At 41.0% G+C, this 127,142-nt stretch overlaps 7 protein-coding genes across 10 annotated transcripts; 4 read left to right on the top strand and 3 right to left on the bottom strand.

Moving 5' to 3' along the window:
- The first annotated feature begins 33,187 nt into the window (after positions 1–33,187).
- On the top strand, positions 33,188–34,599 carry LOC138591791 (G-protein coupled receptor 151). The gene has a single exon (XM_069662481.1). It carries the CDS (start codon positions 33,188–33,190, stop codon positions 34,319–34,321), a length of 1,134 nt encoding a protein of 377 aa, XP_069518582.1. The 3' UTR covers positions 34,322–34,599.
- A 10,716-nt stretch (positions 34,600–45,315) lies between these two features.
- mavs (mitochondrial antiviral signaling protein) lies at positions 45,316–54,659 on the top strand. 2 transcript variants are annotated; one of them, XM_069662126.1, is made up of 5 exons: positions 45,316–45,368; positions 47,466–47,588; positions 48,245–48,428; positions 49,259–49,977; positions 51,324–54,659. In XM_069662126.1, exons 2-5 carry the CDS (start codon positions 47,466–47,468, stop codon positions 52,083–52,085), a joined length of 1,788 nt encoding a protein of 595 aa, XP_069518227.1. In that variant the 5' UTR covers positions 45,316–45,368; the 3' UTR covers positions 52,086–54,659. The 2 variants fall into 2 exon arrangements, with proteins under 2 accessions (XP_069518227.1, XP_069518226.1); XM_069662125.1 differs by having other exon boundaries at positions 48,245–48,440.
- A 174-nt stretch (positions 54,660–54,833) lies between these two features.
- On the top strand, positions 54,834–60,973 carry pank2 (pantothenate kinase 2). Its single transcript, XM_069661229.1, has 7 exons — positions 54,834–55,212; positions 55,698–56,050; positions 56,626–56,879; positions 57,041–57,217; positions 57,532–57,655; positions 58,705–58,830; positions 58,915–60,973. The coding sequence occupies exons 1-7, from the start codon at positions 54,999–55,001 to the stop codon at positions 58,963–58,965; spliced, it is 1,299 nt and encodes a 432-aa protein (XP_069517330.1). The 5' UTR covers positions 54,834–54,998; the 3' UTR covers positions 58,966–60,973.
- Positions 60,974–62,100: 1,127 nt separating this feature from the next.
- On the top strand, positions 62,101–88,812 carry loxl3b (lysyl oxidase-like 3b). Of its 3 annotated transcripts, XM_069661228.1 has the most exons (15): positions 62,101–62,279; positions 67,192–67,530; positions 68,052–68,215; positions 69,537–69,754; positions 76,492–76,699; positions 77,019–77,199; positions 81,211–81,365; positions 82,070–82,240; positions 84,037–84,192; positions 86,187–86,346; positions 86,609–86,852; positions 86,939–87,054; positions 87,445–87,581; positions 87,694–87,805; positions 87,893–88,812. In XM_069661228.1, the coding sequence occupies exons 2-15, from the start codon at positions 67,200–67,202 to the stop codon at positions 87,964–87,966; spliced, it is 2,427 nt and encodes an 808-aa protein (XP_069517329.1). In that variant the 5' UTR covers positions 62,101–62,279; positions 67,192–67,199; the 3' UTR covers positions 87,967–88,812. The 3 variants fall into 3 exon arrangements, with proteins under 3 accessions (XP_069517329.1, XP_069517327.1, XP_069517328.1); XM_069661226.1 differs by lacking the exon at positions 84,037–84,192; XM_069661227.1 differs by lacking the exons at positions 62,101–62,279; positions 67,192–67,530; positions 68,052–68,215; ... (4 more) ...; positions 82,070–82,240; positions 84,037–84,192 and adding an exon at positions 84,201–84,560.
- A 1,475-nt stretch (positions 88,813–90,287) lies between these two features.
- mrps26 (mitochondrial ribosomal protein S26) lies at positions 90,288–92,257 on the bottom strand. The gene is made up of 4 exons (XM_069662260.1): positions 91,907–92,257; positions 91,297–91,443; positions 91,046–91,169; positions 90,288–90,796 (listed from the first exon to the last, which is right to left on the bottom strand). Exons 1-4 carry the CDS (start codon positions 92,125–92,127, stop codon positions 90,665–90,667), a joined length of 624 nt encoding a protein of 207 aa, XP_069518361.1. The 5' UTR covers positions 92,128–92,257; the 3' UTR covers positions 90,288–90,664.
- A 1,475-nt stretch (positions 92,258–93,732) lies between these two features.
- Positions 93,733–97,048, bottom strand: neff2 (neuronal intermediate filament family member 2). The gene is made up of 3 exons (XM_069662365.1): positions 95,896–97,048; positions 95,194–95,318; positions 93,733–94,830 (listed from the first exon to the last, which is right to left on the bottom strand). The coding sequence occupies exons 1-3, from the start codon at positions 96,901–96,903 to the stop codon at positions 94,770–94,772; spliced, it is 1,194 nt and encodes a 397-aa protein (XP_069518466.1). The 5' UTR covers positions 96,904–97,048; the 3' UTR covers positions 93,733–94,769.
- Positions 97,049–101,680: 4,632 nt separating this feature from the next.
- Positions 101,681–103,385, bottom strand: LOC138591420 (nanos homolog 1-like). Its single transcript, XM_069662012.1, has one exon. It carries the CDS (start codon positions 103,243–103,245, stop codon positions 102,562–102,564), a length of 684 nt encoding a protein of 227 aa, XP_069518113.1. The 5' UTR covers positions 103,246–103,385; the 3' UTR covers positions 101,681–102,561.
- Between the last annotated feature and the right edge of the window lie 23,757 nt (positions 103,386–127,142).

Raw genomic sequence — 127,142 nt, 5'->3', positions numbered from 1 at the left:
TCCGCTGCTCAGATTTAACAGATTTATCTCTTCCCCTCTCACTCATCTGGCCTTATGTTTTTTAACTTCATCCACCTTGTGTTTGGTGGAGAATGAATTTGAGGTCTGAAACTTTTCCCTAATGGTGTCTCATTGATCTACCTTGGCTTGGATTGTACCATATTTGTGTCACATTGTACAAAAGCCTCTGCCAAATGAATAAATGTACATATGGACTGGGTCTTCATTTGCTGTTACAAAATGCACATTAACTTTTCTTTGCCATGCTTCTACACTTTTATGTTCAATTTTAGCCACAAGTGGCTCTGTGGCTCTGTGGATGGCAACGTCAGTTTGCTGGTCCACTGCTTTGGTCCAGACTGAAATAACTCAACAACAATTTGACTGATTGTCCTGACATTTTATACAGACATTCACGGTTCTCAGAGGATAAATTCTTTTGACTTTGGTGAAACTCTGACGTTTCCTCTTGTGCCATCATGAGCTTAAATTTAGAAACAAAACATCTTTACTAAAATTTTGATGTCAGCTCAGCAGGCAGACTTTCCATCAAAATCACTAAAGGTCATGACATTAGGTTTACCACATGAGATATACCTGCTGATATTTTTGGCACTTGTGTGCTGACATGATAGTTTCACTTTATGAGAAGTTTCCAGGACATGACAGTGAACTTAATGACAGCAGATTATTCTAAATTGCAGGGTTTTCCCCAAAAATTTCCCTTGTGTTTAGAGTGAACTCAGCTTGCCATGTTCATGTGCAGGAACGGATGCAACTGTTTATCTGAAAATTTAATTTGCTGCCTTATGTGTGCACATTTTTAAATTGCTTGTTGCAGTGTCCTTGTGGTTGCTAGTGTCATTTGTCCAGCTGTTTATGTGGTTCCTTTATATTTTTCAAAGATATAGTCTTCTTATCTCCCCCTTTGTTTTCTTTCCGTCCCTTCTTCACCATCGAGACCCTGTTTGCCTCTTTCTAGCTGTCATTGCGAAGAAGAATATGTTCCCAGTTGACTTGCCAGCTTCAGTCCGTCCGAATTTTGTTGACATGCTGCTGTGAAAGGCCTCGTGCAACCCGGGGCGTGTGAGGTTACGTCTGCTTGAGAGTGACTGATGGGAGGACTGGGGCCAGTTAATGTTGCTGCTGGTGTTGGTGATGTAGTGCTGAACTGTACACCGCTACCATGTGAGAAAATCAATAAATGGTGAAAAATTTGCTGCTGCTTGACCTGAAGAAAGTGGTTGGCCTCCACTATACATCATATCCAACACTACTGATTGACAAACAAGTTAAAGAGATAATTAATTTAGGTTTGAAGTACTTAATGGGTTAATTTGCAAACACTAATGACCTTTGTAACAGCTCTGCAGTAGATGTATCTACATCATGTCACAAGCAAAGCAGTAGCTCAAAAGCTGTTTTATGGTTGCCACAATGTCCAAAGACACAACAGAAGAATTGTGAAGTACTGAATGCACTATGGTTTCATTTGAGCAACTGTAAGTAATGTGTTTTTACTCGTATTAGATTAGCTCATATGTGAGGTCAATTATAGCCAAAATGTAGCCCAATTATTTGAATTATTTTACATGAATACTATTTTTAAGAAGGCAAGTAATGAATTATAAGTCTGTTTTTTATGACCAACCATTTTGCTACATTTTGTTAGAGATATTGACAAATCTATGACTCTTGCACACAAAGTCATTTCCCAAGGAAGGCAAAGATAGATATATTCTCTTTACTGTGTGGAGGTCATTCATACTCACTGGAATCCTGGTGAATCCTCAAAATAAACACAATCCTCCTGCACAAAGGAGAACAGAAGAAAAAGTAAAAAATAATATATAAAATACATTAAGTTATTCCATACCCCATCCTATAATCACATTTTAAAGTAGAATATATGTTTCATGTTGGAATTTAATATCACATATATATATATAAAGGCTGACAAAAACAGATAAAACAGATAAGATGTGAACAATATGTTATGTACAGTAGCAAACTGAAAAAAGCTAGCTTAACGTTAATTACACTACGAGCCATTTCAACCTTTTGGGATGGAGTAAAAGAGGTAGTATGATCATAATAGCTAAGCTTATACTTAATTGAAATACTGTTGAATAAAGATGTTACACTGGGAAGAAAACATTACATTTACCCCAAATAACACAGTAAACCTCAAATGTCAATTTCATGTTAGCCTGCTGACCAAATTACCCCAGGTGTTTAATCACCTATTTCCCTTTAACTGTTATTAGTGTGAGTTACTCATTCAACACACATTTCTCCATGATTTGTATGTAAATATAAAACAAGCTAGCTAGTACACTAAGAACAAGGACTTTAAACACAGACCTGGCGGTGGATTTATGAACTGCAACCAAATCCAGATCCTCAAGAAGGGAGATCAGGAGCTGAGGGGTCCAGATGTCAAAGTTTGGTCACTTGTAAGTCTTGAACAACGATTTATCAACACCGATAAAGGCGAGAATCCTTTTTACCTGTGGGGCATAGTTTGAGGCACCTTCTTAAAGAGTGTTACTACTTACATGTCATTGGTCAGTACAAGTAGTTAACTTGCTAACAAAAACCAACAGCCGGTTAGCTAGCTCTGCTTACAAGAAGTGTGGAAACAGCCAGCCTGGCTCCGTCAAAAGGTAAGAAAAACCATCTACTAACAACTTATAAGCTAACAGATGCAAACGTAACGTCACATTTCTTTAATACACATAAAAAAAATCGATTTTCTAGAACGGAAATTAATCGTTTTCTGGGATTAAGTGTCGGCCTATTTCCTGGTTGGGAGCTGTTGCCAGGCAACTAGCAGAGATTCTCGGAAGTAACGGCGGAAATTAGCCTTACAATTAACGGCATTTAACGGCAAAATACAACTCTGAGGTTCATCTTCTCGACTAACTAAAAAGAAAAGAAATATTTACCAGAACTCTCAACTGTTTTCTGTTTTAAAGTTTCTCATAACAACTCTTAAATGTAATAGATTGTTTTCCGTTAGGTCTACTCTTCCCCTTACAAGCCTTTTTGAAATCCTGAACTGCAAAAAATTAACTGAAATTGACATTCATTCCTATTAGGTGCTTAAACTTCTACTGACTGATATTTTTAATATGATTTGTGAATGTTTTTTAAATTAATATATGATGCCTGCTCTGTGTAGCTTAATTTTCTCGTGATTTTTTATTATTGTACCTTTCTATGAGGTCTATCCTGCAAAAGTAGACTTTCCGAATAGATAAAACTAAACAGTTACACAAATAACTAAAAGCTTCCGGTGGAACTCACTAGGCAGCTCTATTATAGCAGCTCAAAGCACATCAACAGCTTTCAAAAGCCTGAAGAATACCACTTGTTCCCTCATTTCAAAGGGACTGCCTTCCAGTCAGAATGCAGCTTTTATCCAACCTTTGGTCTGCTGCCGCCCACATTTGAAATAACACTTTATGGGCCAATTTGTGCTGACGGGAGGAGGATGTTCTTTCTTTGAAGGGATTATTTTGAGGGTATTTTGACAGAAGCACTTGAGATTTTCCACTCAGGTAAAGACCAAGTAAACAGACTGGCTCTGAAGTGGCAACTGGTGCCACTTCACAAATCTTTGTACCCATGAAATCTGAAGTGTTTGAGTCATCAGGGAGGCTGAAAATGTGGGTGACGCAGCAGTCATTTTTAAAATACTTCTAACCACAATGATATCCCACTGTGTCATTTCTTTTCATCGACGAAACATAGGCTTGTTTCTACCTCTAAAACTAATTTAATATCTGCAGCACAAAAAGAGAGAGACAGCTAAATAAAACTATAAAAGACAGTTTTTTGATTGTAATATAATTAAAATGTAACTCCCATGCGGGAAACCGCCTCCCTCAATATTTAATTGGTCAACTGTGGTCATGCCATTTCAGATACCAGGAATTTGTCCATTATGTTTTACAGGAAGTTAATTCTAGTGGAAGCAGTAATGAGGTCTGAGAATAAATTAGTTTTTGTGGGACTGCAGGTGTCAAAGCAAAGGTTGTGATTTCCCTGAACTTACCGTTTTCACTTCAAAGAAATCATCTGTGGAGGGGCAAATAGCTCCGATATATTAGTTATACGCAATTTCAGTGAGTTGGAAGCTGCTGCAGAAATATTTTTGTTCTGCCAAGTTGAAGTGTTGGCTGTGGAAGGATGTGTTTTTTGGCAGATCGATGAAGCAGGTTTGATTGGTAGAAGTCCAGATATCTGTAAGGCAGGGAGGGCAGAATGCAGGCGTCACGGTTGTTACATCCAGACTTGCATCAAACAGCATCAGGAAATAAATCTTAATGTGGTATTTTAACCTTATTTAGACTGCCAGAATGTGCTGCCAAGAAGAATGATGAGATGCATGTTCTCTGTCTAAAAACATGCAAAATCATTTGACCTCAGCGTGATCTTGATTCTCTGCTCTGCATCCATGCAAATCAAAACGCAGTGTATGTGGAGGAATGGCCGACATGCTTTGCATGAATTATGAGGGCTGCTCAGGTTTTACCCACACAGCCGAGACTTTCACGGACACTGAGCTCTGATAATTTATTTAAAGTTTATTTTTGTCCTTTAATTGTATTCATCTTCCTTTCCCTGTGCTTTCACATGTCTGTAAACACAGGTTGACCAGTTTGCAGTCTGACACAGGGAACATGGGTTGCACAGATATTAGCTGAGGGATACAGCGCCCTCTAATGGGCTTAACAGACAACAACAGGAAGAGATTAGACTCAATGTGGACATGCCTTCAGGATCAGAATCAGGGTTTGCAGGGAATTAGTTTTGGTGTTTGCGGAATGACAAAATATACAGAAATTGAATTTAGAATATCGAATAAAATAAACAAATAAAAAGTATTTATATAAAATATGAACAATAAGTCTGTTTCACATATAAAAGAGTGTGCGTGTACAGGGATATTTGCTTGTGAAAGCATCTCTTCTTAACTGCTTAAAAAAAGTTTCATATTTTTATCAATTAGTCCTCAGAAATGATTAATAAAGATCCCCTTCACACATTTTAATAAGAATACGTTTGTGTTTTAAATGTTGTTTTACACAGATCATTTGATTAACAAGTTTAAAATGACTTTAAAACACATCTGCACTTTTACTAATATTGGAAAAACCTCGAAACTTTTAATATATTTAATATGCAAATACTGGTTTATTTCAAAGTTCAACAGCAGAATGCAAGATCCATTTTTAGTATACTTTATAAGCTCTTGAGGTTTCCATATGAACTTGTGTTTAGGTTACATATTTGACCACAATTTGCTTCCAAACTAGTGATGATGACTTAAAACTGCGGTGGAGGAAGTTTTGAGATCCTTTTTCTAAGTAAAAGTTACACTTGGATTTGCATTTAAGTAAGATCTGTGCTTTATATATAAAGTTTTATTTAAATTTATTCAAGCTCAAAAATTAACTTGTAATTTAAACTTTCAGGCCTACGTACACAAGAATCCTAAAAGTTAACAGAAGAATTTTAATTTAAAAAGATCTTGTGATGCAGACATGGACTTTGTGAAGAGATTTTTAATTGAACACTTATGCATAATACCTCTTTAAATGCCTTTAATTTCCTAAAGCTCCACAGACCAACATGAGGTTTTAATGCTGCCTAACATCCCCTCGACGTCCTCTAATCAACACAGGAGACAAAACCTATCTGAGAGCCATAAAGGCGTCTAACAGGCTCTAAATGAGGGGCTGAAATGTTTAGCAATATTTTCTTACAATCTAATCTGTCTAATTAAGATGTTATCCGTGCCAATCACACAGACGACAGAGAGATTTCTATAGAAAGCCCCGCGAAGAGATCAACCCGGAGCTTACGGGGCCTCATCAAAGACAGATTCCTCGTCTATTCTGGGAGCCGAGCTGCCAATCATCCGCTCATCAGCCTCACTGATTCATATCAGATCCTGACACCGACAGCTGTTACATAACCACAGCTAATCCACATACACACACACACATACACACACACACACACACACACTGGTATAGACAATAAGGGCCAGCAGCTGCCACACACACACACACACACTTTCCATGGAGCCAAGAGAAACAGATAGACGGAGGCCTGAGATGGATCCAGTTCAAGCAGCGGAGTGCAAATGGCCTACTTAGAGTTTAAACTGGGTAATTAGAAACCTAATCAGGGCTCGCTTTCTCACCACTGTGAAGGTAATGAAACGCTCCTGTCCTCGTATACGTGACGCGCCGACGCACAGACACAGTGCGGCCCAAAAACAGCTGTGACTGCCTGTAAACACACCTCATACTATATATAATATTACATGTATATATGATGACTGATGTGTCAGTGAAGCCATTGATAGACACGATCACATATCAGTGAGGCCATGCCAGCATATAAAGATGGTGTATCCTGTTCTGTGTCAGCTCCTCCTCATGACAGTCATGACCATGAACTTGGAGGATAAAATCAAATGTGATCAAATGAACCAGACATTACTTTAGTCGACTCCCCACACCAAAAATACACTCTGCTGCAGCTTTTTATGACCCATATTTGAATTTATAGTCAGATAGGGACACAGAGGATATATAGTCATCATGGGAGTAAAGGTCAGTCCCTCCAGGAAGCTGCAAAGTGTTCCCGCAAATTTACGCAAATTTAACCAGTCGATTTTCAGGACTCGTGACTCGGCTAGGACTCCAGTCGAGTCAGTCACTCCAGGTCTGCATTCAGATTCTGAAGATAGAGAGAAGGACTCAGACTTTTGATAAGGACTGTATTATTGTTTTTGTTAGTTATTTTGTATAAGGCCTTAATAATTTAATCAGTATCGAGCAAGGGCTGGCACATGTGTTCATCTGCATGCACGTGCCGGCTTGTTCAGCAACAGTATCCTTGCAGGATGCCTAAAGAAGAGGCGCCACCAATCGTGCATTTTGCTCTCAAAGACTCGGACTCAGACTACTACGCACTTGACTCTGACACCGGGGACTCGTTTGGTGGATGTGTAATGTGTTCGACAGAAAAAAAGCCTGAAAACATCGCAAAATTCATTGCAATCTAACTTAAAAGTTGCAGCAAAATCCGGCATTCTTGACCACAACAACCACAAAAAGAAGTCCCGACATAGTGACATAGTATAAAGAGCTGTAAAATCCCTTTTGGGCAATGGAGGAGTCAAACAAACACTGATCGCTGAAAGTCAACGTTGCCTTCTTTTACGTCACAAAAGTAAGGTAACTCACAGACATAACTTATATAAACCCAAGCCACAATCTTTTATGGTAAACTTAACTACAGAAGTTTCTAAGTCTAACCAAACTGACACCTGCCAACATAAAAAATGATAACAAATAATGTACCTGTGATATCGAGATAGCTTAACCAATTAACAATTGTTAGCCATGTAACTCTATGCTTTTGTGGATACTTCATTAGAAAATAGATATATGCAGAAAAAGGGGCAACCATTAGGCATTTGTGGGGCATATTTCTGTAAATATTTGGTACTTTGGGAGGTAAAAAACAACATTTTGGAACCATATATAGTTCTAGATAACCGCCATGTTCAAAAGGGAAAAGCATCTGTTTTTATTTTACTGCATTTGGTCCAAAACACACTTAACTGCTGGGCTAGATTTCCTTTGCACTGTGCTGGTGTTTAAGTCCCCTCTCAGTACAGTAAGTTTCTGTAGCCTACACATGACTTCATATAACACAGCTTTAATATTAGAAAAATAAGTCGACAAAGGAGATTGATATTGTAGGAAATACTGTAAATATTCAGCACTTAAAATGTCCTTAGAACAGTGAACCACCACATTAAAGTGTCAGTGACTGCACACCCTCCTGTCTGTCATGTTGCTCTGCCTGTGAGCAGCAGCTGTCACTGGGCAGCGAGCACTGGTGATACTGGTGTTACTGGGCTTTATGTGAATCCAAATATTTAGATTGTCCAGAGGAGATCAGGTGTCTGCAGGACCTGCGGACCAGTAATGAGTTTTTTATCTGGACTGAACGCCAGATCATGGATCAGGAGGGAGACACACAGAGAGAGAGAGAGAGAGAGAGAGAGAGAGAGAGAGAGAGAGAGAGAGAGAGAGAGAGAGAGAGAGAGAGAGAGAGAGAGAGAGAGAGAGAGAGAGAGAGAGAGAGAGAGAGAGAGAGAGAGAGAGAGAGAGAGAGAGAGAGAGAGAGAGAGAGAGAGAGAGAGAGAGAGTCAGAGAGTCAGAGAGTCAGAGAGTCAGAGAGAGGGAGGAGACAAGAACTTGACTATATAGTTCAAACTCCTTTGCACATGATGTTTAGTCAGCTGACATTTCCCATCAAGAGAGATCAATTATTTTGGCTTTTGCAACAAATAATTCTGACAAATTAAGTTTATCAGATACTTTGCATGCGTCTTCTTCTGTACACTCATCTTTTAAAGCTGTACATGGATCAAAACAGTGTAAGAATTTACAAACTGTTTTAGGACTGTACATTTGGGATAAAATTACATTGATGGATATAACATTTGCCATATATGCCACATTATTGTTTTTGCATCACATTTTTATTTAATTTTCACTAAATATATATATAAAATCCTGATGATGTGATACAGTTTGGGTCTGTACCAGATCTGAATAACAAGATTTAAATGCCAGTGAATCCTTGCAGCACTACAGTACTTCTTTATAATGATAATTTGTTACATATTTTACATTAATCAAAAACGTTTGGCAACCAGGAGGGATTTTAGCTGCTAAAAATCTGGTTGCTAATGTTATTTACCAGCTGATTCATCTTAAAAAAGGCCTTTGCATTTATGTAAACACAGAGAAAAATCACTGCTGCAAGAATCTTCTTCTATTTATCCAAGAAAGACAAAAACGATTTTTTAAAATTGAAATATAATGATATAATTTAAGTTTGAGCAGGTCTGTGTAACTCAGATCAGCTCTGTGTTTCATTGTGTAAAGGTCGATGACTGTTATCCTTTCTAACCAGCACAGGAGATTAATTCAGCGCCACAGGCCATGAAGCCCCCAGCAGACTCCCAGCCTGCCCTGGATGCTGCATTCAGGTGTCGTCGTTTAAATCTAAAAGCGGCAACCTTCAAGATGAGGCTAGCTCCAACAAGGAAGTAAGTTTTTTTCAACAGAGTGTTAAAACAGCCGTAGCAGTAGAAGGATACAAATATATGTAAGTATTTTGCACACAAACTACACCTCAACCTTACCTTACTGATTCGTGCACATTACTGGCTAATGGCATCACATGTGTTAGCTGCCTATATAGGTTACAACAAATTATCTGTAACAAAAGTTAATGCATTTTATCATTCTGATCCACTATATAAGTAGTGGATGTAGCCACCTTAACATCAACCGTTTTGAGGCCTTGAGGTTAGCATCCTCGCTGCCATCTTGGTGGTCCTTTTTTGGAGCCAGAAGTGACCATATTTGGACGAGAGGTCACCGCTTGGTGGAGGAATGAAGTGTTAGCACACTATGCAATGAGCTAATGCTAACTCGAGCTTATTTGAGTTAGCAAAACAGGCCCTCAATAAAATGTACTTGAACAAAAACAGCAGACACCACATAACCCTGCTTTTTGATTCCCGCGTTTATGGGTGTACATTTTCAAACATTCCCCATCAATGCGTCGGTGCGCCGAGTGAAGGCAGTAACACAAATTGTTAATACAATAAAGGAACCAACCTTATTGACATTTTTCTCTGCCGTGATAAATAATAAGTCGCTGTTGGATAAGTACATTGTGGTAATTGTTTTAAATTTTTCAATAAAATGTTCATTACAATAAAGCAACCTGTCGGCCAGCACGTCCTCATACATACCATCACTTTTCTCCTATTTGACATAGCAGGAAATCCAATTTATTGACAAGTCATTTATTATAGAAAATTACATTATTCCCTAGCTACCAGATAAATTAATGTAAATGTAACTGGTTGGAGTCAGTTTGAAAAGGGTGTAGGATGAACCGAAAAAAACGTAGTCCAACACTTTTTTTCTATAAACTATATCAATTCGGTCTAGGCTGCAGCTGTTCCACAGATTAACCCCCTTTGTTGCAACACAATGAAGTTTAGCATTGGTTCTAACTACTTGTTTTTTGAAAATATATGTTCCTCTGAGATCGTGTTTAGTTTCCTTTTGTTGAAAAAAACCTCTGGATACAGTTTGGTACCTGTTGATTTTTTACCTTGTACATGATTGGAATACTTTTGAAGTCAACCAGGTCCTTAAAGTCGAGGTGAAATGAAAAATGTCATTTTAATCCTTTTAGATCACATCCCCGGTAATATTGTGCATCTATTTGACAATATAGGCCAAAAAAAATCTATTTCAAAAACAGAAAATCCAGTTCTTCGTATTCTTATATCAAAATCTGATCATTTTTTCTTCTGGTAAAACTAAATTTCACACGTGCTTACGTAAGTTAGCACCAAACAATTTCAACCAATCAATCTGCAACATTTAGCCGCAGAGCACCAAGAACGCTCGGTCAGTTAGCTAGCTACTGCGCTGTGGAGAACGTCTGTCTACGCCCACTTCTCAACGATCAAATCAAATCCCTCCAATGATATGTCCCGCATGCACGTCCTGTTTCACTCGGAAATACGTCACGATATGGAAGCTAGATACTCTCGAAATGCCGTTTCAGCTCGACTTTAAGTGGGTTTGTTAGTTCTCTATAATTTGATTTATTAATGATTCTCTCTTTTTTGAAGGATGGAAACTGGGTGTTTGTTTTGTAGGTGTCCCCCCCACACTTCCACACATGCATGGTAGTATGAAGGAGCAGTACGAAGCGTATAGTGATCGTTGCTTTAAAAGATCTTTCACTTTATATAATATTGCCATTGACTTAGATATTTTTGCTTAGATATAACTTATGTGTGATTTCCAGTATAGTTTACTTTCTATTATTATTCCAAGAAATTTTTATTTCAGACACTCATTAATCATTGCTCAAATTTAATGTTAGCTTATTAGAATCAAACCAACTCTTCAGTTTTTCCAGGTCATCCCCACAGCAGATTAATTTGTGTCGTCTGCAAATAAAATAGTTTTTAGGATATTTGAGACTTCAACATACATTATTGATGTACAATATGTACAAGAATTTTTAATTCTTATTCCTAACTGTCCTGTAAAATGTTGTGTGTTTAAGTATATTGACAGCAACTTAATATAACGTCAAATTCCTCCTATGTTTTCCCACAATTGGCCAATAAAACTGATTCTGAATGAAAATTTGATTTATAAATAAAATAATATAGTCAAAATAATATTACAATTAGTTAGAAAAAAACGGAGAATAATACATCTTGTCATGTGTAGTGATTGTTTTTCCAAACGAACGTCATTTTAGCTTAGGTATTATAATTCTTTAACATTTAAGTGAATTCACGATCCTCATATTTCCGTGTGGCCCCTGAACGCAGCGTCTCTCCCGCGGTCCGGAGCCGGTTTCGGCGGCTCTACGCGGCACAACACTTGCGGTGAACAGCTGGCAGGGAGAGAGAGCGGCGTGTTTTTCTTTGCGGTGTTGGTTTACCAGCTCTGGGGATGTGGGCTCTGCCTTTGTAACGAGACTTAGTGGTCTTTGTCCGATTTATATTTTAATTATCTGCTAAACTGCGGCTGGGGGCCATGTGGGAAAAAACCGAGCGCTGACCTCAGCAGCTGTCAATCACACAGCAAAGGAGGAGGAATGAAAACTATTCAGAAATATGTTGCTTAACATTTCTCATTGTCACGGAATTTAATATAAAAATACAAAATTAAATCAGGTCTTTTATGTTGAAGCCTTAGTTTGAAAGCATGGAAATGCAGCTGATTCTCAAACGTGTGTCTTTTGCTTCAATTATACTGTCTTTAAAACATTACAGGCTTCGAATACAGACACCTCCGAGTCTGGCTATCAATGGGGATCTCTAATATGATCAGAGTCTGTATAACTTTGTATCTGACGCCATCTGTTGGTCATTAAATACATCTCTGCAGGATGCATGCTGTCAAATATTTCTTCTATCTTTATGCAACTCACCAAAAAACCAATATACATGTTAACATATGTTTTTGGCATTGTGTATAAGTGGATTTTGTGGATTTTAACACACCATCACTCTTTTTATTTGCACTGCAACCGCTGCACAATCCCTCTGGATATAACTTCTTTCTCATCTTATCACATCTTGTATATTCTTCATATTGTAAATAATTCTTCTCTAATTCTCTAGTAATCTTTTGCACAATTGCCTTATACAGCTCTTGAAATATATATATTAACATTTTTCTATTTCTGATTCTTGACTTTTGCAGCACTTTTCTCTCACTATGTTTATTTTGTCAGTAATGCACCAAAATGCAACAATCTTGTATCTTTAAATTTTGCTTTTTGTAGTTTTATATTCACAGCAACCATAACTATAGCAAAGAGAGATATAACAGACAACAACATAAAAATATACATAAAATCAAAGCATTAAAAAGGAAATCAAAATCAAAGAAGAAAATAGATTAAAAACACAGTTTCAGGTGCAATTTCTATTAATAATCCCGTAAAGAATAACAAAATATTGTACCTGAAAACACATTTGGACATGAACTGAATTCTGTGACAACCTTCTAATCTATAAAACCTGAAAATAAGATTATAATTTACTATATTGCTGCATATTATTATTTCCCCTCCCTCCGTTGTCGTTACTTAATAAATATCTGCCTCCACCGTGGATCAGCAGTCCTCTCAGTAGTAGCTAACAGAGATGAAAACGGAGGAACACAAAGAGGAGAAGAAAAGGAACTCTGCGTCTCCTGCCGTCTGACTGTCTGCGCTGAATATTAAGTGACGGCCGGATGATTTGTCCTTGTGTTTGTCCTCCTCTGATACTTCCTCTCTGGGCGTCACACCCCCCAAGAAGAGGCTAATCTGCTCCCAGCGGGGGGCTCCTCCCGATGAAGAGCTGAGAGAAAACACTCAGACATAATACCAGCTATTGTCCCCGAGTCAATAAGGACCAGTGAGCCCTTAACGTCAGCAGAGAGACACCAGGTCTCACAGTGTTTGGATCGTGTGTAGTGCTAGTTTGGTGTAATTATAACAACAGTACTGCACCTTTATTTGTGTTGCTGTATGTGTCAAATAACAGATCGTGTGTGAAGGACTTTCATCTGTGAAGAAAGTCATAAATAACAGGGAACATGTCGATAGGTTTCCCTATAAAATGATTTAAAAAGTGTAAAATATTCATATAAAAATGGTTTGATGGAGCGATACTTTATGCAACTTTACAGTCAATCACAAAATTTCATGAGAATTTTTGTTGCTAGATTCGACTATTTCATGCAAAAAACCTTCGTTGTCAAGACATTCTTACTTATTTAAGATGCATTAGAACGCCAAAAGCCCCAAACATTTGTACATTTGTGTTTCAGTTTCCAGAATCACTAATTTGATACTTTGTAGTCGAGGGGATAGCAACTAATTACGGCACTACCACCAGCCTCAGTAGACCAGAATGCATTGCAGTTAGAAGAAATGTGTTAATAAATGAAAAGCAGTCAAAAAGCAGATGTGCTGCATGGGTCGCTCTGGTGTGTGCTCTGTTGTTTCTTAATAATAATAATAATGATAATTTAAAATCTGATTTGGGCCTCTTTCATATGAGCTCCTGAATCAGATACAGGTCTGATGTTTTGCAATGCGATGAGTCTGAACTGTCACATCGGAATTCGTGCGAATTTTACGTCACTCTCAATCGACATTCGTCACAACTCTCGGCTCCAACTCTGCATCCACACACACCTCCGTACCGAAGTGGCAGCCATTGCTCTTTAAAAAAGCCATGATTAAAAATGTGGCTCTCGTTCTCTCATTCTCCTCATCAATTCGCTGTCTTTGTTAAAGCCCTTTCCCACTGGTCAAAAAACCTGTGAACACCCGGCTTTTTTTGCTCAATGAGAAAGGTTACAATCAGCATTCAGACAGGGTCAAATGACTCTGCAGTAGACCCGGGTAATTATCGCCTCGGCTCCGATAAGCATTGATGGGAACACAAAACCTGTGTCGACACACTAATATCCATCCCCTTTCCGGCGCGATGCTATGCTCCGTCGGTAACTTCTGTGACTCTTTGTCAACTCAGTTACAAATTTCGCCCGTCTCCCTCCAAGCAGCGCTCGAACATCCTTCCAAATGTGACGGCGCCAAGTTTGATACACAGACTGAATGAGTAATGGATACAATAAAGACCTAACCACCGTAACATCTTCAACAACATCAGACGGTGACGCAAGAGTATAGTCCACTGGCAATGGGAAAAGAGACAATCAGCATCTATAAGCGGGTCTTCCCAGGTCTGAAAAACCTGCGTCAACATGCTTATTTCGGCGGGAAAGGGGTATCATTGTCCTTTTGCGCATGCGGGTCAGTTCAGGACCGCGATCAGTTCAATCTGATATAGGCCACATTTTCAAAATAATGTGAACAGCCAAAGAAAATATTTGATCTGAGCAATAAATTGGAATTGAGCACGAAGGCTTGCAGTGTGGACGTAGCCTAGTCAAAACATGCCTACGCGTTTCAGCTATTAAGGCCTTCATGAGGGCCAAGCTGCTTCCTCTTCAGGTTAACAAGCAGTCACATGATGGACAAGTAGTAGTCACATGATCTAGGTGAAGTCACATAAACACATAAGCAGAGGAAATCAAACACCAACAAATGTTTTTTTAAATGTTAGAATTTTGAGTAAATTGAAAAATAGTTTCCGACTGGGAAAATTTACGACAGGACTTGCTGAATTGATGTCATATTCAACACCAAATTTTTGCACAAATGCAAGTAGAATTTTAACTCCTTGAACATTCGAGGGGCACTTAATGCAATAGCAATTCATGCAACATGTTTATAGGTTATGTACACAGAGCACTGTTTAATAACATCTCATAAGCAGACTGTTATTTTCCTGTGTTAGACCTTATCTCTCAGGTTTATCTGTGGACACCAACAAGCCCTGAGAAGAAGCCACTTTAAAAACATCCTTATAATCAGAGAGAGAAGAGAGCGTGCAGAGAGCGAGCAGCCTCCTGCAGTCTTTAAGGGATTGAACTCACACAGTGGAACAAAAGAGAGGAGCACATCTGAAGAGCAGCGAGCAGCGCTGAGTTTAACGGAGCCCGTCTGACTGTTTGATGTCCCCGGGGGAACGCAGGAATCATGTAAGCCCCCTGTAATTTACTGTTTGGGGTTGCCTGGGTAGACTTAATTCCCATGAGCACCTTCTCCCAGTGTGTTTTATAAAGTCCGGATTTGTAAAGCCGCTCTCGTTGACCCCCTGCAGGTCAGGAGGGCAGAGGAGCAGATGAGGACTCAGAGCGAGTGTGTGTGAGATAAACGCCTGCAGAGAGAGAATCACTGCACATACAAGGAATTACACTTGTGTTAGGCGTCAAGAACGGTTTAAGGAGAGAAAAACATGTTTAATGCATTAATGTCTTTTTAATTGGCTCATTAATAAAACACAAAAAAGCTCAATTTGAAGTCATCAATCAAAGTCTCTGTCTGGCTGGTCTTTTCCAGCATCAATATTTTTCGTCTATAAAAAGTACAAACTGTTTCGTCAGAATAAATTGAGGTAGTTTACATGAACAGCTCTCACTCTGGCTTAATGGGACAAAGCAAAGAGCGCCACCTGCAGAACCTGCAGAGAAAATGTCTGTGAGCTCTGTCAAAGCTGTTTGATTAACAGCAAGACATTGGCACCAAGGTGGAAGTCAATATCTACAAATGAACATTTTAGGACCTGAAAAAAGATTTCTGCACTCTGCTCTTATCTAAATATTCTTTTTATTATTATTCTTGGGTGAGGAAAGTCTCTATAAATATATGTATCTAGTACATTCAATGAACACCTCTTTACTTGCATGCATAAGAAATACTGGATGTAGAAAAGTTATTCTGGGGAGCAGAAAAGGTCATTTAAAGAGGAAGTGATCATTGCAACGTTTGAACTCTTCTTTCCTATCCATGTTGCAGGTATTATATACTTTTATTGATCTTTTTTAAATCTTTTCTGGGGGATTTTTTTGGCCTTTTTATGTCTCCATTCAGAGAGAGAGAAGACAGTATCGGAGAAAGGGGAAGAGAGAGGGCAGAGGGCAAAGACACATGGCAAAGGGTCGAGGGTGGGAGTCGAACCTGGGGGCTGCCGAATCGAGGACTGTAGCTTCTGTAAATGGGACGCACGATTTAAACTAAAATCCATGAGCATAAAATCAGGCGATACACTCACCAAAAGTTGAATCTATTGATGTTTGATTCAAACCAATTAAAGATATTTCAAAGACTGGATCAAACTTTGTCATATTTATATGCATTTGGAATCCAACTTCGGTACATGGTATTTGTCTTAACCATTAGTTCCAATGTTGTATATTTAAGTATGGTTATACTGCAGACTGTCTTGTGTATTTATTGTAAATCGGATGTACACAATTTGGAAACAAAACCTGAATTTATTTGCACTTTTGTCCCTGAAAAATCACTTAACTGACGATTTTGAGAGACAGAATCAGTGAAGATGCGAGATACTTCAGGGCCTTTAGCTCACCCAGGCCCTAAAACAGCAAATAGCTTGACATAATATGATCTTTCTTAATCTGAGACCCCTGAAACATTCAACAGACTTGTCTTAAGCATCTTCATGCCTCTCTTCAATTTTCCCATGATCCCTCACTGCTGGCCCGCTTGTCTGAGTCCGACCTGCCTCTGTCCCCGTTCCCCTGACATTGAGGGGAATCCAGACGTGCCCGAGGATCCCTGGCGGTTCTTAACAGTCACGGTCAACTCCTGCCTGCAGAGAGAGGGGACGGTCCGGATTACAGAGGCCTGTTTGCTCTCTGAGGCCTCCTGTAACCTTCAACCTGCCCTCAGACCTTCACTCTGACCGCTGCTATTGATGCAGTCATGAGACAACAGCACTCAGAACAATGTCAAAGCCCTGCTTTATATTCATTGTGAGAATATTATGATCTCACTCTTTTTATTGCTTCAGAAGACAGAAGTTCATTTGTAGCAGTAGCGTCAGCAAACAGCAGCATTTGGTCAGATTAATCTGTTGCACGTTTTCACAATAAAATATCCTCGCGTGTCTGCAGACACAAAGGATGTAAGATTCATGATCCGGAGGCTGCAGCTGATGTTTGCATTTCCATTAATGCAAAAAAAGCAGCAGCTGATATCTGATGAACACGTGTTTTTAAAAGAGCAAACTTTTTAACATAAAGACACCAATAAAACCTGCGTTTACATTTTCCCAGTACGTTGTAGTTTGGCAGTGAGTTGTACACATTGCAGTAAGCTAAATGCTAAATCTAAAGGAAGCAGGAGGAGATTTTTCTTTATGGAACTGGCCGCACATGAACTTACAGGCAGGAAAACATAAGAAGGAGAAAATTAACTGAAGAAAAAACACAAATTAACCTCGGTTGCTTGTTCAACAGAATTCCAGTCTCTGTAAGGATTCAATCCCGATTCCTGAACTGTCCCTTTTCTTCAAACACAGGTGTGTAAAATATCCTTTTTATTTTGGTATGGGATTAACAAAATTACAGTTAAACAATTGACTTCAGGGCGCTGGTTTGACTTAGTGGTTAAATCAGCGACCATATATAGAGGCTATAGTCCTCAATGCAGCAGCACCAGGTTCAACTCCCGCCCTCGGCCCTTTGCCGCGTGTCATCCCCACCCTCTCCTCCCCTGCCTCCAGCTCTATCCACTGTTCTCTGGCATGAAAAAGCCAAAACAAAAGTATCTTTAAATGTAACATAGATGTCTTAATGTTGGCTTATTATTAAGAGGACAGGACACAGAAGTAGCTGTCTCCACAAAATCACTATTAAGACAAACTTAATGTGTTAGCTGTAGGCTAAAGCAGGTGTAGAAACCATGCTAGTTTTGCCGTCCTCTTATTACTTTTCTAAAACCTCACAGATCCATAAATAGACACTTCACCTCATTGATATGCTTCCTGCAAACAGCTGTGTTTAAAAAGGAAAAATATTATTAAAAAGAAGCTTTTGCTCGCTATAAAAATTAGTAAACTCTTGAGCAGCTGAAAACCTTTGCCGCACATGTTGTGTCCACAGGGGGCGCCAAACTCAACACAAAATAAAAGTTCCTTTTAGTAGCTTTGAGGCAAATTATTTATTTTCTTTTAATTCACTATTCAGTCTTTAATGAGGCTCTATTCAGTGAATCCATAATAACAAATCCAACACTCGATGTCTTGTTATGATTATTTATCCATGTTAAAAACTGTTAGCCGCTCACTTAGCCATTTCCTGGTGCCTTTAACTTTCCAACAACTAGAGGCTCTGTATGTGAGTCAGTGTTGATCTCAGAGAGTTTGGACAGTAAGATAGTAATCACTGTCTCTTATCTTTGGTTTTATACAAGCGTAGCAGCCGAACTAACAAGTAGAACAGCTTAAATGTGATAAAAATGTGTCAATTCTTCTTTGGGCAGATGGAGAGCATTGAAATAGACAAGTGCGGTGCGAAATTACTTTTCCGTGGTAATTTCCTTCATTCAGTTTTTTCACATTTTATTTGTCATCCTGACATGGAAATTGACTGGAAATGATGGCTTTATTGGAGCATTTGTGGCTCAAAGTGGATGTGTCATGTGTTAAACATAAAAACAAGGCTAAAAAAAACATCCTAACTTGCACTGCAACTTTAAAAAAAAACCTGCTGCAAAATCAGACATTTTAGGCTGCAACAATCAAAGAAAAAGCCCGCGAAATTCTATTGAAAACCCTGACCGCACATGTTGTTCCCCCTTTGTCCACAGGGGGCGCCAAAATCAACACATAATAAAAGTTCCTAATAATAGCTTTAAGGCAAATTATTTGTTTTCTCCACCAGATTAATTACAGCAGCAAAAACTAAACTTTCACTCGTTTAGTCCCCCAATAATTAATTCACTATTATCTTATTGTTTTATGTTGATTACAGTTTATTATATATTCTAACAGTGTTTGTTCATAGTCTTTGTAAAGCTGAAACCTCTTCATGTGTTTATTTTGTATGTACAACAAAAGTAAAAATCACTTTAGATGTGATATGTATTTCATAACTAAGATTATTTACAAATGTATTACGTTTCTTTTTTGGCAAAATGGGATTTGTCGACGAAGTGAAAGTAAGCTGTGAGCTCACAAGGACATAATAGGATGGAGTCAGCAGCTTAAAGCAGCATGAATGACGACAGAGATGATGTGAGATGATGGAGCAGACATAAACAGCACTAATCTGCAGATCAGATGGACAATAATCTGAATTTCAGCAGTGGCCAGTGTCAAAGCCAAAGGCGTTTGTCCGTGTGCATTCATTGTGAGGATCTCGGAGGTTATTTGTCAACACGACTCGTACATCTTTGGTAATCTCCGCGTGCTCGCCTGTATGGACTGATTGATAATTGATCCCTGTTCAAACAGGCTCTCCTGCTGCCACAGTTGCCTTTGAATGCCAAACGAGTCATTCTGCCTCGTCCCCTCACAGCCGTCTAATCCGATAAACGAATGGGAATGAGTGTCGTCCTCTGCTGATGTCAACCTTTCACTCTGCCATTTATCTCAGATTGTTTACTGATGAGGCCCCCAGAGCGGACGGGGTCACTGACCGAGGCCGGCTGCTTTTTGTCCAAAGGAGAAAGGCCTGAAGTCTAACTTAAAAACACAACTGATAAACAATAACAGCTGAAAATGAAGTCTGTTGACTATTTTACTCTGCATATTTAAAGTAGTGATACAACTGATGTCATTAATGCAGAGCAAATGAAAGTATTTTAGATATTCACAGCGATGTCTGTTGTCTACGGAAGCCCTAAGCGGACATGCATCCATACATTTGATTTACTCGTATTCCCGTGATATCGAGTCATTTGCGGTTGTTTTCTCGAGATCTGGACTTATTTAACATCAGATGATCAAAACTCGTATCCCCAGAGTTGCAAAAGCACAAAACAAACGTAGAAACAGGCGTAACTTACCTCATGGCATGTCGTGGTCTGGCCTATCAAAGTGACCAGCCTGTTGTTTTGTTTTCTAGATCGCAAGAAAATTATCCCGTTATCATGAGAAAACAAGCTTTGTTATCCCGATGTATAGTGCATGTCCACTTTGGGCTTCCATAGACTTCCAGACTAAAATTTAAAAAAAACACTGCATATGTTGACATAAAATTCTGTACGAACATTCATGGTCACAGAGATCAAAACTTTCTATGTACTGCCACAACGAAATGTAGTAGACGCTTAAAACTTTGCTGAACCCTTAACTTTTCCTTCCTTTTGTTTATAGCCAAACACCTGCAAAACTAAAGATTTCCCATCAGCCCCTGCCCCATTCCGTTGATGTGGAACGGACTGAATCTGCTGTTGTGTCAGTAAAAGAACGATTTGTTCACGTTTGGTACAAATGGTGAGTGTTGGCTGCTAAATCATGTCATGCCAAACATCTTTAGAATAGGTCGAAGTAGAAACCTCATAAACTGTATGTTGGAACTAGCTACCTAGCCTAGCAGCCTAGCGCTATGTCTCATGTTTTGTTGCTAAGATTGGTAACATCTAGAGGTATTTATGCCGTTGATGTGGGGTGGACTGAATCTACTACTGAGTCAGCGTTGAACAAACGAGACAGCTTTTCACGTAAGGTTCAAATGTTAAGTGTTGGCATGTCGGGCTAAACTTCTGTTTAATAGGTTGAAGTAGGAGCCCCATAAACTGTAGCTGTGTCCCAGTCCACGGGCTGCAGCCTTCGAAGGAGGCGGTCTACAGAGGATGCTCCATTCATAGCCTGCGTAGATCGTTAAAGCCGAACTGAAATGAGGCAGTCTGGTCTACAGAGCATTTCCTGTTTGCGTCACCAGCTCTTCCCACCCTTACCCTTGCGTCACCAAAGGCCACTTTTCGCCTAGCAACAGGTAGCTAGCGGGCTAACTAGCTAGCATAACTAACATTGAGTAAGTTAACCTATTATTTTAAAGATCATTTGTTTCAACGGCCCTTTCGTTTTATTAAACATGTGTATCTAAAGCTATTCGATTGAGTTGAAACCAAAAACTTTTACATTTAAACGTTTATTCCTCGGCCGCTTAAAAGTCCACCATTTCATTTGAACTGGCGCAAAATGAATCTCGGGTTATGTTGGGCTGTGAAGGACGCACCCGCTGGATCCTTAGAAACGTGGGATGCATTTGTCGGCCACCTCTGAAGGAGCCTTTGAATTGGGACAGCCTGCGTCGTGCTTCTGTGGCGCAATCGGCGATCAAATACATCCTTTTAAAGGCTGCAGCCCCTGGATTGGGACACAGCTTGTTGGAACCAGCTCCCTAGCCTAGCAGCCTAGCGCTGTGTCACATGTTTCCGTGCTATGATTGGTAGCGTCCAGAGGCACTTTGGTCAGTGTCTGTTATTAATGCCCTTTGGAAATCAAAAATTAACTCAGAGATTCAGACTATTTCACATATGCTAATTGGGATGCTAATGCCAGGCTAGCTTATTAGTAACCAATTAAAATACTGGAGTCTTAACTCATAAAGACACTGTAGTTTTAATGCTGCAACATGAAATAAGCTATAAGTGATTAACTTCAAAGGGATATTAAACACTCAATTTAATTAATGTACAATTAGCTGGTGTAAACAAATCCAGATCTTTAGAGGCTGTTCTGGTGCTTTGAATGGTGTGAAAGATGGAAAGTAGCTGTAAGAAAGATAGAAAAAGGTTCACAGATGCCCTTCTTAAGAGCTTTAGGAGAAGTCAAATAAAACCCGCACAGGAAAATGGTGTTAAAACTCATATTACATGTATATTTACGGGCTTCAGAGGGCTTATGTTAATGCTTCGTGGTCCAACCTGCCCTCACAATTTCTCCTCTACCTTCACAGTGGAGAGGACAGGTCAGTCCGTGATCAGCCGAGGCCCAGAGCAACACAATTTTATTTGTACGGCACGACACGGGGATTGACATTTAACTTGTTATTATTTCCCAGAGAAGATTAATGATAAATTGTCCATTATTTTTCCCTAAAAGTGAAAGATAAGGCTGCAGTCGTTTGCCCTAAAGCCAGAGTGCCACCACTATGCAAAATGACAGCCAATTATCGGGGCCTAGTTTGGGATAATGACTTTACAATGAATCTTTTGATTGAAATGTAACTCGGTTGGCCTCGGGCAAAGTGCAAAAAAAAAAAAAAAAAGGATGAAAAGTTACAGAAACAATAAGCGCTATACAACTGTGCTCATGTCTGTCTGTAGGTCTCTCGCCCCCTCTCTCTCCCTCCACTCCTCTCTAGAAATAGCTATAGGAGAAAAGCAGAGATATGCATATATTGATGGAAAAATTATTAAGTCGCAGAGGGCTTGCAGCAAACATAAATTAGCATATTCAGGGTAAATATGCAGACTATTTACGATAATAAGAGCGGATTATTCAATTCAATGAATGTTAAATAGATGAGGAAATGGTATGTGTCTTATCTAGTCAAAGCTTCTATTCATTTTAATCGCTTCCCAATTGAACTCTTCATTTTATTCTCTCTCAGTTATTGTTCCCATTCCAGCCGGCGATGGCACCTATGGGTCCTGGGAGATTTCCGCCGGTCACGTGGTTTAAGTGGCGTTCACCTTATTCTGCGCGGAAATGGAGAAAGTCGACGTCACCCCGAGGCCAGCATCATGATAAGCCCCTTTTCATTATGCACAGGGGCCGATGGAGAACAAGATTAGCGGGGCCTTGTGTGCATAGAGGAGGGAACATACAAGTCATCTAGATTAAATAAAAAGGGCTTTTTTTCTCATAAACAAAACACATTTGGTTTCTTATTGTGTGCATTAAAACTTTCACTTTTATCAGTTTGACCGCGCGCACGTGTGTGTGTGTATTACAGTAATATATTATAGTCTTTTTGACATGCATGCACACAGACTGCTTCGGCTGCAGGCTTTTCTTCTTTAAACATTTTATAAAAACCATAAAAGACAAATTTGAACTAATTATTAATCCATGTAAATGCAGATTGGATAAAAGCTTGTGTGTGTTTTCCTTTTGTATTTCTTTATTTTTGCAAAAAGCTTTACAACAAAACTAAGTGAAATAGGCTATTTATCAACAATAACTAACTATAAGTAATATAAGTACATGATGCAGTCTTCCTCATACATATAAGATACCCTCTTGCCTCAAATGATCCATAAATAATGTGATAAAAGCTCTTTTCTCTAATTTATTTCTAATTCAACATCACAGTGAAAGAATAAGACAAAAACAAGGACACAAATACAAAACTCAAACGAGCAGAAGGGTGAGGGAGCGTCAAGGTGACTGCTGTTAGAATACAGCAGTATAAATATAACTATATACATTATATATAGTATATACACCAGTATGGGGGTTGGTATGCATGAATATTATTCAAGATAGATCAGGCACTAGAAACAGCCATCCATCCATCCATCCATTTTCTCCTGCTTATCCGAGGTCAGATGGGTGGCAGCAGCCTAAGTAAGTTAGTCCCTCTCCCTAGTAACATTTTCCAGGTCCTCCTGGGAGATCCCGAGGCGTTCCCAGGCCAGGTGGGATATAAAGTATAATCCCTCTGGGTCTACCTCGGGGTCTGAAATGTGACTCTTGCTACAGAAAGTGTCTGTAATACTTGCACTGATTAATGTAATGACTTGTTTCTTACAAAACTAAACAAAAACATAAATGGTGTAGCACTGGATATTTATTTTGCTGTGCACACTGATTGTCCCTTGAATTCAGAATTCATTTTTTTACACTTCAAATTTATCCTCACTTTTTGCAACTCTTGGACTCACTCTGACAGAATTTATATATTTATTGTTACTTTTCTCTGTTTTGGTTTTTCATATTCTCATTATGGACATTTTATTTAACAATCAAATGCTTTTGTGTCCTTGGCACACAGTTTGGACACATTTCTCTTGGTTATTTGTACCCCTCTCCCTTAGTGCAAGTTTGTGTGAATGTGCGAGTGCAGGTGTGTGTGTGTATTGAGGCTGGGTTATGGGTTTTGATTTCTGTTTGGTTTATATGTTGTCATCGAAAATATGTCAATAAAACTAATATACAAAAAAATAAGAATAATACATTTCTGTCACAAGAGAAAATCTTGTGTTTTCTGTTCTATATGGAATAAAAATACCACAAAAATAACAACCCGGTGAAAGATTTTCACTGATCAACACTCACTCATCCATCATCCTCTGAAACAGCTGATATGTCAAAGTCTCCATCTAGTGTTCGAGAGGCTGAAGGACTGTTTTTATACAAACTATCATCTGCTGCCACCTACTGTTGAAACCAGAGTACTGAAATCTCCATGAGAAAACAACAACATAAAATGCATATACAGATATGCAAGTAAACTCCCGCACACGGTCCAACTTGCAGAAAATACATTTGTTTGCTTGCAACATTTCATCAAGCAGACTTTTGCCATTTTGCGAGAGTTAACCTGCAATTTTGACAGATTTTACGTCACCAACGCACCTGTCCAATGAAATGCGGACATTTTTTCTCTAAATATTAAAATATAACATTTGAAACGTACTGTATGTGTAAGTTTAAGTGGGGAAGTATAAATACCATCATATAATATGGTAATTTATTATTTTAAGAATCATATTATAATTGTCTTTTTTCTGCTGCAAGTTGGCAAATATTTTCAAAATAAGATGCAGAATATTTAAAATGTGTTATATTCTTGCAGTGAGAAATATTGCTTTTCCATCCTCTGCCACGTGGTGGCGCTGTTCCACCAGTGTTTATCTGCAGGTCACACGTTTGTCATCATTGTTTACGTGAACCTCAGAGAACCTCACAGCTGATGTCACAACCTTAAACAGTTTGGTGCTGAAATAAAAGTCATGTATTAACACTGTAAAACTGTCTGATGTGATGCAAGCTTTTATTTTGGTAAGCACATTTTACTGTCAGTAATATCTGAACAGAAAAGTCTGTAATTGCACACCTAACCGCCTAGCATTTCATTTCACTGCACACACAGAGATGACTTTTTGTCCTTACAAAGTGCAGTATCCGTGTTTATATGCATATTATCACTTTTATAGTTGATTGTATTTTAAATGCTTTTTATATATTTTCATATATGTTATTTATATGCACCGTTCCTGTTAAATAAAGTAGTTAATATAATAAACATGCACGTTTGAGCATCACAAATCAACCTTTAAAACCTAATATCCTGATTTATTTTAATGTTGCAGCTTCTTTATATCTAGTTTATATCTAAGGTTAAATATTTCATTCTGGAAAGTACCTGTACATGTAAACTCAATGTAGTGATGTAAAACCTACAGTAGCATTTATATTTAGCACTCAAGTAAATTAAAAGTAGCTCATAATTATACTCAAACGTACTCACGTTCTACTCTGTTTGTGTTGCATTACGTTGGATTAAAAAAAGCAGCCTGAATGTGACACGCAATGAGCTACCACTGTCCATGCCAGCAGACAGCAGGGAGGCCCAGCAGGCAGCAGCACACTGCTAACATTCATCTGCATAAAAAACAGAGATAAAACCGATGAATGATTAAAAAGCAGATGATTACAGTTATCGTCACTAAGCCTATAATCGATACAGTATCTGCTCTGTTTCCAGGCTGCATGTGCTTTTTATGTATTTATAATTAAAGAAGAAAAAAAGGAAAAGCCTACATCTCATCCGCTCCCCCTCCCATACGCACTATAAAAAAAGGCTGACATTAATTATTTGCTGTTTTGCAGGCGGGAGTCTGCCCTTTTGCTAAAGGGAGTCATTTATCCCTTTGCATGAAGCCTGAAAGAAATGAACAAAACAGCGATGAAGATAATGATGTTTCCTGCTGCTCAATCTAACAAAGATTTATTCACACACGAGCAGGGAAATTAAAACAGATACATTTGTGGATTTCACCGTCTGACTGAAGCGTGAAGCCTGTCACGAGCAGCTTTAAGAGTCAAGTGCTTTTCATCCACAGGTTGTTGTGGTAACTGTCAGTCTTGTCACCTTTAGAGGCAACTTGATGTCAGAAGTGATCACTCTACGTTGAGCTGCGTTTGAAGGCGGCAGGACTTGAAAGCAGTCAATTTTTTCATGTAAAACAGTGTCGCAAACATCAACAGCAAATTGCTAATCGCTTCCCCGCTTCTGAGCAATAACATCAATAAGGAGAGGCTCTGACAACAACACGGTTTGTGTGTGCGGTTACCTGGGGAGACCTTTCACCTTTGATCTCTCCGAATGACGCTAATGACAAAAACCTGAGTTTGTTTTCTTTGATGCCGTGAAAGCTTTTCTGCGTCAGGAGATTCAGGACAGAAATGTGTCGTGGCAAGGTCTAAACATCCCTGTGGTGGAAAAACTACTTCACCTTTGTTTCTATTCTGGAGGGAACATTACCGATATTCTTACAGAGCTCCGGGTTTTTGTTCATGTCCCTCTTCTCCTCTCAATAATTTTCTTTTGCTGTTATTTTTTCCGGCTCTGTGAAAGCCTTAGGGGGGGAATGTGAGGGATCCAACTCTCACACAATACTGACTCAGTCCCGGCTCGGGTGATGGGTGCAGAGATGAAAAAGAAGAAAAGGAAAGCATTTACAGTCAGAGTACCAGACAGTACACGTAGGAAGCTTTTTCATCCCTGCAAAACCCAGCTGAGAAACTTATTTCCTAAAGTGACGCACGGTAGAATTTTACAGCACATTTATGCACCTTTTAGAGGATAATAGCAATCATGACTGACAGAATGATAGCACCTCATGAAGAGAAGATCGTCTTCAAATCATTTCTCCTGCTCAAATGCATAAAGAGTTTTTGAATTTATGGTAATTTGTTTCATTCACTCACACCCACAAGACATACAGACCAGGACAGGAATAAAAGACTACAATCCTGCTAGCAGCTCTGTGAGGCTTTGCACAGCGTGGCATTGAAATGCTAATGCTACATGTGATGCTAACATGTGACAATGAATATGCTTAAAATGCACATGTTTTTTTACACTGTCATCCCTAATATGACACGATTCTGAATTATATACGGATTATGTAAACAATATAGTTTGGATATCTGAGTTTGGCATTATTTGGACTGTGGCATTTTCTGATAATGACATTCTGATATTATTGGTTTTTTAAGAAAATTCTTTTGACATGTATCCAGCACATTCGATGTGTTTTAATTGGGGTTGTTACTGCAGTTTGAAACACATGGCATCATGTCTGTTTGGGGTCATCTCCGTTTATTAAAATAAAAAATAAAAAAAGGGGAAAAAAAGCTTCTTTTTTTTTTAAAGGCAAGGGTTGATCAGCGTATGCAAGGCTGCATATGAACAGTAATATTAGCAGAATCTTCATTTTCATTTGCCATGGCAACAGCTTATTAGAAATAAATGATCTTTTCGTTGTCCAAGTGTTGGACAACCCAAAAATCTCTAGCTATTCTAGCTATACCTGGTCTAGCTATTCATCTAGCAATTACATAAAACCACAGTATTTAAGGTAATTAGGACTATATGAATTTCTGTTCACTCCAGTAACGTGGCTAACATGGCCAGGCTTTAAATTTCAGTGCTGCAACTGATTTTTGCACTTGAACTGTGGTCTTGTATCGCATTGGATATATTATGGAGTTCCTCAAGGTAGCATACTGGGCCCCATTTGTTTTTCATTATACCAGTTACATATGGGCATCATTGTCACTCATTATTATTAGGGTGTCAAATATCATTGTTTTGCAGATGATACACAACTGTATATGTTTAAGTGCTCTTTTTTCATGTCCAACTTAGGCCATGTCCACCCGGAGATGGAGCCGACTTCGTTTTGAAAAAGTTTTCCGTAAACACGGCGCCGTCTCAAGAAATGTTTGCGTCCCCACGAAACCGCTGAAACGCTGTAATATATACAACCGGCCTGTGGGTGGCGCTGTAGCGCAGCCACAAAAAAAACAAAGAAGAAATACAAGCAGAAGACGATGGTGGTGGTGGGGTTAGCGCATGCGCGACGTACGTGGGGGGCGCGATTCAAGAAAGATCCATATAGGCTGTACACATGGAAACGCCAGGGTGGCGTTTAGGGATTTATCCACTCTGGGAGGCGGTTTCAAAAATTAGCATATACGGGCTCCTGAAACGCCGGTTCCGTGTGGACGAAACGACCATACGACAAAAAACTTAGGCATTTACTCCTAAACCCGTCTCCGTGTGGACATGGCCTTAGACTTGATGAATATCAAACGGTATATTTAACAACACAAGAAATGAACTACACTACCCCAAAGCTTCTGATACAGCATTGGCTTCCTGTGAATCTTTTTGAATTAATTAAAAAGGTTTTTTTTGTTTGTTTGTTTTTTTATAAAGCCAAGCTTAAGTTAGCATATTGCATTATTAATTCATTGAATTTTAATGATTGCTAGCAACATGGCTCCAGAGATGGAAATGTTAGTAGGTACATTATTTTGGTAAAGAAAGAAATGTCTCATTAACATTTGAAAATCGACTGAATCCAAGTGACTTTTTCTTCTCAAGCTCCATTTTCAGGTCAAAGTTTAAATTTGTCAGATACTTTCATTTATGACCAATTACCTTCATAAGTCACGACACTCATCATCCTCAGCTGTACTTCGTGTTTTGTACTAAATAGCAAATGTTAGCAGACTAATGTGCTTAATTAAAATGATGAACACAATCAACACTATACCTAATTAACATTAGCTTGTTAGCATTGTTATTGTAGGGATGTTAGCATGATAGCATTGGGTTTTTGGACTCTTCTCATTCCTATTACACAGAACTCTATAGTATGATTTCTTGATGTACATATTTCTATCTTCTAGTGTATATTTATATTAATGTATCATCTAAATTAAGCCATATATTTTAATTAATGCATTTCTATTTTGTGATAAAACTATTTAGTGATGCTGTCTCTATAAAAAATGTTTACAAATGATATTTATATTACTATTAATCCTACACTAAAGAAAGTACGTTGCAGGTCGTGTGGAGACCCAGCAGAGACGTACAGTAGGTGCATCTGTGTCTTCAAGAGGCAAAAATCAGTGGGAGCTGAAACCGACTCGTATTCTTAGCTTTGCACAGTCTGTAACACATCAATTATCCCTGATTACTGCACCCCTGCTTGTGCTATTATACCATCACTCTAAATACCACCAGCACCTATTTTCCCGTCTGCAATCAATGCGTTGTAACGATTCATTCATTAGATCTGAAGCTCCAGAGCCGCTTTCAAGCCTCTCTATCCGACCGTATCTCACAGTACTTCATGACGCCTCACATCTTCCTAACCCCATACTGTGATGGTGGCTCCCGTATCCTAGCAACCAGCCCTCTTAGAGGAGGTGACAGCATTTGAGTGGGCACCCTCACCTCTCCGTAGACGACAACCAACCCCCCCCCCCCCCGCCAAAACAACCCCCACCTCCACCCTCCTCCCCTTCATCATCCGGATGCTCTTCGTAAACACACCTCGCTCTGTGGTGGAGTCTGCTTCACGCACTCATGCATCAGGGTCACTGTGTTAGCCCGATAATGAGCCTGAATTATCAGTTGGTTTCACTTCATTTATTCACACTTGAATCAGTGAAATGCTATTTTAATACCTCTTGGAAAACAGGGCATGATATGGGTCAGATGTATTTGTTTCCCCCATACCGACCGTATTTAAACACATCAGATATCAGCTATTACATCACAAACACACATTAATTACAGTTTATTTGTCTTTGTAGATTCACTTCCACTTTTATATAAGTTCATAGCAACTTGTCAGCTCAGTTTTTAGAGCGACAGTAATCCGTGGCCTCTAGTTTCTTAACATAAAAATCATTCAAACGAGGTACATGCAGCGCAGTCTGGTCTCACCAAATGGCATATGGACAACACGTCATTTCATGTGTTATCATTGCACATTTTTTGCTTTCCACGTGTCATTTCACACTATGTAATCTCTACTCTTGTATGCTGTGTGGAGACGTGTCCTTTTTTAAATGTGACTGTGAGAAAAAGGTCCCCACAGGGACGCAGACAGGAAGGACAGACGGGTCAAACGACCTCAGATTCTCACCCAGGAGTCTGCTGTTTGTGTCTGATTAAACAAAGTCCACATTGACTCTTATTTTTAAACATATTGTAACATATTCAACAACAGGTATATGTTACTTACCTGAACGATATATTCCTAAATCTTACGTTTTCCTGCCTGAACCAAACCAAACTGACATGTCACAATTTAAAGCACAATTTTTTTTGATGGTTATGAAACTGACTGAAATTTATAATGATGACTGTATATGACCAACAAAAGCAAACCAGAGAGTTAAATTTCAATAAAATGAGATACTGCGAGCTGAGAATTTAGAATGTGTATATTAATAAAGTTACATCAGTTTGCATCCCTAGGGGAGACGGTGTAACAAAGGGATGGCTGTAACAGCACCACTTTTACCAATTAGGCATGACCAAGCGGCAACCTCCGGTGTTGAAAAATGAAGCCAATGCATAAGTGCAAAAAACTGCAGTTCCTCGAGTGGCCACTTGAGGCTCCAGAAAACAAGAAATAACCTTACAGGTGGGAAAATGCCCATTTTTACAGCAGAAATAAACATGTTTACAGCCTCGTACAAAAAACAGTTTCGTTATAAATAGCTAATTTTTTTTAACACCTGTTTTAATTATATTAAGCCTTAAATCATAGGGGCCGGCTCACTTGATTGACAGGTGGATCCTGCTGGCTGTCTGCTAGTCGTCAACACAGACACAGACACTGAGCTTAACTTCACCTGTTTGTGTTGTTGGAGACTTTTGGGGATTTTTTCATTTGGACAAATAATCTCTCTGTGGGATTTATGGAACTTTATGGCCATGCAAGAAGTCTCAGCTCCAGCTTTTCGATGAGTTAAATGCTAGTGTTATTATATTGATATATTTTTAGCACTAAGTAGCAGGTATACTGTGCTCGCTTTAGCTTCTTATTAGCCTGTTCAGTGTTTATCAAATATTTATTTAATCGTCGGCCAGTAAATAAGAGCCAGGAGATGTTGGCTTTTCCCCGGAGAGATTACAGCGGACAGTAGTGAAGAGAAGATCGGTTATATTAAGTTTCCCGTTACGTGTCGGCTCGCTGCCCTCTTACTGGTTGAGCAAGCAGCGAGTCCACTTCTTTAGTCTGATAACTAAACACCTGCAGTCAGTCACCCTCACAAACAGAATCTCCTCCTGGCAAAGTCAAACTAGCGAATTCATTATTTATAGTCTATGGCTAATGACCACTAGCTACGCTGAGGTGCATATAGCCTAGCTTCATAGTCGTAGCTATGGCCCAGTAGAGCTCAGCCATAGGCTTTAGCTTGTTCGCGCTCCGCCTCTTTGCCCGTCTCTGAATTAGCCGGCTCTGGCATTTCCAATATGGCGACCCCCAGCGCCGGCGCAATTCAGGCTTCAAAGCGCTTCTTCAGAAACCAATTGGTGACGTCACTGAGACTACGTCCATTATTTATACAGTCTATGGGCATGACCTCAGAGTCATGTGATCAATTTTGTGTATGACCACTTCCTTACTGACACTGCGTTTACAGCAAAAACACTGATTTTCAGATAAGAACGTCTATATGTTAGTACTAATACTGTTGAAGTTAGAATTATGTAACTTGTGTCAGATTAGAGAGAAGTCTCTTGGATAAAATGTGAGGTATTTCATTCTTTGTTCATTTCAAACTACTATGCTACTAGAGCTAGATAAACAATGGCTGACAGTTGTAACACCTTTTTTTAGATGAGGTGAGGAAGGGAAAGACAGTCAGGTCCGTTGCCAAAGAATATTATATAAGCGCTTCGGAATTTAAAAGGATCAGCACCACTGCCGAGGGCAAATACAAACACAATGATACCTTCCTTATTTTAGCCAAGTGCATATGTTCCAGAAGAAAGTTCCTCTAAAAGTTCTAAAAGTCAGCAACAGTTCATTATAGTGGATTACAGTGATTGTTAAAGTGATTTAAAAATGTCAGTAGTGAGTTCTTTCTGTGCTTGCTGAACCACAGGAAGGTGTTTGAGTGTCCACACACGTGCAATAAACTTATAAACAAAATTTGAGAACTCTAACTCAAAGATCCTGCGAGTTATGGGCACTGAGAAAAAAAGTGTTACAACCATCCCCGGTCTCCCCTACTTCCTGTTTGGTAATAAAGTTGTTATAAAAGTCATTATTCTTTCAGCACAGACCATAAAAATCATACAATGTTTGTACCAATGAAACTACATCTTTTGTAAAGCAAGATCAGCTGATATATTGGCCGGGCTGATTTTGCATTAAATGTTATATTTTCTTTTAGGATTGCCCTAAAATTGATGTTTAAACTGATTAATTTGTCTAAACCGTTATAGAATTTAAAAGGATTTTTCTCTTAGTTTGTAAAATGTGGGACATTTTAACCATTCCTTGAACACTTTAAAAGACCTTGCTTTTTAATTATAGGCTGTAGAATGTATTGAATGAATGTTTTTCCCCCTTTACATGCCTTTAATAACATTGTACATGTTTTTGTAGCATGGTATATTTATTTGAACATGTCACATGGCTGCACTACATTTTGTCTGTTGTTGTTTACATGTAACGTTTGTTCTTTTACTCTAAGGAGATAACTAACAGATGATATGACACCTTAATATCTCTGTCACACCAGCAGTGATCCCTCCGAGGTCTCAGATGTAAATCACATCACGCTGCGCTCACATTTGGGCTGGCTGCAGCCTGGAGCCACACTGATGAAATGACGTGAGTGGTTGACGACGCTAAATGGCAGCACTTGAAATAGCCTACCTGCCAGCCCGCTCACCCACTTGCTGATGCGATCACGACCCCATTAGCAGCGTTTCAGCACCGCGGCGCCCTGGACAGCTCCTCCGCATTTTTTTCCTCCTTCAGGACGATAAATCTGCGGAGAAAAGTGGAACTCAAAAGAAAAACACTGAATTTAGTTTGTTGACATTTTTTCCCCACTTTAAGGAGCTTTTACTTCAAAGTGACAGAGAAAGACATGGATATTGATCGACCGGCAAATGTCTCCTTCTTTGATTTCGTTGGAGGAGTTCAACTTCTCCAGGGGGAGGACACCAGAACAGCCATGCCTGTCATCTTGATCGGGATCTGCATCTCTGGAGCTGTTGGGAATTTGCTCGTTTTGCTGATTTTCATCCGTGACTTTAGAAACGGAAAGGGCTCCGAGGTGAAAGCGCTCCTCGCCTCACTGGCCACCACAGACTTGGTGATCCTGCTGCTGTGCGCCCCCGTGCGCGCCGTCACCTACTACAAGCAGTCCTGGACTCTGGGGAGTTTTGTGTGCAGCACCACGGACTGGTTCCAACACTCCTGTGTGGTTGCAAAAACTTTAATCCTCGCAGCCACCACCAGAGCCAAACATACTTTTGTCCCCAGCTCCGGCACGAGGCCCCTCTCCAGCCCGACGTGGATCCACGGAGCCCTCGCGTTCATCTGGATCGTGTCCATGATGTTCCCGATTCCTCAGATGCTTTTTGCTTCTTTGGTGCCGCACGGGCGCGACAAAATCTGCGTCTCTGAAATGCCAGTGTGCGCGTCTGACTTCATGAATTTGTTCTACAAGATTTATCCAACTGCAACCTTTGTGGCACCAGTCATCTTTACGCTCGCCTACTACACAAAGACGCTGCACGCTGCGGTGAACCACGCACCCAGCCCGCAGCACCAGAGCAAAGTTACCCTAGTTTTGCTGTGTCTTAGCGGCGCTCTGGGGCTCATGCTGCTGCCAGAGTGGGGGACTTTCACCTGGATCAGACTTGGCTACAACAAACCTCCCGTGGGTTTGATCATCTTTGCGCAAGTCCTCCTTTACGCATGCAGCTCGATCTCTCCAGTGATCCTAATGACCATGTACGACGACGTGCGCCAAGGACTCATCACCATCTGGTTCATCGCGACATGCAGAGGCTCAAAGCAACTCCCCACCATCAAGTGTCCAAAAACGGAGGGAAACGGAGCAGAAATCGGAGCCAACGCCGTCGCCAACGCGGTCTCAGGGGAGAAGGAGAAGACGTTCCCAGATGTGGAGCACTTTTGGACAGGGCGCAGGAATACGCAGGTCGAGGAGGAGCAGGACCCTGTTCCGTGGGAGAGAGAAGAGAAAATGTTATAATGGATCACATGTGAAAGTGTCTGTTTTTTTTATAGCAGAAGTTGTTCTCAGTTTGCTGACCCACAGTGCAGACCCTCGTTGACCGGCTGTAGTGGCCTGTGTGCTGTCGTGAGCTTGATTAGATTTAAATAAACTTTGATGTTACACATGTTTCTATCTACTTTGTAAATTTGTTCTTGCCTGCAGTATAGCTGCCAGTAGAACACCTTTATTGAAGCCAATGTAAATATCCGGGACACTCAAACATCAGAGGGTTTGTTGTGATTGTGTACATGTGATATGGATATTAAAACATTCTCAAATATGGACTGCTCTGTTATTTTTTTCAAAGCCTTTAAAACGTTCAGTCTACCTTAATCACGGATGAAAAACAATCCGTCCTCCTGAATCCATTTAATTCAGGAGGTTATGAGATGACGTGCGCGGTGCAAACACAGATCATTTCTACATATTAAATGCGCAACTAATCCAGCTGCATGTTGCAGGTCAAAGTCAATCATGATATTTCAGTGAGAGCAGCATTTTGGCAGCTTTAGCCACAAAACTGATCAATATTTCTGTTTATTTTTCCTCTGCAGGACTGACTGTAGAGTGAGCCAGATAGTGGCCATAGAATTAAAAGGTATCATTACAACAGTATAAATGATGAAGACATGATGAAGGTGTTGTTTAAACAAACGTGCCAACAATTATTAGGATTTATGGTCATACTATCTTAACTGCTTTAGGAAGTAATCACAGTGTTGGAAGAAGTACTCAGATCATAAGTAAAAGTAGCAGTAGCACTGTGTACAAATATTACGTACAAGAAGGAGTAATGCATTCAAAATTAGACTTTGGTAAAAGTACAAAAGCATTTGAGAACCCAAAATAAAAGTACCCATCATCAATAATCCAATCTTAACCTATTGATGAAACATTGTGATTTATTGCTAATTGTATTTAAGTGTTAATTAATGCAGCCAAGTTCAAAATACAGCTGAGTTTTATAATGTACAGTTTAATCGTGATTTATATTATTACATCTGTGTATAACTGGTTATCCATCAATTATCTGTTTATATGATGGTGATAAATGTTAACTGCGGGAGCAGACTTCTCAGATATCCAGACAGTGCTGCATGTGTGACGTCCACGGTCGGCTCTGGTTGTAACTCTTGATTTTCCTGGCTGACGGTCGCTTTCCTTTTCAGACTGTTTGCTTCATCTGAGCGTCGAGTTTGTTTCTTTTTCTTTGGATTTTCACTTATTGTTGAAGTTGTATCTGTAGTCATCCATCTTTTCTTTGTTTGTTCAGCCATAGTAGATTACTGTTTACTCGCAACACTCGCAGAGAGCGGAAAAGCAGCCGCTTAGCTCCGCCTACCCTCTCTGGCAGACCAACCACTGCTGGGTGATGGAAAACGCGTCACTAACTGGGCGCTGCTTGGTGTTACCTTATTCGGAGATAGATAGTGACTTAACAGACATTTATTTAAATGAAAATCTTCAATACTATTACTTTAATTAACATTTCTATTTGCTTAAGCTACGTTAAAAAGTGCTATAAGGCATTTAATAACTGTTTATATACTGTATAGATAATAGAAGGTGTGGCTTACAAGGGTTCAAAGGACTTTACATTATAAATAAGCATGCCTTTAGAACTACATTATAATGTGTTGTAAACCTTTAATTATATGTTTATATACTGTTTATAGATGATGAAAAAGGAAGGTTTTAGTTATGTTTTACATGAGAAAGGCATATTAAGTTACTAAAAATAATATATATTTTTTTCGTATTTTACACACTTTAAATGAGACACCAGACCCTGTTAGATAACGTTAACCACCATTTCTCTCCTGGTCTGGCGTAGCCGATAATGAATGGTCAGTTGCTCAGTAGCACCACACATGACCTGCGTTAACAGCCTCACCTTTCAGGGGTTGAGGAGAGAAACCTGCTTTTAGTCGTCCGTGTGTTTACCAGTAAAGCAGCGGCCGCCCGTGGCTCCGACGCCCCGGCAGATTTGACATTTTAGTCTGCCTGAGTGAAAAGAAAGGTTACAGGTCAAAGAGGAAAAAAACAAGCCTCTAAAGCTCTTCAGCATGATTGTGCTCCTGCACATTATTAATTCATCGACAATAGACCGGCTTGTCTTCCAACGTCTGCCCTCGGGTCACTGCGATTTCTATTTCCACTGTATTTTTAGTTCTCCACCGTGGGAGGATTTCACAATGGATGACAGACAAAACTCTTTTTAACCAATCAAGAAATCTATGACAGAAAAATGTACTATAAAAGATAAAGACAGCGTCCTTCTGACAGCAACGTGCTCATCACCTGTCAGGGAGTGAGACATTTGAAAAACTTTGTAATTTAAATGTCTAAAAGAAAGTTGACTCACGCTTTAAATGCATTCTGTCAAGCTTTTGCAGCATTAACCTGTTTCAGTTTGAAAAGAGAAATGTCTATGCTATGTCTTTGTGCAGAGAAATCAAAGTGTCACAGTAGAAGAGATGTATTAGAAATAGTTGAATAGAAAAGCAAAAATACCTTAAAAGATATATACCTTTAACTTTCATCCATCCATCTTTTCCTGTTCAGGGTCGCGGGGGGCTGGAGCCTATCCCTGCTGTCATTGGGCGAGAGGCGGGTCACACCCTGGACTGATCACCAGTCAATCACAGGGCTAACACACAGAGACAGACAACCTTTCATGCTCACACCTACGGGCAATTCAGAGTCACCAGTGAACCTAACGAGCATGTCTTAGGACTGTGGGAGGAAGCCGGAGTACCCGGAGGAACGTGCAAACTCTTTGTCTGAACCGAGATTTAAACTAGGAACCTTCTCGCTGTGAGGCGACAGCGCTAACCACTTCACCACCGTGCAGGCCAAATCTTTTACTTATTAGGCGAAAATCAAACTTATAGAGGAAATATAAACAGCCAGACGGATTATAAAGATTAAATTGTTGTTGTTGTCGAAGGTTTGAATTATTGGATCGTTTAATATGCAACATGTTATAGTTTAGTTTATCATCTAAATTGTAAATAAAATAGTAATTTATTGTAGTGGGATTGGTAGGGAGTTACTGTCAGAAATAATGTCAAAGTTCTCAGTTTTCTTCTATTTGGCGGCACCTAATGGCGTCCAGTACAATCCACGTCCAATTTCACCAGACGTCCACGGTCGGCTCCGGTTGTAACTCTTGCTTTTCCTGGCTGACGGGCGCTTTCCTTTTCAGACTGTTTGCTTCATCTGAGCGTCGAGTTTGTTTCTTTTTCTTTGGATTTTCACTTATTGTTGAAGTTGTATCTGTAGTCATCCATCTTTTCTTTGTTTGTTCAGCCATAGTAGATTACTGTTTACTCGCAACACTTGCAGAGACCGGAAAAGCAGCCGCTTAGCTCCGCCTACCCTCTCTGGCAGACCAATCCCTGCTCAGTGATGGAAAACGCGTCACTAACTGAGCGCCGCTTGTGATTTTTTCCGCAAATGTCGCCACAGACAGCCAGTCTGTAATACTGCAAAAGCAAAGGCTTTCATCAGTGGGCCATAGGCTCCATCACCTCATTTGGCGATAGAGACTTAACAGACATTTATTTATATGAAAATCTTTGAGATGATCTTTAAGCTGTCAAACACAGCACATTAAGTAGAGTAAAATGTGTATTTTATTTCGAAATCTAGGAGCTAAATGCTGCATGAGAAGGAAATACTCATTAGAACTACATATACCACAAGTATTACCTTGAGTTAAAAGACTTAAAAAATGGATGTAGCCATCATGAAGTCACCTGTGGGTTTTATGGTCTACTTTCCGAGCCTTTAGTTTGACATTTCAGATGCACCATCCTGATTTTTGGAGGCTGACGTGGAAGAGAGGGCGGAGCTGCAGAGGGGAGAGTGGAGAGTGAGATATCAGCTACTTGTAGAGCTAGCCTGGTTAGCAAGGTGATAACATAAGTCATAGTAACTGTGATATAAATTGGGATGCTAATTTAAGCTAGTGTAAACTGGCTTTAAACAAAATATACTCACCAATAATACTTAGAGTCAACTCATTAATCTATTTGGTACAACTGAACAACAAGACATTTTAGCACAGCGTCTTATCACTAACAAGGTAGCCACGTCCTAAAGCATGCACAGCTTTATGGTCTGTTTTACTATAAGTGGGACCTTAATTTACCAAATGAACATCATGCTGTGTTCAAGAACACTTAAAACTCGTGATCGAGACCATAAAAACATAGGAAATGTTAACTGATGTACTAAATCAAGAGAGATGAAGGCTCATTTTCAGACCCCCTGCTGGCTGTTAGCGGGAATGCAGATTTAAGGCTCTTCCTCACTGGCTTCACTTTGCACACCCAAACGTCAGCCATCGAACGACGCCTCGTCTCTTCCTTTTGCCTTCTGCTAATCGAACCTGACTGCTCTTTCATTTCACGCCGAGCTGCATCGTGAGCGGTCAGGGTTCAGGGCCCGGTGAGAAGTTCAGTCTTCAGCAGAGACGGCTCACCCTTGACCCGCAACATGTTCACGCACCGACTGTATGAATGATGAATGAGACGGCTTTCATTAACTGGAGGGAGCTCTTCCTCCTCTGTGAGGCAGGCACGTTAAGTAGAAGTGGGCAGAGACATCTAGCATATGTGAAAAAGCTTCTATCCCTTTAAAGGAAGTCCCTCCCTCCCTCCTTGGAAATGGGACCTTATGGACTTCATCCCCCAAAGGCAGTTTGATGTGTTTTATACCAGCATTATGTCTAAATTGCCGAATGAACCAACATTGTGGCTGCATTAAACAGCATTACATAACATGAGTCATTGCTGCTTATTAGGCTATGAATATTGCCTCTTCCTGTATCTTGGAGTATATTAATATCTCATCAAATCAATGCAAACAGTTCGTCCTTTCTTTCATGAGATAGTGGGGGGATGCTTGGTTTCTTTTATTCAAACACAGCTGCATCTTTTAGCGACATGGACATGGAGTCAGCACAGAGAAAGCACACTCGATCGCTCTGGGTTATGAGTAAAGTGTCCTCTGCGTCGACCCCGATTCTCCGCTGAGTGCTTAAAGGTTGCGTCTGTCTGAACTCTAAGTGCCTGATCTGGGTCCTTGTAGGCTCAGACATGCGCCAACGCCATCCAGGGTTAAAGGTTGGATCTGTATTTAGGGCAGCAGAACATAAACAGCAGTGGAGAAATGTAAAGAAATATACACACGTGTGTTAAAGGCAAGGAACAGACCGTTTAAAGCAGAGGATCCAACAGTGAGGAGGATTCTCAGGACAAGCACTCAGGAAATACTAACAAACAAACTAAGAGACATAATGCAAGCAACATAATGATAATAAGAGTGCTATAATACAATGACACAAAGGAAACTCTCTTTCCATCTAACAGTCAAACAATCTGTTGATGGAGGAGAGGATGTCAGCCCCACTCCTTTGTCTGCCAGAGTCTGGGAGAATAGGCAGACCTCATGTAAGGAGGCCGGCCTTATTGCCACCTGGTTCCGCCCACCAGGGAATGGAAGGCAGGTGGGTGTGGCCGTAATTTTCCCTCAGGTAAAGGGACACAGGTGTGAGTGACTGTGGGTGGGATTTTCTACAACGTTTCTCTGTGACTAAACTGCTCATTCTGCGTGGTTACAACAAAATTGCCGACTGAATTTAGTTCACAGACAACGTCCTTAGGAGCGAATGAAACACTACTTATTTGTACAGCTTTGGAGCCATCAGGAGGTGTTGGAGGTGCAGGACTTTCTCAGAGTTTGTGTCCACTCTCATGGAGCCAGGCAGGGGCCAATAGTTTCCTTACTTTGAAACACAAAATCAAACATGAGAAAATAACATTTGAAACTGAAAGTTCTGGTTTTTATCTTGAACTTAAAAAAATACAACAATGTTGTAAATTTAATTTTGATTTAGTTCTGGCATCCCTTTGAACTTTTGTAGTGAAACTTAAGCAGACATGTATCCAAACATTTTATTTTAATTTCCAGTTGTTTTCTTGAGATCTCGACTTATTTATCTCGTTATCTCGAAGCTGCACCACCCCACAGTAACGTCACATGATCATAACTCGTGTCCCCAGAGTTGAAAAAGCATAAACCAAACATAGAAACAGGCTCAACTTCCCTCATTAGTGTCGGCAATGGCAGCACGGCATGTCGTGGTCTGGCCTATCACAGTTTTGTTTTGTTTTCTAGATCGCCAGAAAATTATCTTGTTATCCTAAGAAAACCAGCTTTGTTATCTCGAGATAACGACAGGAAATGACTCGTTATCATGGGAGGAAATACTAGTATCGATGCATGTCCAATTAGGGCTTCCGTAGTTTTCACTGTAAATCACAAAATAAAGTGTGTAGAAGGTTTTGCCTCATATATCAGCCTTTCTGTGGTACTATCCCACAGAATCTCACACCTTCTTCCAACCTGAAAATAAAACAAATTATCTAAAATTATTCTTTAACCTTTACTCATACTTTAACTTCAGCAAAGGTTCTGAATTCTTCCTCCGTCACCGCCAGACTGAATCACTGCCGCAGTCTGAGCTGAAACATTTGTGCATGAGAGTCTTACATGTCAGTTTTTTTCTTACCAGTGTTCTGTGGTTTTAAAGCTAAAGGCCTCTGAAAAGAGGGCCGTCCTGCTCTTTTATTGAGAGGTACATGGTGTTTTTTCTCCCCACTCAACCGTGATGGATGCCGCCTCAGGCTCTCAATGTGGCTTTATTTGTGTCCTCCGTCCTGCTTGGAAGTGGTTTGTCCCCTGCAAGAGACGAAAGGTTTGAAGCAGATTTGACTCATTGCACTCACTTATAGTTTTAGCGTTTGTTCTGAGCTGCATGGAGAGCTACAGGGTTGTTACTTTACCACATACAGAGTGTAAGTGTAAGGTTTTGTTTGTCTGCTTTAATTCTATCTTTTAATCTTGAAAAATGTTGTTGCTTTCTGCATGTAGTAAACCCGAAACCATCTGTAATTTCATCAGGTAAAATCCAGAGATTTAAGGTTTCCATTCAGCTTGTGTGGATAACTGTGCCTAACAAAGTCTACAAAGGCTTTCAGCCACATTTTTAGATGTTTTTAATCACTGACAGACAAAATAAGAAATGCTACAACCCTGATGATTAATCCTCTGGTCTACTGTTTTGACTGTAGGCCAAATTTGAGCACAATGCCAACTGCATTCAGCTCACAGTTGGTTTTCTAAACATCCTCCATCTTTTGTGGTGACATGCTTTTAGTTTTACTGCAAAATAAACAGACAAAGTGGTGCAGGAATGACCCCCATGGCAGAGAGGAGAAAGACAAGAGCGCCACCTACATGCAGAAACAACTAAAACAAATGCACGCAAGGTGATGCCGCAGGCTTGTTCCACCCACACGGTTTGAGGTGAACTCTGGGAAGAGCAGTGCAGAACAGGGTTTTGAAGTTGAAAATGTTAAACAATACTCAATGAATTAAATAAAGTGCCTCCCTAAGGGGGACAGTTCTTGCAAAGGACAGGTTAGATTAGAAATGGAATCATCTGAGACCAAAATGAGCTTATTTTTAGTACCCTGGATTTTTTACGCCTCCCATGATGCAGTCAAAAAATGTTACCTCGAAGCTCAAGGTGATGTCCATTCTAAAAAACAAACTATTACTTCTCCAAACATGACAATGCCTTTGTAGGTGAGATGCACATAAATCTGGAGAGCATGTCAAGTAAAAATAATCAGATTTATGAAGGAAAAAATAAATTTAATAAGTTTCTTCAGACTTAAATATGTGTCAGCCACAAACGCCACACTGTGATCGTAGTTCAGTAAAGATAGATCCATCAGTTTATAACTGAGGCAAAGCATTTACATGTATCACGCGATAAAATATTAAGTATTTATAGACATGTGTAAAGGATGAAGAGCATATAATCATAAAATCTCAGAAATGCAATATAATGAACCCATCTGATACTATTATCCTTCCCATAATCCTCCAGTCATCCAGACCACTGGGATGCTGTCCATGTTATTAACTTACAGCTGGTTAACAAAGATGTGCATTAAATAACATTATTGTCATGCAAAGATAGATCTCCTCTTATTTTTAAATGCATACCACCGCATACAGTACATGACAGCACAATCGCACTCAGTAGGCTCCTCCTGACTCAGTAGGTGAACAGGTGGCGCCACCTTCTGTTTAGAATGAGCATAGATCATGATATCATTTAAGTCAATCATTTCCTGTTCAGGTTTTTTTTACTTTAGCAGATCTTGGGTTAAAATGCAGACTATAGCAGTAATAATTCTTGCCTCACACACAGTTTCTCCTCTTGAGTTTACATGCATTAAGTCGCTGCATTAAAACAATAAATAATTGTCTTATGTTGCTGTAATTGAAAGGTCTTTGGTTATCAAGCTTCCAGAATATGACAGTAGGTAAAAGTTTTAAAATAACATGAAAACCACATTGATTTTGAGGCAATTTGAAACCATAAAACAAACATTTATGAAACTAAAGAAACCATAAACACGGAACAATTCAGAGGTCAGGAGCCAGGTTATTACCACAAACACAGTGCGATATAATGCAGTAAAACAACACTACAACCCTCATCACACATCGAGACTGGGTAACCAGCTGAAATAAGCAGGAAATTGTACCGGGTCCTGAGTTCACAGTTTGACAATTACTTTGTTTAATCTAATTAACTGCAAATTGGTTTTGTTATGTGGTAATATGCACAACTAAAGAAGACTATAAACTGAAATAAGGCCTTACAGCAGTCTTGTGGCCCTGTCTTCTACTACAGCACAAGTCGAAATCTGGCTGTAAACCTTTATTGTTTCAGTTGTTGTGTTTACCTATATGACTTACTTACATACTTAATTAATGCGTCATTAATCAAAATACCCATACTCACTGATACAAATCTGATATTGGCAGGAAAGTGTTCCAGGACAGTGCTGCCTAGTTCAAGAGTGAAGTTAAAGAAATTGGCCACTTGTGTCTGCTGTGTGCATTGTGCATGACAGGCACCTACACTGTACACAGAAGTAACAGGTGCCACAGTTCATCTTTGCATGTTTAGGTCTACCATAGGCCTCTATAATCCAGCAGTGACGACAACATAAACACAAGAAAGGCCCAACTTGCACCTCTAAAAGGACCAGTGGGTAAGATTTAGATAGATCTACTGACAGAAATTGAATATAACCTTCATAGGTATGAATATATTAGCGTTAAAGGACATGAAAATAGGAATCAATGTGTTTTTGTTACCTTGAAAGAGCTTTAAATCAATAGAAGTAGCAGTTCTCGTCCACTGAGTCCGCCAAGTTCCACCGCCATCTTTCTACAGAAGCCCAGAAAGGACATACCAAACAACGGCTTTATATGAGGCCTTTCCGGGTTTTAGCGAGTTTTGCGGCCACCGTAGGCTCTCCCACACGCTTGTAAGCATCTCATTTATACAGTCTTAAATTACGTTTAAATTAAAATAATTTGTTATAGCACAATATGATAAGTCTTAAGATATATTGTATGTATTGAAATAGATATTTTATATAGAGTCAATGCTTAGAACGGCAGGGTGACAGAAGCGGGTCTCAGTTCATTGCAGTTTGCATCCTCACCGCTAGAGGTCACTATATCCTACAGACTGCTCATTCTTGACAGCAGTAGAATTGCAGAAGTACCACATTGTATTGTATTGTGAGTAGTACCAAGTGTTCCAAGTTTTTGTGCACGCTTCTGACGGTTTACACATGTTAAAAAGGCAAGGAAATACAGTAACATATGGATGAGGATCAATATGGATTTAAAAAATGTGTAAATGTTGCTACATCAGTTATTTATAGCTGTTGCACGCAGATTAGTGATGATTAAATGTGGATTAGAATATTTACAATCTGTGCTAAAATACATCAATTACCATTATGATATCACTATTGGTGGCAGGTAAGAAAAACAACTAACTCTAGTGCATATTTGAGGTACTTGAGTATTTCAAAGTCATTCTATTTTATAGTTTTAGTCCTACACAGTTCTGTAGCAGATTATCATTTTAATTAGAAAACATATACGTGTATAAAATTTGAAATATGTTATAACAACCAAGTAATATAAAAATGATTGAAATGATTGTAACCTTGACCAACTAAAACATCAAAGTCTTGTTATTGTAACACTACTTGTACACTAAGATATAACAGGGCAAAAGCAAAAGTACTCAATAAAGTAGGTCTTAAATATGATGACACTGGATTATTAGCATTAAAACAGCATTATTTAAAATGTATTATACTTCTGTATCTTTTTGAGGACCTTATTTTTATTGCCTTGTGTACTGTTAGGTAATTTGATTTATAACAGTATAGCACTAGCTGTCAAATTAATACATTGTAGAAGGATATAAATGCAATATTTCCACCTGAAGAGAAGTATAAAGCCCAGAAATTGACATCGTCAAGTAGGACGCCACTCATTTTTTTAAAGAAAAGAAACTCAGTGAATCTACTTGATTACATTTATCCACAGACTGCCTTAATGCTCCTGGATTATCTGTTGTGGGATACCATCTTTATTTTTTTATTCGAAAAAAATGTAATTGTAATAGTCATATGTGGGTCAAATATGTATCTATTTTTCATTTATTAATAACACAGTTTACCCCTTCTCCTCTCTCTCTCTCTCTCTTTATCTCTCTCTGTGTCTCTCTCTGTCCTTCTCTCTCTCTTTAACTCTCTTTCTCTGTCTGTGTCCATGTGAACGGATTAGGATCAGGGATTACAGACAGATGTCAACTAGAAATCGCACAGCAGAGGAAATGTCACGTTTGGGGTCAAGATTAATCACGCCCCGCCTCCTTTACAGACTTACCTTCTTCCTATTGGTTCCTTGGTTGACTGGCGGCGCTGTCGTCCAATTAAAATAGAGAACGAGGGAACCGCTGCGCAGATGTGTTCTGAAAGACTACAGCGCATGTTTTAGTGAGAGAGGAGACAGTGTATGAGAGAGAGTCAAGAACTGCTAGGGCACCAAAACGTGAAAGGTGAGCACTAACTATATCTAATTACGAATTATAAATCTAAGTTAATCAAAACATTAAGTGTGTCATTGAATGTTTAAGTCGTAAATAGGCTGTCAACACAGGAAATAGCGGTGACTTAAGTTAGGTTGTGTCGTATTCATTAATATGAAGTTAGCTTGCAAACAGCTTCTAACTGCTAGCTTAGTTTAATTTCTGTTTGCTAGCACTGTTTGTGTACTAGAAAATATAATAATTAATTGAAAACACATTTATTATTGTTGTTTGCATCCTTTATAAAGTCTTTCCAACCTTTTTTAAATCGATTGTTTTATCAAAAAGCAGGCTTGAAAAGTATATCACACGATATATTTCAATAGTTCACAGACATGGATCAGTCTATATCGCCATTGTTGTGTGTAGCCTTTCCTAGTTTTATTAAATCAAAATGGCTTGTTCAGTTATTTCCTCATGGCCCAATTCTAGTTTCCATGTCTTTACTTTCACTTTTGGCCCACCATTTGCCAGCTGCTCTTTACTTTTATGTAACTTTTATAATCTACTATGAATGAAATTTGATCCATCTTGGAAAGCTAAGGAGACTTGTAAGCAATAGACTGCAATGACCTGCCAGTTTAGAGGTCATCCATTCGGCTCGTGTCAAGGTGCTTTTTCTCCCCTCCCACCCTACTTTCCTTGTCTTGTTAATCTGCAATCTCTCAACACTTTACACTTAGATGCATGCTTGAAGATATTACACAGGGACACTAAATTTAGCTTTTCTTCTTAACCCTTAAACCACATATTATATAACTACTACAATGATTAGTTTTAAATGTTATTACATTTACATTTGTAATCCATGTGCAATGAATACATTGATCTATAATATAAGGATTGGTAATGCATTAGCCCCAGAAGGGGTTATGATAAACATCATACACAAATTTATGTTTTGATGAACATAAATATATATCACTTAATCTACAGTCAGAATCTTTATGGACATGTATGAAAAGTGTTAAGGCCTTAATTCACAGCAGAATTATCTACCTGACAACCTGCATGTGTGTGTGTGTGTCAGGTAATCCCTGTGGCTAATGATACAGGGAGGAAGACTTTGATCCTTGGTCACTGCCTTTGACATTTATTCCATTTCCAGACGCTGCTTCTGTCCCACGTTTACACTAAACTTTAATGCACTGCTTCATTTGACACGGCCCATGATGACAGATTAACCTGTGAAAACGTTCCTCCTGACTTAACCTGACAACAGATTACTGCACCTGACTGTTTAGGTACAAACAAAGTGAAGGTTTTAAGGTGTATTCAACACAGACACGCTTTCTATTTGACCCTGAAAAGAAAAGCCGTAGGAATGTGTGGGTGTGTTTTGGATAGAACTACTATGCTGCATATTTAAAGTTCAGATATTAAACAGGTGTCTATAAATGATTAATCAGTAACTAGCCCCAGCCTGTTGGCTTCTTCTTACTCCAGACTGCTGCAACCTTGAAATTAAATACGAGCGTTGTCCTCACCTTGGGTTTGGTGGCAAATTCAATTTGAATGTGTAATCTCTTCCACAGCGTAATCCGTCTCCTCTTGTTCGTCTTTTACACATATGATTCTGAGAGTTTCTATCAAATATGTTGTTTTATGTGTTTTTATGGTTTGTTTGTATGTTGTTTTATAACACTGTCCTGCTGCTATCTTGGCCTATATATCTGTAGAATGTATAGGTTTAATAATAAACTGTAACGATAAACTGTAATGAAAGGAAAAAATAAATAATTCCCTTTCCCAGGAGCTGCAGCAGGCTGACTTATCTTCACTTTTACTTTCGGTTTCATTGAGTGGAAATCCCCTAACTGTGCTGGTGTTCACTCCAGACAGCAAAAATAAGATACGGGTGTTTTTTGGGTACTTTTATATCTCTCAAGTAGTGAAAGGAAAGCATAGAAACAGGAGCCTTGACAGCTGAGGTGTAAACTTTAAAATGTGAGTGTGTCTCTAGAAGTACCCCATTGCAAAATTAAACCAAACATGTTTTGCCTCAGTTTAATTCCTTAACTAAAAGTCTTTATTGCCTTTGTTTTTGTCTGCTTTCTCATTCCACAGATGTCGTTTGCCAGGGAGAAACTGTACAACGGATACTTGCGGCGAAATATGCCGACCATTGTGTCCAGGGTGAAAGTGAGGGAAATAATACCTCATCTGCCATGCTTGACGGATCACGACAGGGTAGGTTTCATTTGGTATAAGGACCTTGAAATAGTGCTGGGGATTATTTGAATAATATTGGAATAATCTGTTGTTTTGGTAGGATCTAGGGCTGCAAGCACTTTATCTTGTATCAAAAATTGCAGCTTCTGCGATTTGGATATTATACTTGGCCACATTCTGACCTGTTAAGATGAAAGTAGCACCTTCCTCACTTTACCTTAAATCAAAGATCACCACTGAAAGATTTTGTTACACATTTGTTTGTTTTTAAACTATCTGGACAAAGAATAACTAAACAAAATCACACCCAGCATATCTAAATTCAGCGGCTAGGATAATCTTGATCTAAACTTTCATATCACCCTATGCCTAAAATTGAGGGTATAAACAGGTGCAGAAGAGCTGTGTTAGCCATTATGCCCTACCAGTACTGGGTTTGAGGCCAATATTGATGTTAACAATTGAGAGTCAAAAATTCAGCAATTATTTAGCAGAAAATTGAAAGTTGAAAAATCAAGTTTATTATCATTGATGACAGCAAACAGCTCATTTCAACAATAAACGTACCTAAAAATATTCAGTATCCTCAGTAAGAAGAAAGTGACTCTTATAATACATAAATGTCTGTTTGTTTTCCTTTATGACTTTTAAAAAGTAATTCAATCTAATTTTAGGAAAACATAGAAGCTAAAAGAGAGACTTATGGAAACTATGACGGCATGATGTGTCTCCTGGACTGTCTGAAGAGAAGAGAGAACTGGCCGGAACAATTCATCGCAGCACTCGAGGCGTGTGAGCATACGACCATCGCAGCTGAGATCAGAGCCGAGTACGACGCTCTGAGAGGAGGAGCCAACAGTAAGTCAGCAGGTCAATTATGCATACCATGTATTAGAGTTATGCAAAGGCTGGGATGTTGTAATCTTAAACGTATTAAATCACTGGACAGTAAAACAATCTTGACACAGGATCCGATACAAAATAACATTGATAAGGATATAAACTTTTTTTATGGTCATCCTTTTCCCCACATGCACGATCAGTTCACAGGAGAGAAAGTCGTTTAGAGCTTTGTGAGCTTATTAATACCATTGAAGCAAAACAGTTTGTCCTTGCTGTCTGACCGTCAGAGGTAACTCCCCACTCTGAGCAAAGATGTTGTGAGAACGATCTGTGGGAGGATGGTGACGGCCCTGGCGGGAGATTCAAGCTCCAAATTCCAAAACGTGAATTAAATTGTTGGAGGAAGATCTTCTGTATTTTTTGGAGGTCTCTAAGTTATTTACTGCACACAGTGGAGAAGTAAAACGGTAGAAATAAAAAGAAGGAACAGCTGGATGTTTATGAGGGAAATTCACTAGCTTTATAATTGCATTAGTAAATGAGATACTTGCTATATACATATTTGATAGTTCTTTCCTGTCTGCATCACCTCCCTGAGGGCAAAGTGCATGCATGCAGCTAGATTGCTTATGTGCTGAATATAAAGCTCGTTGCAGCTTGCATCTCTTATCTAACCAGCTTTATTGACTATTCTCTAAAATATACTCGTATCCCTGATATTAATTTTAACTAATTGAACCCAATATCCTGTCTGCCATAAATGATTTCCTGTATAGCCTCAGTGTTAGCTTTACATGTAAGCATTCAAAACAGATTTAAATGACAACATTGTCCGCTTGTCCCAGATTCCAACCCCAGCTCTCCTCCAACGACTGTCGTCCGGGCACACGTCCATCCGGCACCATCTGCCAGTCATCCATCCGTGCCAGAGGGCAGTGGAAACAGTCAGGCTGCTGCGTCTCCGCCAGCTGAAGCATCAGCTCCTCCAGAGCCAGCAACCCAGCCTTCACCCTCTCTGGTAATCCCTGTGCAGCCACAAGACTCCCAGAGCCCAGCGGTTCCTGAGGCCGTTCCCCCACCTGAGCCTGTCGCTGAGCCTCCACAGGCTGCTCAGATTGAAGTGGCACCTCCTCCATCAACGCCTCCCCCTTCTCCTGCAACTCCACACACTCAGGCGACTGCCACCCCGCCACCTCAGATGCAGCTTAATGCTCACCAGGAGCCGGAGGAAAACTCAGAATCGGACATCCAGGATATCTCTGGGGATAATGGCGTGATTCCTGATGGAGTCAGCGCAGGAAACGAGTCTGAGGCCGCTCCTCAGCCACCCAGTCCTGTGGAGCAGAGTGAAACCGATACTCCATCCCGCCCTGATCCCGTCAAAACAACAACAACCACAGAGGTCAGGCCACCACGGAGTCCCTCTCCAACTCAGATCGACTCAGATGTGACAGATGGTGCCCCTGTCACTACGATGACCCCAGAGAAGCCTCCAGTCCAGGACACCACCCCTCCTGCTGCAGCCATGGAGCCTGAAGAGACTTCTGAGCCTCCAACTAAACAGGTGAATACTGATATATGCTAATTTTATGACTATGTGATAAAAAACACTTTATCGTTCAGCCCTAAAACCTTCACTGTAAACTTTGTATTAAGTGATACCCTTTTGTACTAAGTTATAACATAATTTGTCCATAAACCAATTTACTAGATATTGAAATCACAACTCTTGTAGATGCAGGGTATTCATATGTATTTTGAGCATTTTTGGGTCATTTAACTTTCGGTTATGACCCTCCACTCAAGAATTCACATATTTTATTTTGGGAAAGGTTTCTATGGAACAACAGAAATGTGTCACTTAACCAAAGGAAATTTACCAAGATCCATTAAACATTTGTTTGAAGCATTTTTAGGGTGTTTAAAGGGATAGTTCGGATGTCCTCTAGTCCCCACTGTGAACAGCACTTACTCGTTTCCTTAATATTGTATTTTCTTTTATTTGTTGTCTCTTGTACAAACCGCTGACCCAAACAGCTGATCCGATACTGTGTGCTGCACGCGTAGGTGTACAGGGCCATTGTGCAGAGAAAGTCATAGTGCAGAGGGAAAGGGCTGTCTGACAAAAAGCTAAAATACAGCGTACGCTTCAACTGAAATGTTTGTTTATACGTAGGACTCTTTTAAGCGGCTAAAGTAGGTGGTACTTGTGACCCCATCTGGAGCGGTGCTTAGCTTAGCTTCCATGTAGGAACTCCGATCACCTTCTCCTAACGGGCCGTGCTGACTGTTACCTACTGCACCTAGTACACTTATTATTGATAAGTACCTCATACAACCACACTTCAAACAAACCGAACTATCCCTTTAACTAAACGGTTTGTGGTTGCATTCGTTGCATGGGCCAAGTTGAAGATCCTCTGTTGTAATTTCCTGTAAACAAAGTTATAGTTAAGAAATCTTTCGTTGGGAGTGATTCGGAGACGAATCTGTTCCACAATGGTTTTTTGTTTTTTTTTCATGGCTGATGCTACACCCTTTGAGGAAGTTTGAAGAAAACTGGTTCAGTAGTTTTTCCATAATCCTGCTGACAAACAAGCAGCTGAAAAACCTCCTTGGTGGAGATGATGATAAGTTAAGGCAAGTTTTAATCATGGTGTTGTCACCCAAGAGCATTGGGAAATAAATGGTAGTAAATCCTACCGCTATAAAAAGGGTTGTGTAAAGTGCTAAACAGGAAATCAAAGAGGCATTGACTCGACTAAACTTTCAGGCAGGGGTCATTTCTAGATTGCACAACACCTGTTTCAACTTGTCATCCACATTCACGGAGGTAGACAGGATGTGAAACTACACCAGCTTCCCTTTTAAAAAAACAAACTTAACATCTAACCTCAATTTCACCTGCAGGTTGTTGAAAGCAGCCCGCAGACCGAGACTGCAGCTCCAAACTCCCCCCTGCCTGCTGCTGCTGCTGCTGCTGCTGAGATGGCCGCCTCTCTGTGTGATGACAGAAATGAGTATCTGAGCAAACCTGGCGTACTCATCAGTGTCCATCCGCAAAATCATGAAAGCCCCACCATGCGTGCACCCAGCCCACCGGTGGAGCCATACTCTGGTAATAGCGAGCGTCTGGAAATGAGCAACGCTGCACCGGATGCTGTGACCTCCACCTGCACTCTTGAATGCTCTGCTGTCAGCTCCACCACCGTGAATACAGTCTCTGCACCGCCCTGCCAGGAGAATGGAATTGCTAATAACCACAGTGAACCGGAGGAAAACCACTACGAGTCTCCTTCTCACAGTCTGCTCACACAGGAGGTGCTTGAGAACGTGGTGCATGTGTCTGGAGAGCCGTCTATCCTGAACCTAGCCGGTCAACACTCGACACCACAAGCTCAAACCGTCAACGGGGAAGCAGCCAAAGAGATTAAACCTGTCCCACCAGCGTCCAGCGACCCTGCAGATATTATATCAAGTGTAGAAACCACTTCCATTGAGACCTACCGTCCCTCTGAGCCTGCACCAGATGATGTCTCCCCGGAGGTGAAGACACAGCAGGAATCAGAGGAGAAAACGGCCTCTCAGATGCTGCCAGCTAATACAAAGTACATTGTGGCTGCAGGAGTGGGCGTCTGTGCACTGCTCATGGCGTGGAAGTTTAAGCATTAAGGGGATTAAATACTTTTTAAAGGATGAGAAGATTACGTTTAAGGGGCTTGGGGAAAAAAAGATCTTAAGGGGTTTTGTGCCTTATTGTAGTCACAGGCTGGGATGGCGTGAGGCAGCTGTTTAATAATTACCTATAGTAATAATAATAGCTGACCGGCCAGACCTTTGATCATGTCATTAATTACACGTCTGTCGTTAAGTTGGACTGTTTTCTTATTCGTATTTTACAGGTGAATTAAGGTTATCCTGGTGCCCAAACACCAAATCTCTCCTTTTTATTCTTACTTCATGGAACTGGGTTGGTGTCTCAGGTTATTTATTTATGCACTTGACACAAATCTGTGGTTTGTTAAGGCAGAGAAAAGCTGTGTATTAATGATGATAATGTTTGCACTCGTCTGATAAGCACTTTCAGGATAAGACTTTTGGCTGTCACCCAGCGAGGATTGCATGTGGACTGTGGAGTATCCTCTTGATAGTGAGAGATTGGGCTTTTAATGATGCAAGTGCATTGTCTGTATTTATTTGTACATATAAACGTACATATATCGATATCCAAATATGTATTTTAAAAAACGAGTGAACATTCTCAAGCACTAATAATGTCTTAGAAATAATGCACTCAAAGAATCAGTGAGCTAAACACGACATTATTACGTTTCCAAATGTATCTTGTTCATAGCAGGGATGCACCAATCAAACTTTTAGAATACGGATACTGATACCTGGCTATTAGCCGAAACTAAGTATTAATCTGATACGAGCGTTTAATTGAAAAGCTGTTTGGGATCAGTCTTCTATTTCTAAGGCAGCGTCAGACCTGGCTTAAACATTGCTTTCCTATTTTGGTGGCCGTGAGTCTTGAGTACTCGTTTGGGAGTCGTTAATTGTTCAATGTTTAGAGTAATGTCTTTGAATATTGATGTTCCAATTCCAAAGTTTTATCAATTGTACACAGCTAACCCTGTATGGATGTGTTATTATATCTATAATTGTTGTATGGCCTGGTTCAGTACACCGATTCTTAACCTTACAAGCCGGGCTGCAGCTCAGCTTGCTGCAAATCCTGATGTCCTGTATCTGCTGAAAAAAGCAACAGAGAGTCCAGTTTTGCTTTTTTACATGAAACTTATTTTGTGTTTTCACCTGCTTTAATTATGTATATTTTCCAAAACATACAGCCTTAAAATGTCTGATGAACAAACACTGATTGCGGACATTTTGCTAGCTTGTACTAACGTTACACTCTTCACTAGCACAGCCTTTTGTTGTTTGTTATTGTAAAGTGAAAATTTACCTGAAATATTTTCTTCTTTGTAGCAGCCATTATATATTTTACCGCTGCGAAGGATAGTTTGTTGGAGAAGAAAAAAGTAGAACTATATGGCAGGCAAAAAAACAATGATGAATTCGATTCCATACCTGATGCCACATTTAAGGATTTATTGGTGGTATTTCTGATACTGTTATCCAAAGAACATGTTGCTATAGTTAGCATGAAATAACTCCAAACAGCTGACACTTGAGCTCCTTCACTGTTTGGCGGGGTCGCTCCGTCCTTCTTCCGTTGAGCAGAAATGCGGCCTGGTGTGCTGTAGATGCGCATTACGCACACAAAGATTAATATATCATAGATCGGCTCAGGATTGATGTTGTGAAAATACCTGATGCAGCCAGTTGTGTTGTTTTGTGACCAATACCAGTGTCAGATCGGTGCATCCCTAGTTCATAGCAAAGACCAGTAGCTCTCAAACTTTTAAACCCATTGCTGCCCTTAACAGTGACCATAATTTTTCTGTCTGAGCCAGTAAGAGTGTTATTCTTCTGTTTTAATATTTGAAACTCGGTATAAAAATGTAGTTGAGGGAACATTGCCTAAATGTACAATAAAATATTGTAAATAAGCAAATCGTATTGCACTTGAGAGGTCCTTAAGGCACCTGCTTTGGCAACCACTTATTAGAAAAATGCCTCTGCTTTCTGGCTATCATCCTGTGTCAATGTTGACTTTTATTTTTCCATTGGTTTCCCTCTCCTTTAAAGAGAAACAAGTTTGACTGTGTCATTTTCTGTGGGATGAGATTTTAATGTAAAAAACATTATGAACATGGAAATGTTAGGGGGAATTTTTTGGATTGTTTTGCACATTAGTAGAGGATATTTGAGGTAGTACATATGTTAATTGTACTCACAGTTTTAGTTTAGTTCTTAGTTTAAGGCTCCTGTCTCGAGCTATGCACCTGACAATCACCTTAATAAACCTGAAATTAGAAAAAAAAAAGTATGTTGAAGTTCCTTGAAGTTGAAAAATGAATATAGTAACTGAAGATGCAATTAGAGAGGATTCTAATTAGAGAATTAGAAATCTTGAATTTATGGTTATTTAATTCACCACAAAATGTATAAGATTACAATTTCTTGTGTTAGCTTTTATGAAGCAAAATAGTGTTTATCTTTTCCCTAAAATGCATCATATGCTTAATAAAAGAAATCATATAAGTTGGTGGTTTATAAGGTAGAAATATGTAAAATTTTGTACATGTAGTTTCCATGATTTGTTTGGGATTAAAAATAGTGCCGTTTCATTTTTCATAATGCAGGCATACGTGATGTTTTTTTTTTTTTAAAGAAGAATGTGACATCAGCCTCCTTTTTAAACTGTTCTCTGTCTGGCGGATTCGCATTCTGATTGGTTTTGGGCTCCTTCAATCACCCATTGACCCCGCCCACCACTGTATTGACAGCGAACATAAAAAGGACATGTACACCGTCCGTTTACAAAGACACAGCTACTTAGCTAGCTAATTAGCTTGTTGATAGAGCCTTGGACTTTATTGTCCAAATAAATCATTGATATTCAATGGTTTCATTTATCATAAACTACAGTATATATGTAGTTACTTAGCCATTTCAATGGCGTTTAATGGCCACCAACGCGACGATGAAGGTATCGACGAAGACGAAACGCCCACGAAGCAGCCGCGGTCCAACAAGGAGATGCCCGGGTACTTCATGCACGAACCCAACAATGAAGCATCCGCGTCCGCAGGAAGATCCACACCCGACCGGCGGACCTCCAACTCGACGGCGAGGCATCGGAGCGACTCGGTGAAGAAAACAAGGCCCCGTAGGTGTTACCGTTGCGAGCGTGGGCTTGGTGTATTTACTGGACAGATACCGTTGCATGTTGTAGAAAATCAAAGGAGCTCCCTACAAAAGACAGTCAGTCAAAATACAGTTACTAAGAAAATCCAGTCGTTTGCAGCACGAATTTACGAAAATCAATTTAAAATGGATGTATAAAACGCTGAAACTATGGTTATAACTGACAAAATCATGTTGGCATTGGTTTAACAATGTAATATCAGTGAGCAGTAAATAGTCAGGATCTATTTTGCAACAAGATGGCGTTCTCGGTACACACTGTACTGTTCATCTGTGGATGAAGCTGCTTGTCATGTCGGCCAACAATAAGACATTAGCTCTATTTGTCTGCACTGTCAATAAGCATGTAAATTATATGTTATATGGATATTATTATAATGTACCAGTTAACATTAAAATATAAATAAAATATAAAAAAATTTGCATACATTTTCTCACAAATTGCAGCTTTTCCCTGGTTTGGGATGGACATTGGAGGCACTCTTGTGAAGCTGGTGTACTTTGAGCCCAAAGACATCACAGCAGAGGAGGAGCAGGAAGAGGTGGAGAACCTGAAGAGCATCCGGCGCTACCTAACCTCCAACACCGCCTATGGTAAAACAGGCATTAGGGACGTGCACCTGGAGCTGCCGGACCTGACTCTGTGCGGCAGGACAGGCAACCTGCATTTCATTCGCTTCCCTACGCATGACCTGCCGGCCTTCCTGCAGATGGGCCGCAACAAGCACTTCTCCAGCCTCCACACCACCCTCTGTGCCACAGGAGGGGGGGCGTACAAGTTTGAGTCTGATTTCCGCACGGTGGGTTTCCATTTGTTCTCTTTTTATTTGATTTACAGGCTGGACAGGGAAGATAGACAGGAAGGGAAGAGGAGAAGAGAATTTTTAAGTCAAAACGTGCAGCATGTGATAGAAATTCATGTTATCAAAACACACACCAACATTGCACAGCTAGTGAATACCAGGACAAAAGAGGCTTCTCCCTACACAAAAGAATTACCATTTTGGTGGGAAGAAATCAAATGATCCCTTCCTGCACATTGTTACATCAAATTTTGCCCAATTAAACAGTGATAGCGAGTATATATATCATAATAGTTGCACTTTCTGTCCCTTGAGGTATCAAATTATGGGATGTTAAACTGCACCTTTTTAATTTTAGCAAGAAAACATCTGTGTTTGTTTTAAATTTTATTTACAAGAGATGTTTTCTTTGTTTTGTTCATGAGACAAATTTCAATCGCATTGTAATGAAGGTTCCTGTTTTCTTACCCCTCATGCTGTCCCTCCTACCCCAGTTTCCTGCCTGTGTGTTCTCCTGACCACATCCCGTCAGTGATGTTATCCATGTTCTCTTTCCTATCACACAAACAAAGATGGCAGACTTGCAGCTCCACAAGCTGGATGAGCTGGACTGTTTGATCCGGGGAGTTTTGTACATCGACTCGGTGGTGTCCAACGGCCCCTCTGAGTGCTACTACTTTGAAAACCCCACTGATCCGGATCGCTGCGTACAGAAGCCATACACACTGGAGAACCCCTACCCTCTGCTGCTGGTCAACATAGGGTCTGGGGTCAGCATCCTGGCCGTCTACTCAGAGAACAACTACAAACGAGTAACAGGGACCAGGTAATTATCAGCGATGATGATTTACTTTGCACTTGCCAGTTATTGATTATTATTGAAAAGGGCAATATTTCAGTAAGTTCCTCCAGCAAGCATCTTATATTTCAGACTTGTGGATTCTACAGAATATAACCATTTCATATTTTATCTCTGCGTGTTTCCAGCCTTGGTGGTGGGACCTTCCTGGGCCTGTGTTGCCTGCTGACTGGCTGCTCTACTTTCGAGGAAGCTCTAGAAATGGCTTCTCAGGGGGAGAGCACCCGAGTGGACAAGCTGGTCCGGGACATCTACGGAGGAGACTATGAGAGGTTTGGGCTGCCAGGCTGGGCTGTAGCCTCAAGGTGCGGTTTACAGCAGCTTTGTTTTTTGTCTACTGTAGGTCACAAGCCTGTTTTTTGCTGTACAGCTGCAGCTTTAATGGAACAGGCCTCCAGGACAGTACTAAATTTAGTGTTTTTCCAGTGCCAAGGGGGAAACATAACGCCTTTAATTCAACATGATGCACGATGATCACATGTCATCCAGCGATAGAATATCCAGTCTTAACTGAATTTTGTTAGAATTGTGATTAAGAAATCGGCCGTTTTCTTGCTGAGTTTTTCCAGACATTTGAAGTATTTGTTGACCTAATGTGTCTCATGTTTGGATTTGATAGTTTCGGCAACATGATGTCCAAAGAGAAGAGGGAGACGGTGTCCAAAGAGGACCTGGCCAGGGCAACACTGGTCACCATCACCAATAACATCGGCTCCATCACCAGGATGTGTGCTCTAAATGAAGTAAGTCATATCTGCAGAGGCTAAATGCATTGTCTTTCCTGGAGAGTACATTTTCTTTGGCTTCATTGTTTTACTGGCTAAAGAGTCAAAGATGGGTGCCTGGAAGTACGAATGCAGGGGTACAAATTGGTAGTGAAATGTAGCAGTAAACAACTAATAAATATGTGATATTAAAAACTGGATACGAGGAAGGGCAACATTATATCTTAAGCTGCTGCTACTCAGAAAACAGGAAATTCTCTGTTTTCACGCTTTTCCAGTGTTCTGTATCACAACACTGACGATGGATTAACCAAAACATTTTAAAGGCTTACCATAGAATAAACTTTGGCCTGCTTATGGCGTCCCTGCTGTTCATTTCCTCTTTGCGTTCAGCCTCTTTACGGTGCTGCCTTGTGGCGTCTTGATCAAGCAGCATTGTACAGGGCTATGAAGGCGTAGAGGACGCAATCTGCAATATCCACACGTCTTTTACAGGCCGGAGCAAGCGGGACGTTAAAAATAGAATCCCTTTATTGTAAGAGCAAAGTCATGTTGGATCATAAAACAAACAGACATGTTTCAACATCAAGCCTTCATCAGGAAGTCATACAAATAAAAAGGATAAAGGTTTAGAGGAAAGAGGTAATGGTTTACAAATAGAGCGCCTTTTTGTATTTTTTATTATCACAAGAAAATGTTAAAAATGTGAAAAAATATAGGAAATAAATATGTTAATATAGGCAGGAACATATTATATGAATATGATGTATTACTTGGGCTGTGACAGTATACACCTTAAATTCAGTTTGTTGGTTTTTGCCACTGTTATTCCTGGAAATGCTGTATTGTTAATAAGTAATATCATATACAACTATATAAATATCATTACAGATAAGTGATATCAGAAGACGATAATTAATGAATCAGAACTGCTGTTGTATACCTGCCTTAACAGGTGTGAAAATATCTGCAGTTTGACTATTAGTATCGTTTTTCATTCATGTTTCTACAGTTGCCAAATTCTAAACTTACATATTACCCTTATTATTTCATCTTTCATTTCCAAGAACATAGAGCGAGTGGTGTTTGTGGGAAACTTCCTCAGAGTGAACACCCTCTCCATGAAGCTGTTGGCCTACGCCATGGACTACTGGTCTAAAGGACAACTCAAGGCACTCTTCCTACAGCATGAGGTGAATAACTATTAAACATAATTGACCTCAGAGAACAAAAATGTGCTTAATTTTTCTGACTTTGTTTCTAATCTGCTTTTTTAGGGTTACTTCGGAGCGGTTGGAGCCCTGTTAGAGCTTCTGCATCCGTCCTAATCCATCCAAATCACATCCAAAGAAGTACTTGTCAATCTGCTGCAAAGACCACTAGCACTTTAGACTGTTCAGAATTAATTCCACAGTGGGATATGATGCCAGCCATCAGCCAGTTACTGGTAAATTTTGGTATTGGCAGGCAAACATTTGGAGGTCCTATAAGCAAGCTGGTTTGTAGAGGGGTGAAAGTGGCTTCTAAATGTTGAGTCACATCAGCTGTTGTTGTCAGTAGATAGAAGTCTGTGTCCTGCCCGACCAAACTTTAAAGCAAGTCACTGTTTGCAGGACTGTGCAGAACCAGGCCAGGTTTGATCTGAAACATCTCAAGGAATTCACCACGGTTGCCTGAAACACTTAAGGTCAAAAAAGTACAGGTCATTGAATAGTTTTGTCTTCTACACCTCCTCAGCGGGTATCAGGTCCTGGGCCAAATATTTGAAAGTATTTTTCATGGTTTATTTTACTCTACTTAGGTACCAGGTGGATGGGGATTTATTTAATAGGACTTTCGTGCATGAGTTAATATTATCAGTGCTACAACTTCAAGTTGGTAACAGGAAATGATGTGAAAATGTTTAAAAATTACCAAAGACTTTAAACCCTTTTGTTACCTGTAAAACAATCTTGAACCCAAATATATATCATTTACTATAATACATAACCAAATGTCACATTTCAGCTCTATACATTTGTAGTTTTAAATACCAACCAAGCATTAATGACAAATCTGATCTGGTGAATTTCACAAATTATATCTTCAAAGTTAAAAGGACTGAACTTTAAAATGTATAGTACTCACTATTAATTCAGTTGATTTTTGTGTATTCTAGCATTAGATACTAAAAGTACTCCCATCCATCTTGTACTTGTAGTAAGCTGAGAAAAAACAAAAAGCTGAGAATACTTTACAACCACTAAAAACTAGTGGTTTATTATCTGTGAGCATTTTCATTGTCACCAATTTCACTTGAAATAAGGGTGTGAATAGTAAATGATCTTGAAACCCTTCCTGCAAAGTTTTCCTCACCTGATGTGTGTTGACTATCATTTAAACCCAAGTTTCAGTCGCTAAATTGACAAAACTTATAAAAATACACAAGAGGTCGCCATTTCATACGACTTATTCCCAAATGTAGAGTTGAGGTTTATGAACCCAATCGGTTGCTCCAAGCTGTGTTTTTTTTCTCCAGTCTTGGTATCAGAAAATCTTGACAATCAATTTTAGGGTTAGGGAGACTGTACTGTAAAGTATGAGTGATGCATTTTTATTCTGTTACCTTTGCCCTGCTGAAGTGCCCTTGAGCAGCTGCATCTGTTTCTTTGTAGAGGTGAAGTCAAGTGAAAACAGAAAGAAACAGTGTGAAAATAGAGGTAAAATCAGGGCATTATATCTCTGAATTTTCCCCCATATTCAAGAAAAAGGCTATTCAAATTCAGAAAATGTGATGCATTCCTCCAATGGAGGTTTTAAATCCCATATCCCTTAGCCATTTTGTCTTTTTTAGCTTGTGAAGTTTGTACCGAAATATTGATGTTTTCATTTGCATCATGGTCACGTCTCCCTGAGGCTTTTTTTTGGAGTTTAGCAAGGTAGAATGTGAAAAATCTGTGTGTGTTATCAAACTCTTTATTTGCCACATCACTTCAGTTAACTCTTATCCGTCCCATTCTAATGACATCTGTTTGTTCAGTTTAAGGTCCAATGATGGATTAGAGGGACCATAATGAATCATGCATTATTGAATGAAGAGAAATTCAGTCGACACAGTTTTTAGCTGCCAGTTACTAAATATATGTTGATTTTAAATTAAGTGCCTGTCATGTTTCTGTATAGAATACATTAATGTGCAGCAACGTGATTTAAAATAGACAAACTGATTTTTAATTCTAAAGGTTTCCCTCTGTTGTTTTCTTGTACATTGCAAAGACAACTTTTTTACCTTTTTTGTAAGGGTGATTACAAGTTTGTAATTGCATTTTCCCTGTTAAATACAAACTATTCATATTTTTGCGACCACTGGTGGCTTTTTATTTGAGAATCTTTAAAGGAAAAGTGTGACATTCAGGGAAATTTTGGCGTACAATACACGCCAGGCGACATCATCTGGCTAATTTCGCTTAGTATTAAAGAGCTAGAACGTTTGACAGTTTCGTTGTTGCTAGGGAAACCAGTATAGACTCCAGGAAGTTGCTGCTCCCGCCAAGAGATAACCCGGCATATTATCCTGGAAAAGCGAACCGTTGTACAGTTTAGTGGGGTTTACTTTTGAACAAAGTGGTTTATGAATTATTAGTTACCTAATGGGCGTTTAAAGGTTTTTTTTACTTTTCCTACTATTTCCAGTCTTTATGCAAAGCTAAGCTAAGATGACCAGCTGTTAGCTAGCATACCAATCTAACGGTCGCTTCTTAGACCCGAGCGAATTCACAGAATTACACCGGCGTTTGGGTAAATAAGCAACCTGTACCTTGTGGGAGAAAGTGCAGGTTGGTAATTTACATTTGCTGATTAGCAAGCTTGCCTGCGTTAGATTGACGCCCACAGCGATGTCATAGGGAGAAATAGGGAGACGATGTTTAACTTTTTATTTCTTGACAAGAAAGCCTTATGATTTTACTAACAAAATTCGGAATTATTTCTTCAATTTTAAGGTTCATTGCAAGGGAAACTAACTTTTTAAATGTGTATGTTGTAGTAACGTTATGTGTTGTAAGATCTTGTTGTTAATATTGATATCGTGGCATAAAAATACGAATTTATTGTGATTTCACCTTCATTCCTATCAAGCACCGTACCTAAACTACAGGTCAGTAAAAACATATTTTATTGATACTACAGTCTTAATAAGAAACATATTTGCATCTCATTTCCGGTTGAAATTTCTCTGCGGACACGTTGCGCTTCTTCGGACACGTAGGCTGCGTGCGAGAATAAGTCAAATTCACGTTTTTTTGGCATTATGCAAGTGGACAGCTGCTATTACAGAACCATCCATGAAAGAGTTAGTGTCTTTCCAGGGAATAAATCCAGCCCACTTCTGCCCTACACCCTCCTCCTCCGCCTCCTCAGTGAGGGCTGCACAGCTGGCAATTTACAGACAATAACGCTGAAAGGAGTAATTGGCTGCTTGGTGGACCACTGCCCCGCAAATTGGACCCGCGTTTAAAGAGGAAGATGAATTAGCAGCCGTATTGGGATATTTATGCATCCTTTGGGGTTCATTTTACAAACTCTTGGACCACCAAAATTTGAGACCCAGCTCCCCCCTCTCTCCACTGGAACCGTTATAACCTCCTCATACTGGACACATAAGGTAAGGCAGATTCGTTAATACTTCAAGTTTGTATTTCAGATATGAAGAGCAATGCACGGTGGAAACGTAAGTTTCTTTTTTTTTCAAAGTAATTCGGCCGTATTTTAAAAGTAAAAGCCAGTAATTTGTAATAACAAAGTAACAAACAACATGCATTTTCTTATCTCAATGTTAAAGTACATACCCTTTATTGTATGTCGCTAATGCTTGGATTACTCTTCAGGGCAAAATGAGGCATATTCTTCTCCAGTAAAGCAAGCACTTTCACTTTTAGGATGCTGAATACTGCTGATGAAAAAATGTGAGGAATGTTGAAATGTGTTCCAAAAGTCAAATACTGACTTGGGAAAATGAGGTGTATTTACAGGAATCCCTGCTGCCAAATATCTAGTGTGATTATAGAAACACTTAATGAATTTAGTTTAAATGGTCCATCTTTCTAATAAGAGATTAATGAGCTGTGGTTATGATAACAATTATTTACTAATGCTTCATTGAGCAGATATACACCAAACATTCAGGTTGCTCTTAGTGATGTTTCTTTTTGTTAATCAAAGTGTATAAAGTATTAATAAATCCCAGTTAGATGCTCAGTCCAGCAGTAAGGCAATCCATTGAAGGCTGATTTCTAATATCCGAGAGTTAAAAACACACAGCAAATGTCCTGCTGGAAGAGGATGAACAGCAGCCAGAAAGTTGTGCCTGTAATTGCTTTTGGGGTCCCTCATTAGAAAGTGGTGCTGTTAAATTCCTCTGCTGATTTTGGAAAAGATTACATCCCTGTGGTATAGTTTGGACTGTTTGTACTTAACAATTAGGAGAAAGCCAACAAACCCTTATTTTGCTTTCTTAGACTTTCTAGGAAATTTTTGCCAACTGTCCTTTTTCCATTTTGAGTAACTTTCTTTGTACCTGATCTACATATTTGCTTCTTATCTTATAAGGACAGTGTCCTTCCATATTGCAGTTTTTCCATCTACTTCCTTTGATGTGGCCCATGCTCATGTTGACTAGTTTACATATAAAGTTTCACAAAGTTCCTCTGAGGTCATCAACATGCTGCAGAAAGGCACGAAAATCTTTTCCTGTTGTCCATGCAGGGGGCTTTCACTCCCAGCCTTTCTCAGTCTACCGAAACACAGCAAGGCACAGACCTCTGGTAGTAATTAGCAAACTGATTCAGTGTGCTTTAGTGCATGCAATGCAGAGTCTCAGGATAGGACTGACTGCTGAACTGCTGCCTGGTTGATTTGAGCTTTTCACAAGACCTGATCCATGAGCACATTGGTATGGAGAGCCCCTGCTGAGGGGAGAGGGGAAGAGGAACAGCTCAAAATGTGTATGAGAGAGAGAGGGGGGTTTAGTTTGTGTTAAGATTTGAATGACACATACTGTAAATTCTGGCAATTGTTTAAAAGCATATACTTGTTATTCTGTTGCCTAATGAGATTGTAACCAACCATGAAATGACACTTTATATTCTGTTGGTAATATATTTCATTTAATTGGATAATTGCCCTCTCGTTATTTGAGTTAGGTGCCGGTAGTGGTTTTAAAGGACTTAGATATCCCAGCTATCCCTTTCATGATATCATCTTATTTTCATAGTTTTGAACACCATCTCTACCCGTTACAATAGAATGATCCTCATCAAAGTATTTTACATGAAATTGCAGTATAAAAGTGTTAAATATTAGCAAATTCATGGCATTTTTCTTGCTCTGACTACTGTCAAACTCATGGCTAGCATTGCACTGTTGTTGTTTGCCATTGTCAAGTAGTAGCCAATAGCAGCCATAACACATCCATGGTGTCAGCCAATGTTTTGGAGAAGCAAATAAGATTTGATTTCAGGTGAAACAAGGTGGTTTATTTCAGGGCTAAAACAGTATCGTATTAGATCATTGCATAGTCTGATATACTCACCAAGACCTGATTGTAGGCTGTATGAGAAGCAATCCCAATACTGGTATCTGTATCAGAACATCATATAGATGCATCCTCGTCTTTCCCCTGCTTTAGCTGATGGAGAATAAACTCTTATTGCCCATATTGTAAGTTCTAAGTTCTTCCTGTCTTATTGTTTAAATTTGTGTTAGGTGCTTTGCGGCTTTTTCAGCGACAAACAGAACCAAAATGCATTTCAGCAGATGGAAATACCTTGTTTTATGATGTCTAGTTTGGCCGGTTCTGTGAAGGAATAAGAAAACACTATACCACCAAACATTAAGGGACCCTCAAATCAGTTATTCTTCACTCATCACCAACCATCATCAAGCGACGTATAAGATGCTTTTATGAAGGATGACTCAATGGATGACGGATGTTTTAGTTGCGTTTTGTGAGACTGGGTCGATTTTTCTTAACACACTAAGATGCCAACAGAATAACCCTACGTTGTTTCTCCGCTATCAGATGTAAGATAAGGAGGTTTACTGTAAATCAGACATATCACTGTGAGTTTAGAAGAGACTGGTACAGGGTGTTTTTGGCCCAGCTAAGTTTGGTTTGAAGTGAGAGATTTGTGGACTGTGTATACCTTGGAGGGATGACGGCCTAAGATGCACAGTATGTACTTATTATTATTTATTAAGCCCCTCATTCCCCAAGGTTTCTTTGTTATCTCTACTATCAAAAAGATGTTAAAAGCAGAAAAATATATAATAAAAAATAGCTTTAAGACACACACACAAACAAGGTAGCACATTGCTTCAGTTCAGACATGGTGGCTTTGCCTTTAAAGGCCCCTGCTGACTAAAGCTTAGTGTGTGTCCTTCCATACGCCGTGAAAATGGACTCAGACGACTCAGTCAGTCTCAGACATGTTTTGGAAAGTGCACCTTTAGTTTGTGGTTTCTGCACAAACACATCACACTACTGTATTTGTGTCTCTGGAGGAACAACCCCCCACTCTCTTAAAGCAAAGAAGGCGTGTAGCTGTCAAGGTATCAATAGCAGGCCTATGTTAGCATACAGTGCCTACCAGAGCTGTACAGGAAGGTTTTAGAGAGCAGAGTGAACATTTTGTGAGGAAAAAGTGGCCTGCTGTACCAAGAAGTATGAATGAATGTTCACCCAGGAGAACATAGTGACGTATGCTCCTGTAAAACTCAACATTAGCAGAGGAACTCCACAGATAAGCTGTGAAAAGGGATAAACATAATGTCGAGGTGTTAATTTAATGAAAATAAACATTAATGTGTCCTTTGTCTTCAGGCCTCATCATGTGGTCATTGAGGCCCACACATTTTCAATGTTCCCTGTTACTCTTCCCCACATCAGAGTCAAGTAAACACCGACCAGATGGTTTGAATCAAACTGCCGGAGCAGCTCCACACTGTTACATCAATCCTGCCTCCATATGCTGAGCTTATTTTCAGCTCCTTTGTGTGAAGACTCTTGGTTTTAGGTTCAGCTATATATGAGAAACATTCATACAGTTATTTATGGTGCACTATAGGGCTGACCAGGTTGCCATTTGGACCAACCAACAGTGTAGTTGAGCAGAAAAGAAGGGGGCAACTAGATGAGAACTTGGGTTGTTCAAAGTCCTCCCTCTGGTATTATCACAGCAATAAACAGAGTCCTGGTTGAACATATATTTTAGACATTTGTTTGGGAGGGTTTTGCATATAATCCATGTCCATTCTGTTGTAAAGGAATAGTGAGTGATTGGTTAAATAAAGGGCAGTGGTTAGCGCTGTTGCCTCACAGCTAGAAGGTTCCTGGTTCAAATCCCGGTTTTGGAGTAGGGGGCCGTTCTGTGTGGAGTTTGCATGTTCTCTCTGCATGCGTGGGTTCTCTCCGGGTAGGCCTGCATCCTCCCACGGTCCAAAGAATGCTCGTTAGGTTCATTGGTGACTCTAAAATTGCCCTCAGGTGTAAATGTGAGCGTGAAAGGTTGTCTGTCTCTATAGCCCCTTTCCCATTGGTCAAAAAACCCACTAACACCCGCTTAGTGGGAAAGGTTACAATCGACATTCAGACCCGGCCTGGGTAATATTCACCTCTGCTCTGATCGGCATTGATGGGAACACAAAATCTGTGTTGACACGCTAACCTCCGCCCCCTTTCCGGTGCGATGCTAGGCTCCGTCTGTAACTTCTGCGGCTCCTCGTCATCTCAGCTACAAATTCCGCCCGTCTCCGTCCGAGCAGCGCTCGAACATCGTTCAAAAATTGTTGGAGCCAAGTTTGATTAATAGCCTGAATGAGTAATAGATACAATAAAGACCTAACCACTGTAACATCTCCACTGTTTACTAACCCTGTTTCAGCCGTGTTTGTGACGTCAGATGATGACGCAGCAGAAAAGAGACTGAACGCAGTATACTCCACTGGCAATGGGAAAAGAGACAATCATAAGAGACATTTATAAGCGAGTCTTCCCGGGCCTGAAAAACCTGCGTCAATGTGCTAATTTTGGTGGGAAAGGGGTATATGTGTCAGCCCTGTGACTGACAGGCGATCAGTCCAGGGTGTTCCCTGCCTCTCGCCCAATGACAGCTGGGACAGGCTCCAGCCCCCTGTCACCTTGAACAGGATAAGCGGTATAGATAATGGATGGATGGTTAAATACACTCTGTGCTACTACTTCTGAGAGTCAGGTGAAAAGATTGTTGCAAGTAGTGTTACAAGCCAGGAGCCTGTCAAACTAGCATAAACATGGGTTAAACTAGTGTGGCTTTGTCTGATATTAATAGAATAGCTCAATTTTCCCTGCTGTCCATGTCATATTTTCTATTACATACACAGCAGACTTGGCCACATGTTGCTCATCATGTAAAAGGACTTCTAAAATCTAACTGAATTGGTGCTATCTCTGGTTTTGGATTCATAGAAAATCAGTCTTCTCATTTAAACACATGTCCTTAGATTTATATTCTTACCGTCTTTCTTTTCTTCATCTGCAGCTGAAATAATGGAGAAGTCCAGACACAGGTTAGCATTCAGCCTTGTGTTTGGGTTGTGGTTACCCTGCTGTTTAGCCCAGACCACACCATCAAGCACAGCCACGCCGGCACCCACACCCTCCCCGTCCTCCCAGCCCCAGACCGAGCGACTAAAGGTCAGACTGGCTGGATACCCACGGAAACACAACGAGGGTCGGATAGAGCTTTTCTACAAGGGAGAGTGGGGAACCATCTGTGATGACGACTTCTCAATAACAAACGCCAACGTGCTCTGTCGCCAGCTGGGCTTCGTCTCAGCCACAGCATGGACCCACAGCGCTAAGTACGGCAAGGGCCTAGGTAAGAGTGACCTCAGTTAGTTCATCAGATATATATATATACTGTCTGCTCTGTCATATTAATATTCATGCTGTTTGAAAAGAAATCATTCTGAAATCATTCCTGAATAATGTGTGTCAAGTCATATTTAAACTGTCTAAACTCTGCCAGTTGTAGGTAGCATTCCCAAAGCAGCCTGTAATCCAAGTGGGTTACAACAAATACTTAAGGGATGAGTATTATAATAATGATTTAAGCCATGTTATCAACGTGTCTCTGACAATGTTGGTCAGAGTTTGGTGACTATCACACCTTAAAGAATCATTTTAAGCATATTGGACTACTATTACATTTTAGCTTTTAAGCTAATTCTTTTATCCAGTCTTTTGTCTTAAGTGAGGGCAACCCTGGAGAACTTGCTCATAAGTTCCCAGAGCACCAGTGTTACAAGCCACCAAGTGTCACTTCCAGGCCTGGACTGATTACTCTCTGCAGGCCTGGGAGTGTGCTGGAGCCACACTGACAGTCTGCTGCCTGTCCAGGGAAAATCTGGCTGGACAACGTGCTGTGTAGCGGGGGTGAGAAGAGCATTGAGTTGTGCAGGTCTCGCGGCTGGGGCAACAGTGACTGCACTCATGACGAGGATGCTGGAGTCGTGTGCAAAGACGAGAGGATTCCTGGCTTTGTGGACTCGAATGTTATAGACGTAAGTCCCAGAAATACATTTAAAGAGATTTTGTAATTTTGCAGCTCAAGAGTTCATTAAGAAGCAGTTACAAGCCCATAAACAAACTAACAGCCACTCCTCCCCAGCCTATAGACTATATGTTTAAAGACACATGGAAGACATTCAACGCCTCAGTGCAACTCCACTTGTAGCTGCCACACACATGGTATTGATAAGCCGTACTCTAAATGCCATGTGTTGGAACGTGTTAAAAGCAGCAGCTTCTCCAGTGTATTGTCCTGAGGTGATGCAGGGTGTCAGTAAATTCGACACCTTCCATAACAGAGGGCAGCTTAAGTTTGGATTGTTTGTGGAGTCTCAGTGAAGAGCAGGGTCATGACCTCTGAGTCATTAGTTCAGAAATTCTCTGCAGAATTCAGCAGAACTCTTAGTGAGAGTCGAGTAATATGAGGAAATCTTAAAGGATTAACAACACCGAAGACAACAAACAAACATGTTTTAAATAGTTAGAACATTTAATCCGCTTCCCCCACCTCCAGAGGAATTATTCAGAGTGTTTGTATTCACGTACTTGTAGGTGGGAATGAAGTGTTCTCACTAAACCCTCCCTGGGTAAATAAAGCTTTAAAGCTGGGGGAGACTTTAATTTAAGTCCAAGGAAACCCTTTAAGGGCCGGATACCAGCAGAGCTGCTTGAAGCTGGTCGCCATTTTTCCATTTGTCCTGGTTGATGTCTGTTTGTGTAACTGACCGGTCCGAGGTGAACAAGGTTAGACCGGGGACTTGTCTCCTCAGACCACTGCAAACAGTTTGTATGACTGGATAAGTTGTCTCTGTTACACAGAAGGATATTATGGGAAAACGTTTTCACTAGAGTAAGTGTGCAGATTTTCAGATACTCTCCCTCTGTCTGCCTGTAGCTGAGAGCCAGCCTCAGTCAAATGTGGCCTCCAGACCGCAGCAAATTTCTTTCCAAATAAAACTGAGCGGAAGTGACTCACTGCAACGATGGCGATCACAGATAGTCACGTTCACCACTTATGAGCTGCTAGTGAGAGCATTTGACCTAAAACTCCACTCGGATAGCGGTGACTCACTGCTCAGTCTGTTCCTCTCATTCAAGAGTCTGAAAGAAACGTGCATATGTGAGCATACATGTCTGTACCTGGATATCATAGTAGGATCCTTTTTAGGAAAACAACCATGATGATTTTCTCCCATCTGTATTAAGTTTTTAAACATCAGTATTTACTAAAAGACATTGAAAGTAAAAGATATAAAGGAAGAAAGATGTTTTAACACATATTAAGTCTTTAATTGACTGATTGTCTCTGAACAGGCTCAGGTCAATGAGAACAGGATAGAGGAGGTGCGACTCCGGCCCGTGGTCGCCATGGCCAAAAAGAAGCTGCCCATCACGGAGGGCGTGGTGGAGGTGAAATACAAAGACGGCTGGGCGCAGATCTGCGACCATGGCTGGACAATCAAAAACACACGTGTGGTCTGCGGCATGCTGGGATTCCCACATGAGAGGAAAGTCAACAAGAACTTCTATAAGTGAGTGCTTTACGTCAGCCATTTAAAATGTATTCTGGTGGAACTGAAGCTTTTTAAACAAGTGGCTGAGAAAAATAGGTACTCCAGGATGCAGAAGTCATTTAAGTTGTCAGTTGAGAATGGCATGTGTAAGCCAGTCTGCAATCGTTTATAAGAAAGACAATCAAAGATGAGAGAAGCAGCTTTTTGATTGATGAACCATTTCCTGTGGAGGAAGCCTGGCACGAAAACAGTGTGAATTAAAAAAAGATAAATCTATATTCTCTCATTAAGTGGAAACAGACAGCAGCTTTTCTAAGTGGCCTCTTAAAGGTGTGGTTTGACATCATGGTAAAACAATCATTTTTCTTTATTCGCTGAGCGTAAGATGAGAAGATTGATACCCCTCTCATGTCTGTGAAATAAATTAGGAAGTGAATCCAGTAGCCGGTTAGCTTATCTTAGCATAAGAATTGAAAACAGTGGGAAAAGTTCTAGCCTTGCCTATAACCTCCCCAAAGCTCACTCTGTAGGGACCTGGCTTGGGAACTGGAGGGTGGCAGATTCAAGTCCCGTTACGGACCAGACATGGAATTGGAGCTGGTAGCTTGAGAGGTGCCAGTTCCTTTCCTGGGCACTGACAAGGTGTCCTTGAGCAAGGCACCGAGTCCCCCAACGGCTCAGGGCACATGTCCATGTGCAGCCCCCTCACTCTGACATCTCTCCATCAATGCATGTTCATAGTGTCCTGTTTATGCATGTGTGTTTTTTGGGCCTATGTTTGTGTAGCATGTTTGTAAAAGCAGAGTGAAAAAATAGAATTTCCCATCAGGGATAAAGTCTGTCTTCTTCTTTCTCCTGGTAGGTTGATGTTGTCTCTGAACAGAGCCAGGCTAGCAGTTTCCTTCTGTTTCAGGTCCTAATGTTTAGCTTAACTGACCAGGTGCTAGTTGTAGCATCTTATTTAACAAACAGATGCGAGAGTGGGGTCATTACTAGTTTCACTAGCTTATTTCAGCTTTAGTTGTGTTTCAGCGCAACTTTTAGTCAAAAGAACTCTTTTAAACGAAGATGTCTTCGTACTCCTTCAGCCTGTTGTCGTCTGTGTTATGACGTTTGTTTTTACGCCTCAATTTGCACTCGACTTTACAAAAAGGAGAGTGCATATAAAGCAACAAACACAGCATTAGTGCTCAATAGGGCCTTGACTTTGTTGTTAGTTGATCTGATGTTGGTATTTACTCCATTTATCTGTCAAAGCACAATGTTAAAAAACAAACATACTAGTACACACTGCAGATTTCTTTAAAAGAGGGATTGAAGTTAAATGGTCAGCACTGCAAATCACCATTCAATTCCTGAAGTTTTGCAAAGTACTACCCCGAATAGGGATCTTCTGCCGGGTAAACTTAAGTCCCCTGAGCTTTAGTTAGACCCTGGTCCCTGCTGTGTGTCAAACATTAAGCTACTGCCAACAGTTCATTAAGCCACTGAGCAAAGTGTCTGTAACTTTCTCATTCACTCATTATGGGATGTGTGCTGCAGACTGTTTAACATTCCCGTGGTTGAAGTCTGTAAAGCAAAGTGGCAACACTTTGACCGAACCACAAGCATGATCTCAGTCATTGTTTGGTAGAGAGTGGACATTATGGGAACTGCTGTTTACTGTGGGATATGAGAGGGACTGAGTGAAGACTTTTCCCAAACATCTGTCACAACTGTCGCTTGACAACAAAACACATGACAGACATTAAAGCATCTGGATGAGCGTCTGATTGTTCTCTTCTGTTTCCTCTTTCTGAAGTTGTTTCGTTTTTCCACAGACAAAACAGCTGTGCTGTGTTTTTGTGCCCAAGTAGGGTGACATGTTTGATGTTCCCAGTCTCGGCTTATGACTTTGTAGAGGAAGTTGATTGAAGTGATTATTGATTGTCTGCAGAGATAGAAAAGTACTCACCAAAGTTTTTAGTGTCACATGTGTTTTCACATCTGCAACAATTCTCGACCGAACATTTGTTGGCAATAAAGTCGATTAGCCAGACATCGCTTTATTTGCTCACCAAGCAAGTCACTGCTTATCACTTAATTGATTCAATGATTATTTGTTATTTGCAGCCTTGAAAATAAATTATTGTCAGTTGAAGCCTTTAAACCTTCTTCTAAGCTACCATGCACTGCAAGTTGTTTACAAAGCAGATGAAAACCATTTTCATTAATTGGATTATTCCATGTGGTATAAATCCATGCACAGAGGCGTCTTGGAAAATTGGACAGCATCAAACGCTTTATAGTCCAGTTACATCACTTAATGCCTGTTAACACTAAAACTACACCGACTCCAGCTCCAACAGACCCCGCTGTGGCATGTGAAGACAGTGGACTCTCAGACCCCCACTCTCTTTTCCCAGTTTGTTCTTCCAGTATGACTGCACACATTCCTGGCTGCACTCCAGCAGAAGGCGACTTATTCATCCCCTGCAGATGGTTCACAGTAGTACGAGGGGAAATGTGTGTTTTCTCTCAAGTGTGTGTGAAGGCTGAGGCTCCAGGGAATAGTCCGGGTTTAGGGTTGTTCTGTGTCGTCTGTAGTCTCTTTGGTTTGGAATGTACAAGTGTGTTAGGGGCTGAGGAGCAGCTTTTCACTATTGTCTCACTACATCAGAATAAAAACGTCTTTTAGCTCCTATAAGAGACTTAAAAAGCAAAGTTTCCTGCAGAAAAAATAGATGCAGCTGAGCCAGAAATATCATAATTTTATATTCCATTCTTCTTTCACGTCAAAAACTGGCATACAAACCTACATTACCCACAATGCAACTCAAGAACCAAAAGCTCGATCAGAGATTCTGGAGAGTCTTTTTTGCTAGTAGCAGCTAATGAAGCCTTAATGTAATATGTACTACTAACTAACTAACCAGTGTAATCTGTGAGGAGCCTCAATAACAGCCTCAAAACTAACATCCCAGACTAACTTTAAAGCAAATCAAACCATGTCATTGATTTCTCTTTCTTCATTGGGGTCAAACCTAAACACTAAAGCATCATAACCAATAAATAACACAGACAACTCTTTATTTAAGTCTTAACAGCATCATTTTCCTTAAGGATGAATGAGCCAACAGTGATGCTAAAATGTCGCTACAAGATCATGCAAACAGGGGTATCAACCAGGGCAGGAATTTCACAGGGGCCAGGGAATCCATTGAGGCCATGTTCGCCGTGACCCTCAAATAATGATATGACCTGCAGCCACAGTAGCTTCGATGCCCTGAGCAGATTTAGCAGATTTCTCCTTTGCCTCTTTCCTTTCTTTACCAATCAAAGTTCACAATTAGCAAACAACTAAACATTTCCTGTATTTTTATGCATTGCAACATCCAAGAGTTAGCGTAGTCTGTGGCCTAAAACGTGTTACATTACTAACAATTATTACAGCCTAAGCAATGTAACTTAAATGCTTATAAACATAAATTTAGCCTATGCTTGCTAGCTAGCGTGACAATTAAAATCCTTTAAATCCGTTTTATTCGCTGGAATTTGGCCTTTGTGCCCTGAAAAATTGACCTAACACCTACAGCCAGGTTGCCCCTAAAATTGTAAAATTCCAGGCCTGCTTAGAAGTTAATTTAGTACATGATACCCCAGCCTATTGGTATGTTGATTGACAGCAAATAAGACTATGTGTTCCTGTAAAATCCTCATTTAAACAGTTAGCCGGTTACCAATGATCTGCTGCGACTGATAATTAGATGTTATAGCAGCTGAATGAGACTAAAATGGCCTTTAAATTCTGAATAGTTGGGATTCCTTTTTAATTGTTCCTGTCCATCGGTGACCTGAAGTCTGTAACATAATATAGAGAAGACTTGTGGAATGCCAAAAATGTTATTCACCTCTGACCCTCCTGTACCTCACCTGAAAGTCGTGTATGTGTGCAGCCCAGAGACGACCGTGTGTGTTTGTGTGAGTATACATGAGCAGCCAGTGTATGTTTGCATGTAGTCTCTCCCCTGTGTGTGATGGAATCTGGCTGTCTCACTGTTGCAGACGTCTGAAAAAGCGAGCTGCTGAGAAGGTCTCCAGGCCAAAGGTTAATGTTTCAGCTGGTGGAAGGTACACTGTCGCAGAGAGAACCCACCGTCCACCTCCGCCTGCTCTCTGTTTGCTGCGGTTCTGACAGTGGGTTTCCTGTTGGAGCAGACAATAACTGTTAGCTCTTGGTTTATAGTTGGATTACCACTTCCCCTCTCTCTAATATCATCTTATTATGATGTGCAGCATGTGAATGGGTTGTAGTTTGTATTTTATATCCTTGCCTTGTGTGGGGGTTTTCTGTAGTTTTGTCTTTGGTACACTTTTCTTCTGACATAGCACAGACTGTCAATCCTGATCCAATCAATGCTATAAGTATTTCTCAAATGTCAAACTTCTACATCTAATGCAGAAATCATTTGTAACTAGAAAAGTTAATTGAGCTTTTTACAATTAAGCTTGTTTTCAAGGCCCTTTTTGGTTGGATGGGTGTTGTCAATCTGTGCTGTGTCAGTGACTGGGGCTTCATGTTCTTCTAATGCAACAGCTGGAAATCCCATTCCCAACCATGGCGTGCTTTTTTAAGGAAACAGGACCGGAGTAACAAAATATCTGAGCTATTTTTCTCCCTGAGTGATATTTTGAAATCTTTCAAAGACCTGCACTGAAAAAGTTGATGAACCCACGAACATAGATTGTTGTTGGTGTGTGTTAGTACGAAGCAAATTCCTGCTTTAACTCCAACAACAACTTTTATCTTTTATTTGCATCCCATTCGAACAAAAAGCAATGCCATGCATCAAACTAACCAATGTGCTAACTTGAGGTTCACATTGGAACAGTAGAACAATAGCAAAGTTAGTACTAACAAACGTGTTAATAATCATGCTTTACACGTATCAGCCAAAGGTATGTGGACACCCAAACCTTCCACCTATATTTATATGTTGGATGAAAACATGTCCTCACGACCCCACCTTCCAAACTTTAGCAACAAAATTTCTTTAAAATTAAGCATCGATTTCTGTAAGTTGGAAATAAGATGTCTTTTCCAATCTATGAAAAACAGCCGCGAACCAAAATTACACTGCTCAGTGGGTAGAGCAGGTGCCCCATGTACAGAGGGTACAGCATGTCATTCCCCGCTCTATTCTCCCCATATTTCCTGTCTCTTTGCAGCTGTCCTATCTAATAAAGGCAAAATTGCCAGTACCTCAAATACAGTATGAAAATTCAGTGTCCACATACTTTTGGCCATGCTGTGTATATGAGCCTCTGTTAATGAAACATGCCAAAGTAATAAATGTCTTAATATTTAATCATTTTAATTGTGTTTAATTCCAGTTTTTGTAAAGGATGTGTCACTTTCAACAAATATATGTCTTAATATAGCATGCAATATATCCAAGTAAACTGTGTTGAAAGAGACACATCTTTTAAAACAGTATAATTATAGTTCATCGTGTAACTCTTGTCGCTATGAATCTTCACTTTGTCACGTTGTCTTCTTCCCCCTAACTGTGCAGTCTAACACGTGTTTACCTTGCAGGCCGACATCCAAAGCTAAAGCTAACTCTAAGTCTAAACAGAGCAGCCCTGGCAAAAGGTAATCTGAGGATGAACTGTTCAGTGGGTAAAATCAAGCTGTTTGGAAAGACCCACACACATGCTGCATCCAAAATCCCCACAAACAAATGTCATGTAACCTGATAAGAACGTCCAAATAGTGTTCCAAAGAACAGAAAAGGAGGACTCTCTGAGCCACATCCATCCCTGTCAGTATGAGCACCTGTCCTGCACATGTGGCTGGAAGAATGTTCAGGATTTTCAGAATAAAAGCCTCTCTTGGTTAAAAAGTTTGTAAGGTGATGGATAAGAAAAAAATTGCTCCAAATGTATTCATTTTTTATGTCAATGAGCCATTTGCAGTGGAAAAGTTAAAAGAAAGGAACAGTTTTACATTCATGTACACAAATTAAACAAAGATAATAATGTCAAATATGAGGAGTTTGAGGCATTTCTTTTAACTTGGACAGCGCCTAGCTAGCTGTTTCCTCCTGTTTCCAACCTTTATGCTAAGCTAAACATCTGGCTACAGCGTAAGGCATGAGATAGGTGTCAATAGTACCCTCTAACTCTTGCAAAAGAAGTACTGTAGCATATTTAGAATGCTTCTAATTGTACGCTTGTTAAATGTACACATATACAAGTGATTGAATACTTTGCTGGACACAGATTTACTGTTGTTATCCATGATCAAACCCCGGCCCCTGACAAGTGTAAATTTCTTACATGTTTTATATTTATGACAGTTCCTGTGATAGTTTGTGCAAATATAAAGATATTATTCTTACCATAACATAAATTAATGAGAGTGCAGGTTTTAATGTCCTGTTTCTTTGTTGTTTAAGTTGTAAGCGTATTGAAAAACTTTTGTCACTGTATACTTTGGATCATGAAGGCGTTACTCTTTGAATATCTTAAGTCCATAATACGGACTGATTCTAAGCAGGTTTTAAGTTTGTTATCTCACACGAGACGTGACACATTAAAGTTGACTCAAAGTAGAGCAAGTATGTTGATGTTTTTCTATATTAACTTCTTTAAAGGTATACAATGATAATGAGTAAAATGTAAAGTGAATACTGTTTAGATTTAGTGTATAATTTGGATTTGAAACACAGCTAATCCTGTCCCGTCCTTGCCCCTCTCTCTGCTCCCTCCAGGTTGTATTTGGAGCGTCAGAAGAACTACTTCCACGTGCACTCTGTGGCGTGTACGGGCACAGAGATCCACCTGGCTGCCTGCCCCCTGGAGTTCAGCAAGCCAAACGCCACGTCCACCTGCCATGGTGGCATGGCTGCTGTGGTCAGCTGCATGCCGGGGCCACAGTTCATGCAGAACAGTGGCTCGAAAAAGAAACTTAAGATTTCGGTAAAGCATTTATTTTTCTTAAACCCACTTACTCAGCTTTTGTCACATGATCTAAATAAGGATCTTTGGTCACATTCTAAACGCTTGAATAACTTTAACAGCTCCAGAAAAACCTTTTAATGCCCTATAAAGGTCCAATTTCTGAACAAAATTCTTAGTTGTCTTGGTATTTTTTAGGCGTGCGAGTAGACTAAATCAAGGATGCTTAATTTCCCACAATACATACACAGCTTACACAGCTATAAAAACTTCAAAGCCCATAGTAGGCCGTGTAATAGCCGGGTTAATTTACTGTTTTATGTTTCTGCTTGGTTTCTAGAGCAACGTGAGGCTGAAGGGCGGAGCCAGGCTGGGCGAGGGTCGGGTGGAGGTGCTGAAAGACAACGAGTGGGGAACCGTGTGTGATGATCGCTGGAACCTGCCGTCAGCCAGCGTCGTCTGCAGGGAGCTCGGCTTTGGCAGCGCTAAAGAGGCTCTCACCGGAGGCCGCCTGGGACAAGGTCAGGGAAAAACATGAATTGGTTTGTGCCAGCAGATAACAAAGTTGAAATGGTTGGTTTTTATTATGATAAATATTATGAATTAAATAAAACATTAATTAGGGCCATTTTTATTGAGGGTAAACATGCTTTATAACATGAGACAGAAGTCCAGAGAAAAAGTACAAATAGTAGCCAGTAGAAGTAGTCAATAAAACGTTTGAAGAGGGAACACCACCTGTGAGGTTCTAATGGGTTCATCCTGCAATGATAGATATGTTTCCAGTTTAGCTTACCTCTAATAAAGTCAGTTTTCAAAGCAGGCTTTGGTTGCATCTGCGTGGAGAGCAAAATATGTGGAGCTCGCTGTCTGAAAATAAATCTTCGAACCTGTATGTCTTTTTATTATCTCTTAAAACAGAGTCTCAAGTCGTTACACTGTAAACAATAACCAACACATGGAAGAGGAAGTTGTCAGTAATTCAACTGGTTACCCTGAAAGCCCTGAAAATTCTGGCCCTCGCCCACTCAAAGTTTAAATCCCCCTAAACTCGTCACCAGAGGCGGAATGTGTTTGTATCTGTCTTCAGGCGGGACATCAGTCATCAGTCGTTTATCTGCAGCCTCTTTTATCTCTGAGGTCATCTCTTCACCCCAGAGAGCTGATGATCTGCCCTCAACGAGTCCACATTCCTTCACAGAATCCTTATGTGAAGCTTATTTTAATAAGTGAAGGAATGCTTCACACTACGAAAGGAAAGCCACAGAGACTAAAAGATGTGAAAGGAAGGACGTTTTCTGTAAAAACCATCTGTCAACCACCACAGCAAACTGGTGTTGTTCATTTTCTGATAAAGCTGCTACAATAATACACAAATCTTAGAGTATCTTAGAGTAAATGTAAGCACTACATTCCTGACAATAATTCTCCCACACAGTTCTAAGCTCTTTTTTAAGGTGCATATTTGACTCCTAAGCGTCTGTCAGGCCTTATTTCAGAACAGAGAACCATCTGTGTTGTTCCAGCAATGGTATGGAACATTTCATGTGAATATGAGGCGTTCAGTTTTAAAGGTTCATCTTGTGTGAGAACACACCTGGCCTCCACATGAGTGTCAGTAAATCAGCAGATGATTGGAACCAAAATACTTCATACCAAACTGTTTGATACCCGGAGTGTGAAAGAACTGATAAACTTACAGAATTGTGTTAATGATATTGTAAAAAAACAAGGCTTTATGGTGAGTTTTTTTGCTTTTAAAGTGGTAATCTCGGAAGTCTTAGTTTATTCTCTTTGGAGGCACCTATGGCTATAAACGGTAATTGCCGGAGCACACGTCCCAGGTATCCAGTTGCATGTGTGACGTCCACAGTTGGCTCCGGTTGTAACTCTTGATTTTCCTCACTAACGGTGGCTTTCCTTTTCAGTCTGTTTGCTTCATCTGAGCGTCAAATTTGTTCCTTTTTCTTTGGATTTTCACTTATTTCTGAAGCTGTATCTGTAGTCATCCATCTTTTCTTTGTTTATTCAGCCATAGTAGATTACTGTTTACTCAGAAAAGCAGCTGCTTAGCTCCGTCTACCCTCTCTGGCAGACCAATCACTGCTGGGTGATAGAAAACGCGTCACTAACTGCATGGGCAGTTGGATTATTGTCCATGTTGTTTTTTTGTCTTCTCTGGACTCACACACACTTAATGATAATAATAATAATACATTTTATTTATATAGCGCTTTTCATGGTACTCAGAGTCATTTAACATTGTTAAAAACTACTAAAAAACAAAATAAGAACAGAAGAAACACAATAAGAGGAACTTTTAAAACAATGAAAAAATCAGCATATCACACATGTTTTCCATATTAATTTCCTCGGTTGGCTGAAAACTGTATTTAAATTTGGCAGAAAAGCTGAACTGACTCAAAAATTCCTCCCTGAAGGATGAAAGCAGCCGGGGAGGGTTTGAAGGTTTGGAGCAGCTGTGTGTAGAGAGTCTTCATGAGTAACTGATTTGATTTATGCTGAACAAACTTTCAGCTCAAATGAAACACTCAAGTCAGAGGTGCTTCATTTGGAGGAAAGTCCTTGAACTCATCGTTTGTTGGATGGTTTTATGGTAGGATATTTTGTAGCCTGTATTGTTATATCTGTTTTAATGGTTGAGTCTGTTTTGTGTTGTCTCTTTGTCGTTGACTTTATGTATTTTAAAGGCCTATCTAGGCATTGCATATTAGCCAAGGCTATATATGCTGTAATGTGGCATTGGTTTACTTGCTTTACACTTGTCCCTTTACAAATAAACATTAAATAAATTAAATATATCTTCCCATAGACAATGTTTGCTGCTGACAATAGTCTCTCATTCTTTAGGAGAAATAAGGAAAGAGACAATAAATCAATTAAAGACGAATTACAACATTAGGAAACATTAGGAAAGCAGGCGTTCTTTTTATATTAACTTTATGTTACATAACAGAAATTAGACAACTCTGAGAACAGATAATAAATCCAAAGTGCAGACAATTTCTGATGTTGTGCACTCCCATTTTATACCAATCTAGAGCTCACTTGAGCTGATTGTTTCGAATAAATAAAGATTACTACACGGCTGTGGTAAATACTTGATTCTGGCTAATTATGGCATTTGGAGGTCTGCTATTTCTCCATAGCAGACTGTTGCTATGAAGAACAGACCATTGCTAGGGATGCGGCTAAATGACACAATCTGGAGGACACACTGTAATCATGTCAATCCGCCAGAAGAAGTCAGATTTATTTGACGTTGGTTTGTTTACAGAGGGGAACAAAGAAAATGTTGTCTTGCCCTTCAGGGTCCTGCCCACCCTGTCGGGGTTCCATTCCACTATAACCTGCTCACTATACATTGTCCCTTACCTAGTGCTGTGTGAAGAAAAAAAGAGCACTTTAGGACCCAGAGTAAGGTTGACACAGGAGGAAGGCTGTAACACATGTGGAGAAACATCTCTGTGAGTAATTCATCTCCAACCAAACAAAACTAAGTGTTTTGCACGAGTGCTGTCATGTCACTCAGAATAAAAGTGCCAGTTAAATATTCAAATATTTATTTGTGTGTGTTTCTTTCAAGAACATGGAGTTGAGCACGTAGCTTTTAGGTAAACTGCCCTGAAATTCCACCGAAGAAGAAACAAGCAGTCTTTTGAAGGGCATTTCTCCGAAGCGCTGGGTGGGGATGTCTGCTCTCGTCTGTGTACATTCTGATTCCTACCGCAGAGGAAGTCCATGGAGGAGACTTTGAGGCAGCAGCAGCAGCAGTTCTGCTCTGTGCTCACATAGATGTCAGACCACCACCTGGTCGATTGAGTCCAAGAAACATTCCTGAATGTCACCAAAGTCGGAAACAAGCGCCACTGAAGGAATTCCTTTCAGAGATATCCCGTGTTAAAATCACCTCATGGTGCTCTGACTCGTAGTGATGGAGTGAGAGTTCAGAGGGGGAAAGTAAAGCAGGGTGTCGCTGACAGAGGACATGCACGCTCAGCAAACATGCCTCAGGTTAGAAAGTGAGCTGTGGTTGAGTTGGCATCCAATTCTGCATGGAAACGTGAAAGTTTACCATCGGAGCAACTGAGATCTGAATAAATGGCACATACATTTCAACACATCAAACAGCAAATATAGCGTACATCCTGGGCATCTAGAGGACAGAGATTCCACTTGCATCCAGTCCTTGAAAGATTCTACAATCATGTAATATTTGCAGGGCAAAAAAGATAAAGTTTGTTAACAGAAAAACCCAGTGTCTTTGATTTCTTCTCCCTGGTTATCTAGAACAATTTGCAGTATTAATTTCTTGCTTAAGAGCCCACAACAAAAAGCCAGCCTGAACTGACATGGATCCTTTTAATCTGATCGAATAACCTCACTTCAAACTTAGGCTAAAACCATCCAAATTTTATCTTTTCCACTCAAAAGTTGACCTTCTTTAAAGTTTAAGACGCTGTCTGTCTATGTGACTATATATCGGTCTGTTTGTCTGTGTGTCTGTCCAGGGATGGGTCCGATCTACATGAACGAGGTGAAGTGTCTCGGCCAGGAGAAGTCCATCTGGAACTGCCCGTTTAAAAACACCACATCAGAGGACTGTCAGCACATGGAGGACGCGGCTGTGCGCTGCAACGTGCCCTACATGGGGCTGGAGAACACGGTCAGACCTGAACCTTCTTACTGGAATGTTTCATCTTCATAAATGTGCTTTAAACTTGAGGACAAATGACAAAGTTAAAGTAATTGTACTGTTTTTCTACTATTTTTTGCATCAGCCAGGGCAGGAAATGTTGTTGATTACTTCTGAAAAGTTAACTGCATCAGATTTATTTCACTTTGCTCTGTGTTTATAGAAGTAGCAAAACAAATAACTTGGAAAATGGGTAATTTTATAATCAAAATTATCCATTAATTTAGTGCTTTGCTGCTCTAGGAGAGATTTAGAGCTGATACTCACATAAATTGTTCACTTTTACTGAACCAATAATCTTTCAATGCTGTCACAGAAAAATAGTACCATCATTTGTCACTTCCTGAGTGCTTTCTGAATTAGTTGATTGCTTTAAAAGGCAAGCTTTTTTTGTGACAGCAGTGATTTCCTTTTAACACAGAGTATTTCTGGTTGTGCAGTTTGTATTTTACCAGATAATACTCATCCTTGTTTTCCTGGAGATACACATAGAGGCCGGGCTGTGTGGCATAAAAACTCTGCGAGGGCTCAAGTTCATCTGAAAGATAGTTAAGATGATGCTAACAGCGTCACCTTTATTCATTTAGACCACAGCTTCATCCAGTCTTCATCCAGCCCAGTCCTTGTGTATCTCTGCCCTGCTCTTTGCTCTCTAACACCTCGGCCTCACACAGATCCGACTCACAGGCGGACGGACCCGTTACGAGGGCCGTGTGGAGGTCCTGAGCTCAGACTCCAACGGCACGCAGAGCTGGGGTCTGATCTGTGGAGAGACCTGGACCACCAAGGAGGCCATGGTGGCCTGCAGGCAGCTGGGCTTGAACTACGCTAACCAGGGCCTGAAAGTAGGTTATTAACACCCCTGAAGACAAACGCTCTGCAGCAGAACGGAGCTGCTTTCTGGTATATTTGACATATGCAACTATAATGTACTGTCACGAGAACACATTTTTTAAAATCATCCTCCAAAATCAAGTTTTATTTGTATTTGTTCTGGTGCTTTAAGATCGTATCTCCCAACCGTTTTGGTTTGTGACTCCTTCAGTTACCCTACCCTGAGCACCAGGGTTTTTTCCCTTTGTGTGGACATAATATATGAGCAGTTCAACTTGAAAGTTTTTGGCATTGTTTCATTTGAAAGATATTTATAGGCCTTGAGACGTTGACATATCCAGTATTTCAAAGGAAGAAGGTTCAGGGTGAAATTGAGTAAAGCAAACATTTTTTCAGTTCTTGATTTTGTTTGACCTCGTGACCCTCTCAGATATCTCCTGACACCCAAGTAAAGAATTAGATTTATATTAAACTCTTCCTGCTTTAATAATTGGAATTTGTTGCATGTTTTTGGAAAATCAGGTCTCAAAAATGGCCCAAAATGAGCGGACTTAGTTGAGCTGTTTCTTTACAGTGTAGCAAATGTGGCTCACAAGAGCATGATTTATCCAGGTGCTGGAAATGTTCCACTGGGATCTTGTCCATGAAAAATTTAAACAGTAATTCAGCGTCTGCGGATTTGTGGTGGCAGATTTATGCTACAAACATTCCTTTAAAATTCATCCAAGAGGTGGTCGGTTGGGTTGATATCTAAGCATCTAAAGTTGCCGTCATGTCCTTGTAGCATCTTCTACTTGTTGTGTGACAGTGCATAGCGTTGGAAGAGAGGATGTGGGATGACACGTGGCAAGGGGTCGAGGGTGAAAGTGAAACCCGGGGCCGCCACATCAAGGGCTATAGCCTCTGTGCATATTTACCAATTAAACCGCTGAGCTAAACCGACGCCCTTGTTGAACATTTTTATCAACAAATATGTTACTTCATTAAATTAAAATTAGTTTAAACTGCTGAGACAGGGAAGGATGGATCCATAGAAACTCTTACCCAAGCATCAGTAGAGGATTAACATTGGCCTGTGATCATTTTCCATTCTTTCTTTCCCTGATTTTACACCCATTTTTTTATCGTCTTGTCCCCTCTAGTCTAGAAACTGGCACGAAATCTTGAAGTCTCTCCATACTCTGTCTCATCAGCGACACTCTGTCCCCCTCAGGATTGTAGCTCAGTGAACTCCAGATACTGAAATGGATAAAGAATTCCAGGTGGTTGTCTGTTTCTGAGATAATGAATCTAATTCCTCTGGCAGCTGCATCCAGAGTGTGTTCAGTGTCATGAAATCACATGTCTGGATCAGCAACAGCAGCTAAAGAGTTCACCTGAGTGCTGGGGAACTTGAGGTGTAAAAAAAGCTTGCATGTATTTGTGGAATATACTCGACGTGCATGTATTTATGTCTGACAGTACATTATTAGTTGCATATGGAGTCTGTGGTTCTTTTCCTTCATGGAGAAACATGACACTGTTTTTGGTCTCTTCTCTGTGGGCAGACCAAAGCAGACACACATGAAGTTTCTAATCAAACTAAAAAAAAAAACTCCTCTCACCACTAAAGCCAAGTGGTGACCTCATCTGGAAACCATGTAGACATTTTCCACATCTAGAAAAGTCTAACCAAACTGCAGCTCCGACAGCACGCACTCCACCGCCGCAGGACTGTGTGTGAACGATGTTAGTTTGAGCTCAGACAGTTGCGAGACAGGACAGGAAGTGTGTCCCTTCACTGACTCCCAGCAGGACGTTTCTGCAGATCCGGATAGTGGGCGGCCGGACCAATTATGAGGGCCGGGTGGAGGTTCAGGTTGGGTCCAAGTGGGGCACAGTGTGCAGCACAGGCTGGACCACAAAGGAAGCCATGGTGGCTTGCAGGCAGCTAGGGCTCGGCTACTCCATGCATGCCATCACTGTAAGTATAGGACCAAAGATTATTATGAAGAGATTTGTTGTCATGATGAGATATAAATGTTTTAAAAACAACTGAATGACAGATTTATTGGCATGACAGTAAATTATCATTTCAAAATAAAACATATGACGAGCTTGATTTTAAGTAAGCAATAAGACCAGTTGTGATATTTGGGGTTTTCCTGAAGAGATTTAGATACAGAAAAGGAAGGAAATTAAAATGAATACATTTAAACGTTAATATAAACAATTGAAATGTACACAGAAAGACTTGGAGGCAACAAATTTGGAGCATCATACATATTGTCAAAGCCTGGCTGAAGGGAAGGACAAAGAGGAGAGGACCACACATGTCTTTAACTAAAGAAAGTGAGGGAGAGAGAGAGACACACACACACACACACACACACACACACAAGTGGGACACTTTCTGATTCTCTCCTGACAAGGGAAAGACAGCCCACACAGAATGTTAAGAAGGTCTGTCACAATATCACATCAATGGTTATGAGAAGAACATTTCAATATAAATATTTACACGGCTGTGTCAAATACTTGATTCTGTCTCCAAGGTCTGCTATTTGTCAATAACCGACCGTTGCTATGAAGAACAGACTGTTGCTAGGGATTTGGCTCTAATTACACAATCCTGAGCTCTAACTGTAGTCATATCAATCCGCCGAAAGAAGTCCGGTAAATTTGATGTCGGCTTTTTTTACAGAGGGGAAAAAAAGAAGAGAGACAAAAACAGCAGAGAGAAAGCAGTAAAAGTTAGCTCGGTCAGCTAATTTTAAGAAGGCTACAGAGTTAACCGGTGCTATGGACGCAGCTCTCACGGACTATTTTTACTCGGAAAACGGAAAGATAATAATTTTTAGTTGTGTCAAATCATTATTTTTGTGAGTAGGTAGCCGTGTAATAAGCGGGAAAATGTGTAGTGGATAGTGACAAGAAGGGGGTCCTGCTCACTCTGTCGGGGTTCGATTCCGCGTAAACAACCTGCTCACTATACGTTATCACTTCCGTAAACTATTGTAACTGACATTTAAAGATGAGTAAATATGATTCAGTATTACTGAGCTTTGTGACAAAGATTACTACATTTAAAATGATTTAAATGATTTACAGTGACAACCTGAAGCAAATTATTATACTTTTTACAGTTTAAAGCAACATTGAAATACAAATAATGTTATTTGTGATGTGTTCAATGGCCTATTTGGATTTTTTCATTCATAAATATGAGGTATAAACAGTATTTCCTGCACAATAAACAAGTTTTATATAAATAGATGTATCTTCAAGACTCTTACTTTGGTAAAGAGCTTCTTGGATTTTAGTGTACTGACACCCACGGAACAAAACATACCACAGTCTCAGGGCAAGGCTGACTTTGTTGTTCTGTGGCTTCTTGTAAATGTAGTAAATCACTGACTGAAGTAGAAGAAAATTGGTAGGTAGGGTGAGGGAAAGTGGGCACATGAAAACATGCAAACTTGATAGTCTTCATGACAAAATTACACCCGAAACATCTCTAAATGATGACTATAGGAGTGTTATTATGGAGGTTTCCTTTAAAGGGGAGTTTCAACCTTTGATTACCGCTACTTTTTATTGAAGTTAAACAGTCGCTGATATTTAGAAGGATTTTAAAAGCTGCATACCAGAGCAACATGATCCAAAATACTTAACAAAGATAAATCATAATCGATCTTTAATTCAATTTATACGAGCGTGGAACTGACAAGCCTTCCAGAAAGTAATCACGTTATTGAAACCCTCAGTGTCTGCACTTTGTTATCGTCCTCCAGTGATCATAAACTCAGCATCACACTGTGTCCTCAGCAAGCTGCCAAACATGAGTCATCGACATCTGTTTCTCAGCAGCTTCATACTGATCTCTCTGCAGCTCCATGTTTCAATGATTATTCCCTGATCGATGCATTCCTTTGTTTGGATGTTTCTTTTTTTGCTGTCGTCTAACCCTGATTAAAGGAAACGTGGTACTGGGACAGCAGCAATGTGACGGACATGGTGATTAGCGGGGTGAAGTGCACAGGGAGCGAGATGTCTCTGAGTCAGTGCCAGCATCACAAAACTGTCAGCTGCCAGAAGTCTGCAGCAAAGTTTGCAGCGGGAATCATCTGTTCTGACAGTGAGTGACAACAACAGGGACATTTTTATTGATTGATTGTCTTTTATTTCCAGGCATGGACACAAAGAACTTTTCATGTGGGTTTACAAAACACCAAAAATGCAGTTTCAGTTTTCAAATATTTTATTTTATTTCAAACTGACAAGTTTTTATCATTCAATTCCAAAAAGACAACGTCTCCCTTGTTCTTGCAAACTTAGTGACCTTGCTGTGTAATACTATGAGAATAAAGACTTCATCACCTCATCTATTTTACCCTCAGCGGCCTCTGACCTGGTCCTGAACGCCCCTATGGTCCAGCAGACGGTTTACATCGAGGATCGACCTCTGCACATGCTCTACTGTGCAGCCGAGGAGGACTGCCTGTCCAAATCTGCAGCCAAGGCCAACTGGCCCTACGGACACCGACGCCTGCTCCGCTTCTCCTCTCAGATCCACAACATCGGCCGCGCTGACTTCAAGCCGAAGGCCGGGCGGCACTCGTGGGTCTGGCACGCCTGTCACGGGTAAGTTTAAGTTCCAGGACACTGTTTACTGGAGGATATTCTCATATTTAACAACCTTTTGACAATATTTTCTCTGTATTCTACAGCCACTACCACAGCATGGACATTTTCACCCACTATGATCTGCTGAACTCCAACGGCACCAAAGTGGCAGAAGGACACAAAGCCAGTTTCTGTCTGGAGGACACAGACTGTCAGGAGGGTGAGTCTGAGTATTCTTTTAGAAGGCTGTAGTCTGTCATGTTGCAGATTGCAGAAGTTGCAGAAAGTGTGGGTGACTATTTTAAGAAACCATCTGAGCTCAGTTGTCATTGTAGATTATGTTCTTGATCAATCGATTAGTTGCTTGGTGATCGGTGCTTCCTTACCTTTGTTGTTTTTTGTTCACATTTAAAAATATTCAGTTTACTATCATAAAGGAGTAAAGTAACCAAATCTTTTTCATATTTAAAGATCTGGAGACTTTTGTCTTTGTTCTAAAGAGTATAACTAAAATCGATCATGAAAATAGTTGCTGATTAACTGAAATTGTTACAAAACTAATCGTTTATTTGTTGCAGCTCTAAACTCAATGAATCTTTTTGCCCCTCAGGTGTTTCGAAGCGGTATGAGTGTGCCAACTTTGGCGATCAGGGCATCACTGTGGGCTGCTGGGATTTGTACCGCCACGACATCGACTGCCAGTGGATCGACATCACAGACGTCAAACCTGGAAACTACATCCTGCAGGTGAGCGTGTGTGGCTTCGTTTCCCCAGAAAATTCTGCTGCTTATACTTAAATAAAGGAGCTGAATACTTCCTCCAACCTCTTTTTTAATGTCTGTATTCTCTCCTCTTCAGATTGTGATCAATCCAAATCACGAAGTGGCCGAGAGCGACTTCACAAACAACGCCATGAAGTGTAACTGCAAATATGACGGACATCGAATCTGGCTGCATAACTGCCACGTTGGTGAGTGTCATTCAAAAACACAGAAGCAACAAGACCTTAAACTCAAATCGGGCTCTTATTCAAACAGTTTTATTGATTTTTTTACAGGTGATGCGTTCAGCGAGGAGGCAGAGAGGAGGTTTGAGAAATACCCCGGACAGCTTAATAACCAGGTTTCTTAATTATATAAAATTCAACAGACAGTGGGGCATTGATTGAAATACAAAAACACCTCACAAGCCCAAAAAACACAAGACACAACCCTTTTGTTTTCAATGGATTCTCTCATATCTCACGGAAGAAACCAGAGGTATTGCTCCACTGATGAATGTGTTGTATGTCTGATTATTATACTTGAATATTCAAGTGCTTATGTTTTTGTCTTCTCAGTCTAAGTGAGCTTTATTTTTATCGCAAAATAGGATTTTATAAAGCTGGTCGAACAGTCTGTGTGTGTTAAATGTACAGCCTTCTATTGAATGTTTTTGAGTTATGAATGAAGTTTATTATTTTTCTATAACCGTTTTTATTTGTTTATCTTGGAGCAGTGTCTTTGAAAAACTGAGGCATAAACAGGAACAAATGCAGCTCTGTGAAAATCTTAGTAGTCTCAAGCGCAGCTTCAACTGGGTATTATGGATGAAAAACATACACTGTCCTGCTTCCAAAGACCTGCAGCGCCTCAGAGCAAAACTTAAATACTACCTGGTTTATCTGAAATGTTAATAAACTTGTTCTCAAGACAAAATAAGGTTTACACGTCATTTCCTGTCCAGTTTTCTGCTCCAAGTCCTAACACGCCTGCCTCCATCCACACTTACTTTGTGAATGTATTTATTGCAAATATCAATGAAGGTGCTTAAAAAAACACTTGTTCATTAGTATTATTGTCAGTTTGCTTTGTGCTCTGGAACCAGTATGTATAATGTATAGTCATGTGTAGAGTCATTTAGGATCAGAACACAGATGTTATTGCTGTTTGTACATGTACGCTGATGTAATCACACCCGCTGCACCAAATTAAAGGAGAGGAATAACACCTGTGCTGTTTCTGAGTGACATTATTGAACGTTTGGTGCTCTGATTCTTAACCTGTTGTTATCTCAAGATAATGAGATCAATAAGTCGAGATCTAGAAAAAACAACCAGAAATGACTCATTATCACGGGAAAACGGAGTAAATAGAATACATACAATTGTCAAGTTTCTGTCTAACTATCAAGTATGTACGCAACACAAACTGGGAATCATGATTGGACGACTCAAAAAGCTCCCCAGTATGTGATTGTCACGATTGGAGGACTGGCTGTCAGCCAAACTCCACGCTATGGCATACACAACAGCAAAGCCCCCAAATAGAAGCCTCATCAGTCGTACTCTTTACTACCCAATGCGGTCTCGGACCATCATCATGGCTGCGTCTGTGCCAATAAAATACAGATAAAATTCATTGTCATACTTTTTGAACAGGTTATATAAATTGGCCAATAATATCATTATTAGGCGAGCGACTAACACCTTGTGTTTTCTCTTTATAAAGACCGGATACTACAGGTAAGAGTGCTGGATCTTGGGTGTAAAAAAAGGACTCGATTTGACTTGACATAACCTGTGACTTGACCTGACTTAACTTGCCCAAGAAAAACTGAATTGAGACTTGCTTGAGACTTGAACCAAATGACTTGAGACTTAGTTGGGACTTGTGCAAAGATGACTTGGTCAAACAATACCGATGATCTTTTGTATTGACTGTGATACCTGCTGAATTGTGAGAACTGCAGCCAGTGTAGTGCTTAGCTGAGAGGTCATCTAATCTACTGTCGTGTTACCTCTAATCCCGACCTTTGCTGTCGTGTTTGAGAAATCCCATTAACCCCAGATACAGATCGCATTAACTGTTGGCACTATATTACAACAATTTAGCACTGAAGTCAGTGAACATCACCAGTGCTATAACATGCTACTTAGTCCTTAATGATCAGGGTTGCAAAGAATTAAATGATAAAGATACACTTATTATTGACAATGTTTTCTGATTTTTTGGGTGTAATGAGTCTAAATGTGTCTTTTCCTTGTCTTTTCTATTTCTTTTGATAAGGCATGACATTTTAGGAGGAGAAACTGCTCTTTTTTTATCCTATCTGGACATAGAAAACAATTTAAACATCTTAGTTTAAATGCTTTTTGTTCGTCCCTCTGCACTCTAAAGCTCCTGCAGGTTGCACGAGTCTGTGGAGGTCTTCACCTCTGACCCTCGTCATCCTTCTAACCTGCACGCCTCGCCTCACAGAAGAGGATTAAACTGGTTCAGCTGCACGTTGGCACGCATGAGCTGCCTAACAACGCTGAAGACAGTGAGGAGAGCAGCACATGCCGCCCCCTAGTGGGCAATAACTTCAAGTGCTGGATTTCAGTTTAAGAACAAATGTAGGCTATTGTCACTGCAGAATATCTTTTGGAGGTAAAGAACACAACACAACTTATTCTGTTACCACAGTTTTAATTTTGATAACTATGTTCTCACAGTCAGACGCAATGTTGTAAATAGAAAATGTGAATTATTTTCAGACTGCTCTTTTCCTGTTTTAGAAATCCAGTCCTCTTTAAGATTCAGACTCATCTTAGTGAAGCCATTAAATGTAAATTTACTTTACATACATGACATATAATGAGAAGAAAGTAATAAACAAAAGAACATGTTCAGCACACATTAGAGGAAATATAAACAGAAACATGAAAAATAAAAGGCGGCCTGGTTTCCATCAAACATCGCACAGAGTCTTCCACGTTAACTTTGAAGAAAGTCCTCTGCGAGTGTAGCTCGGACTGACAGGACGCTGTTTGTCCATCTGTCTCTTGGGACGGACACATAAAGGTCACTCACTTCTGCACTGTCTTTTTAACAACCCGTCCTTGTTTGTCAATAGCAAAGTTGTAATTCTTTGGCTTGTCCAGAGCTTCTTCTATTCGCTGATCCACGTTCTCCAAGGTGATGAAGTTCTTTGCATCCTCCTGCAAGAGACAAAAGTAAAAAAAGTAAGCCTCAGAGCAAGTTTGTAAAAGCGGTAGTTTTCAAGCACTTTCATGATTCTAAGACCAACAATTTCCAGACTCTAAAACACTATCATCAGATCTAATTTGTTTCTTGCAATTAAAACATACTTACATGACCAAAGAGAACATTTCATTTTTAAAATTATATAATATAGTTTGTAGCCTTACATAAAATCACGGAGATGACAAAGATAGATAAAATCATACCTGTAACTGTAAAATTTCCCTCTCTTTTTCCTTGATGAGATCTTGCTGTGCTTGTTCTCTCTGAATGACAGCTTCGAGCTGCTTTCGCTCAGCTTCCTCCTTCTCCTTCTGGATTCTCAGCACCCTGAAAGATACACTGGAAAGTGTGAGATACAGGACTCCCCCCCATTAAATGGAAACAAGACAAAGCGTGATCAGAACACTGCGTATCTTTACATCCTTCATGTTATAATTTGGCGTAACTTCTCTACCTGAGTTTGAGTAAGCCTTGGTTCTCCTGGTCGTTCCAGGCCATGAGGGCGCGATGCTCCTCTGCGTCCTGCCTCGCTCTCTCCTCTGCCAAGGAGCCTGTCTCCTCCTCATACTTCTTCCTCAGCACCTCCTCCTTAAACTCCAGACTGGCAAAGGGAGAGGAAAAAACGAGGACAACTTCCTCATTTTAACTGGACTTATTTCTTTGAAACCAGTAGACAAGCATGACTAAGATTCCTTGTAATCACTCAGAAAGTAAAAACACATTTTTAAGTCTAGGTTTAAAAAACATGATTCTTTTATGATGTAAATTCTTTTATGCAATGTCTAAATTGATCAAACTGTTTTGTCTGTTTTTTTCAAATTCCAATAATGTACATTTTGATTGCATTTGTTGGCAATTGTCTGGCATATTTTTGAGATGAGGGTTCCATAAATGGAATTCACGGAAATAAATGCACAAAAATAATTACACTTTTGGGGGAACAGGAAAGGCACAACATTTGTTGGGGGGAACCCAGCTTTCAGACAGGAAAACAGAATTTACCAGGTGACCTGCTAACGTCCGACACATTTCAGTTGGTAATAGCTAACTGCTAATTAACTTACCGAAGTGCCCTCATGATCATCTGATACTCTGAGAATCTCTCCTTGAGCACAACCATCTCCACCGGGTCGACGGGTGGAGGCACTTTGATTCGCCCCTCTTTGGACTTGGCTACCGGGTCGTTGCGGGACTTTCTGCCCCGGACAGCCTCCACGAGCACGGCGCTCCTGGGTGCGAGGAGCCGGGCCGCCTGGACGCTCCTCCCGCCGATTACCTGGAACATGTCGGCGTCGAGATGTGGTAACAGGTGCAGTTTATCACTCGCTCAGTGTAACGGTTGCTCAAAACATTTGGGCTGCAAAGTTAACATTGAGACAGAAATGTTATCGACATAAGGCAGCGGCCATGTTGGTGTCCTCTGACCGTAGGAAGTGATTAGCAAGTAGCCGAGACGGTGTTAAGCCTCTACTGCCATCTGTAGGTAGCTTAAAGTTATTCTGTGTCATTTTGTGTTCACCATGGATGTATAAAAAGTAAGTTTTCACTTTACATACATGTTCTACACCAGTGTTACCGGCCACACTGTTTATTTAGTTTATTAAATAGCATTTGAAAGCTAGATGCTAGCTAGACGGTAGCTAGGCTAAGAGCTGCATTTGGATCCTTCTCAGCTAGGAAGCTAGTTACCTACATGGTACTTAAAATACATACATTAGCAAGCTAGATAGCTAGTTTATCTGTATATATTGATCCCTTGGTGAAATTCACTCGGTATCCAGCTGTATATATTAAAAAACAATAATATCACTTTTATTAGCTGAAACATTTATGTGATGCATTTAAATTGGACTATTCATATTCTGCTGAGTAATTTTGCTTCTTGAACTTTTGGTTTATTTTGATGTTAATAAGTAGTACTTTGGGATAAACGTTTAAATGCAGGACTTTTACTTGTAACAGAGTACTTTTGCACTAGGTTGAGCTACTTTTACTTAAATATTAAACTTCCACTACTACAACATTCACTTTGTAGTGCGTAATGACCTGGCTTCAGCTCCTGCTTTTGCCTCTCATGTATTGGCATTAATGTAATAAATGTTGTTTTGTTTGATGTTCCCAACGCATAATGTAAGCGTAGCTGAACTATTGTTTTATGCTCACAGTCTGCGGTACAAAATATGTGAAAACGTCTGCATTGTTTTGTGTGTTTTCTTCAAGGTTCAGAGGGATGTGTCAGCCTGGTGATGGATGATACTGCTGAGGCAAAGCACCACCACATTACAACTGCGGTCAGCTTGCCAGGGACATGGAATGATGGGAAATGGTGCAGTGCTGCTGTTTGTGTTGTTCCCGTGACATTGAGAGCTGTAAGTAAGGAGAAACTTAAGCAGGCTGTGTTTGGAAGGATTGAAAGGATTTTTTTTCAACCTTAAAACTCAGACAACTCACAAATCAAAATCACGTGTAAAATATTATTCTTCTCTGAGGATTCATCCTACCAAGTCTTTTAATCTCTACTCCAACCATTTCAATTTATCTATTGCACATGGTTCTAATACTCCTTTGAAATTGTTTTGTCATGTTATAAGAGACTTGGTGATTTGGTAAGAACAGCCATGTAATTGAAATTTGATTATTATGACTGATTATAGAGAATTCTTTTTACAATAAACGGATCATTACCAAAACAATATGGCAACCAGTGAAACTATGCGTATAGACATGTCTGCATATTTTGTTTAGCTATTTATACCTTCATTCAACATGTAGTTAGTCTCTTGCTGATTGGTTTAAAGTAGCCACCCTTAAGCGAATAAATACATGTATGTGGGCTCAAATGGAGACACAACATTCTTTAAAGCATCAAATGAAAACACGAGATTCGAACTGTTTTGCAGGTCAGTTTTATGTTTATTCAGCTTGTTGCCGGCTGTTACAGGTACACCAACTGTGACGGTGCAGACTTTGATTAGTTTCTTAGATGTAAAAGCGAACGTTTAGATCTAACATCAGCAGACAGACAACAAGGAGCTCCTGCAGATAGTTACCGATCAGTTTCGTTGTATAGCTTTGAATGAAATCACATAACAGAAAACAGACAACTAATGCAGATAGGCTGTGAGACACACTGCATGAATATTAGGAGAACCCAGTAACAAGTAGTCTTCCAAAGCATTTACATGTTCTGACAGTTTTGCAGGAAAAGACAGTTTTATTAGAAATGAGACATTTTTTATAACTTGCCAATTAAAGACACAAACTCACTCTGGTTTGTAAAACGTAGTGCTTGTATGGATGTAAATGCAGAGGAAGAATAACATAAAAGGACAAACATGGGACTAATTTAATATAGTTAAACTAAATATTTAAGGTTACTGGTTCACCTACGACTACTTTAGAACCAGGGGTGCAGGACAATGCAGAATTGGTCGGTAGAGTTCCTGCAGGTTTCAGTTTAAACACATATAAAGCCCAAACAGTGAGGAATTTTTTTGTCCTCCTTCACAAACAATTGGTCAAATGTTTGCACGGTGAGGGATAAGTGGACTCAAATTGTAACTGCTGTTTGGACCTTAACATGTGCGAACGAGAGGAACTCAGCCAAAACAATATTGCTGTCCGACGTAGCTATGCGACTAATGCAGTGCCACTCCGTCTCCGTGATGTGTGGTGTCAGAACGTGTGTAGAAGAAGGGGGACTTCTGGTGGACCTCTTGTTTAGCACAAGGGCGCATCTGTCTTGAGAAGGATGAGCTTTGGTTGGATGTTTGGTCTTGGGAGGAGTAAAGAAGAAGATAAAGGAGTATTTTGGGGAAGGGGGGAGATGACCGAGGGGGGAGAATGTAAAAGATAGGAGGGAAGGAGTTGGTTGATGATCAGGTCAGGGTATGAAGAATTCAGGTTTGTGCCAGGCTGGTGGCATTTTTAGTTTAGGGCGGGAAGGGAAGGGTAAGCCAGTCGGATCTCCTCCCCCTCCAGAAGTTTTCTGAAAACACGAAGAAACAGATTATACTCACTGTTCATTTGTTTGCATACCTACAAAATAAAAGTGCCTGAAACAGAATTTCTGTAGGTGAAAAATGATGGTCTTTTAAAACATGATTGTAAATATACAGAAAGCAAGTAAACAGCAGCACCCCTTCTGTCTAGAAATCTGTGTCTAGAATGTGCAGGATAACGCCCAGGCTGCATGCAAACCCTACAGTATGAAATACGGAGAAAATGTGTAACGTGCAGAGATAATTACCCAGAGGATGTGCATTAATTTAACTGATAAAAGTCAGATGTAGAGGCCTCACGTAATAATATAAGGTGAATGTAATTTAACGTGACTTTGAGGCCGTCTCACCTGTACGCAGCTATCTCAATGTCAAGAGCCATCTTCACATTGAGAAGGTCTTGGTACTCTCTCAGGTAGCGCGCCATCTCCTGCTTGGCTTCAGTGATGTCCCGCTCCAGCTCACTTATCCTCACCTGTGGATAAAGAATACAACAATAACCATTTAATAGCAAATTGGAGTTAGTGCTGCTAGACACAAGATGGCAGAACATAAAGATTTTAGGTCATTTTTGCTTCTAAGAAATCCCCGATGCCCTTTTTGTGCGTAGCTACGGTGTGCTGTCTCCGTTTATTTAAACAGTAACCTTGCAGATTTTCACCTCTGCTGTGAGTCTGCTATCTTTGCCCGCTGAGCAGTAAGGGGAGGGTGATGCTGCTGCAGGGAATACATTTACATCTCGTTGCAAAAAGCAGCGTGGACTCCTTCTGTTGTTTCTCCATTTTGAATGTTTTATTTTACTCTGAGTGGCGTCTATTAATCTTATTCTATCTTTTCTCTGTGTCCAGTCTTGAGCCCAAAGCGCTTTACATACAACCTTCCTGTCTTTCCTGTCCGTTTGCTCTATGCACCTGTTTGGAAATAAATGCTCTAAAACAGGATAGGCCTCAAGTCGTATTACAACACGAACTGACAGATAACTAGAACAGGAAATGCATTCCCCTGTTGGTTGAATAATCATGCAGATCAGGATTTATATTAGCTTCATTCACCTGGTACTTTGCCACCTCCTTCCCCTGCGTCTCCTCCAGATCCTCCAACTGCTTATTCAGGGAGTCGATGACGTTCCGGAGAGCTTCGATCTCCGACGATCGGGACTGAAGCAGCCTCCGGTACTCCATGGTCTCCTCCCGGATAGCGTGCACGGCCTCGTTGTTTTTGCTGGCCATCTCCGCCACACTCGCAAACTTGTTCTTGTACCAGTCCTCTGCGGCCTGCATGTTCTTGTTTGCCAGCCGCTCGTACTGAGTCCTGATGTCCCGCAGGGCGGTGGAGAGGTCAGGCCGGGACACCTCCACGTCCACGCTGATGTTAGCCACCTGCAGCTGGGCCTGCAGCTCTGTCTGCTCCTCTGCAAACACTTTCTTCAGGAACACCATCTCATCACACAGAGAGACCACCGTGGCCTCGGCGTCACAGTTGGCGAGCACGACCCTGCCGGCCTCCTCTCTGGCCCTCTGCAGGTCCTCCTCGGCATCATTCCGCCTCCTGGCCTCCTCCTCATACCGCTCCTTCATCTGCTCATACACATCACGCAGGTAGTCTCTCTCCGCCTCCATCCGCATCTTGTCCCCGTTCTCCGAGTCTATCATGGCCCTCAAACTTCGCGCCTGCCCCTCGTAGAGCATCTGCAGGCGGGACGGGTCGTTCTGCCGCCTCCTCAGCGCCTCCAGCTCGGCCTGCAGGGCTCGGTTCTGCAGCTCCAGGTGCCTCACCTTCTCGATGTAGGTGGCGAAGCGGTCATTCAGGTCCACCAGCTGTTCTCTTTCCTGGGAGCGCAGGCCCAGCAGCTCTGTGTTGAGGGAGCTGGCCTGAGCCAGGTCCATCCTCTCAGACCCATCTGGCAGCGAAGAGGAGGTCAGCCTGAGGATCCTCTTCCCAGACGGAGGAGCTCGAGGAGAAGAGAAGAGGGAGGAAGACATGGAGGATTTGGTGGTGGAATGGGATCCTCTGTAGCCGTCCCAAGGGCGGCGGTAGGAGTAGAAGGAATCGTAGCTCATGATGGATTTTTTGTTGTGGATTTTTTTTGTTTGATTAAGAAAAAGGAAATGGATGTTTTTAGTTTCAGAAGGTTTCTTTATGTCCCCCTTGTTCTGCACACCATCGGTGAGGATGAGCGAGCGTTTTTGCACTGCACCAGCTCAGTGATGCTGCAGATCCCCGGCTTTTATAGAGAGAGGCTGCCCCCCCCTCCCTCCTCCACCACAGAGAAGCATCAGTGCTGTCAGCATCCAGCAGACCAATAGCAGACTGCTGCAGTGAGGAGAGAGGAAGTTGGTTTTTAGACTCTCTCTCAGCCTCGGCAGGCAGAGCTGATGTGGTAGAGCATCTTTTAATCTGCCCTAAAATTATTACAATCAATTACTCTCATTACTATATGTACTATTGGAGGGATATTTTCCTCTACGTTACGCCCTTAATGCTAGCTTAGATGCATTCTTTAAGAAATGAACATTAATTAGGTGAAAAGAAATGTGGCAAATGTTGTGAAAATGACTTGAAACAAAATGTTTTCTACAACCCAGTTGGAGAAAATCAATACATCGTGCATTAAGAGGGAATGAGGCGGTCATATACCTTGACAGCCAGGCACTTAAACAATGAATTAATTACCATACAGATTGCTGAATGTATAATCCTTCATTAGCCCACATGCACTGATATCAAGACTCCTTCCTGTTTGCAGTGACTTTATACTTTTTACCTTACAAATATTTACTTTTATTCTCTTCTTTTTTTGATAGTTGCTTTTCTTACTTTGAATGTCCTTAAGCGAAAAGATTCCCCTCTGCTGTGACCTACATACTGCATCGACCTGAGCGTATCTTTAGACGATCTATTTGATCTATTTAGATTACAAACTGATGAGTCACTGATGTTCTGACAGTGTGTGTGGGAGACACCGCTGAGGGAAGAAAGTGCTATCTGTATCTGCTGACACAGACGCATCCTGCTGTTTAACATCCACAGATGAGTCAGAGAGTGCCCATAAGTCATTCTTAGTATTTGATTTAAAAAAGAGCCATCAAACGGATAAGATGGGATTTATATTCCTGCTCAGAAGGACACATTTTTGGTGACAGTTGAAAAACAAGAGCGTCTTTAAAGCCTGAATTTTACTCGTCCAGGGTGTCAGGATTCCTACTTGTCCCTTGTCTCTGCTGATGCCAGCCTATCTAAGTGAAAATTTAAATTTATAACATTATAAAACAACAGGACTGTTTTTGCAACTAGGGCACTTCAGCTTTTGAAAGAAATTCCTTCTCTTGCCAACAATTTAAGAAACCAGTCCAAGATTTTCTGCTGTCTGGCTTCTTGCTTCATCACTCTCGTCTTTTTCTCTTCCCTCCGTCATTGTCTCTGTCGTCCCTTTGCCTCGGCCTTGTTGTCCAAGCTGAGAATACCGAGGTCGGACGGGGTAATTGGAGACATAGTGCCAGAAAGTCATGCAGTAAAGTGGTACGCACTTCTTGCAGGACATTGTACACACTTAACCCAAGTGACACGGAGCATATATATAAGGTATTTATTGTCTCTCTGGTGCAAGTGCGTGAAATTCTTTAGCCGGGGGGAGGCTCCATTTAAGAGGGGGTTAGTATTAGATATAAAAGACATAAAATAAAATATATATAATAAAATATGGAAGCGAAAGATCAAATAAGAAAAAGAGGGAAAAAGAAAAAGTACATTAGAGTAAAATATATATTTCTAAGGCAAAAACTTAACACTAGGGAAAGACCGATTATCAGCCGGACAATTTCTTTTTTTTTTTTTTAATCCGACGGCCGATAACAGTTCTTTTCTTTGCAAATTTTATTTAACTTTGTTTTATTTACTTTATAAAACTTCAGGAAGTTATTTATTTATTTATTTACATTTTCAGTTAACTTTATAAGAGATGCTGCTGACCCTGGGAACTCCCTGCGCTTTTTGTTTGTTGGTTTAATAAACATATGCTTAAAGGCATTTAAACAAAGTTGAGTGTTGGAGTTTGTATTATTCAAAGTTTTGACGCCAATATTTTCACTTTTACTGCAAATGAATATCGGCTCCAAATATCGGTTATCGGCCTCCTTGACTACTAATAATCGGTATCGGTATCGGCCCTGAAAAATCGGTCTATCTCTACTTAACACAACCCTTAGCTATAAAAAACAAACTTATCTAACGTAGCTAAGCACTTGGTAACCTTAGATAAAATAGAGTAAATAGTTCAAACTAACCCCAACAAGTGGAGCTCCCTTGCAAGTCACCCTCCTCCTATGGCGCCAGTCAAAGGGTGTGAAGTGGGTATAAAAGAGTCTCCCTATTACAAGACTGTGTGCACTAAAGTGATTTTAAACAAGTTATTTTAAGGTAAAACATTTGCATAATATTACTTTAAAGGAAAATTACCAAGATTTCTATCACAAAATGACCTTAATTTATCATCAGAGTGCTGATTTAGTTCTTGATCGATACTGATGATTCAACCAAAGTCTCACCAGCTGCACACGTTTCTGTTTAGGCACTAAATCTCGTCTAAATTTGAGAATGCACACAAAGTGATTTTAATGCAAGACCGCCTTAAACGCCCCCTGGAGTCGTACCTCCAGGCTGACAGCATTATCACCATCACTCTTGAGCAGCGGAGGCTGAAAACGGATGTCTCTAAAGCCTAAAAAGCCGATGATACAGTGGCATTAATAAGCCAGAAGGCACTGATTTTTAATCCTCGAATGAAAGTGTAATACCTGCCAACAAAAAGATGTTAAGTTTATTATCCTGTTAACTGAATTACTCCCTTAAATTGCCAAATTGTGACATAATTGTGTCAGCGTTGAAAAGGCTCTAAAGCCAGCTTTTGTTGTTGCAATTCCCAGTATTCCCCTTTCAGATGTCAATGATGCTCATTGATCGCTGAACATTTAAAGGGACAGTACACCACAGTACTTGATATAGATTTTTCTCCCCACTTCTAGCTGTGTCTGAAAGGGACAATAAAGTTGCCAATTAAACCATGTAGTTTATCCTAAGCAGGTAAAAAAGGCCGGGTCAGGCTGCTGAGTGTCTGCTCAGGTGAGAGGGGGACCATCAGAGTTATAACAGACCTCACGTCCACTGCAGGGCCTGATAAAAGGTCAATGCATCATTTTGCAGGAATGATAGGAACACCTGACAGATATCACTGTGAACTGTGGGAGATTCGGTCTATTTATGTTGCTGCGGTTCGTAGCAGTTTTCCAGCTTTAGAGGTCAATGAAACTCATTGATTGCTTCACATTTAAAGCGACCGCTCAGCCATGAATGAAAGTCGATTTTTACTCGCCTGGAGAGCGGAGGGAGAGTGTTTTAGAAAGGCTGCCTGACTATTTATTAAAAGCAAAGAATACGACAGGAGATATTGTGATAAGAGAAGACAAGATATTTGCTGACTTGTTGGCAGCTTGTAAGAAGGCCGTCACAAAGATGGTCGTACAATAGTGAGACTCAGGAGCTCAAGAGGAGCGATGTCGAGAGAAATGGACGATGTTTACATGTCAACGATGTTTACATGTCAACGACAAAACAAGGGAATAGAAAAGTATTTTTTTTTCATTGCAATCGAGTTTTTTTGTTTTGTTTTGTTTTTGTTCTTTGCTTTCTCTCGTCTGTGTGTTGTAATAGAAAAGCAATAAAAACAAAGAAAAAGGAAAGGGACTTTTCCAAAATTAATATGACATGGTAACTATTACTATGACTTGGTAATATTTAGACCTAATTTTGTTCATGTAGAACTGTAGGTTAAAGCCTTACAGCTGTCTCTATCTGCACACACAGAATAGACCGTCCCAAATAAAGTGTTACCGATCACATATAATATCTATCAGGGCTGCTGCTGCAGCTGAAGATTTCATTGGATATTTCACAAAAAAACAATTCATTGTTTCGTCAAAAAATTCCCAGAACTCAAAGAGACGTCTTCAAAAGTGTGTTCAAAACCCAAAGGCTCTTCTTTGACATCATTAAAGACAAATAAAAGCAGCTAAGAAGCTGGAAGCATGAAATGTTTGACGTTTATGCGTGCGATTACAATTTAATTAATTTTGTTGTGCGTCTATATTTTAGATTTTATAAAGCTGACTCTAGGAGCAACACACACACTCGTTACTGCTGTACTGTGCTGTACCTGTGCAAATGGAAATATGCATCTGTCCTAACCATCCAACCATTGTTTAAATAGTTTCATCAAGTTATCTAAAATCAAAGGGAAGTAGATTTTATTGCGATTTCTTGCAGATCGCAACTCAATGCTAAAATTTGCTGATGGACAACAAAGATTTTGTGCTTGAAACATGATCAAAAAGAACATTTGCAGATAAATGTACAAACATACGGGGAATTTGAGGCAGGAGGCGTCTGAGCTGCTTTTAACTTCCGCCATTGAAGGATTTAAAGCAGTTGAGGTAACACACACCTGGTCGAGTGTTTTCAAAGATGTGTTATGATTAATAAAGATTGTCCTCTAAGCTTTCCTTACAATCGATCGTCTCTTTTAAACCAGCCGATCTCTAGAAGATACTGCAAAAGGATGTTGTCGTTTCATGTTCCGAACACTAGGTGGCACCTTTGCATCACATGAGCGTATGTTGCTCCCTCTTTCTTTAGAAGAAGTACAGTTGTGAAAAAGCTCATTCACAACAATCCCAACAGAAACAACATACACAGTCATGTTTCACGGGAGATTTAAGGTGTATGAAAGTAACTTTTTGTCTGATATAGTCAAAGAAAAATGCAAATTACATGTTTATTCAGAGTTCATTTACAGTGAATATATTTCCCAATGATACATAAGGTAAAAATAAGTACATAAACATTTCTATTGACAGATAAAGACTTTGGAATGTCAGGCTTTTCATTGCTGAAAGTTTCACCTCTTTAATATATTTACAAGAATTGCAGGACGTGTAGAAATCAGTCCTGTGTTTCTGAAGCTTGGAGCCGCTTAGAGAGCTCGCAGGTGAACTGCAGGTCAGATCGAAACCTTCCACTGTTTTACATTCAGTTGAAATCTGCAAAATACTATATATGCACGTAAAACCACGTAAAGAATATAAGACATCCAACATATAAACCGTTACAGAAATGACCTTTTAATACAAAAAGTGTGTTCCTTTGGTAGAAAACATTTATCTCAGGACACAAAATGTGCTCGATATAAAGAAGTATATCTCGCGTCTTGCATGGCCTGTCTCTCAGACTGCTCATACATCCACTGGGCCAACGGGGCTAAACATTCATGTCAGATCAGCAGTGCTGCATATGCATTTGTGTTGGCATCTCATGAAGCCAGAGCCGCGCGCTGACAGGCACGAGTCTGTTTGCACTGGGCACTCTGAAACACAGCAACTTCTGATTACAGCATGAAGGTGGTCATTCACAGGTCGATCTGTACAGTACTTTGGTTCATTTTTGATCACCAAGTCCATAGAGTGCTGGAGGAGGGGGGGCGAAAATATTGCGCTCAATGCGTCCAAGTGTAAACTATGTGCCCAAAGAGTTACAAGAAAGACGGAAACAAACAGCAGTGACACAGAAATAAACATCTTTCTCTCCGGACTTGTCTTGTGCATGAAAGGAGGCAACATTACTGCCAGACACACTCGTAATTTACAGTGCAACTTCCTTCATCTCCTCGACTAGAAGATTTTCAGCCTCTTCCCGAGCGCCCTGCCTCCCTTTGGCACTCTCTGGCTCGCCTGGTCTTTAGAAAGCGGGCAGTACTTGATGGTGTGCGCGTTGTCGCCGTTAGCGCTGCAGAGCGGGCAGGTGTACGCGCGCAGGATGGGGCACAGGACTCTGCCGTCCGCTGTCTTCAGGATGTGGGTGCCGTAAACTTCCTCCGGTGCGCCGTTATTCCGGCAGAAGACGCACACTTTCGGCTCCGGTTTGCTCCTCTGAGTCTGTTTGCGCCTTCTCTCCATGGAGAGCAGGTCGAGGCCGGTGTAGCTTCCCCTGTAGGAGGGTGAATCTCTGTCTCCCAGCGGCGCATCTCCTGCAAGGTGCTCGTACGGCCTGAGAAGCGCCATGCGCTCCTTGAGATCGTAGATGGAGATCGGAGGGGAGCCCGGGGCCGCGCAGCAGCACTCAAAGTGTCCGTCGCTGTCCCTGCCGTGCCCAATTACGCACGAGCAATCCGAGGAATCATCCTCCAAGCCTAACGTCGCTTTAAGAGACTCTGTAATGGAGTTGGGGCTGCACGCCGGGCTGTTGATCTTATTCTTGGCCACAAGTGTGGACAGGCCGAGGTAGTCGTTCCAGAAATTAAAGGTGTAATCGTAGGGAGACCGCGCTTCCAGGTACCCGCGGTCCAAGAAATCCATCCTGTCAGAGCGCAGCGCAGTTTAATGTCCACAGAGGTGAAGAGGCGTTTCGGACGGAGTGTCTGTCAGCATGGGGAGTCTGTGGAGGGGATGTGCTCTCTTCTCTCGCTGGGTCTTGTGCGCAGAGAGCACCACATGTAGGCGCTGATAAATTCTCCGGAATAAAACAGGGGGGCGTGGCTTGGTTCAAGTTGATTATGTCTCAGGACCCAGAGGAGGATCTACAGAGCAGAGGAGGGGATCACTGAGCTGGGAAAATCCATTTCCCTTCCAAGATACGACTGTTATCACGAAGAGAGTGTTTCTTTGTGCTATAGGAGAATCATTTATCCTGTTAGAGACTGATGTGATTTGCCTTTATTTCCTATTTAGGGGTTTTTGTCTTGTTGACATGCTAAAAGTCTAGAACAAGGCTTCTCTATATCGTCTTAGATTAGTTTAACACACAGTGACTTGTAGTGTGCACTTGATAGAAAATAGGGGATCTTCAATTTACAGCCAGGTCATAAAAGGTTTTGAATGTAGAGGAGTAGAAATGATGCTTTGTTTGCTTTGAGCAGCAAATAAACTTAAAATCGATGCGTCAGAGAACGAGGCACATGCCTTTATTCCCCTGATTTGTACTACATTATTTTCACCCTAAACATATACTTTAGAGTTACATGTTATTTTATTTTAACTTTTAGTTAGGCAGGTCGTCTCATTTAGACACAGGTTCTCATTCTCAGGGCAGACGTGGTCAGTATAAAAGGATATTGGTCGAGGCCCTGCAGGTTATTTTCTCAGACTGAATGCCTCTCTTGAGTTGTATTAACCAGGACTTGTAAACTGTCAATCAATCTTTGCATAACTTGGCACAATGCAGGTAAAACACCTGCCATGGCGCCCACAGTCTCTTTACATTTTGATGAATATACAGACAGTACATGAGTGAGTGCTGCCTGGTGTCTGCGCATCAGTGTGGATAAAGAAACTCTCACAACAGGACGTTTTTAACATTTCTCTTATTGTTTTTTAAAGGCATCAGTTCCTCTGCAGCACCTTTCCTTTACACTGTGTTTCAGGCTAAAACAGTCAACTTTAAAGTATAAAACTTCCACGTGTCGTCCCTGGTGACCCCAGTGGACAGAGCAGTGCGTCTTATCTCGTTGCATACCGTCCTGTACATGTGTAACTAATATGTTGTACTGTCTTCGAACAGTCAAACATATAACTCACTGCGAGTCTTTGCCGTGGAAAATGTAAACAAAGGCTGTTTCTGCAGCGTGCAGTGAACTGGCTTATCCGACACCAGCCTGGTGGCAGCATTTACAGGCATTAAAAAAAATGATGTAGCAGTAATCAATCTTTTCCTGATGTTCTCGTTTGCTTCTGTAGGTCATTTAGTCCGTTTCATGATCCGATAAAAACTCCTCAAAGGAGAAAAGTAGAAATCTTGTCAGTGTTGTTCTCTTTGGCGGCACCCCTGGCAATAATCCGTAAATGCAGCTGTGTTTTTGGAGACTCCCTTCCTGCCGACGGATTTGACTTTGTCTTTATCTGAACGCTACATTTATGCATCTTTTATTTAGTTTAATAGTCATAAATGTTTTCTTTGTTCAGCCGTTATAGAAAACACACCCCTTCCGCCTACTCTCTCTGCTTGACCAACAACTGCTGAGGGATTGGATGCCGCTGGTTTTTCCAGGGAATGTCGACTTGACGCCCAGATTTAACACCAAACAGTAAGCAAAGTATTCTTTGCTTTCTTTCATGGGCCATCGGCTTAATCACCATTGTGGCAACACATTTGGCAAAAGATAGAGTGACTCAACAGGCGATTATTTAACTAGAAATCACAAGATATAACTTGGAATAACAGAACCGGGGGGGTTAAGGTTGAGTAGAAATATCAGTTGCTGGAGAAGCAAAGAAAGGAGCGCTCAAGTTAATCATCAGTGTGATACAGGAAATAATCATTTACATGCCATTGGGAGAGGAGATTTTTGAAATATGAAAAAGACCCTTAGGCATCAATTTGATTGTGTATTGTGTATTGATTGTCGATTGTGTATCTGACCACATAAGCAGGCTCCTCCCTGCACTGATGAACCTACAGAAAAGTGCATCGTTCCACGTGAAGCTGCTGTTGGCTCCCCGCACCTGTTCTGCTTCCCCCGAATCCACGGCTTTGTGCTCACGAGCAGCCCTCCTCTGCTCCATTGTCTCCTCCTCCCTACAGTGGGCCGTTTAACTTCATTAATATGCATTAAAGCAGAGTGTGCCGCTGCGTGTAAGTGTGTGTGTGTGTGTGTGTGTGTCAGTCGAGGCTCAGTCAGACAGGCCTCCCAAAAAAACCCCGAGCTTGATAACTGACCTGACTCCCGGGACGATGACTATGTTACTATTTTTGTCAGACGCTCCAAGTGAAATATTAGGGAGAGTCCGAGCGGAGACAAAAGTCGTTTGCATGTCTTATCATTTAAAATCAGAGCTGCAGTTTGCCAGCAGGGCGGGGGTTTTATTGTTGAAATAAATCAATGCTGGTTAATAAGGGACTTAAAGTGAGTCAAAACATGATCCTGTGATTCCTCCGTGTTATTAAGACATTTATGTAAACACTTGTTTTCTCTTCCTTCTTCTGGTTTATTCACACCAGTTTGTCAAAACTTTATACGTCTTTTTATAACAGTTTGTGCACATTGCACACAATCTGCATGACCGTATAAATCCTTGAACGTATTCCTTGACTAGAGAACGCATTGTCTGCTGCTGTAAAAGTTCCCAGCGCGTGCAGACGACACAAAGCATGAAGAAAATCATGTTAGCGAGACAGTTTTCTTGTATGTGAGAATAAATTATCATCAGAATACACCACATGGTCCATTTTCAAGGTCACCTCCGGCTCGGCGTGCACAAAGGAAATCATGAGAGAGCATTTAAAAGATGAATGGCTGCCAAATCACAATAGATAAATTGCGCGGGGGACAATATGACATGTGGCTCGCCTGCTTCGGGGTGCATACATCGCTATATCTTAATGCAAAGCGTGTTTGGAAGCAACAAAGAAAGTATTGATGATGAATATGAAATACATTCACTTCTACATTTGAAGGCTTTCGTTCAGAGTGCAAGCACTTTAAAAAGGGCAGCAGCTGATCTCACAGGAGGATTTCTGGTGTGAAAAAAACCTTCAACACACAGAGAGCGATTCAGAAAGTGCCATGCATACTGTAAGCTTTTTTTAAAACAAGATACAAATGAAAGAGAGAGAAAAATAAGATTTAAGGTGTGAAAAAGAATAAAAAATAGCCAAATATATTAGACCGGGACCGCCGTAATAAATCATTCCAAATTCATTAGAGGAAACTTGTGTGCATTTGAGAATATTGATCAGAAAGACAGAAAAAATACAATAATAAGTGGTTCCCTTTGTGTGCAGGATAACTGCTAAACACTGCTTCATCTTGTGCAGCTTCAACAAAAGATAAAGCAGCACGATAACTCAGAGAGGCTTCAATTAAAATAAAGAATGAACATTTATTTTCTCTTACTATGCCAGCTGAAATCAATCATGTCATTTTATTCCTATTTGAATAAAATAACTTTATTTTACTATCAGAACGCCTCAGACTCGTGTTTGACTGTCACCAAAACGCTTCAACTTCATTATACCGAAAAGTTTTTCTACTCTCTCTGGCCTTTAAGTAACAATCTCGAAGATTTTCATGCCTTTAAATGTCAGTTCAGTCTCTATCTATCGCCGTATGTAGTAACGCGATAGTGATTGAGCCTGTGGCCCACTGATGAAAGCCTTTGCATTTGCGGTATAAAGTATCATTACAGACTGGGTGTCTGTGGTGACGTGTGGAAAAAATCACAAGCAGCGCCCAGTTAGTGACGCGTTTTCCATCACCCAGCAGTGGTTGGTCTGCCAGAGAGGGTAGGCGGAGCTAAGCGGCTGCTTTTCCGCTCTCTGCAAGTGTTGCGAGTAAACAGTAATCTACTATGGCTGAACAAACAAAGAAAAGATGGATGACTACAGATACAACTTCAACAAGAAGTGAAAATCCAAAGAAAAAGAAACAAACTCGACGCTCAGATGAAGCAAACAGTCTGAAAAGGAAAGCGACCGTCAGCCAGGAAAATCAAGAGTTACAACCGGAGCCAACCGTGGACGTCACACATGCAACACTGTCTGGATATCTGGGAAGTGTGCTCCTGCAATTACCGTTAATCGCCATAGGTGCCACAAAGAGAACGAAACTGAGATCTTATCTGCACTTACACCAGAGGCTACATCCAGACATTTTTATTTCAAAACACATAACTTATCCCGAGATTCATTATGTGCCACACAAACAAGATGGCGGACTCTTAACCGGCCGAGGAATACACTTCAAATGTAAAAGTTTTTGATATCAGCTCAGTCGAATAGCTAGCAATACAAATGTTAAAACACGAAGGCTTTGAAACTTTAAATTATCTTTAAAATAATAGGGTACATAAGGGGTGTTAGCTAGTTAGCCAGCTAGCTACCTGTTGCTAGGCGACTGAACGGCGCAAGGGTATGGATGGGAACAGCTGGAATTCTCCATAGACCGACCGTCTCACTTCATTTCGGCCTTAGCGCAGCTTAGCTTTTGTAGACTGCATCCTTTGAAGGATGCAGCCACTGAATTGAGACACAGCTTAAGAGACAGTTATTGAAACAAAAAGGCAAAACAAAAGGATAACGGTTAATTACCCAGGGAATCAAATGTCCAACGAAAGGTCAAACTTAAAATCCAAACAAAACAAGTCAAAACACACAGAAATATCGACACTAGCGGGAAGAAAAAGTTGACAAAAATGACAAAGATTTCATGAAGATGGATGAAGACAAACTGACACTGAGACGTGGGAGGACAAAGCCTAAATACACACTTATACAGAGATTGTTTTAGTGTTTATTAGAGCAGAAGTAGCACGAGAGATGAACTCCTTCAAAGAATTTGTTGATATAAGAAAAGTACAGACTAATATCTCCTTAAAAAACAGTAAATTAATGTGTATAAAGTACAAAGTTAAGTGCTTATTTTACTAGAACTTTAATATTTCTTACTCTACTGCAGTTATATAATGGTGTTTGTAAATAACCTAAATGTACTTTTTATTATTAAAGAATTGTGTAATTTTTTTGCACACAAAAACAACAGGAAGGAAGAAGCAGTAAAAGGTTTAATGTACATTTTTCAGGCACTACAAAGAGTGCATGATAAGCTTTAACTGGTGACCGGCCGAGATAACAGTAACGAGTCTGAGAGTAACTTCCGCTGTGGCCAAACAGCAGCAACAAATCTTTCTTTGTTCACACAATGTGCGGCCTTTGTTTAACTCTGTTTACTTCTCAGTCCTATCTGGCCTCCACACTGGCTGCTACCGACTGTGCGTGTGTGTGTGTGTGTGTGTGTGTGTGTGTGTGTGTGTGTGTGTTTTTGTTTCAGCTCTACTAATGCTGTCTGGCTGGCTCTGACTTCCAAAGGGTTAAAAAACCTTCATGTGTGAACACAGTTTCAGAGGGTGATGATGGCACCCAGAGGCCTCCTCGGCAGCTCTGTGTGCCGAGCAGGCGAGGCTGAGATGGGCAGGCGCCGCTCCCCCATTCATCACTGTCAAGTTGAATGGAAAATTAACAAATCCCTTAATTAAAAGACCTCTCTCGACTCGTGTGTGTGTGCGCGTGCGTGTGTGTGGGGCACGTGCCAGCTGCACTGCTACACTGTGCAAGCTGCAACGGCCTGGCACAAGAGACACACACACACATCACGCCTTTCCATGCAAACATACACACGGACACAAACAGCCCACCGCTCCGAACACACCCCTTCCTTCCTCGCCGCTGCATTAATTGCACAAACTGCATAATGCGGCCGGCCGGAGCAGAGCCTCATTCTGGATCTCCGTACGTCCCCCGACACAGAGCAGGGAGGGGAGTCAGTTGGGGCTTTGATCCCTGACCTCTGCCTCCTCTCCTGGGAATATAAGGCCGCATCCCTAACGGTCCGTCCATCTGCACACACACACTCACACACCTTCTGCCGCCCCCCTCCCCTGTTCCGGGGCTCCTAGAGTCGACCCAACCCCAGACGCGTGTCACCGTCACCAGCAGCAATGGAGAATGCAAAACAAGCCAAGGTCAAGCTGAAATTAGGGGGTCTCTTTGGGCCTGTCAAGTGCTTTGTCACGACCAGCAGCTCTCTGAATGCGGCCTGCTATTACTTACCCTAAAGCTCCTCCCCCTCCTCCCAGCACTTACTCATTCATGTATTCACACACACATATACACAATATACTCTTGATGTAGAGGATGGATTGTGGATCAATGCGCACCGAGCGAGAGATAAGAGAAAATTTAGATGTGCAATTTAATATTAATGTTTAACGTGACTTTTTAACTTATTCCCTGCAAATTATAAAGCTCAAACAATCACTCAGCTACTTAATTGATAGGAACTAAAAAGCAACAATTTTGACGGTGGATTAACTCGTGGTTTGTCAAATGTTCTCTGGTTTTGAACGTTTAAATGTGAGGATTTTTAGCTTTTCAGTCTTTTCTAACCATGGAAACTGATTATGTTTAGATTTGAGACTGTTGGACACAATAAAGCAACTCATTTTAAGACTTCACCTTTAGTTCTGGGAAAATGTGTATTCAGTATTTTCTTACAATATCTAAGAAAAGGACACGCTCTTACTTTTAAGTCGAAGATCTCAGTTTCATAACTCTTGATTCTGACGGTCGCTTTCCTTTTCAGACTGTTTGCTTCATCTGAGCGTCGAGTTTGTTTCTTCTTCTTTGGATTTTCACTTCTTGTTGAAGTTGTATCTGTAGTCATCCATCTTTTCTTTGTTTGTTCAGCCATAGTAGATTACCGTTTACTCGCAACACTAGGAGAGAGCGGCAAAGCAGCCGCTTAGCTCCGCCTACCCTCTCTGGCAGACCAACCACTGCTGGCTGATGGAAAACGCGTCACTAACTGGGCGCCGCTTGTGATATTTCCGTGAAAGTCGCCACAGACACCCAGTCTGTAATACTGCAGATGCAAAGGCTTTCATCAGTGGGCCATAGGCTCAATCACCATTGTGTTTCGGCGATAGCTAGTGACTTAACAGACATTTATTTACATGAAAACCTTTGAGATGATATCTTTAAGTCACCAGATCAGTTGTTATAATGTTTAAACAAACATAGAGGAGGAAAGTGATTGACATATTGATGATCCCTCAACACAAGAGCGTTCTGTAAATCTCAGGTATTGAAGTCAAATTATGCTTTTTGCTCCATTCAATGTTACAAAGTACAAAAAAGTAACCACAGTTTAATAAAAGCCCAATCTGACATCTTCAAATTGTTTATTCTCTCCAACCAGCAGGTCGAAGCCACAACATTTTCAGTTTACTATCAAATAAGGTAAAAAAAAAAAGAGCAGCAGAGAGTCAAATTGGAGAAGAGAAAACAAATGTTGACAAAAAGTGGCTGAAGAATCTGTTTTTATATCTAATATCTATGCTCTGGATGAAACCATTATCAGTTCGCTATTGCCTGCAAGTTACTCTGTGTCACTGGGCTTTAGTGTCTTTATAATATATTTCTTTCTACTTTTCATAAATGCCCTGAGAAAGTTCCGTGTTCTTCCAAAACCGAATAAAATCCGATCCATTTCGTTGAATAATAAGCGACTAGAACTCAGCTGAGACGAGTTGCTGTGACTAAACTTGGAGGAGGAAGAAGAGGGAGGAGGTGGGATCAGAAACTTGTTTAACTCGCCCAAATCTGCAGAGATTAGAGCGGGAAGTGGTCAAAGGGTTTAGAGTGTATCGGTACAATGAGGCCGGGAGGATTAGAGGTGGATTCACTGAGCCCCTGTGATGCCCTTCATCTCTGGGGGTCCACAGCCGGAGCACCTTTGTTGGGTTAACTAACGGCACTTCCCATGAACGCAGCGAGCAGACCAATCCCTTTTTAATGATGCAGGGAAAATTCCATCGGCCCTGATTACCGCAATGCTTTCCGAGAGCCCCCATTGTCCCACACACCATGTCGAGCTTTTAAACTGTGCAGCCAGGCGAGTGCACGGCGAGGCGTTTGAAGTCTGTCTTCGTCCGGTAGCTATAACCTCTGCTGAAACAATGCTGATATGTGTATCTTCTTTATGGTCGTGTCATAATAACACCGACACTGCAAGGGCTTTAATTGCCACTGTGGCCACCCATGTATAAAATATACCCAGTAGCACAGAACTTAATGGGTTGTGACACAGCACTATAAAGTAGTGAATGTGTATATGAAAGGTAAAAGGTTTGATCACCATCCATATGATCTTACACTGCTTCCCCTGTGACGTCCTGTTGTCCCAGTGCGGTGCATGAGGTAGACTGCAGGTTGAATAATAGATGAAACTAGAAATAGTCCTGATAGCTGTCTACAACCTCAGTAGAGACGGAGCAAAAACAGTTAGCGTGCTAGCTTCAAATATCTGTGTGGTGTGGATTATTTACAGTAATCCACAGTTATGCATTTGCAGGGCTGCGCTTTGAGCTAAATGCTAATTTCAGCATGCTAACATACGTACAATGAATGGTAATATTTAGTAGGTAACATTTACAATGTAACACAAACATCAGTGCAAACTAACTTACATATTCATGGACGCACACGCGATAAAAAGAGTCCGTCTGCGATCACTGACGTCTCCGTAGTAGGTGCGGTAAACAAGTCCGGGCGTATCTCCCTCACTGCTGTGTTTGGAGGGCAATGCTGCATTCAGGTGCGCTCAGAAACGTGAGTGATCAGACATGTGACCTTTTGTACAACGCCTCTTCCGTCAAGCGTGAAGAAAGGATGCAAGATGTCTGCGGTATGGCAGTTTTTGGGCACTACAACAAGAGCAGGCATGATATCAGTTCCACTACAGGGGAGACTTGATGTTCTCTGCAATTAGGTGGAAAAAAACATGTTGCCCTTATATCGGCAATTGGCAAAAAGGGTTGTAAAATATCAGCATAAAATCCTATATTATGTGGCCTCAGTCCGTTGGTCCATGGTGAAAGTCCCCAATGACCCCGTAGCTGTTGACATATGTTAGTCTACACCTAAGTGATGGACCAACGTTGGGCCTTGAGCAAGGCTTCTTCCTGCCTGTCGGCCGTACCTTGCCGCAGTATTGGATTGCTCAGTGCTTCATTAAACGGACTGAATCTTCTGCACTGTGTTTGCTATACTCTGTTTGCTCCTCTCCTCACAGAGTACAGTAATGTGTGCACTGCAATATCCAGTAAACTCCAGTACTTCCACCTCACGGTCCATTAGATCTGAGGCAGATGTGTCTTGTCTCATATCAGTTCATGCTCGGCTGTCTCTTGTGATCTTTTAGCGATGCAGCTGCTGTCGTCTCTGCGCGCTCTCTCATCTCGCTTTCAGTTTCCTCAAACTGAATTACAAAGAAACTGTACGCTTAGGGGCAACAACATATTCAGGGATAAGTGGCTTATGTGGCTGAACGGCAATCCAATTCTCAGTTTTGTACGTGTGTTGTGAAATATTTTCACCTTCAAATCTAATTATTTTTGTGCTTGGTGTTGAAGTTTCATGTAGTAAGGTCGGCTCTGTCAAAGGCAGAGCAGACGGACAAACATGTAAATGTAGCCGCACGTGACATCGGTCTGTTTAGATGCTGGTGTGGTTCTTACTCTTCAGCACCACTAACAACATGCTGTCTGCTCCTGACATGTAGCTACAGCACAGGTTTGTTTACTGGCTCCGTCCCTGTGGTGTAACATCAGCACTCAGCCCGTCAGCTGCCGTCAATCACACCAAACACAAACACGCCCCTCCAGCCGACTGAGACGAAGGAAACACCTCTGATATTTCCCCAAAAGTCTTTCTTTAATAATACACAACAATAAAAAATACATGTAATTTTCCCTTTTTTTAAATCTATTTTTGGACCTTTCTGCTCTTTATTGAGAGAGAGAGAGAGAGAGAGAGAGAGAGAGAGAGAGAGAGAGAGAGAGAGAGAGAGAGAGAGAGAGAGAGAGAGAGAGAGAGAGAGAGAGAGAGAGAGAGAGAGAGAGAGAGAGAGAGAGAGAGAGAGAGAGAGAGAGAGAGAGAGTGGATTGTGACAGAAACAGGGGAAGAGAGGGGACGACATGCGGCAAAGGGCCGAGGTTAGGAGTCGAATCCGTGGCTGCCGCATCGAGGGCTGTAGCCTCTGTATATGGGACGTGCGATTTGACCGCTGGGCTAAACTTGCGCCCCTAATTTGACCTTTTGATGGAAATTTTAATTGTCCTTTGTAAGTGTTGTGATTTCCCCTGTTTTCTTTCTGTCCTTCTTGCTTGAACATTGTGATGAGTGATGTCTGTGAAAGAACCGATTTCCTCAATTTTTCTGAGGTGTTTTATGTCACTGAAAGATTTTTGCTCTCAAACTTTATTGAAGGTGCAGGAAATATATAAATACACTGTCATGTTGGCTGAGTTTGGACGGGAATAAAACACAGCATCATGGCTGTTTGTAAAGTCGGGAGAAGAAGAAAGATTTCTTCAGATGCTGCCTTGTCGCTCTCGCCTGACTTCCTTGCGGCTTTTGTGGTGCGAACACGAAAGATTATTCCAATTAAATTACAGTCGTTTGAAAGTCTTGCTCACCATCATAAAATACTTTTTTATTTAAATTTATGTCAATCTACCGGTCTCTGTTTCACAAACTGTCGTTATACTGGGTCGAGGAATTATGCAAATGCACCGTCAAAGTACTTTGACATTGGCTGAGTTATAAAGGAAAAGGTTGTAATGTCTTTATACGTTGCTCTCATTTGTCTCCATTATAAACACATTGCAGCTGGCTGGTTTAGCTTAGCTGTTACAGCAGGCGTCCCATGTATAGATGCTACAGTCCTCGACGCACTGATCGCAGGTTCGATTCCCGCTCTGTGATCATTTGGTGCATGTCATCCACCGCTCTCTACTAAAGCCCCAAAAATAATCTTGAACAAACAAACAAACATGCAGCTACAGGTAGCAGACGGTCAGGTAAGCTTATCCTAGCTTAGCGTGAAGACAGGGAAAAGGGGGAAACAGCTAGCCTGGCTCTGTCCAGGATTAACAAAATCCACCAGCACAACTAAGGCTTACTAGTTACCCAGTTTTTTCTACTTTGTTTTACCTGTTCAGATGTATAAAGTGTGAATTAAATACTTCTGTTATAAAGTAATTGGCTTGTAGTCTTTGTATTCACTCTGGCTTTAGCTTTAACCTTATTGTTCAATCTGATTCTTGTTTTTCAAGTAACAATCAGAGATCTCAGTCGGATCTCTTTGGTCGTACCTGTAGTGAGGCAGTTATTGTAGGTGACTGTTTTCCCCTCACTGAGCTGATGGTCCATGTGCTTGTCTGACGGTTTGTCTTCATCAGAGAATTAATTCTGCTCTTTATATTTGGATTTCCACTTGTTTCCATCTAATCTACAAATTCTGCCAGGTGTGTTTTCTCGCCTCAGACAGCTTACCTGCCACTATCCGACTTAATCATCTTGCCCCAGCCCATCTGTACACCTCAGGCAAGTTGAAACAATCACTTTGAGCGATTTGCAGCCATTAGCTGACCCACTCTCCCATCTGCAGAACACACACAGACCAGTGGACCCATGTGCAGCCCGGGACAGGCCTGGCAGTGTAATGGTCGATACCACACAGGACCACAGATGGGTCCCCGCACAGAGGAGCCGGTGGCTGGCGCCGGGGCCTGGGCGCTGGCCAGATGGGCCACCCTGAGAGGGGCTCAGCCTGTCAGGCCCAAACAGGCTGATCTTATTACTCTGGGCCAAGACTGGAGTCTGGTTCCACACACACACACACACACTGTCAGGGGAATCCACATTATCATGCCTGACTGTCGCAGGCTGGATTCGCCCTCTCGTGTGTGTGTGTGTTTTCACCTGTGTCGCTTGTCAGATGTTTTTGTTGCTGTTCAAACCGGAAAAATCTGGTTCCATGTGGGTTTCACGTGTTTAGATAACAGAAACTGAACTCTCATCCCAGGAAGCCCTGCCCTCTCAGGTTACTCAGGATGGAGGGATCGCTGGATGTGCAACTAGCAACACAGAAATCATTTTTCCAACACGCTCTTTGAAGGCCATTACTTAGACTTTTCTTGCTCTCAGACTTGCAATGGCCCACGTTAATGTTATTCTTGGGTGTGTGCACTGCTTCCCCCTGGTATTTTTGCAGTGAGGAACCTGCATCTCGTTAGCTGTGGACCACCACGGGCCAATATTTAAAATATCCCATAAATAACAAGGTACAATATCATAAATTAATATTTTATTGCAACTTTCTGGTCTTGTGCACATTCAAAAAAACACAAAAATACTGCCATGAACTTTTGTTTTAGCCAATGCTCAAATGTTAATGAACAGATTAACATTCATGTTGCAGTCTGGGAATCAAATATAGATGTTTGCTGCTGAAGGTGAAGCAGCGCGTTGGTGAGAATATCCTCAGTGAAACAGTTCCCTAAAAAGATGACTTTGTTTTAGATCCGAGGTCTGACAGCAGTGTTGCATTCCTGTTAAAGTGGAGTATTGGGGGTTACAAAGACGGCTTGTCCATATGGAGTCCTATCTGCTTTCACCTAATGGCTGAACTCAATGTGCCGGTCGTGTGTCGTTATTTTCTGTTGTCTGTCGCGTCTGCCGTGGAGAGAGAAGAATTTAGACACAACCAAGAATCTCTGATGGATTAAAATGATCAATGCAATAAGTTAGTACAGCGACAGAAAAATAGCAAAGTAAGTAAATAAAAGGAACATTTTGGTGATGCCATAATTACCAGCATGGCAGCATTTTGTTCAGACATTCTTGGTCACCTGAGGATGGTTTCTACTGACATCGCTGATGCCCAGACTTTTTCCGTAGCGCCACCATGAGGTTGAGCTTTGTGGTTTTAAGTCAAGGTCTTTGTTTAATAATTTGCCTTGAAATTTTGTACACAAATTCATGGGGCGGCTGTTGCTCAGTGGTAGAGTCGATCATCTTTCACTTGTAAGGTTGGTGGGTCGATCCCCAGCTCCCTCAGTCTACATGTCGAAGTGTCCTTGGGCAAGACACCAAACCCAAAATTGCTCTCGGTGGCAAAGCCAACGTTGTGGGAATGTGATGACTGATTGACAGTTGTTGACATAGTAATAACTGTAAAAGCATCGCCTAGGATCTCAACAAATCCACACGCTCATGTGCAATCGCTCCCGTTCAGACAGATTTCCATCCGGCCTTGCTCAAGTCAGGCCGATCCAAACTGTCTTCTACTCTTGGGGCAGTTTTAGTGACAAGGCCTTGTTGAAAACAAGTCCGATGACTGCTGCTGATGTCAAACCTTTAAGTCAGCTATAGCTTCACTATTAAGCAAACTAGATTGTAGTTCACATGTACAAACAGATAGTGTTGGCTATTATATCATAGCATGTCAAACGTCTCTGTATTTTGTGAGTTAGCCATTAAATTAGATGTTAGAACTAGCTAACTAGCCTAGCTGCCTAGCGCTATGTTAGACATTAGCTGTGTCTCAATTCGGGGGCTACATCAGGCAGTCTACGGAGGATGCACCATTCATAGCCTGTGTAGATGTTAAGGCCGAACTGAAGTGAGACGGTCTGGTCTACGGAGGATTTTCTGTTCCCGCCCTTAACCTTGCATCGCCAACTGCTGCTCCTGTCGCCTAGCAACAGGTACCTTGCAACCAAAAACGTTTAGATTTAAAAGTGTATTCCTCGGCCGCTTGAGAGCCGCCCATCTCGTTTGAATTGCCGCGCAATGAATCTCGGGATACGTTAGGCTGCGAAGGATGCACCCGATGGATCCTTCGCCGCCGTCGGCTACATCTGAAGGAGCCTCAGAATTGGAACAGCCTTCGACGCGGCACTGTGACGCAGTCTGCCTTCAAATACACCCTTTGAAGGATGCAGCCCCCGGATTGGGACGCAGCTACTTGGTTGCTTTGATTGGTTGTAGCATAAATAGGACCCTTTGTCTGAACTCATTGATAAAGGCCTTTGGAGAGTATTCATGCTAGATCACATCTTTGAATCTGTCTGGTGATGTCAGGCTTGTAATAACACACAATTTAAAGCAATATTAAACATCCACATGTTAGCATGTTGGCTGTTTGTCTTAGTCTTGTTAAGAATTAAACCATGTCAAGACACATTATAAAAGTAGGACTTTTGACCCTGAAGCTTGTGATTCATGAATCTGAACAAAAGAATTGCTCCGTGTCTTCTCGGTTGTCATCTTAAGACAAATATTCCTTTAGCTAAAATGACAAGATGCTGTAATTAAATGAAACCGTTCTGACTTGTAATTACAGTGTACGGAAGCCTGACTGGCCAATTTATGATGAAAAATGTGAGCAGCCGTAATCAATGTTATGAGTTACAAATGACAAATCAGCTGCATTGACTCGTCATTCACTCCAACACGTTCATTTTCCAGCCAGCAAATTGTGTTCCTACATTAATGACAGACTTATATTAGAGGAGCTGGGGGGCTTAATGTTGCATGCTGCCAAAAAGAAATGGATTTCCGTTGCTTTAGTGTCACCCGCAGTAATATAACCCGTCCTGCTTTTTTGTCCTCAAAGTGACAGCTCTGAAACAGGATGAATGAGAGCCGTCTCCCAAGGTCAAGGTCACGGTTTGGGCTGATTTAGGCTGCGAGGCCGTCGTTCTTATTGTCAGGAAAGCGTCTTCATTTGAAATTCACCCGACATGAAGTCGGGTTTGAGTGGCAGCGTGAGGAGGACACGTGGGGGTTGTAATATTCACGGAGCGGAGCGGGATGGATGGGTAGGTTTCCTTACCGAGCGTTGATTTCCACATTTGGGTGATTAAGTTTATTATTTGGCCCGCGGCTGCATTAGCATGTGATTATCCCGGGGTATCCTGCGGAGGGAAGCATATTTAACTTTAGAGAACAAAGGGGGATCACGGCGGTCACCTGAGCCTCTTGCTGGAAGCAGGAAGGAAAACAACATGGAGGCGTTCGGCCTGGTTGCTTTGGCCTGGGACTGTGTTTAGCTCTGCGGTTCCTCTCAGTCTGCCTCTTCTTCTCCGTTTCCCCCTTTTCTTTCCATCCCCGAGCAAACATTTCTCCCCGTCTCTTTTGTTTGCCAAGATCCAGGTTTCCATGGCTACCAACTGGCGCTTTATGAGCACCTCATCCCTCATCTAAATATTCCTAGTTATCTATGGTAATGAAATGCACACACCATTATCTGGCTTAATGAAATACACTCCATTGTCTGTGATTAGAAGGAGCTTTATTTCTCTGCGGTGTTGCAGTGTTTCCTGGCTGCGATAACAAATGCAGCACCGTTGAAGCTGTGGGCTCTTTCACACTCTTCCCTCGTCTGTCGTGAGCCTTCGACAGTAAAAGAAACAATGTCCGGTTGCTGCGAGCAGCCCTGCTATGCAGCTCATGTGCCACAGTGGCTGTTTGATTGCACTAATTGGCCTGTCTGCGCTCTCTTTGCCTCTTGATGGACTCTCTGCTGCTTCCTTCCAGCTAATGCAGCCTATTAAAAAAAAAGACAATAAAATCTTAACATAGTCCCCGTTTTGACAGCATAGCAGGCTGCCGAGGAGAAGAGTAAGCACCAGCAGAGATAAAGCATCATTATCTAACAGTATCTGATTCAAAGTCTTTCCTCTTTTGTGTGAGAGGAAGAAAAAGCCACATCAACTCCTACCCGTACAGAGCTATTCATCCCTGCTGTACTTTTCCACCGTCTTTGAAATCCTTTGAAATATCAGGAGCACCATACAGCACATATACAGTAAAGATGTGCGTCTGATATCTCTTGTTCCCCCTCAGTGATAAAGAAGAAGTGAAAATAACAGCGTGTGTGTACTTCTGTTTTTTGTAAGAGCGCATCTGTGTGAGAGCGCCGTCGTCTATTTCCAATTCAGGCCGGGATAATATCTGCAGATTGGGTGGTTAAGTCACTCTGCATTTCATGAGCCAGTCCTGTCACTAACAGTTATCTCCTCACTGCCCTCTGAGGAGTTGTCTAGGTGAAATGATTCTCCGAAGCTCTGAATAATGCATGAAATTACGTAATGCAAATGGAGGCTTTATTTCCCCTGCCTCTCTGCAGACGCCGGGGCCGGGGTTGCTGTATTAGAACAGCAAAGCAGAAACAGTGGGGAGTCCCCCGGGTAAAGCAGAACTACAGCAGAGAGCGTAAAAGGTCAGCGATAAAACCCGCGGGCTCCTCCTCACACGCGGCTTTATCAAGTATGAGTCTGAGTTATTGCACGCCGCGCGGCAGAATTGCAGAGCCGAGCAGAGCGGGACGTTGCTCACACCGGCTATCATGGGAGGCTTATTGTGTGGAGGCAGTGAAATATTCATCAAGCAACAGCCTGGCTGGTTTCCACGCTGCCTGCCTGTAAACAGAAGCCCAATCAAATATAGATAATAACAGGAGAGAGAGAGGAGCAGAGCGGCGCTGAATTTGATCAGACCCACAAATGGCACTTGCCTTATATGCACCAAATTAGGCTCCACTAAACTGTTGTCAAGCCCCTGCTTCAACAAGTAGATGAGCTTCCCACCATCTTTCTCCCTCCTCTCTCTCTGCGTATAGTGGGTAGACCTGAATGGCATTAATTGCCCCCTAAGATGACGGGCAGATGAAAGTGAGGTGGTGGTTTGCTGTGGGACATGGGGGCCGGTTACAAAGAGAGGCTGAGGACGGCTGGCAGGTCTCACAGACTTCAAAAGCAGATAAAGGCCCTTTTTTACACAAAGGATCCTCGTTTTTTTTCTGCTTAATCTTCAGATTCGGGGGTTTATTCGTGCCAGCCTTCTCGCTTTTGTCCACTTTGTGTCGGGTTTTAACGCCAGAGGATTAAATTGCTGTTGCGGAAATCATTGTTTGTGTTTTCTTCCAACCCGCTGCCTCCCATTGTCCTGTGACATAATCGACCGCGCTCTCACAATATGAGAGGTTCATCTCTTTCCTTTGGTGAGAAATGAACAGCGGATGGATCTGGTCACCTTGTTTGTCCGGGGAAACAGAGGCACAATATGTTGTTTTGTTTAGGCAGAGTGCTCTTAACTCTTTAAGTAGCTTTTTAAAAAAAAAAATGAGGACAAGGAGGTCTTACTTTGGAGGAGCCACAGAACACAAAGAGAGAAAACCCTGGGCTGCCTTTGAATGTAACAAAAGTGAGGTTGTTTTTCTTTTCTGTGCAAACAAAGGAGGGCAAACCGGAGAAAATCAGAGCGAGGACACATTTGTCCAGAGGAATAAATCAAACATTTTCGGAATAGGGGCTCAAACACACAAAAAGAGAAAGGACATTTTCCTTCTCTTTCAGGTCGTCTAAAGTCTTCCCGGTTTATCCACCCGGACCTTCACCTACAGCCCAGATTCCTGTCATTCTCCACTGAAGGTATTGGTCTCCAGCCGCACAGCCAGCCCTCCATCTGCCCATGAATAGGACCAGTCACATTTCTGATAGCATTTAATGAAAAATCCACCCGGGCTTCGGAGGGGTAGAGGAGGAGGAGGACGGGGAGGGTGGATATGGAGGGAGGGTTGAGGGATGGGTGGGTGGAGGGGTTGTGGAGGAGTGCTCAACAAAGAGTGCCTTTCACTGGAGTGGAAAGCCTAGATTGCTCCCTCTCCCTCCCCGCTCCCTCCTCGCTCTCTCATTTTGTCTTTTTTGATTCAACATCAAAAATGTGCCAAATGACTAGGCAGAAAACCCCAGAGGTTTTCAATGGGCGTATGTGAGTGCATGTGTGTGTGTGTGGAAAGTGTCACACAAAGGGACAGGTGTCTTGCGGTTTAAGGTGGCAGCGGTGAGGAGAACACAAAGGTAAAAGCAAACAGTCGGTGAGGCCTCATTGAGAGAGGTAATGCCCCTTAACATGTTCCTCCTCTTGTGCTCAAGCCGGTCATCAGTGGGAGAATCTGATGCTTGTTTCTGCATGAAATAATCAGAAACAAAAACATCTTGTATACCTGCACAGTTATCCTGTAAACGTACCCCAAAGAAAAAGGCTTTTGTTCTTTATTTTTCCTTTTGCCTCCAAATCCAGACCATCCTCACAAAAACACGGCAGTATAGACCGTCTTTGCAAGCAGCTTATTAGGCCCCGAATTTACGTTTATGTCTAGGCAGCCACCTCTAGTGGCCGTTATTATTATGACAGGAGCAATAGGAGGAAGGATATTATAGCGAGAAAATCAACGTGGGAAGATAGAGGTGGATAGAAGTCAAACAAACAAGACCAAAGACTAAAAATGAACGTTAAATTAGCGCGTACTTATGTCCGATCTTTTAAGGGAATTCTCACCCATTTTATATGTATTTTAAATCGATGATGATTTAGTATATTTAGTAGCTGAGGTAGTAAATTCTTCATTTGCCCTTTTTACAATGCAATTTCACCACAGCGCCGAACCAAAGCTCTGCTGTCATGCCGCCTTCGTCCATTTTACACTGACTCAAGCAACAGCGACGTAAAGCTGACCCAGTGTGTGTTTTTTCCTCCGCCGTTTACACTGTCGCTATTTTGCCACCATTCCTCCTCCACTCTGCTAATCCAGAACAGATCGTCTGCAGGAGCCGTATTTGTCAACAGAGCTGTCAATCATCCTTTTTACAGCATCAAATAACTAATTAAAAGGAAACTTGTCAGAAAAATTAACACTTGGACGTAAATCAGCATGATGAGAACTAACTATAATGACAGAAACCATGTTTGAGAAAAATGTATTTGGCGTGTATTTTGATTTTACAGTTTGACTCATGTCCCATCTGTTAACATGGAGGAGGCGGGCTTTATGAGCTATACTGCAGCCAGTCAGCAGGGGGCGACAGAGAGGGTTTAGCTACGCTTTGAGGGAGCTGTCATGTCGGACATCTTTTTATACAGTCTGTTCATAGCCATCAGTCATAACATATACCAGGACGCCATTTTTGTTTTTTGTAGCGTAGCTTTGTAGCTAGTTAGCAGTAGGCTACTAGTAAAGGCTGAGACTACAAATCCAAGCTGAAATAGCCTACAGTTTTTCCAGGCAGTTATCTACGTCAAATAACAGCACTGGTGTTGGAATAACAACTTATTTGAAGTGTTTTATATAATATTTATAGATAGACACTGATATGAAAATCTGCAAAGCTTCCCTTTAGTTACGTAACTAACCTACTTATTTTATCCCAAACAAGATATCCACCTTAACCTAACCTATTTGTCTGGTTCGCCTGTCACAGGTACTCTCCGACAATCATTTTAGAGAACAGTCAAATGTCAAACTGTATTTTATTTTGTCATCAGCAGTCAACCCATCCTGTGTTTTTATGAGGACATGTCCCATGAGAAGCCCAAAAACTCGTCTATTTTTGTCCGTCCATTCTGTCTTGACTTCCTTTCCTTGTCTGTGGCACTCGGTCCCTCACACCACTGGCTGTTACTGAATGTGTTAATCTTTTAAAACATCTCACATATGTGTAGTTTTATTTAAAAAAGCTTAAATAAATCCCTGAAGGAGCAGGGTATTTTAAAAGAAAGAAATGTATTTTCAGCTGTAAATCAGTACACATGCGGACAAATATAGAATATCACCAGACTAGTTTTTTTTTTTCTCCTTTGTTGCCTGGAAAGAAGGAAACCCCCATTAAAACAATGTACAGCCTTACAGATGATGAGCAGTATTATAAATATTACAGTAGTTAATGTAGTTTGAAATACCAAACAGCCATATTTGAATGTTTCTGCAGATGAAGTGTGTTCAGTAAAACTGTCTGGCTGCATCCATAATGTATATTCCTGTGTATCTTTTCCTATGAATGAATTATTCAAGTGTGCAGGTTTCCAGGTTTATATGTGCATGTTTATGTTCACACACACACACACGCGCGGGGGCTGCAGGGTGACGGGGAGGATAACAGCGTGACTCCCTTTGTTGTCCTTTTTTTTAATAATGGAAGTTTAAAGGTTGAATCTCAGGATCAGTTCGTGGCTGGTTTTGATGTTTTTATGGATTTGTTTGCAATAACTTGTGTCCTCACTCACAACACGGCTGAAAGCTCCTTTTAAAATATATATTTAACAACACCAAAGATTTCAAACTCAAACTGATTCTTTGTCAGGAGCAGATGCATACATGCCTTCATGCGCCTTTACCTTTAGGAACACATTTCTTACTCTTTCTTCATCTTAAAGTAAAAATAGAAAGGCAGCTGTCAACAGCATTTTTTCGACATCACCTGACTTATTCTTTAATAAGATAAGACAATACTTTATTGATCCCCAGGGGGGAAATTTGGGATAATAATCACGTCTGTTCTTTCATTGGCTACTGCTGGTTTCTGAGGGGCGGCTGTGGCTCAGTGGTAGAGTCGGTCGTCTCTCAATCGAAAGGTCGGGGGTTTGATCCCTGACTGCCACAGTCACGTGTCAGAGTGATCTTGGGCAAGACACTGAACCCCATAGCCTTCGGTGTATGAATGAAATTAGTTCCTGATGGGAGATTGGCATAGTGTGTGAATGTGTGTGTGAAAGGGTTTTAAAGCCTTTTGAGTGGTCGGAAGACCAGAAAAGAGCTAAACTGTATAAGTACAGCCCATTTACAAGTATTCTGCTCAGTATATTTATTGCTGTTACTAAGAATTTTTTGGGGTAAATATCAAATGTGTTTAATATTTACGTTTCAAAATCAGGGAGATTCAGATGTTGAAAATGTGAGAGACGACACACATGACGATGACAGCTTTGCTCCCGATGTGTGTGGAGAGCAACGATTACGCCAGAACAGCACACCACACACTAACATTATTTTGCCAACAACAAGAGTCCGACTATCAACACTGGACATCTTGCAAAACACTCGCGCTCAAACGAGACTTTAGAGTGAACAAACATGGCGGACGACGGGCAGGAAGAGTTGCCGATGATAGTTTTTAGACTTTTTACTGAAACGTCAGGAAGAAAAAAGAACAAACTGTGGACGAGGTGGTGGAGACGGCGTGAACACGGGCTCTACATGTCGCCGTGGCTACGGTTGTTATCGCTATGTTCCACGTGACGATCCACAGAGTGCGTGCTCGGCTGTCATCAGGGTTCCCCCCGCACAGATCATAAATATTGAACATGTTTAGGTGTGGCCTTCGACGGCCTTTCTGAGCAGATCTGGGGAAGTAAAATCACCCTAACAGACCTTACACCACACGAACATCTGGACAGAGAACCATCAAAACATCAGGACTGTGTTTACGATTGTCAGAAGGGGGAATCGGGCCCAAAATCGGCCTGAGTATCTTGTAGTGTGTACCCCGCCTAAGGGGAGAATAGTGGCAAATACAGACCTGAAATCTGCCCTAAAACGCCTCTATTCTAGGGCCAGTATGAGTCTGCAACACTGGATTACAACACTGTCAGGTCACCCCCCAGCTTCTTCCTCTTTGCAATGCTCAATCCTAACAGGTGTGAAACAAACCTGAGAGAAGCTTTCCTCCCTGCGTTTAAAACTGATAACAGACAACGGCGTCACTCATTTCTCAGCTCTGACAGACAGCATCAAAATGTCATCAACATACTTTTTTTAATCAAACAAAGCAAACAGCAGCCCGGCCCTGTCTGAGTTTGTTTTCGTTCCCCTTGTAGGAGGTCAGAAAGACTAAAACCATCATCTGGTTTGCCTCTGCAGCCTTTAAGCTCCGACTTTATCTTCGTTCAAATAACAACCAACAAACCGCTCAGGGCACGTTTAGCTAATAGGACAGCTCGCATTGATCCTCCGCCTTGCTCGTTTCTAAAATGTTAATCAATACCCCGAGAGCTTGTGCCTGGTCTTTAGAGGAATGTGCAACAGTGAGCTGATCAGCACTCTTCACAATTTCCCATGATGCTCGTGTTTCTTTAATCTGTTGAATGGATGACTGGCTGGATGGTTGTTTGGGGATGTGCAGAGCTGGAGAGTCTGCGTTGATCAAACATTTGTAAAGAGTGACTTGACTGGTGTGGGATGTATTTCCTTTATAAGGTTTGATCTGAAAGAAAAAAATCCACCTTAAATAAATAAAGATAGTATAAATATAACATCACATGTATTAATAATGTATGCCTGCAGTGTGTACCGAGTGAATGCAAATCATAACAACGTGATTTCTATGAATTCATGTTTTGGACATTTTGAATAATAAATGATAAACAGTAAAGATTTATGTTGAGCTTTTACTCAGAGTATAGAAGCTTCTATTGGGCTCCATTGCTTTACTAAAGAATTGACCTACAGTTATAAAACAAAGGATATTAAGATATTAAAAAATAACATTTGAAGTTTAGAGGATTGAATATTTTACATTTTTGCTTCAAAGAAAACTTGAGTCACATTTTCACCCAAAATGGCGTCGTGTTAGGTAGCAGCCTGTTGCCGTAGCTCCCGTCACCTGTGGGTTTTTTTGTCGAGTTTCCCGCTATTTCCCGGTTTTGGATCAATAAAGTACATCTATCTATCCATCCATCCATCATCCATCCATTTATTAATCTATTTATCAATCTATCCATCTATTTATCCATTCATCTGTCCATCCATCCATCTATCCATCTATCTATCTACCTGCCTCCCTGTTTCTTCTGCCCCTTGTTGTCTGTGTTTCCAGGCGGACTCGATCCTGCAAAGAGTTGGCCTGTTAGTCCTCTGACCTACAGAAAAGCAACGTCCATTTGAACCAGTTCAACAATAATAACACTTAAGTTTTCTTGCTGTCGTTCCAATAGCTGTTGTGGCTTTTAATTCCCCCCCCTCCAAAAAGAATTAATCTGGAGCCATAAAGATTCAGTAGGATTCATCCTCTCAGGACCATGATGCTGTACACAGTTGGGCAATTCAGACAGGGCTGCTAGCACGTCTTAAGACAGTTCATAAATTATTAAAGTTGTTGCTAAGTAATGAAAAGGCTAATACTGTTAGTTTTAGCTCTCAATAGAAACATTTAAAGGACCCTAGCTCTGCATGCTTCTCAGTGACAGTAGAAACCCTGGGTGATGAAGTTATCCGTCTCCTCGTGCTCGTCTGCCGCTGGACGCAGAGATACAGATGGTCTCTTTCTGCTTGTTGCTCCTGAAAATTATCCACCTTGTAATCCGTCCATTAATCACAATCATAAACGGCAGGTGAACAGTAGGCTCCAGTAACTGTGCACCACTGACAGCTGGATAGTGTAAATGTTTGGAGGGGGGCCCGGGAGGCGGAGCTGGGATGTTTACTTGTTTGTGCAGGCGAGGCTGCTGCACAACTTGAGCCAAATCTTACCGGACACAATTACCCAAACTCTTCGGTTCGGTTACCACGACGAAAAAAAGGAGGAAAAAAAGAAACGAGGCTTCTTTATGGTGCAACTGGGACACAGTTTCAGTTGGAGGGGGGGGTAAACAGCAGTGTGAGGGGGTAGATTTGCCCCTGCGTGAAGCCAGCGAGGAGCCTGCGGTCCTTGTGCACGTCTGAATGATGATTAACTGTAATTACCAAAGCAGTACCTGGCCCCGCATGCCAGGAGGCAGCCCAAGATTAATGGGGCTCTGCTGAAAACGGAACAAAAGCTCACATTTCCGAGGTAATGAATCGCTCTGGTACTAAGGCGTCTTCACATGGTGCGCTCGGGCCCCCAGGGAGGTTCATTACAACGGGAGGGAATAGATGTATCCTCTGCAGCATTTTCAAACAGGGAAAGCAAGCGGGCGAGCGGGAGGAAGTCTTAAATCGTCACAGACATCCTGGTTGCTACACAGACTCTTAAAGCAGGAGGGAGATAAACAGCCTCTCCTTAGTGCGCCTTAAATGGCTGGTAAACATTACACAGCA

This window comes from Semicossyphus pulcher, unplaced genomic scaffold (assembly GCF_022749685.1).
Source record: "Semicossyphus pulcher isolate SPU_LCO1_2020_fin unplaced genomic scaffold, fSemPul1.0.p SCAF_14, whole genome shotgun sequence".
Lineage (NCBI taxonomy): Eukaryota > Metazoa > Chordata > Actinopteri > Labriformes > Labridae > Semicossyphus > Semicossyphus pulcher.
Note: the sequence above shows the minus strand (reverse complement) of the source record. Positions and strands in the feature narration are given on the sequence as shown.

Excerpts from the sequence above, each read along its gene's own strand:
- LOC138591791 (XM_069662481.1), top strand. The coding sequence starts at position 33,188 with ATGGATATTGATCGACCGGCAAATGTCTCCTTCTTTGATTTCGTTGGA.
- mavs (XM_069662125.1), top strand. The coding sequence starts at position 47,466 with ATGTCGTTTGCCAGGGAGAAACTGTACAACGGATACTTGCGGCGAAAT. Across the intron at positions 47,589-48,244 it reads GCTTGACGGATCACGACAGG|GAAAACATAGAAGCTAAAAG; the intron begins GTAGGTTTCATT and ends ATCTAATTTTAG. Across the intron at positions 49,978-51,323 it reads CTGAGCCTCCAACTAAACAG|GTTGTTGAAAGCAGCCCGCA; the intron begins GTGAATACTGAT and ends TTTCACCTGCAG.
- pank2 (XM_069661229.1), top strand. The coding sequence starts at position 54,999 with ATGGCGTTTAATGGCCACCAACGCGACGATGAAGGTATCGACGAAGAC. Across the intron at positions 56,880-57,040 it reads AAACGAGTAACAGGGACCAG|CCTTGGTGGTGGGACCTTCC; the intron begins GTAATTATCAGC and ends GCGTGTTTCCAG. Across the intron at positions 57,218-57,531 it reads GGCTGGGCTGTAGCCTCAAG|TTTCGGCAACATGATGTCCA; the intron begins GTGCGGTTTACA and ends TGGATTTGATAG.
- loxl3b (XM_069661228.1), top strand. The coding sequence starts at position 67,200 with ATGGAGAAGTCCAGACACAGGTTAGCATTCAGCCTTGTGTTTGGGTTG. Across the intron at positions 77,200-81,210 it reads CGGAGGCCGCCTGGGACAAG|GGATGGGTCCGATCTACATG; the intron begins GTCAGGGAAAAA and ends GTGTCTGTCCAG. Across the intron at positions 86,853-86,938 it reads GTCTGGCACGCCTGTCACGG|CCACTACCACAGCATGGACA; the intron begins GTAAGTTTAAGT and ends TGTATTCTACAG.
- mrps26 (XM_069662260.1), bottom strand. The coding sequence starts at position 92,127 with ATGTTCCAGGTAATCGGCGGGAGGAGCGTCCAGGCGGCCCGGCTCCTC. Across the intron at positions 91,170-91,296 it reads CAAGGCTTACTCAAACTCAG|GGTGCTGAGAATCCAGAAGG; the intron begins GTAGAGAAGTTA and ends TGTATCTTTCAG. Across the intron at positions 90,797-91,045 it reads GGGAAATTTTACAGTTACAG|GAGGATGCAAAGAACTTCAT; the intron begins GTATGATTTTAT and ends TGTCTCTTGCAG.
- neff2 (XM_069662365.1), bottom strand. The coding sequence starts at position 96,903 with ATGAGCTACGATTCCTTCTACTCCTACCGCCGCCCTTGGGACGGCTAC. Across the intron at positions 95,319-95,895 it reads AGGAGGTGGCAAAGTACCAG|GTGAGGATAAGTGAGCTGGA; the intron begins GTGAATGAAGCT and ends CTTTATCCACAG. Across the intron at positions 94,831-95,193 it reads ATTGAGATAGCTGCGTACAG|AAAACTTCTGGAGGGGGAGG; the intron begins GTGAGACGGCCT and ends TCGTGTTTTCAG.
- LOC138591420 (XM_069662012.1), bottom strand. The coding sequence starts at position 103,245 with ATGGATTTCTTGGACCGCGGGTACCTGGAAGCGCGGTCTCCCTACGAT.